The 143,854-nt window shown below is 41.1% G+C and overlaps 3 protein-coding genes and 1 long non-coding RNA gene across 5 annotated transcripts in view; 2 read left to right on the forward strand and 2 right to left on the reverse strand.

Moving 5' to 3' along the window:
* Window positions 1-4,458: 4,458 nt before the first annotated feature.
* On the reverse strand, window positions 4,459-25,473 carry LRRC63 (leucine rich repeat containing 63). Its single transcript, XM_084529839.1, has 10 exons — window positions 25,444-25,473; window positions 22,967-23,085; window positions 18,538-19,377; window positions 15,011-15,145; window positions 14,250-14,410; window positions 8,885-8,983; window positions 7,212-7,348; window positions 6,350-6,433; window positions 5,514-5,753; window positions 4,459-4,684 (listed from the first exon to the last, which is right to left on the reverse strand). The coding sequence occupies exons 2-10, from the start codon at window positions 23,052-23,054 to the stop codon at window positions 4,525-4,527; spliced, it is 1,944 nt and encodes a 647-aa protein (XP_084385965.1). The 5' UTR covers window positions 23,055-23,085; window positions 25,444-25,473; the 3' UTR covers window positions 4,459-4,524.
* Window positions 25,474-25,693: 220 nt separating this feature from the next.
* Window positions 25,694-71,313, forward strand: LCP1 (lymphocyte cytosolic protein 1). 2 transcript variants are annotated; one of them, XM_084529851.1, is made up of 16 exons: window positions 25,694-25,716; window positions 51,318-51,400; window positions 53,340-53,491; window positions 54,363-54,492; window positions 55,623-55,755; window positions 56,325-56,406; window positions 58,341-58,506; window positions 61,923-62,065; window positions 63,283-63,378; window positions 64,005-64,200; window positions 65,471-65,549; window positions 65,766-65,880; window positions 66,740-66,873; window positions 67,784-67,907; window positions 68,356-68,480; window positions 69,880-71,313. In XM_084529851.1, exons 2-16 carry the CDS (start codon window positions 51,334-51,336, stop codon window positions 70,010-70,012), a joined length of 1,875 nt encoding a protein of 624 aa, XP_084385977.1. In that variant the 5' UTR covers window positions 25,694-25,716; window positions 51,318-51,333; the 3' UTR covers window positions 70,013-71,313. The 2 variants fall into 2 exon arrangements, with proteins under 2 accessions (XP_084385977.1, XP_084385976.1); XM_084529850.1 differs by lacking the exon at window positions 25,694-25,716 and adding an exon at window positions 41,985-42,210.
* LOC311441582 lies at window positions 29,453-31,591 on the reverse strand. Its single transcript, XR_014696085.1, has 2 exons — window positions 31,550-31,591; window positions 29,453-29,489 (listed from the first exon to the last, which is right to left on the reverse strand). It is a non-coding gene; the product is annotated as an uncharacterized lncRNA (long non-coding RNA).
* An 8,467-nt stretch (window positions 71,314-79,780) lies between the features above and the next one.
* The window catches only part of ZC3H13 (zinc finger CCCH-type containing 13), a gene marked incomplete at its 5' end in the record, with an annotated part of 68,489 nt that continues 4,415 nt past the window's right edge, over window positions 79,781-143,854 (forward strand). The window contains 29 exons of the mRNA XM_084515506.1: window positions 79,781-79,883; window positions 80,521-80,620; window positions 83,996-84,071; window positions 89,062-89,186; window positions 89,277-89,385; window positions 89,955-90,056; window positions 90,607-90,711; window positions 92,572-92,688; window positions 93,653-93,743; window positions 97,126-97,328; window positions 99,237-99,321; window positions 99,455-99,635; window positions 100,849-101,346; window positions 107,141-107,263; window positions 113,260-113,371; window positions 119,980-120,088; window positions 122,684-122,823; window positions 123,586-123,746; window positions 125,050-125,247; window positions 126,593-126,766; window positions 130,057-130,367; window positions 131,356-131,820; window positions 132,695-132,874; window positions 135,097-135,640; window positions 136,695-136,798; window positions 137,134-138,147; window positions 139,178-139,687; window positions 142,568-142,723; window positions 143,621-143,821. Of these exons, the coding sequence (XP_084371632.1) occupies window positions 79,781-79,883; window positions 80,521-80,620; window positions 83,996-84,071; window positions 89,062-89,186; window positions 89,277-89,385; window positions 89,955-90,056; window positions 90,607-90,711; window positions 92,572-92,688; window positions 93,653-93,743; window positions 97,126-97,328; window positions 99,237-99,321; window positions 99,455-99,635; window positions 100,849-101,346; window positions 107,141-107,263; window positions 113,260-113,371; window positions 119,980-120,088; window positions 122,684-122,823; window positions 123,586-123,746; window positions 125,050-125,247; window positions 126,593-126,766; window positions 130,057-130,367; window positions 131,356-131,820; window positions 132,695-132,874; window positions 135,097-135,640; window positions 136,695-136,798; window positions 137,134-138,147; window positions 139,178-139,687; window positions 142,568-142,723; window positions 143,621-143,821 (6,397 nt within the window). The remainder of the gene's footprint in view (window positions 79,884-80,520; window positions 80,621-83,995; window positions 84,072-89,061; window positions 89,187-89,276; window positions 89,386-89,954; window positions 90,057-90,606; window positions 90,712-92,571; window positions 92,689-93,652; window positions 93,744-97,125; window positions 97,329-99,236; window positions 99,322-99,454; window positions 99,636-100,848; window positions 101,347-107,140; window positions 107,264-113,259; window positions 113,372-119,979; window positions 120,089-122,683; window positions 122,824-123,585; window positions 123,747-125,049; window positions 125,248-126,592; window positions 126,767-130,056; window positions 130,368-131,355; window positions 131,821-132,694; window positions 132,875-135,096; window positions 135,641-136,694; window positions 136,799-137,133; window positions 138,148-139,177; window positions 139,688-142,567; window positions 142,724-143,620; window positions 143,822-143,854) is intronic.

The raw sequence follows: 143,854 nt of genomic DNA on the forward strand, positions 1-143,854 counted from the left end.
CCTGCAACCGGGAGCTGTTTTACTGTGCTCTCATCTGAGTCCAACAGTTACTGTAAATCGAGTTCCCTCTCCCCAGTTTCTCAGAAAGTGAAAATAAATCAAGCCAGGAATGGTTTTACTGGCACAGGATGTGTTTTCAGGCCTCTGACACGTTTCATGGATGAGTCAAAAGAACGTGAGTAGTATTTGTGCTCAGACAGCACAGAGGATATATCCACTCTTCTCCTGTAAGGGAGGATTTCCTAATCTAACTGAGCCCCTAGTAACATCTGGTTTTAATAGCAGTGTTCCCCTTGTAGAAAAGCCCGTTGGCAGGATAAGCTACCTAGCACAGTGCTGGCAGTTCATTCCCATCTCAGCTGGGAATGAAATCCACGTGGTTCTACCTCATCCTACAAAAAGTGGGGGGGTCTGTGGCTTAAGCAGAGCCCCGTGGCTGCTTGGAAGCGTAACAAAAGATGGAGAAGTCACTGAAATTGAGAAATGTGTTAGCATCGTTTTGCAGAGAGCAAAGGGAAGCAGAGTGGGGTTGCAGCAGCCTGGAGGAAGCTGCTGGTACAGCTGGAAGCGTACTGTGTGTCTGGCCAGCATCCTGAGCACAGGTGCATCTGTCTTCCTTAACTTCTGGAGACACAACAGTGATAGAGGGAAATGTTCTCAGGAAGGATGAAATGAACAGGGAAGGGTGAAGAAGCCCTCTCTGTTCCTTATAGTGAAGAGAATTTTGTTTCTTTCACGTTTCATCAGTTTTAGTCAAAACGTTAACAGCTCCACTCGTCAGCCACCTCTCACAGAATATGCTCAATGTGGGGGATCCGAGTGCCCCAGACTCCCCTCTAAATGCCTTTAAAGTCACCTAGCTCTCTCCATGTTGTCTAGCACTGCGTTTGGGCTCCTTCAGTCAGCCCCAGTGGCCAGGCACAACTTCTGTACTGGTGTTAGAGAGGCCAGGCCAGACCTCCTGACCCCAATCCCCAGGATCTCGGTATTTGGCTGGCTGATGGGAAAGCAGAAATAACTACCAGCACATCCTACTTCAAAAGTTCCTATTTCAAAACTGTTTTCTGGCTGGTTCATGCGTGCACTTCCCATTTCACAAAGCAAATGTGCACAACTGCTGCTCCAGCAGGTGCCGTATGGAGATGGCTGTGCCCCCTCCCAGTGGCTCCTGCAGCCCCAGTCACCTCCCAGTTGCTCCTTCCAAGAGATGGGGAGATCCACAACCAGCCCATCTGCTGGCTCTGGCCTCAGAGCCTCTGGTGCTGGGTCCAGGGCACATCTCCATAAAGGTTGCATCACAGCACTGTGCTCAGTGCTCACCAGAGGAGAGCAATGAGTTTCCCCTCATGTTTTCCCAGCGATATTCACTGTTTGCCACTTAACTTCTGACTGACCATGGATATTGTACAAAACCCTCCAATAAACACCAAACTTGTGTCGATTCGGGACTTCACTCGTGAGTTCTGCTTGGGTCTGGGGAAGGAGGAACAAGAGAAAAGCTGCTGACGCCAAATCAGTCTATGTGAAGTAAGAAAGGATCCAGGGATTTCCTGCTTTTTGCAAAAGGTTGGGTGCTTTGTTCCCTCCCTGTTAAGGAGGGAATGAGGGGTTAATGCCTGCATTTGCACGGAGTGAGAGGAGTGAGAACGGAGACCCAGGGCCCTGCTGGGAATGGGTGGTGATGGTGCCAGGGTGCTCCTCAAGCGACAGCCTCACGTGGCAGATGTCCCACCATGTGGCGGTTTGTACACCAGGGCTGCAGGAAATTGTGAAATCTGTGCATAAGCTTCAGCTTCTAGCTGTGTGCTGTTTGTCAACCGCTCATACAAACCCCAGGAGGCCAGTCTGGTGTTCAGGGCCTGTACAAGATGGTATGCTGCCATGCCCAGCCCTGGGTTTCTCCGCCACAGGCAACCAGACGCTGAAAAATAACGCATCACTTACATTTTGCACTCTGCATCACCCAAAGACTTCGCCCTGAGCCAAGATGAGGGGCAATAAAGGAATGAAGAAGGGTGTTTTTTACACATTGATCAGAAAAAGGGTCAGGGGCCAGAAGCTGGGCAGCAGGACAGACTGAGGACAGCAGGGATCTGTACCTGTGCGATCAGTCAGAGGAGAAAATGAGCAGAAAGGAATGGAAAGCAACAGCAGGAGCACGTCTGTTGACAATTTTGTAAATGTGATGGGGCAACAGGACGGAGCAGTTAAGCACAGATCGTTGCAGATTTTCCTGTTGTGAACTCCACTCCCTGGCACACGCACTTCTTTGCTGTGCTTGCCTAACACACAGCTGTGGTGCTGTGGTGGCTTCCTGGGAGGAAGACGTGTTCCAGAAGGGACCAGATGACCACAGTGCCTGCTCCTGATGGGCAACACTCAGCCCTGAGTCTTGGCCCGCAAACCTCGCTGTATTTCACAGGTACAAAACGTAGCCACACATTTTATCAAAAGATAAATAAGGCTTGAAGGCTTTCACATAGGGGATAAGAGTTTGAGTTGAATTGAAAGCTGTGTATTCTTCTGCCAAGCAGCAGCTTTGCTTGGTTTGATCACAATTTTCATTTCACACTTGGATGGAAACTTCAGGAGGTAGCTGGCTCCCTGAGCCTTGTTCTGCTGGGCAAGCCAGCCTGCAAGTGAGTCAGGCAGTTTAACTCACAGTCGTGTCACAAACCCTTCGCACTATGTCTGATGTGTAAAAAGCAAAGCAAGTTTCCCAAAACATTAAAACTTCACAGAAAACACCACTAGAGGGGGCTGGTTCTACATAAGCCAGCTCAGGTTTGTGCAGCCCTAATGGACACCAGCCCGTGCAAACACACCTGTGTGGCTATAGCTACAAAAATTGCCAGACCTGCCCAAACCAGGGGAAAACCCAGAGTGCTAACCTCAGCATGTGGCATTGCTCCTTACTCCCACACCCCCAGACTTGCCTACCTCTATTCCCACATTCCCTTAAGTCTTAGGCAAGAGAAAGCAAAAAGCTGCTGGAAAGTTTACCGGGGATCTTCCTAAATCCTGGATTTGTGATGCTTTGAAATTGTTTTGAATAATCCACTCTTCAGCATGCACAAATCCTCTGGACTATATCGGTCCCAGACAAGTTTAAAGAAAGGTAAAAATCTTCCTTGTTCCTCTACCATAGGGTTTTCTTCCCGTTCCTCTCAAAATCAGGGGGTGGTTGCTCAGGTCACCTGCTCTGTGGTAGGCACTGCAGCTGCTGGGGGGCCTAAATCTATTTCCTACTCTGCATGCAAAGACCTACAATTTAGCAAATGGCAGTCTTCATGCAAGTGGCATTTTGCTGTTTTTCGTGTTTGAATAATCTTTATTATCATTTGCATAAAGTCCTTCAGATCTCTCTTCACCGTAATGCCCATGGGTTCTCTTAAAAACCTCTGAATTCCCTCTTTCGGTTCTCTTTCTCTTTCTGGAACATCCATTTCTGCTTTTGCATTTACATTTCTCTAACTTCTTTCCCTGAGCAGGCTGCTGCCTGACCCCATTCCTGGCAGCCCACAGCTGGGCACTGAAAGGATATTCAACCGAATGAACTGCCTCCAGCGACAATCCTAGCGCAGACAAAGTGCTTTGGGGTTTTCAGCACAATTAGTAGGGCAAGTGGAGAAGGAGTCACAAAGGTGCTTTCATTGCTTTCATCCTTCAGCTCCAAAAAAGTGGATTCCAGGTGCTTTGACCTGATGGAGTGAAGCCTACCTCCATCGTTGGTTTGCCCTTTGTCCACAGGTGCCTAAATTCTCCTTGCAGTTGCCAAGGCACCCAACTGCACCTACCTACTCATACGGATCATCATGCTGTGGGAGCCACACAAAGACAACACCGAGTCCACCCAATGCTGAAGACAGAGCAGCAGGAGGTCCATGTATTGGGCCCTGCCATTGACCTTACAGATACCTTTTATCTGACCATTATTTTGGGACAAATTCTGTAATCTAACCACGGGAGCAGAGGTGGTGGCCTGTCCGTGGGAGTACTTGTGTACAAACAAGGCCTGTGTCATCAGTTTTCCATTCTCCCCTATCTTTTCCTTCTCCTTCCCCTTGGGCTGCCTCTGGGTCCTAGTGGCCTTCATAATGGATTTTTGTCATTTAACTAAAACTATTTTGTAGTTCAGGAACAAAATTATTCATTTTCAAAGCCATGACAAGTACAGTGATGTAAAATGGCTTACTGGTAGCAGCAGGGGAGCATCTGCTACCTTGTTAGGTATCACTGGAGGAACATAGGGTCAGCATAAACCTTCATTGATTTTGCATAGGGCCGAGTCTTCCTTTCATTTCATATCAATGAGTATGGAGATGAATTGAAACAGACCACTAAGAGCTGAAAGCACTTTAAGAAAGACACGGTGATGGTACACAGCAAGTGATCCAGCACTCCAGCAGAGTGCCAGGCTGTCCAACGGAATAACACAACATGAGATCAGACATTTCTGAACTATTTTGTCCCATTTATAGTTTCTCTGCTGTAATCCAGATCGCTTTCCACAAAGTACCATTGTCAAGCCCCAGTCTGAGACACAAAGTTTCTCAGGCACGATGATGAGCAAGCATAAAAGTAAAAGGGAAGCCTTCCGAATTTAAATACATTTCTGTAAATTTGGATGAGCTGAAGTCCTTCACCATAGCGAGGTCCGCTGCAGCAGTCACAGACAGTAAAACTGCAATGGGAAGAAACTGGGTCAAAAACTTTGCATCACCCTTCTAAGACCATATCCACACAGACAGCAGTTCAACTTCCTCACTCACAAGCACAAATGAAAAATTATCTGGCCTCAGAACATCTGTGGCTCATCGCTGGATTCATGGGAAGGGAAGGGAAGGGAAGGGAAGGGAAGGGAAGGGAAGGGAAGGGAAGGGAAGGGAAGGGAAGGGAAGGGAAGGGAAGGGAAGGGAAGGGAAGGGAAGGGAAGGGAAGGGAAGGGAAGGGAAGGGAAGGGAAGGGAAGGGAAGGGAAGGGAAGGGAAGGGAAGGGAAGGGAAGGGAAGGGAAGGGAAGGGAAGGGAAGGGAAGGGAAGGGAAGGGAAGGGAAGGGAAGGGAAGGGAAGGGAAGGGAAGGGAAGGGAAGGGAAGGGAAGGGAAGGGAAGGGAAGGGAAGGGACCCCCATGTGCAGCCCCCATGTGCAGCCAGAACATGAAGCTGCAACACACATTTTGTCTGGAGAATGGGTGGCCATGTAAAAAAACAGGAATATTAAATAGAAGAATTTCCATGCAGTGCCCAATAAATTTTAACTGTAATTTCATTTTCATACAGATATACACAAAATCTGAACTCAGCATACATACATGGGCACTATTGTATACACCACAGTATGTAAGAGCATACCACTGACCAGCACCAATTTCATGTGAAACAGTGGACAAATTAGGCACTTCCACACTCCTAATGCTTGTAGAATTACTCATCAGGGGCCAACTATGCATATTTCTTGCACACAATACTCCTAGGGGGGGATCAAGTGAGCAGAACATATTTCTGTTACTTACTCATCCAATATTTTTTCCATATCTTCTGTGATGTCTGTGTATCTTTCCTTTAGGTTATTTCTGGAGAAGCAAAGGGCAGCCAGATGAGTGAGCTTCTGAGGTTGGTTCTGCATCTTTTCATTCCATAACAAGGGGTGTATGAAGTTATTTTCTATTCTGAGGAATTTTAGTGGAAGATTCAAAACCCCACATGGCAAAGCAGAGAGCCGGTTCCCTTCAGTGTTCAAACACTCGAGCTTCCTGCAATTTTAAGGACCACCAGGCATTAACTGATGGGCTGTTCACATTACATCCTACCTTGACCATGCTTATATAATTTCCTAATCCCCATTAGATGAACTACTGCACTGAGATGTGCATAAAATGCTCTGTGTTTCTCACAGTGCACTTCGTGTACTGGATACAACTGTAGATACAATATTTTTCTAATTATAGTTTAAATAACTGAGTTATCTCGTAAGGGTTCCATAGAACTGGGTTTTAATTCTTGTCTAACCAACACTTCACATTGCTTGAAAGCCACCACACATGGTTTAGAAATGCATTTTCTTTTTCTTCATCATGCAAATCAAGTTTATTTAAACACATACGGTCCAAATGAAAGAATGATCATATTTTGCATGGGAAAGGTTGACTTACAGCTGTCTTCAAGTGGCACAATTATACAACTGCCATCTACTGCTTCAGCTGAAATGAGCCTTTCCCATAGGACAGAAGAAAGCGAAGAGAGGGTGCAGCGAATATTCCCCATGTATTCACTGATACAATCAATATCCAAATATGATTTATGGTATTATGCTGTAGAGAACTAGTTTCATTTTATGTTGCTTACATACCTTAAGTTCTTGATGTCATTAGGAATAACTCTAATACCATTATAGGCAATGTCCAGATACTGGAGATTTTCTAATAGAAACAAACTATAATAAAAGAAAAGACAATGATGAATTAGAAACCTAGAAGAGAAAAATAATAATATCACAGAATCATAATAATTTAGGCTGAATGGGACCTTTGAAGCTCATCTAGTCCAACCCTGGAGCTCAAATCATTCTTAACTGTTGCACAGTGTGTAGGTCTCTATTTTATTACCTGCTATGAACGTGTATGGTGACTTAGCCTCTTTTCCGCATCCAAAAATAGGGTTCAGCTCTTCTGTGAGCTGAAATGGTCTCTAGAAGTATTCTCTCCACTCAGTGTGGATGCTGAGATGGGTGCCTTAATTAAATATCTAAAGCCGGGGGGATAAAGCTGGGTCTTAGCAATCCAAAATACTCTAGAAATTGAATTTTGCTTCTGTATTTCAGCATCTCAACAAGACAGTTATATTTTAATTTATTGACTAAATTTTAAAATGCTACCTATTTTTATTGCTACACAAAGGCAGTAGAGCCAAGGATGGAAGCCACAAGGCCATTCTTCTTTCAAATATTTTTAGCTAAAATGTCTATTTACTGAAAATGAGCCACATCAGACTAACATATATATATATGTAGTGAAGATTCAATAAGGCAAGGTATTTTAGCTGCTTCATTACATCCATCTCCTAGTACTATGAAAAAGTCTTTTTGTTTGGGTTAAAGGAATGGCTAGAATCAAAATTAGTGAATGATTATGATGTATAAAAATGCCAAGACAGAAATCCTTGTTTGTGCTTGTGAATGTGGCAAAACTCTCAGTTAATAAAAAATACCTTACCCAGATGGAAGATCTGATAGTAAATTGAAGGAAATTGTGAATTTCTTGAGTGACTTCAGTCGTTGAATGTCATTTGGGATTTTTCTGATGGGGTTGTTGCGGAGCACAAGCACTTGTAAGGATTTAATATTAAACACCTGAGAAGGGAAGGGGACAGGGACTGATAAAACCAACAGCTGTTTATTGTAAAGCATGGCACAGTTCTGTTATAAGTATTCTGCATTTCTAGTATCAGCAAACTATGCTGGAAGAACTAGGAAATAAGTATTATAAGATTAGCTAATACAAGTACTGCATATGTAGATATACCTAACTACTGTAAGTATTACAGCAGATACAATATGAGACACAACTGTCAATCACTTTCCATATCACTTAAAGCATTGTGATTGAGAATTGCAGTCAGAGCTGTTAGTGCTGCTGGCTAAGACTGTCCAGCATTTCTCTTTATAAGCCTTATTTTTGCTCCTGACATTGCATTTTACCTTTTTGAGATTAAATTCTCCATTTCTATAATGTATGATTCAAAAATGTTTTTGCTAATAAAGATATGAATGGAAATCAGGGGAAAAATATTTTGTTTGGTCTGCATTTGAGAAGACCCTAAAAAACAACCTGGTTTTGAAAGGGCTACTGCAGTGTTTTTCAAATCATGGGTAAGAATGACAGAAAGGATAGTGAAAGTTTTCAAAAGAGATTGTTAACTACTATAAGCACCATTATTTAAGTTACTCATCTCATTTCTTAAGGCCTTGTATGCTTGGCTGCATGGAGATGGTGAGTCAGAAAGGCAGGGAGTAGGGAGGAAAATATTTTGGAAAAAGTTTGAAAAATAACGTTTTAGCTCCACAGCTAAAATGTTACCTCTGCTGTTGAGGAAGACATCTGAAGGTCTAAACTGGTGCTGCTTTGAGTGGGGGTTTGGACTAGAGGACCTCCAGAGCCCTTCCAGCCTGTATCTACAACTTCAAAATGGTCAAGGCCAGACTGCCACAGCAGGCACAGCCCTGGGCCTGGGCTGGAGAGAGCTGTAACCATATAGCTACCATTGCATCAGGTAGCATGGCACTGTGTGTGTTATCCTGGGCAGTGCTTGTTTAAAATAAGAAACAAGGAAAAGCCCACAGTCCACTAACATTGACACATCTGCCTGCATTGTCATGAATTTGCTCAAACTACAAGTGTCTGAAAAAATATATAGTCTGTATATGTCCACTAAACCTTTTCTAAGTTTTAATAGCTCCTCATTCCTAGTGATTCTGTCCATGCTACGACTGCTCGAATTTAGGTTTTCCCAGTAACTGCAGGTTTTTAGCTGCTGCAGATCATGTCTGGATACCTTAAGTGAGTTGGGCAGACTGAAACTATTGGGAGTTGTAGCTACAGATTGCTGGGGGGAGAAGATGGATGAAGGACAGCAAGACCTGTGAGAGCAGACAGAGGCTTGGGTGGACAGCCATGAAGACTTCTGTGAGTCTTCCCATGATTCTTACTGACCCCAAATAACCAGAACGGTAAAGAATTTGAGTATTGGAAGTTATTACTTTTAATATGCGTTTACTTTACTTTTAACATTTGCGTTTAAATCACAATTTGTCGAAAGTTACTTTTCATATCTAACCTGTAAAATTTCATCCTTATAATATTTTCTATGGAAAATAAGCAGTACATACCTCCACAGGAAAGAAGAGTAAATTATTGAATGACAGGTTAAGGCAGACCAAGGTGTCCATTAAAGGGGTCAGGTCTGGAAGGTGAAACAAAAAGTAGGCCTAAAAGATACATAAAAAATGGGTCAGCCGTGTAAGGAAGCCTCTCAGCCTTTTGGTTTAAATGCAAAAAAAAAAAAAAAAAAGTAACATCCTTAAGAACAGTTCCTTGCGGCTCACAGATTTGTCATGAAAATCAGAAATACCACAACTTGATTTTCCTATGGATGAAGTCAGCTTAAGCCCAACCCATCTTACCTCTTGCCATGAAATCCTTTAGTATCATTCCTACTCCTTTCCATCACATTCAAATAACCTGTTGTGTTTTTTTTCAAGCATGGACACAGTCCAGAATTTGACTTTCTGCTAGATTTACCCATTCAAGGAGCAATCAACTCTTGCTACATGTTATGTGGTACAGGGTGGCATGTGTCCATGCTGCCTTGCTGACCTGCTTGAGAGCTGACTGCACTTACACTATTTAGTGCTTGGCTAGGGGTCTCCCCTCTGCTTTCATGTATAATTGTTATTCTGGAAGTTTTTGTTGTTGTGGTTGTTGTTGTTGTGGTTTCTTTTTGTTGTTGTTGTTTTTAGACAGCAAAGTCTGAAATAATTAAAAGGCATTCCCCGAAGCCTGCCATACTGGTGCCTTAATAGAGGGAACAATGACATACAGGGGGACAAGCCCTAAAGCATTCAATGAATATGGAAAAGGGAGAAAAATCAGGTGCAGTCTTGCCCACACTGCTTATTAGGTTGGGCCTTGAAACGAACCAGCCCAGCACTACAATACAGTTTTGTTGTAGAGGGAATTGTTTGTGCACACCAAGAAAAACTGGGGATGAACGAATATTTTTGCAATGTAGATGAACAGGGAAACAACATGTTTGCACAGAGGGGAACTAAGATACAGACACACAAGATCTGCACCTGCAGCCACTGAGAACACCAAGGTCCTCTCTCATTAGTGCTCTGGTTCAGGCTGCTTTCCTAATTGTGTGATAAAATAAGTTGCCCAGTTTTGTTGCTGCCTCTAAGCTCTGTGATTTTTGGCTTACATTTTCATTTTATCCCACTCTCTAATGTTGTTCAAGCTGTGTTAGACTTCTCTTTATAACCTTCTTAGGGTGTACAAGATATATGAGCTGAGGAAGGCTTGTTAGGTTCTGGAATATACTCATCTGTTAAAGGATCCAAAACATCCAAAGCATGCAACACAAAACATCCCCAGACCCAGGCAGTGAAACTCTTGTTCATTTCATTGTTCATTTATTAAATTCTTACTTTAATTTCTAACCTAAGAAGCTTTGCACAAATCTCTGCTAGGAGAGCACTACTTCTGCATTATCCTGACATCTCAGGAAAAGTATAAAGTTATTGTTACACACACTGCCTGAAACTACATAGATGCTGAGATAATATTTAATTAGTGTCACACACAATCTCAAATACAGTTTAAGATATAAATCTAGCATCTGGTTCCTTGCAAGCCAGAATTAATTAATAATTTTCATGACAGATAAACAGTAAAGTACATCTACATAACATACACTACCTACTAAATTGCCTGTAGTCATATCAAATCTAATTCTAAGGATTACAATACAAAACAATCTAAGACATAATAAATAGGTACATGAATATAAATAACGAAGATTATTAGAGTTCAGAATTTTCTTAGATTCCTGGAATCTGTTTTGCAAGAAAAACAATGTTTCATCTGAAGATTTCTCATGGTTACGCTACTACTAGATTGTCTATATTTCATTAAATTAAAAAAAAAAAAGAAAAAAGAAAATTCTTCTGGATGTTAACAAAAATCTGCAAAATGTAATTCTAAAGATGGGAAATATTTCCAGCAAAAAAAAAATAAAATGAAAATCCAGTGCTTATGTTCCCGCTGGTAGTTGTGAAACATTCCAGAGATGAGCAAGGTAGTTTGAGATACTGGAAGGATTTTGTCATGTAGTTCACATTTGTTATGGTGACGAATTGTTTCAAATTGGGTAGTTCATGAACAACAGATAAGAGCTCTCAAATATCAGTTCCTCATATGGAACAAAGTTCACTGACTTAGGAAACAGCTGCGACAATTCTTTCTGATTTTAAGTAACTGTCCTCGAGGATATAGAAGCAAAAACAGAAGCACTTTGTCTTCTAAGCAATATGATAACGCTGAGAACCAATATCTTGACATTTACTGAGCTGTGTGAATTGTGGTGGCTCCCCTTCACATGCAGGTCCTTCCCTTTTTCATTTCACAGCATTTCTGGTTTTGAGCGTGTGAATGGTGAGAGTATCTGAAACAGCAGCAAACCCTGGAAATTTGTCCTGCTTCAGCTTAAACCAGATGAATGCATCAGGATTCCTTGGTGGGCTTAGGCAGGAGGGCTGGCAGTCAGTGGTGTGGAGAAGACATGAATTTCTGGCCTTCTCCCCTCTTCCAGAGTGCTCTGGAGTCAGCAGCTCCTGGGCCCTGTGCAGCAGGGGGAGTTTGGCTCTTTTGTCACATTCCCCATTCAGACAAAGCTCTTTTCCTGGACTCCTCCAAGGACAAGACAGTGGGCTGGATGCTTTGGTCCCCATCTGCTGATAGGATCATAAGAGCTTAAAAGTCAGGCAAATTTAGAGTCATGTGTCTCTGATAACAACAATCTGTGGGCAGGTGCCACTTAGTCAAAGGACTGCTTTTTGCTGGAGCTTCTAATTACATCTTCAAGCACAAAAGCAAGACTTAGTGCAGAGTTGCATGAAAACCTGTTTTCATATCAAACATGTTTCTGAGACACTGAAAAATATATTTCCTGTTCCCAATAGAAAGCACTGTCAGTAACATTTAGTACTGCTTTATATTCAGCAAATTTAAATTTCTTGATGACTCAGAAAGATACTAGTTTTATTTCATCCTTTTATGAACCTACAAACATTTTTTTTAATAAATAATCCAACATGTTAAAGGAAAGATGCCTTAGACAAATAAAAAAATGTGTTTTGCGAAACAGAAATGAAAGAAAATTGGAAGTTTTGACAACTTCTGTAAATCAATCCATTGCAAAATTTTGGACTGTTTTTCTTTAATGGTGGCCAGGAAATAGGTGGAACACCAGAGCACTTACTCTGAACTGAGGCCCCTCCCCAGTTTTCATGTTGATTTTAAAGACTGGCATGACTCTTGTGTATTGACCATGCAAATCCTTTACACACAGATCTTCACGGCTGTACAGCATACCAGAACACAGCAACCCAGATTTCTGGAACTTTTAGACACAGTGAATTTCCAGGAACAGAACTTCAACCTCAGAGAAGCATCAGGTCTCTCAGTTCTCTCATAGATTTAAAAAAAAAAAAGAAAAAAAAGGTGCAATATGACAAATCTTCAGATTTCTGTTCTTGGAGCCCTCAGCAGAGCTGCACAGATCATTGCACGCACAAGATCGCAGTAAAAGGAATTGAATACTTACGGTTAATTTACACAGAGCATTTGCTTGAGAGTGGGGTATATTGCACAATGCTGCGGTATTTAACTAGTCTGAAGTAGTTTTAAATAATTCAAGTAGCTACCCCCCAAAAAGTGTGGATGCAAAGAAGATTTCACCAGTGATGACCATGAACCAAGAATCTTTCTAGTATGTGGCAAGGCCTGACTGCATGCTAAAAATAACCTGACAAGGCTTGTCTTTCCCCAGTGAGACCTCTCAAAACGTCAGCAAAATGACAGCCATGTCAGCAAATAATTCTCTTAACAATTACTAGGTAAAATGTAGATAAGTTGAATAAGGAGGAAGTGTCGTCCGAGGATCGCAGCTCTCAGCAGGTAAAGTGCAGAGTAGCTCCATTGATTTGGATGCTTTGGAGATGATTTATACAGCTGAGGAGTTTATATGCCATACACTTTTCAGCAAAGAGAAAAAAGCTCTATAAAGACTTTTTTTTTCTACACCCATTATGGGGTATTGCTGGCAAGAAGGTGAAAAATCAATAATTGTTTTTTATAGTACCGAGAAAGAGAACTGTCAGCACTGTTTGCTCATGATGGTGGTTCTGGTATTTCCAACTCTGTTACTGCCACTTTCCATTTTGATGAAACTTGCAGAAATGGATAATAAAGTGACATAAACTGTTTGATTTGATAATGACACATCTTATGCATATGGTAGCCGTGAACTTCAAAATGAATAGGAATCAGACAAAATCTGTACCATATTGATAACAGGCAAACAACACGGGGTATTTCTTGTCACGTCTTCCAAAGAGCCACATCACAGCATGACATTTTCAGATACTGAGCAAGTTCACAGTGAATACTGACATTTCAACAGGTTTTCTAGATGACAGAACAGGAAAGAAAACAATAACACCAATTCTTTCAAGATCATAGTAAAAGGAATTGAATACTTACGGTTAATTTACACAGAGCATTTGCTTAAGAGTGAGGTGCATTTAAAGTAGGCTGTATTCAGTTAGCATTATTCCCAAAGTCCCTGATCAGCTTCTCCTGATTAACCTTCTGACTGGATATATTTATTCTGAGATATTAAAGTTGATACATGAAACCCATTTTCTACCTCCAAGAAGGACTTTGCTTATCCAGGTATCAACTGCTACTGCAATGGGATCCTGCAGCAGACAGTGGGGTGAAGCCTACAAACCATTTATATAGCAGTGGTTTAGAAAACTACTTCCTTGTGCTACTTTATGGGCAGAAACATAAATTCTGCCAGAGAATCCTACGTAGAAATTTGGTGAAGCCTTCTCTGTCATGTTCAGCTAGGAGACTACAACTGCTGGTTCAGACCCATCAAGGGACAAAATTTAGATCAGCAGACAAATTCCTAGAAACCCCAAAATATTAAACCTCTGCTGTTCCTTACCAAAAGCAGAAGAAACCCTCTCTCATTGTCAATATCTGACAACTCTTTTGCACGGTGCTGACATAATTTAGATTAAATTACAAACACTTTGGCAGAAGATACAGCACTGAGCAAGTGCCATGAAAATTATGCAGGATGCATCAGAAAGAAAATAAGACACAGTGAATGTACAAGAGAAATGAGGAAAAAAAGTGAGATAGAAGGAAAGAAGAAATAAACAGTGGAAAATGTAGGCACGGGAACTACAGAAGAAAAGCATGTAAAACAGCTATCTGTACAGCTGCCCTACTGCTAAAAAAGGATTTTTAAGTCATTCCAGGCACTTCTTTTCTCATGCAGTTGTCCAGGAAGAATTTTAAGATGACTTTTTCTGTGGATGAAGTTTCAAAGCCAAAAGGCACTTTGAATGAAAGCTGCTCTTAAGCACAGCAACATTAGTGCATCTTTAAATGATTTACCTGCAGGCTGAGAGCAGTCTTCCGATGCAAGGAGCAATGCCATACTTTCACTTGGGATCTGAACATCTGTTTTTCTTCTTCATCTTGCTTGCTTGCTATAAAGTGGAAAGTGGTTTCCCAAGCATCGTCCACACTATTGCCGTCAGGGGCATCATTAGAGTCTGTGATATGAAAAAGGATGCCAAGCATTACAGAATTTCTTAGAGGAAAGCAAACATTAGAAAATAAAGACTGAATAAGAGGGGTTCAGCAAACCTCCTAAATCTAATCACTTAGATTCTCTGTTGCCATACTCAGATGAGATTCTCACATAGTAATCAATTTAACTTGTGAATATCTGCATAAAAATATAAAGATTTCAGGGTCACAGGGAGTAGATTTGGATTACGTCCTACAGTAATGGCAGCAGTTTGCCTCCTTCCACAGTTACCATTTGGAGTGATGGAGACTACAGGGTTCTCATTGTGCAGAACTGAACCCAACACAAAAGGGTTCAGAAGTGGAATCTTTCTCCCAAGTACTTTAGGTCTTACACCTTCAACCTCACTGTCACTTCAAAGCCAAGCCAAGATTGCAAATGATTTTGTTACACTATAATTTATTTTGCTAATGCAGCAGCATGTAGTGGTAGTCCCATACTGTCTGGAGTTGTCATGGCACATTTCTGAGAATCTGATTTCCCACAGTGCCTCTTTATGACTGTCATTCCATGCTGTTCACCTGGTTTCATCTCCCAAAACTGACATATATCTTGTTCCTACCTGTAAAGGGTCCTTCTTCTCTTCCAGGTTCAGTTAGCCGTACGTAGTGTATAATATATGCTTTTTCTTTCTTTTGTTCTTTCAAAAATTGTTCTGGTGAACCAGATTTTCTAATTTTCTCGTGTGAGGTGATTTCTAAAGAAAAAGCAACAGCAGAAGACATTGCCCACAAGAAATACGATCCTTAATACAAATGACTCAAAATTTTATTGTGTTAAAGCCTTGTACATTGTGCAAATGCAGTAAGAAATACCTTAAACATAAGAGATTAATCTTAAAGTAGGTTCGAGAAAAACATAGAATTATAAAACAATTCCTATTGGAAAGGGTCTCTGAGACATCATCAGCTCCAACTCCCTGCTCACAGCAGGTCAGGTTGCTCAGGGCCTTTTCCTGCTGAGTTCTGCATATCTCCAAGCGTGGTGGTTTTGGTGTGGTGTGACCCACCACACCAAGGACGGAAACCCACGATTTCTCTTAGCAACCTGTGCCAATGTTTGACCAACCTCATGGGGAAAATGTGCTTCCTTATAATTAACCAGAACTTTCCATTTTCCAGCCTGTGTGAGTTGCCTCTTCCGCTGTCACTGTGCAAATGAAGACAACAGTAGGATCTCCCTTAAAGCAAATCCTCTTTAGATGGTACAAACCCAGCTCTCAGTCTCTTATATACCATGTGTCAGCCTCCTGACCACCACATTTGGCCTCAGCTGGAGTGTATCACCATCTGTCTTACACTGGGGAGCCCCAAGCTGGACAGAGTACTCCAGATGTGGTTTAAGAAGTGTTGAATATGAGGTTACGGACACTTCCCTTGACTTGCTGGCTATGTTTGGTTTAATACAGCCAGTATATGGTTGGCCATCTTTGCCACAACGACATGATGCCAGCTCATGTTCAGCTTGTCATCCACCAGAGCCCCTGGTGTTTTTGTGCAAAGACACTTTACAGCCCGTACTGGTGCTAAGGGGTAATTACGTCCCAGGAAATCCGAGCCTAAGATTGTGTAGTTTATCATAAGAAGGTTTATATTTATACAATTACAAAATAGTTTCACAAAAAAGCATTCTCAGCATTAAAACTTGAGATCAAATACTAATAGGGCTGACCACTAGCAGGAGATAAATAAATATACAGCTTAAAAGCTGCGCATACTCATGTACTCCTTCTCCTCTTTCTCTCAATCAATCTGAAGGAACACCTCCCTCTAAGCCACAATCACCAGATCTGTGTCTGTGGTGCAAGCAAGCAGTACGGAGCCTCAGCACTGGTTACAGTGAACAGCTACGAGTTTCTGTGCTTAAAATAGACCTGCTATGGTCTGCTCCTTCTGCAGCGGACCGTGGGTAATATGACTGAAAGTGTAAGCCAGCAAATGACACTGCAAAGCTCTACTTTACTATAAATGGTCAAAAAGTAGACATCTGATTTGTGCTTTATTCATTCCACCCATCTTAGATGTTTACCTGGGGTTAGTAAAACTTGCCTTCTGGAAGTTTCTGTCCCTCTCTCCATAGCTCAAGGCAGAAGCATGCATTACTAGTCATGATTTGGGATTTGAAGTTAGGAGATATGAACTGCCCCCTTGAGATATGAACTGCCCCCAGTTTCAGTTCAGTGCAGGAGACTCTGCACTGTCACTCAAGGTAGCAGTGCTTGGCCAACCTCAAAGATTTTTTTTTTTTTTAATGTTTTGGCCAACACCCACAGGCAGGAAGAAAAAGGGATGCACCTGCCTGAGAAACAGTGGGAGAAGGGGACACTACAGCATCAGCTATTTCCAGCTCTGATGATGTTCCTCAAAGGGACTGGAGAGGCTGAGAAAAGGCCCCAGAAAATACTTTGGATTTATTATACTTTTCTTCTTTCCAATGCAGCTGAAAAGAAACACATCAAAGTACCCTTCTAACAAGATACCTTTCCAGAAGGGTGAAACCTCCATGTGTTACCATCCATTTCCTCAAAACACCTGTTTAGTCCCTAGTGACACAGCGCCTGTATTCCCACCCATGCAGAGTTTGGACAAGTGGTGTGACTATTTAATCTGAACAAAAGCCTGTGGCAACCACAAAATGCTGCTTTTATACTTCCACAAGTTTGCACAGACTGGATACAAATAGGAGCACGAATGCTACAGTCAGGTGTCTGTCACTGCATCTCATCAGAAAAATCGAAGTGCCACTTTTTTCTTCTAAAATGTACATTTCTCAAACTCTGACCATGGTGAACAGAGTTCCTGCCAGTGGAATAGATGCTCTCTTCAAGTTGTGTCCATGCAAGCTGTGTGACAGAACCCATCAGCAATGAGAGTCACTTCCCCTGTACCAAAGCACATGCAAACCCCAAGTGTGATGATTTCTTGAGACTGTGCTTTCACTTTATCACCACACACCAAAACACCGTTTCCACTGTGTGAATGATTCGCGGTGGAAGCACAGAAATAACTGTGAACCTGCTTCTAGACCACCACAGTAGAAGGATAAGGGAAACCCTTCTTCCCATGGCACAGAGCTACTCACTACCCAGAAGTGGAAAAATGGTACCCAGGAACTCTACATTTGAGAGTTGGCTCCCAGAGAGCCAAATACATCTAATGTGAAGTAATTAAAAAATGTCAACTTGTAGCAGCACTTCCATGCTTCTAAAACCGGTTGTGCAACCCTGCTTCACCATCAACGCATCTCAAGATGGAACCCATGGGGAAAACTTTCTCTATTATCACTGCAACATTTCTGCTGGAAGGAGACCTGGTTCAGAAGCACTGACAAACCTGGGGTGTACTACACATAGTCCTCTGGGAAGGCAGGACTGTGGTTGCCCTTAGAGGAGTTCATTCCTCTTCCTCCAGCTCGGGCACGGCCTCTAGTGCTGAGGTTTCATGCTACCATGGGACTGGAAGCAACACAAGTAGAGCTTTTTTTAAAAAACCTGGATACATTTCTTGATTTTGTCTGTAGCATGGCCAGACAAACACTAGTTTCAGTACAGTTGTAGACGTAGATGGTAAATGGTTGTGAAGGGGAAGAAACAAGATGCCAGCATTTATTTTTAAACCTGCTCAACATGAGACCTGCTTAACATTTAAACCTGCTTAACATGGCTGGAGCAGCAGCACAATGCACCAAGAACACTCAGTGCTCTGTGAGTAGGAAGCCTGGGCTTACAGAAATTTGACATAAGCTCATTCTCTCTGTATGTATTTTCAAAGATTTACAGCATGGGACTTTTCACGGTCCCCTTTTACTATCAGTTATAATAAACTTACACATTTACATTTAAATCATCGTTTGCTGTAATCTGAAAACACAACATTTAATTTAGTTAGCACAAGCCGTAATTCTCCACTGACTATTTCTCAACTAATGAGGACAAATTCCAAGACCCACACATAAATGAAGGTTAGTTGTTGTTGTTGTTGTTGTTTTTGTTTGTTTTTCTCCCTGCAAGAGATGCTTAGGAAAATCTTATAATAAAACACTGTACCAACAACAACAAAAAAAAACACTACGATATTTAATATCAATTACCTAGGATTTTCTGTTGCTCTGGCTTTCTTGTTTCAACTACTGGTAAATCGATATCAGACAACATCACTGTGTTAACTTCAGTCTGCAGGCTCCTGTTTTCAGTCATTAACTTGCTACTGAGGACTTCACAGTTGTAGTGGGAAACAAGTGGCTTTTTGAGCGTTGTCATCAAAGGCAGATGGTGAAAGGATGAACCTGCAGCTAGACTTTCCTGTGCAAATACAGGAGGAGTGAAGTGGTCGGGGACAGTGCTCTGTAATTCTTGGTGCTTCACACAAGAGGATTTATGATTTTTGCAAAAGGCAAAGTTATCAGGCAAACTGAGATTTTTAGTAGCAATAAAATTTCTCCTAGGAGTTTGGACAGAAAGGACATTTTCCTGTTCACTTTGGTTTAGCATTTGGCTGCTTGTGTAGACAGGAATAATTTCATATTGGTCATGGAATTTCCTTTGGTCATGCAGACCTGTAGCTTTGGGCTGGATCTCTATTTTCCCATGGTTACTATCTTGCTTAAGCTGACATACACGTCTGCGTTGGAAATGCATTGGGCAAGAAGAAACGTGTTCAGACGGGGGTTGGGTACTGCCAGGTAGGAACTGAGCCTGAAGGAGGTCTTTGAGTTGGACTTCTGTTTGATCGTGGCAAATCTGATGAATAGACAGAAATGTATCTTTGTGCTGGATTTGCAGCAGACTTTGGGAAATCTGACCATGTCTGAGGGAAGCATCCTTCTGCTTGACTTGCCCTTGAGCACTAACATGACCTCCAGGCACTGCTTTTCTAGTTTCATCATTTGTACTCTTCATCACTCTACTTAGATATCGTCCAGAAACCTTGCCTGTTGGCGACAAAAGAAAGAAAAAAAAAAAAAAGACATTTAGAATGATGCATACTCTGGCATTCTTTTCAAGGAAAAGTTTGTGTGACAAATCTCCATGCCCTTTAAAGATTTTTCTTCAGAAGAAGAAATGAACAAATGGTTAAGACTAAGCATCACCAATCACAAAATAAATTCATATTTTTTTTCCACACAAGCAGAATTCACCTATACACTATATTGAATGACATGCAGCATGCAGTAGAAGGGTTAGATAATAAGCAGGACAGAAAGGACAGGGTTTTTGAAGTGTGAGTTATGTAGCTTAAGGAAAAATGAATGAGCAACGTTCTGCTGCATGTGAAATTCGTGGCCACCAGGTCCCTATTTAGGGATCCTGCATCTGTTCTGCTAGGTGCAACATGACAAGGCAATGAGAGCTGTGGGAAGGAGATGGGATTCCTTCAGCGAATGCTCCTCTTTCTGCTCTATTCTGTTCCAGGTATAATCTAAATCCCATGTTAACGCTACTGAAAAGGAAGGCGGAAAACATTTAGGGAAGCTCCAAATCAAAAAAGCACCATGGAGTGGACTTGTGGCCAAGTCAGTTGTGGCCAAGCTGTGAAAGGAACAAGGAAATCAGTTTCTGGAAATTGTCTTAAAAGTAAGTGCAGGATCTTTTCCAAGCTGTAGACAGCTTCAGAGAATTTATCATTCTTTTGCAGAAGCACTTCTATTTTGAGTCTGGATTCTTTTTTTCTGCTGTTAAGCACCCAGCCAAAACGCCACATTCAGAAGCCTGTCTGCTCCTTGGTCCTATTAATAATACAATAGGATATATAATTCCTCCCTTTGGGAGGGCGGAAAGACCCCTCAGAGAGTGAACCAGATCTTTGGCCAGCTAAACAACTCACTGGAATTGCTCACCTCTCTTCATTGACTACTGAGAGGCTTAGAAATATAATTTACCTAGCTTATTCACCTCGGTTCAATGAGTAGCATGTGTGATGGGATGGTGCTGAGCACTTCTGGTCCCACACCACTGAGAGCTCATTTCATACTCCTCACGTGTGAGACAGACTTTACTACCTGGGCTATCCCAAAGACCTCATTCTGGAGGTCTGTTGTCTCCTTAGCTAGTCCCCAGTTTCCAACAGTACCACACCCAGCAGGCATTTAGCCCTGGGCATTTTTATCAACAAAGAAGTACTTGGTAAATTACCTTCGTTCAGCCTGTGCAGTTCCACAAGCCTGGTGCTCTGTTTGCTTTCCTAGGGACACTCATTGTCAGGGTCCTGCTGAGGGAGAAGTCATTCTCTACAGCTCTTTGCTACAGCTCAGCTCTCAAAGAAAGCTGGGACTATTCTGTGGGCTCATCTCCCTGGCTTTCGTGCCCCGCAGCATTGTGGTTGACAACTTCAAGCTCTCTACCAGGCACAGGCCACCACCACAACTCTCTGAAATTTCTTCTACATTGTCAGCCTACTGTTTAATTGTGTTACATGCTTCCCTTTCTACAGTCCTCTGTAGGGGAAGACACTCATGCAACACCATTGAGGCTCATCTTTTTTTCCTAGCTCAGAGCTCCTGGTCCCAGGTCTCAGTCTCTTCATGAAGCATGAATCAAGTCCATCCCCCAAGACGATCGAATCATCGTTGCCGAAGACCTGCTTTTTGATCAATGGTCATGCTGCTGTACAAGTATCTATCACGTGCGATGGTTGCATTTGGAGAAATGATCCTTGAACAAACTTTACTGTGCAGCTCGTAGATTTTTGTCAGGGGTACTATATAAATACGCAATCTATAAATAGCATCCATCACTAATCATCGTGCTCTACTACAAGGAGAGCCATCATAATAAAACTTTGTTTCGGGATAAAAGGTTTATCTATCACTTTTAAAATGGTTTAAATCACTGAAGTACAGCTCTGGTACTGAGCCAGAAATATTTACATCTGTTTCGGCAGCACCAGGCTGTGTTGTATAGAAATAGATTGTACCAGCCCTTCAAAATAATCTTCAGAAGGGCCTCATCATATCAAAGGATCAATTTTCACATCTTCGAAGTTTTCAACCTTATTTCTCTAACTTAACTCTCTTTAATATTTTTAATACTGTTATAAAGGTATTATTCTTGCTATATTATTGTCGTTCCTTTTAAGTTAGTGTTAAATATTCATTAATAACAAATACAGCATGACGGTGTTCTAACAAAAAACAGTTGTAACAAGTTAGTAAGTCAAACATCAAAAAAATTATTATTATTTTTTTTCTTTCTGGTGGTCTGTCTTGGTGATCATGTGAAGACTGAGCAGTTTTAGCTATTTAGATACTCTAACAGGAGATGGTTTAGATACTCTAGGAAGTTGTATGGAATGTAGAGGGAAATAAAAAAAAATAAAAGCTTGCTTTGGTTTCTTTAGCCCAGTTTGTAAGGACAGCACTGTTCTTTCATGTGACCTTTATTCTTTCATATTACATTTATTCTAACGTGCCAATCAGTGAGAAATAAAATTGACAAAATGCTGTACACCATACTTCTACAGCAGATCCTGGGGCCTTGTAGTTTTGACTCTAGTCAGTTAATAAGTTCAGACATCAGCATCCTTCTTCACAGATCTGTTTTCAAGATTGGTGCCTAGTCTCCATTTTTAATTTATTTTTTATCACTTAGGTTAAAAATATTTTGATTATAGATCATGCTATTGTTTTTCATTTTTATTTTTAAATGTTAGTGCTTAAATATTTAATCAATAGCTACTTTATATAAACTGGAAAGAGCTTTTCATTCACATATACTGGCACACAAAATGTCTATTTATTTCTGAACCATACTGCACCGCAAGTCCTTTGTTATAAAATAAGACTTCCTGGAGGCCTTTAAAATAATATAAGCCAATATTTGTCTTTGAACATGAATGTATATTCTGAGAAGACCAGGACCATCCTCCCCGAACATGTTTCTTCATTTTGTCTGAATCGAAGTTGTATCTCACATCCTCTATGGTATGAATTAATCTGTTTCAATCTAGCTTTTCTTGAAACCAGCATTTTCTCATGTTTCATAGTATATTTTCAGATGAGCCTCTATTGTCCACTGGTAGTGTTTGAGTCTGACAGGTGGAAGACTCAGGTTCCAGCACATACCCCAATCACCCTTCCACTATTTTACATGAACAGCCTCCCAAAGAGATGCAAGTCACATGGATCATCGTGAAGTCCTAATCACAAGGCTTTGCACTGGTTGCTTACAACATTTGTTGACAAGGGTTATGCAGATGAGGTTTATTGTTTGCTGAACAGCCATAGCAATTAGAAATAGAGACAGCACATTTTGTGCTGGGGTAAGAGGTTGGCAGGCTAGCATCAGCTCATGTTAATGTGTCTGCAGTGTACATTAGCATATGGAGCCTGTTCTAGATCTCTGACAGCACTATCCAGGAGCTTCAGCATTAGAACTGGCTGACTGGAGCCAGTGTGGGCATCTCCAAGCACTCCACTGAGTATTCATAGATTAACCAATAGATCCATCTTCTTCTGTGTTAATTTTAGAGAGCACATGGAATCTCAAACTATGCACTATATGATCTATTTCTGTACAATTTACCTTTACCAACCTTCTCCCTTGGTGTAGATAGCTTAGATGGCAGCTTAGGAGGCAGAGGTCTACGAAGTAGTTTCGGCTGCTCATCCATTTTCTGCTTTGCCTCTGATCCTGACAGATGACTGCAGAGGTTTCAAAAGAAATAAAAAATAAAAAAATCTGACAAGTCAAAACAAAAGACATAGGCATTTCCAGTTTAATGTGCCAAACTATTAATGTCTGCTCGTATAAACTGGGTGATAGAAGAATCATAAAACAGGACAAGTAGCCAAAAAGGGAGATTTGTTCTCTTAGTGACCGATTCAGCAGTTTTTCTAATTATCATTAGTGTTTCAGGAAATAAATCAGTGATATTATTAAAAAAATAAATCTAAAAGAACTATTCTATTAACCTTGAAACGTTTGCATTAAAGAATGATTTTCAGCACCTCTGTCACAGGAGGTGAAGCAATCAGAGCTTCTCATCTCTGAGGAAAAGGAGGCACAGGAAATTAGAGAAACACCCCACGTTAAGCATTCTGAAATCTCCCGGAAACAGGTTTTCTGCTGCATAAACAGATTTAATAAGAGCAACAGTTAACCCTGGTAAAAAGGGAAAAAAAAAAAGGCCAAGTATGCAAATAGTATATTTAAGCTTCTGTCTTCCTATTAGTTCATGAATGCCCGTAATGATACTGAATTCAATCACAGAACTACCAATTTGGTGTCAGAAGTCCACTCATTAGTAGCTAAGTTTAGCACATTTCTGATTTCCAGTAATTTTCAAGATTATCTATGTCCCAAGTTACAGGGCTTAGGCTTTTTATTTTTAATTTTTTGGTGTAGGGCTAATAACATGTAAGACATCACACACTACAAAGACTCTGCCCTAAAGAACTTGAAATCAGAAGGGGAACACAAAGACAAACCAATGATGAAAGTGACTTTGAAGAGAAACTAAAAGTGCAATCATCAGGAAGCTATTGGCTCACAGGAAGATACACAAAGATTAAGAAAATTCTCACATACAGTTAGAAACAAGGGGATCTGTAGGCAAAGAAAAAAAAAAGTTTCAAATATTTATTGGTAAAGTACATAAACTTGAGACTTCAGTACAACTTTGCATGTGGACACAATTCACTTAAATAAAGTGCAGCATTATGCAAACTGTGATGAAAAGAACAAAATATGCATTGAAGAATGAACACAGTCCTGAAGCACGTAAGGAGGTCCAAGATCAGATTTGAGACAGCTTATGGACTAGTAACTACACTGACTTACTTGGTAACTAGAACAAAATAAGGGGATGGAGAAAGGAAGAAGCATGAGAAGCTTAAAAAGGGAGCCTGGAGTTCAATTTTCATGTTGAGTTTAAGTGGTCAAATATTGCAACAAGATGAGCTACCACTGCACAAAAATAACCACAATGTGGCATGGTTGACACCTACTAGAGGCACAGTAGGAATATAAACAAACAAAAAAAACTGGACAACAGAAAAAAATACACAATGCAGGAATTATTACAAAGCCAAAGCTGAATTTCAAGAACAGGAGAAAAACACTCCATGGCTACATCTGGTCTTCCCAGGTGATACACTGCATGTTATCATCCCAGCCTTTCACTCTGATCAAAATAATTCACGTTGGGCCAGGAGGGTTGACTACGAGGTCCGAGCAGGTTACTCTTAGTAGCAGAGTTGCAACCAGTCTGATCTTGAAAACCTCCAAGGATGGAGACCTCCCAACCCTCTGGGCAACCTCTGCACCTCCTTCCAATGCTGATATAAAAATCGAGACGTAGAATTCATACCCGGAAAACGCACACATCTAAACATAGAAATATGTTCTTGGTTTCTTTCCTGTGTAGGCAGCCTGGGTTGAAGCAGGCTGGCAGGTCGAGGAGGGAGAGAAATGCTCTAAAACTTAGTTAAGAAGGAATCATCAGTGCCTTGAGCTCAGACAAGAAACCCTGCTGGTTTTGGCAGGGCTGGATGCAAGAGTTGTTCCAGATGTTCAAGACAGGAAAGATAAAGCCAAAGGAGAGAGAACTTGATTTTCTCATGAGATAACACCGGCCACTATAAATAGCCAAATTCTAGGTAAAAATCCAAGTGAGAGCAGAAGCAAGAAGTTGAAAGACTGTGGCCACAAAAACACAGCTGTGGTTGCAACTGTAGGTCTAATTTAGCTCGGGAGAGCAGTCAGCAGAGCCAACGATGCTGAAGACGGGAAGGAGCACATCAGAAGCAGGGAAATTCAGCCTGGCGAAGGCAGAGACCTTGAGACAGCAGCGAAGCCAGGGGATGGAGAAGAGGAGACAATTTATGGACATGTCATGAAGAGAGATTTTAGGTGAGGATCCAAGGAAGCCTTAGATGTAGCTACCTCCTACCCTGAGCACAACTAATTTTTGTGGTTCACCCATTCCTGGCCATGCTGTGCACCCCAATACGAATCCAAGCCCCCCAGGCACTCCCCTCCCCAGGAGCAGCCCCCCGCACCCGGCTGGGCGGGGGCTTCCCCTCCGCCACACAAAATGGCGGACACCCTCCCACCGCGGGGCGGGGGGGGGCACAGTTAGAACACGGTGGGTGGGGCTTAGAGACGAGGGCGTGGTTTAACAACAAAAGGGGCGGGGTTTCGGTAGAATGGGGGCGTGGTTTATCTGCAAAGGGGGCGTGGCCTGGCGTGGCGCCGGCGGGAACTGGCGGCGTGGCCGCGGCAGCCCGCCCGCCCCCCGCCGGCAGCGCCTGCCGCAGCGTGCCTCCTCGCCGGTAATTACCCTCGCTGCCTGTTCTTATTTATCACTATTCTTCTTATTATTTTTATTTTATTTTCTACGAGGGGGGAGGAAATTCAATTAATAATTGATTAAATTATTAAATTAATTTAAAGCGAGCCGCCGGGCGCTTGCACCGCTGTGCCGGTCCCGCTGTTTGTAGGGTCGGGGCGGCTGGGAGCGTGTGCCGGAGCCCCCCCGGGGTTGGCATCGAGCTGGATGGAGCTGCAATATAACAGAGGCATCGCGGGGGGTGGAAGCGCCGTGCCCCCCGGTGCCCGTCCCCGCAGGGTTGAGGGTGCGGTGCCAGCCGGGGCGAGGGGGGGCAGAGCCCGTCGGTGAGCCTTGGAGGCTGGGTTGGTGCTGGGAGACCCGGCACTGCAGCCCCGAGGTGGGCAGCCCCCCGTGGATGAGGTGCGGTGGAGGTGTCGGTGGAATAAAGTCAGTTTTGAAGGGTTTGGAAATAGGGGGGAGGGTAAAGAGGGGGCCAGGAGGGTTTGGAGGCAGGGGGAGATGCTCTGAGCATCTCTATGTGCTGAAGGCAGGTTGTGTTTCGGGACTGATGAGTAGCCTGTGTCTGGGTTGTGCCAACGCTACCCACCCGCCATCATCTCCCGTGTCAGAAAGTACTTAGCCGATACCTTCAATCCTAGTATTTATTTCTTAAATTCCTTTTTGTCCACAGGGTCCCACTAAAGACAACTTCTTTATAAGCAGTAATAGTTTGGAGAATATCTGAAGGTCATTTCCTTTGACTCACTATGGAAATGAAGAAGCTGTTTTGCATGTTGCAGATGACTCTGCTGTTTGTCCCCTCTCTGCAAGGTTATAACGTTTTCCTACCCGACTGGCAGCAATCAATGTCCCTGTCTTGCCTCTGCTTCTGTTCCTCCCTTGTGCATATCGCGCTGCGTAAAGGTTAGTGAGTGGAGTAGGCTGAGGGAGAAATTTGGGTCTCTTTCTACAGAAGAAGCCGTGTAAGTGAAATCCAAGGTATGGCTGCAGCCCGCATAGCAGGCACCAGCGGGGAATTATTTACGTAACGCACCAAGGCATTTACATTTTCTTAACGTAGTCATCACTCAAGGATCGATCCTGTGCCCGAGTGATTTATTTGATCACTTGCTTCCGTGCTTGGCGTTACAAGCTGAAAAGCAAGGTGGCACAGCTAAGAAATACCTCTGATGTCCACGCCGTGAGCCCTCCCGTGTTAGACTGTAAGCTCTTTTGGGCAGGTCTGGTGGTGGCACCATCAGCACCACAGCAGTGTTGGTGGCATCTCCACCCAGGTGTGGCCACCAGGGGCCCGAGATCTGCCTGGTGGGACACCCCACCTCCAGCTCCATCACCCCGTTCTGTGGGAGGCAGCACGGGGGTGTCTGATGGGTGCCTTGGGGTCTGGAGGTAGGGTGGGACCAGGGTGAGCATCCTGACCTGGGAGCACGTCTGGGCTCCCAAGTCCTCTGGTTGGATGCAGGCATGTGTGCTGAAGATGATGCCCGTGAGGAAGGCTAACCAGGAGACCAGAGTCCTTCTGCTGAAACATTTCAAGTATGTTTGTACTGTTGACGACAATATACTGGCTTGCAGTCTTCCCACTGAGTTAAATGTGAGGTTTTTGTGACCGGCAGTAGGCATAATCCAACAAACCCTAGCCAAAATTGGTAATTTTTCTTTGCTTGAGCAGGGTTCGTAGTTTTGCTAACATCCACTGAGCCAGGTGTGAGCTGATGGTGAAGCAGGTGATGGTAGCATGGTAGCACGACCCCAGTGGCTGAGGCGTACTGGCTCCTGCCAGGCTGGAGGGGTCCTTTTGGGCAGTGCCACTGGTCTGTCTGGGTTGACTGGTTGGATGGTGCGTCTGCAAGCTGCCTCCAGAATTACCCCTCTCTTCTAACGATCATTAAGATGCACTAATTGTGAGTGAGGAGGTCAACAACAGCCCTGTAATAAATCTAAATGTTGTTCCCGAGTTAGAAAACAAGGTGCAGCTCCCCTTCCACGGTGCTTCCTTGCTGCTACTGCCTTCTCCCTTGCCACTGTCTTGATGACAGAGCTGCGATTCCTGAATTTTCCTGCCTGCAGTGCATGTTTCAGGTAGCCCTTGCTCCATTAAAGGTGTGATGATAAAAAATATAAGCCCTGAAATAACTCATACCCTCATCAATGCAAAATCAGGAAGGAGCTGCGGAGAACTGTAGACAGCTCTGTTGGGAGCACGTGTTGGGAGATCCAGGGGAAGGGCTTGGAGATAAACTTCTTTTGCCACTCTGCCTGTATGTGTAACCTGTGCTGTTGCTAAATAACACAACTTTTAATTTTGAATTTGTTTTACAGATGATCGTCATTTTTTTCCTCATGATTTGTGTAATCATTCATCAGAAATTTTATTCTTTCCCATGTTATTACAGAATCTGTATTTCAGTTTTGAGGGCTGGGTGAAATAAGTACCAGTCACAGCAGTGTGGGTAACCAAAATAGACTGATTTTATCTGAGAAGGCGCTAGACTAGTGTGCTGCAAGTCCGCCTGCTGACCTTTAGTGCTGGAGACCCAGGGAGCACGACTGGAAAATTCACAAATCAGTAATAGCATTATGAGATCGACTTGAGGGATGGTTTTCCAAATTGCTGCTGTGGTGTGCAAAGAAAACATCTGCTGCTTTCCTCCCTGTATTCTGCTTTTCTCAGGCTCTCCCCGTGCTGCCTGTGAGCAGGGCCCTGAGGTTGGTCCTGCTGCATGCAGGCGTAGGGACCTGAGTGGGGTGCTCGGTGCCAGGGAGTGGGAATACTCCCTGTGTAAATAAATGTCTGTCATCTGTGGGCCTCTTCTCCTTCCCAGTGTCTGTGCTCTGGTGACCCTTAACGTTTACAGTGCACTAATTTCCTTCTCTCTTAATGGGAAGACAGCTAGTCCACTTAATCAGCATTCTGAATAAACCCATTTTATGTTTTAATCTGTTTTGGCCATGTTTAATGTGTTCCGATTGTGATCATCCTTACACTTCCTTTTTTTTTTTTTTTTTTTCTTTTGTGGGTTTTAGTCTGAATCTATACTTAATGTATTTCCCCAGTTCATGTTTTCTTAGCTGAAAATTTATGTATCTTTGTTCATTTTTGTTATTGAGCCTCAGACTGTGAATGTATGCCATTGGCAACTACTGCTTCAGGAAGCCAAGCAAGTAGTTTTTTAGGGTTTTCTTCCGCAAACAGAAGCTCAGAAGAAGGTCAAAACATTCCTTTGTGTCCTGCAAGCCCTTATCCTGCAGAAGGTCAATCATTTTGGCTGGGAACAGTCGTACCTATGAGCTGAGTAAGCATGTGTGCTTTCACATCAGAAAAGTTTCCTTCCTCGTAGCATTGTGTTTTCATGTCACCCCCGAGCAGGAGATTCGAGGAGGTGACTCCAGAGGTCCCTTCCAACCAACACATCCCTGGTCCTTGTTAGCTTGTTAATGCTGGGTACCACAGGATGGAAAAGCATGGTTAAAAGTCCTGTGTCAACATATTTGGGACAGCAGAATGGCAGCGCATGAAGTTGAAGTCAGTTAGGTCCAAAAGGTTTTGAAAAGGAGGCCGGAATCGTTTCTGGAATTGATTTCCCCATAGATCAAGCACAGTAAAATTGTGGTAAGGATATGTTTGTTTCAGAGACTTGAGTATTTTACAGAATGGCTTTGCTCCTGTAAACAGAAATAGCCTATATCTTATCAAAACGGAATGTCTTGCCTCGATACAGTTCCTGTCACCTTCCTGTTATGTTGATTAACCTAGAAATGAAAGCAGTTTTGTTAACTTGTTTTTTTCTTTTTTACAAATGCTTGTTGCTATGTTGGGATGGGATTCCTGATCCTTATCAATAGCAGAAAAAAATACAGGAGAATTTTCCTTTTCTTGCACGTACTGATAAAAGGGAGCCAGCGTGCTGGGTAAGAGTGGAACCGAGTAGCATTACTTTGGATTGAGGAAAGGATGTGTTCTGGGAAAAAAAAAAAAAAAAAAGAGCTGCTGCTTTTTCTTCTACCTTTTTTTTTTTCTTTCATAGTTTTATATGACTTTATTTATCATGTTAAATAAGGAAAAATGCAAAACCCAACAAGTGTCTTCTCTTAAGCAGAAGTCTCGAGTTGAATCAGTGAAGACATATCTAAAAATAGAAGCAACTTCTTTATTTCAGGGTTATGAAAAGATATGTGACTAAATGCTCTAATTTTTATATAAACAGAAGTTTCTGATTGACTCTAAGAAGTTGCCTACACAGTTTTTCTTCTGTTGCTTATGAGAAGGAACTCAACAGATGAGATTTCAGTGGATCTTCCAGGCAAACACTTCTTTGCATTTGTAATGAAATAAATGATTTAAGCCTTATATTGAAATGTCATTTCAAGCTATGCAGGCCTTTTCCCTACTTTTGAATTTGAAAGCATCTTGCTCCTAAGTGTCAGCAAAATTTTCTAGCATTTCTGCCCTGTTGTTGTACACAGCCCTGGCTTGCCGATGTTCTGTAAGGAGAAACTTGAAGTACAGTTTGTGATATTTTAATCATGAAATATTGATAATAAAGGCTTGCAAATGTACTTAGTAGTTAACTTTGGCAGACTATTTTTTTTCTTCTTTCATGACCCATATATTTGCTGCTACATTTACAAAAGGGGCAATGTAGCTTCAGTCTGTAGTTTTCCCACCTGTGTATCTCAGAGTTTTCAAAATAAAACTTAGGTTTTAGAGTACCCAGTTTAAGACATGAAAAAAAAATAATAGACAAATCTCTGGAAAGTGCTGACAAGCTGCTGTCAGAAAGCTGTGCTCTGTAAGGTCCGAGGGAAGAAGATGCATCCAGGCTTTCTGAAAGTCTGATGGACCAGATGTTCTTGGAAGTCCTCCAAATCAGGCCCTCAGAGTTCGTGCATTTCCACTCACGGTTAGCCCAAACAGCAAAGACCATACAGGATAAGTGGAAGTAGCTTGAATTAAGCTTTGCAGGTACAGGGAGGTCATTTGCATGTATGTGACTTGATCAGCTTGGCTTTAATGAGCAAAGCTAATCAGAGCCATGATTAATGCAAGGAGTGCAAGCAGGGACAAGCAATGGGTGATAATCCTGGAATATGTATTTCTGCCAGTGAATTAAAATGAAGGAGTTTAAGTTTTCCTTAAATAAAATAATACGGTTTCTCCTAACTACTCTATGTTAAAATACACCCACTTGCCAAGCAGGCTGGCGGGATCAACCGTGTACAGGAGCATGGTGATGTCCCTTCCCCCTGGTGGGAGAGCCCTGCGATGCCATCAAGTGATAAGCCTGGGGCATCTTCTGCCTGTAATCTTCTGCAGTAGTTACACCTCACAAGAGAGAGATGCTGCAAGGGGACAGAGGAATTAACACTGTGCTACTCCCTTCCTGATGAGGTGGGGTTGGCAGCTACTTAGGGTCTCCCATGCTCATTAGATCTTGTTTCTCAGAACTAGCACTGACCAGAAACTCTAAGAAGAAGCTGTCTTCGAATATGCACATCCTGATATTCACAAGAGTTGCTGGATTTTACGTAGTACCAGAGTTGTCAGTATGTCAATTATTTGGGGCGAATAACTGAAAGTCCTGCACAGGGAAAATAATCTTTTGCACATTTTTCTTTTTTACAACAGTAAACATTGTACCGGATGGGGCAGTAATCAGTTCTGTTATTTTTATATCGCAAATAAAGATCTTGTATCTTCTGTTTGCCTAAGAGAAATTGCTATATCAAAACAGAGGTACTTGTCAGAAAATTAGAAAGATATCTATAGTCAGAGAAGGAAAATGCCCTTTCTAAAGATCCTTTAGACTCACCTTCAATCTCATGTAAATATCAGGGTAACTGACACATTTTTCATCTGATTTCCAGTATCAGAAGGAATCAAAATATTTTAAGGACTACCATCCTTCTGCCTTCTTTTCCTTTTGGGGTGTTCACTCAGTTAAAAAAGCGATGTAGTCTTAATGCAGTGACAGACCAGCAAGCCCCTCTGATGCTCCCACCAGTGATACTACGTACATAGGTGAAAAAAACATCAGTTTTTCAAGACAATTAAAAAGCAGTCCTCCCATGAAGATTGCCATTTTACACTGATTTTCAGATAACCCCTCCTGCCCTTGCTGCAGAGCTTTGCATTTGCTTTTGTGTGTGGTTCTCATTTGCATCTCAATATCTACTTTCCTAATTACGTGCCCCATGCAGACATGTGGCAAGTTCTGGGCAAGCAAAGAAGATTTTAGGAGAGGATGGACTGTCCAGTGGTTAAACCACTATGCCAAGCCATGAGAGATTTCTCTCATAGACATACATATATGCACATATGTCTATATATGTAATATGTATGTTTTTGAATAGAAACAGAATGCGTTAATTAGTTGCCACAATATTGCTACCAGCATTTGAGCTAGTTCGTTTAAGGTGGAATTTGAAGACTCCTGCATTTGCCCAGGCACACAGAACCCATGTATTTATAGAATATTTATAGAATATATTTATAGAAATATTGGGCAGAAGAATGTGACTTTTCCTTAAATGCTCATTTTCAAGGATTTTACTGTATGCAGGGTAACTTACCTCCCTTTCTTTCATTACCCAACATCTCTTGCAACATTGCAGGAATATTGGGCGTAGAATTGCTTGAGAATCATGGTTTGCATGCCAGTTTTCCTCTTGGACATGGCCAGAAATGCACTTACCAGAGGTGTCCCTGAGCTTTAAGGAGAAAAACTGAGTACCAAAGTCTCACTGGGGTGTGGATGTGCACTTATTTTTAATATGAAAGGTAGCAGCTCTTCAGGAAACAGAGCTTACAACACACAGCTGAAACTACCGAGGAACTGTAAACAAGCTGAGCTGCAAAATCTAGTCTTTGCAAGGGCACCTGCAAACCCTCTTCTTCAAACATGATTTGCAAGTCAGAGCCTCCAGCATGTGGTCGCTGTATTGGTGTGCTGCATGGGAACACTGGCTGTTACTTCTTTGTGATACTAGGTAAGATTTGTTCGTGCTGGGTTGTTGCAGGCCATCAGAGCCATCCCCCAGTCTTTTCATCCTTTTCCTGTTCCAGTTGCAGAAGCAGCTCACATGCAGAGGAGAAAAAGGGCAAAGTGTTTTTCTTCAGTGTGGCATCTTTGTCTGGCTCTGCTCTAGTTTGGCTGTCCAGTGTTTCTGAAGGCTCAAACTGGTATTTCATGACATATTACTCAGCCATGTAATATGTTACGTTGTTAAGAGCTGAAGAGCATGTTTTGTAGTACCTAAAAGTTAGATATTTTCCACAACAATGCTCAGTAAAGGATTTTGAGTTATTGTCACATAGGAAACTCATTGCTGCTTGTGTGAAACTTGTAACTCACCAGGGAAGGAAAGGGAAAGAGATGCCTGAAGGAGTGTTAAACCAGCCAAAGCAGGTGTAACCAGCAGGTAGACTGATTCTGCCACTCTGAAGCCTTCTTTCACTTCAGCTATTTGGTGATTTGTGCCAATCTTTATCTCAGTGGTGCTCCATCTCTTCTACCTGTGTGTCTTTTAGTCCTGACTAGCAAAAGGGATTGAAGTGACAGTTGATGCTCCTGCTTTCTCCTTTCCTCCACCCTAAGCATCTCTGCTTCTTGGGCATGAGCATGCAGGCAAAAGAAGGTCAACACAAAGATGCTAAGATACAAAAACTCCACAGCCATCTCCCTGCCCCAAAAGTCCAAGCTGTCTGGGATCCCACAATTGGTGAGGCTGAATGTCAGCACAGGCATGTGAACAGCGAGTCCTGGTTTGTAAGGCCACCTCCAAAACGTGTTTGGAGGCCTTTTTGTCTTGGAACCAGAAAATCCTACTGCTCAGGTGGCATTCCTGGCGCCCATCCATCCTCCATGCACCAAACGTCCTCGGGGTGTCCATGCAGGGAGCTGCTTGGCAGAGCTTGGCTTTCATCCATGACCTGTGAGAGCACAGAGGGCCTTGCTGGGATGCCTGGGGAGCATCACGAGGGTAGCACGGGGCTTTCAGCTCCAAGCTTTGCTGGCTCAATGGCTTGGTTTCTGAATTCCTGTCACCATCTACACACATGCACACCATCACTGTGGTTGTGGTGGTTTCTTGTGTTGCCAAACTGTTTAGCACTGCAGTTGCCCCCATGCCTCCTAAGTGCTGTGTCTGAAGAGCAATTAATGTTTGCTTCAAATTCGTCTTTTAAATAACACTCCAGAGCTCATGTTTTGTGCCCTTTCCTAAGAGCAGTTGTTTAGGGGCTCTTTTGAGTCTTCTGGCGTTTGAAAACCCACCCGATGACTTTGTCTTGTTATTTTTTGGTGCACGCTCGCCACGGTGGCACAGAAAATGGAGCAGCCAAGTGCAAAGGCAAAGAAGATAAATTGTTCAGCTTGTCTGAGGGTCTGCTCTGCCCATTTTCCAGGAGCAAAGGCTACTCTTCTATGACACCCATTTGTAGCAACACAGGCAGCATCTCTGTGAGAAAACTCACACCACCTAGTACGTGTCTGGCACTTCACTCTTGGTACTTGCCTTTGACTGGAGGATCTTCCATCTCTCTGCGTGCTCCCTCAAAGGTCTTCCACTCTAAGCAGTCAGGGAAAATAAAGCCTAGTTTTCTTTTTCACATCATGTACCTTTGGTATGATCGCTAGCTTAATTATTACCCCAATGTTTTAGGTGCTCACAATGTTTGCCACTCTTGCTGCCAAAACCTGGCTATTGCTCCCTGTGGGCTTCAGAATAGGGGAGATGCATCTTCAGACTGGTTCCTTTTGAGAGCGTGTCCACATCTCTTCAGCATTGTCTCAGCTGAGCTTCCAAGAGGTGTCAATGCCAACCACTGGGACAGGAAGGAGTTTGACCAACAAGATGAAAAGAATGCAAAAATCTTGGTTTTGCTTATTTGAGATAAGCAAAGCTGGTGCTGGGAGCTTGAAGGAATCAAAAGTCTGTCTTTGTTGGGCTTAGGCTGAAGCAGAAGACCAGCAGTAATTGGTATTCGTGATACTAGCTGGCAGAGAGATGCAGAAATGTCTCCCTCTTCCCAAGTTTTTTTGCCCTCTTTTTTGTCATGGAAGGGATTCACCCCAAATATAAACTCTAATTCTGTTTTTCTTAGCCACCATCTAAAACCATTGCTTAGATCAGATTTGTCAGGAAAAAGGGTGGCATTATACACATCCTTTTTCCAAAAATTGAGATACACCAGGTAAGAGTCTCTTGGATTCAGGATCTTCATAGTAGGGCTTTTGTCAAAAGCCTGGCCTCAGCTACCTCCCGTGATTGATTTCTGTCCTAATGCCTCCATCAAAACAAACAAAACACAATCCAACATTTTTATTTATTTATTTTTATTTTGTTTTACTTTTTGTCATCCTGCAGCTTCAGCTTAGTTCTGGCTTTCATCCTTCACCTGCAGAAGGGTGGTGAGCCCCCCGATGCAGAGCCTGCTCTGAACACAGCTGTGGTGAGACTGGAAATGAAACCCCATGGTTTGGGCATTTTCTCTCCAGATTCTGTACTGAGGATTTTTTTTTTTTTTTTTTTTGGCACATATGGGAGAAACACAGCAAGTTCCTTCTGGGGGAGGCAAACTTCCCCTCCAGACGAGGAACTAATAACTGCTTTAAGGAGTTTCTGAGCTGCAGCGTGCGGTGGTTTCAGTGCAGAATTTTGGGCCACTGACCACAGGCTTGGAAGATGCATGTGAGATGCTGCAAGAAGTGGGGCTTCTGAGCTGAACGCCCTTGGAAATATTAAGAGCATTGGCAGCAGAGCAGCATGTGGGAGTAAGTGAACAGAAACTGTTAGGGTAGGAGTCCAAGGAGTGAGGAAATGGCAGGAGATAAGAAAAAATGCAGAAAATGCGCAAAGGGAAAATGAGAGAATAAAGGGAAACATGGAAAAAAAAAAAAAAGAGGAAGAGATACAGGAATATGGCTTTTAAAGAAGCTGAGTGATGAAAAACAAGTTCACAGCAAAGCAAAATGTCTAGGAAGTTACATTTTCCAACATTTAAAATCATTTAAAATCAAAGCGTAGTGATAAAGTATAAAAGAGGGTATATATGCAAGCGTGCCTGCGTGCACACAACATTTTGTTCAGTCATGCAGGTGTTGGTGTGCAGGTTCTCTTCTGGATATAAAGCAAAACGAATCACTCTTTTCTGAAACCCTTGGCAAAAAGCCCAAAGGGGAGAACTTGTTCTGGAGAGCATCTGTAAACATTTTTCCCCCTGCCTTTGCAGCAGTTTGCAGCAGAAGACAGGTCCTTGAAATGCTTGTGGTAGAATTGCGGCGCCTCTGCTCCCAGCACGAGTGCTTTATCTTTGCCACGACACCTTCCCCAGGCACACATCCTCCCCTTGCCTGCACCACAGGAAGGGGAGGATGGGTTGGGAAGCCCATTTTGCTGCAGTGCCAAAGCCATCAGAAAGTGACATTGAGGCTGTAAGTCTGACAAATAGATGAGAAGGTCACTTAGCTATGAGACAGCTTCTCAAAAATGAGATCCAGATGCTCAAAAATCATGGCTGTTTCCTCCCATCTTTGCAAAAGCAACTGTCATAATAATTATAATTAAAGTATTTTTTCCTTCTGTTTCTCTATGCTTTTTACTTCTGCAAGCCTCTGAGCCACCGAAATCACGTTCTCGCTCTTTTCTCCCAATCACAAAGCTGAGATATTTCCTGAAAGAAACACATAACAGCTTGCAAACCAGCTGAGTCAGGGTCTAGCTGAAACTCTGATTTTCATAGGAGTGAAAACAAAATCCTGAGAGCCAGTATTGTTCAAACAGCATCTGAGAATGCTACTTAAGAACCTCTTTCCTTCTGGAAATGGATTTATCAGCTCATAGGGTTGCTGTTGATCCCTGTTTGAGACATGGGAATCCAGTATTTTATTGTGAGAGCCTGAGGAGTGTTGCTGCCTTCTCTCCACTTCATCCAGATCCATGGAAAGCTGTGGCCCTGGCTGCTCTTTTTTGCATTAATAATGGCCAGACTTTTCAAACCTCTTCTTCTTTCCCCCCCACCAAGTAAAACCTAAGATTAGCTCATGTACTGTTATTAATATTTCACTAGAACTCCCCATTGCAACAAATGGATAATTCTGCTCAATAATTCATGCTTGGGTGTAGCCTATTAAATTTGTATTGGGGTGTACACTTTCATGTTACTTATTTATTATTGCTTTCATTTTACTGGAGGTTTTTTTCTATGCTATTTCAATTTTCACTCGCTTAAATGCCTCTCCTTCAAAGTTCAGACTGCTTGCAGGAAATTAATCTCGTTCCTTATGCCTTGTAAGTAAGGCTGAGCTCTTCCTGGAAGCGTCTGGGACTTGGCCATAAGAAAAACCTTCAGGCACAAATGATTTGATGGAGCTAATGATGGTGGGGCAAATGATTTTGGAACTTGGGTGCCAAGACTGGCAGCCAAAAGTTCACCCACGGCCTCAGAGCTATCTGGTTTTTGCTTAATGGAGACGTTTGGTTACTTCTGTTGAGGGAGCAACCTGCTCCAAGATCCGTGATTGATAATTGCACAATCTGCTCCTCTGCCAACAGGCACTATTCTCTTCTAGGTCCTGCACATGTGTTTTGAGAAGTATAAATCTTTCTATGCTGGTTGTACCCCCTCTTTAGGAGTGATCTTTTGCATTGCTTTGTGGAAACCATCTCCTCACAGCACCTTTGCTCTGTGTGGCTCATCTGGATTACCAAATAGGACAATGCGAAACCAAAGTGAAGATTTCCTTACAAGACTCAAAGCCAGGTTTTTAGTTAGGAGTTTGGAAACTGGGAGCTACACAAGCAGGTAAGATCATAAAAAAGGCTCCCAGACTAGGTTTAATAGGATGTTATCATCATGGTCATGCTCTAGGGGAAGGAGTAAGATTTGGAGACACTGCTTCTTTGAAAGACCCCACCAAAAACACTCTTCTCAATATGAGATAACTTTGTTTTATGTGCCTGTATCTCCGTATGTGGCAGCGTACAAGCCCAGCTGAGGCTCCATGCGGCACAGCACCGCTGTGACTTGGCTGTTAAAAGAGGTCCATGGGCATAGATGGGTCTGGGCATCTCTTGGTACACCTGGCACCTCTTGATCCTCGTGTTGGGGATCCTGTACGTCAGGGAATGAGAGCATGGTGGCATGTTCCAGCTGGAGGATCACTACTTCCTGCATGAATAGATTGAGACAAAGAGTGAGAAGCTCTTGTTGCACCAACAGGTATTTCGTGGTATCATGATATACCCCTCAAAAAGACTCCCAGTATCTGTATTGTGACAGGTTCAATGGGATCAACCATCACAGCTTTGCATTCTCAGGGCTTTTTCTGGCAGATGTAATGCAGGGTGAAAGCAGCATGAAAGGCATTATTTTTATATGCATTCTGCAAAGTCTCTCCTACACGTGGCATTTCAAGACACATCGCTAACATGGGCAGTCCCAGCAGCAGAGCAGCCTGCCCAAACAGATGTTACAGGTCGAATTACCAGCCCCTACCTGAGTGCTTGCCATCCAAGTAATGACTCCTGCTTCAGCAGAACCCATTTACCTGTCAACAACATTTAAGTTCATGGGTCCGCTTTCAGAAATGAGGCAGGAGTGTCAGTGCTGAAATTGCTAATGGCTGCAGGAAGTGTCACCGACTTTAACAGGGACAAGAACAGGGTCACACTGAACAAAGATGTCGCTCAGATTGCATCAAACTGCAGTGGGAATTAGATTGGGTCCTCCGTATTTTCATAAGAACAAGGTAATGCTCTAAATGAGTTCACTTATTAAATAATTTCCATTAATTTTGATTTGTCCTAGTTTTTCACAGACAATGAGGCTCCCCTCAAAGGGTTTGTTTAAAATTGTGCTGTCATTGAAACAAAGATATTTTGCAAGGTCCACAGGAAGCTTCCATGGACATCTTGGAAGATCATCCATCTGTCCACACACCATGCCTTTCCTGGCCTGCATATTTGCTTGGATGGACAACACGTACACAACCAGTGACTGTACCAGCTGTGGTACACTCCATCCACCGTGATGGACAGCTAAACTCCACCACAACTGCTCTCTCACTCCCCCTCCTCAAAGGGAAAGGGGAAGGAAGGGTTGGAGTGAGTCCTGATGTGGTGCCAGCACTGCTCAGCCACAGACACAACAAAGGTGTTGTACCCATGCTGTTCTAGCTACAGATGCAGAGCACAGCACTGCATGTGCTACTGCAGGGAAAGGTAACTCCATCCCAGCCAGACCCAGAACATCAGCAGAAGCAGGGAAGGTGTTACATTATGTGAACATGTGATTTTCCAAAACACGTCTTTTGGAGAAATTCATTCGATGAAGCAGAAACTGTTTAGGGAAAGGCAAAGCCCTTGAGAGACTGCTGTGGGCAGTTGCAAACACAAGATCCAAGATGCGGCTATGCCAGAAGAGGCTGCCATGGGAATATCATTTATTAATTCCCACCAGGAAATTGTTCTTCCTCAGTGAGTTATTAGACACAATGCTTGATAATTTATGGCGCTTACTTTTGTAGACAATCTTAGCTGGTTCCTGATGTCTTTGCAACCCCTCCCTAACTCGTCTGCCTTTTGTGGAAGCACATTTCAAAGTAGCTTCGTTAGGAGTTTGGCTCTAAAAGTGGAGCTCTAGGTCAAGTATATTATGTTTTTTAATGCAGGAAAGCCATGGACATTTAACTCAGTATTGCAGTACATCCTATTGTGACACCAGCTTGTCCTGCTAACCGTAAGTGTGCCTTATTGCAAAATACAAACTAGTTATTTTGAAGAGTTATGATTTAAAACTCTTCCAGAAAATAAATACTCTTAAAGATTGCCTGCAACATTCTGCCCAGCGTAAGAAATTACATTAGAGGGATCATTGGCATACATTGTCCTACAATCATACATTGTCTGCAGTGCCACAAATGAACATCACATGGGTACAAGTTAACCAGTTGCAGGTAGGAGTTGATCATTGTGTTGTACCAGCTAAATGTAATTCAATGCTGTCCAATGAAATTGTTATTTGTATGATGTTTCACAGATGTACAGGGCAGAAATCAAATAGGGTCCTGTGCCAGGACTTCAGCTGGAGTTGTGTGTAAGGATTACTTCAGTTTTATAACGTTTGTTGAGGCAGCATGATTGGGTATGCACAGAGACATTCCAGCAGGCCTTGAAATAAGGCAGAAAAAAGGAATGGAATACATGGTCTGCATGGTAAATGCATCAAAATATTTTGCTTACACTTGCTTTTAAATCCCATCTCCACTGTACTTGTATTTCTAAGCTTGCTAGAGCATTGTTTTAGCACAGCTGGTGCATGTTGGGGTACATGCTGGTAAGAATCAGTGCTGTGTACTGATCACACAGGATTGAGTTCAGTCTAAGGAGGATGAATATAAAGTTACATACATTAGAGTGGAAAATCTGAGTCTCTCACCTACCATTTATATAAACTATAACAACCCAAGAGAGGATGTTGCAAACATGTCTGATAAGGAAACACATACCCCTGGTTTTCCTGTGCAAGGTGTTAGATTTAAGGTATGCAGTATAACACCAAATAATGGCGCAGAATTATCCATTTGGTGTCCTTTTCCCTGTCTCAGAAGAGATGTTGTAGCATTCAAGGGGACGCTGTGCAGAGAGCAACAGAAATAATAAAGGATTTTTTAAAAGCCTGCAAGGAGAAAGTTGCGGCAAACCTTTATCAGGCTGCTGTCAAACAGCCTAGTAAACATCGCAGAGGAGCTGTGGCTCTGTCTATCACATAATGAAATACCGTAGGGGAGGTAGAGTAAGAATGTCTCCTCCAAGCCAAAGAGACCTTGTATTAAGCTGAAAAGCATTTTAAATCACCATTCCTAATCTACATAGTCACACCTTGGTAGACCTTCCCTCACTGAGTGTGATGTTAAAATACAATGTGTTATTGCAATTAGAACAGAAACGCTCAGGGACAGGCAGAAATCATGGAAAATCTACAAGTGATGTCTGCACAGAGTCACTGTAAGAATATCAAAGGGATAATTGGGCATTTCTTTTTCTGATGGAAGAAAGTCTTCTGTTGCCAAAAATGCCTTGAACCCATTTCAGTGTAATTCTGAATATGGTGAACCTACATGTGCTTGGATGGCATCTTAATTATGGGGATTTGTTCATGCAAAGTTTTTAATGAAGTCCTCTACATCAGCATGTAGCTGATGGTCCAGCTGGTCTGACGAATCACGAATGACAGTTTTTTTCATGAAAGACACTCAGTTTGTTTCTTTTTTTTCAGCTGTATGATTTCAGAGGTAAAAGTCAGAACAGAAGTTATTTAAAAAGCTGAAGGTTGTCTCTCTGGCCTGTGGAAAGAGGTGGGAATTTTGCTGTTAAGGCAAGAAATTTCTTAAAATCCCCACGGGGCTGCTGAATCACTTTTGTATATTGACGCTGTATTTTCAGTTCTCTCAAGGTTCTCTTAAACTCTGCGTCATCGGTGTTGAAAGGCAGCTGATGTTTGCATCCATTTTAAGCACTTTTTCCACTTGATCCTCAAGGTACCTGGGAAATGTGTCCTTGATGTTGGTGTCAGCTGTGTGGCTGCATGAGTGCCTTGTCCTATTTGAGGCTCCCCTGTACAAAGAAAACTGTAGGGAGCCACCAAGATGGCCAGGGGGATGAAGAACACGAGGTATGAGGAGAAGAGAAGAAGATTTGTTCAGGCTGTGGAGGAGAAAGAAGTCTGAGAATGACCTTCTTGCTGTCTACACCTGCCTAATTGGAGCTTATAGAGAAGATGGAGACTTTTTTTTTTTTCAGAGGTACACACTGGAAATAAAAGGTCACAAGTTGCAGCAAGGGAAATTCCAGCTGCATGCAAGGAAAAAAAGTTTTCACAGTCAGCATAGTCAAACGTTGGCAGGTGTTGATAGAGATGCTGAGGAGTCTCTAACCATGGAGGCAGTGCCGCGAATGCCTCGACCTGACTTTACAGCCAGCCCTGCGTCGGGTGCAGGGGTGGGGCTGCAGGCTTTGATATTCGGTGATCCTAAAACGCAGCTGGTTTTATCATGAAAGAGAGAAGGTGTAAAATCATGTTAGTGTGTGCACGCACTTAGTGGGAGAGAAAGGAACTGAAGAGGGGGTAAAAGAAATTATGAGGAAGTGGCGCGTATCAGACCTATTGTATGAGTAATGAAGTGATGAGGAGGGGAGACCAGAGAATGCTAAATTTCCTTATAAAGACAAAATCTATTTCACTATGACGTTTTGTCACCAGTCACTTCCCTCACGGGGCTCAGTCTTGGGCTTGCAGTCCTGGGCTCAAGCAGTTGCTCTGCAGAAGATTTTCTAGTCACGCTGTTTCGACATACTCCTCTGCAATTTACCAACCCACATTAAATTTTACTTTTTTAAGAAGTTCTCCCCTTTCCGTCGGACTGACGAGCACTTGCTCCAGCAGTTGGGACCCACAGCTTGAGCCCGGGAGGTAAGATCCCAGCACCTGCTATTTTTTACACCCCTCGTTGAGCGTACGAGCAGTTGAACTGCACAGGAAATTGTGGTCGCCATGAAAAAGAAGTGCACGTTCAGTATAAGCGTAATTATTTTCCAATTATCTTGTGCAGAGCATTTCTGCTGACCTTCGGGAAGGTATTGAGTGAATTTAATAGAGTAGAGAGGTCTATGGCTGAGCAGAGTGGCAGTCTTTGGACTTGCATTCGATGGCATTTGATTAATTTGGCGGGTTGTGAGATACTAATGAGCCGTTGTTTAGGTTGCAGAGAGGATCCTTGTAAAAGGGTGATTCTAATTCCAGCGGTGAGAAACACTGATTCTCAAATCTGATGTATTTTGGCCTGTATTGTGTGCACCACACTGTTAGGACATTCTTTGTAGGCTTTTACAAATTTGCTCTCGGTAAATCAAATTGATTCATGATTTTGGAGCATGATTGTAGTAGGGACTTCTGCTTAAAAAATCAGTAATATGGTGTGGTCCTAACATTTTATTTGCCTTTGAATATTTTGAGTGTTGAAATTGGTCTAACTTTCTTTGGGATTTTAGAACAGGCTTTAGATAAACTTCGACTTGCAAATGTCTACAAAAATCTTAGGTAGTGCCATTGTGAACAGGAACATTTTTGCACTGTAAGAGCTGTAGACTTGCTGTTTTTGTCAGGTAGTAGTTTCCTCACTATGTGCATTTGGTTTGAACACTGTAAACTGACTCATAAGCCTGCAAGCAAGTTGACTTTTCAGACAAACAGAACCTAAGGTTTTCGTAGTGTTGGCAGCCACATTGGCCGACTGACCCCTCACTGCTGCAGGTACTGAGTGAAGATGATTTCTGTCAAACAGTAGATGAGATGGTGCTGTCAGAGGTGCAGGTGGGTGCTCAGCAGATGGCTCTTCATCTTGATAAACACCCTGAAACCTCTTGTGTGGAGACACTCCAGCATGAACCACCTCCCCCCCCTCCCGCTCGTCAGACAGGAGGGGTTTGCCCTCTCAAGATGGCGCCAGAAGGGCTGTAGAGGTGCTGGCACCAGGGATGGGGCTCTTCGGGGTGAAGGGAAGACAAGAAAACCCCCTCTGTGGTGGGAAACTCCACCAAGAAGGGATGCTAGAGGCAGGAGGGACTGGGAAGTACCTGCTGGTAGTGATGGGGATTTCTGCTTCAGTCCTGACTGTGAGGTCCAGATTTACTTAGCTCAGGAGCTGAAGAAAGTGCTCACACAATAGGTCAAAAAAAAAAAAAACAAATCAAATCAAACCAAACCAAACCAAATCAAAACAATAGCAGGGATTCCATTACATTAAGATTTTTGAATCTGCTTCCTCAGTTGAAATCAAGTAAGAGTTTGGACTGAATACCTGTACGGCTACAAAATGTTTGAGGTCCTATATATAATTTGTTGTATTTAAACAAGTCAAGTAGTGCTGCTTCTTCTTTCCTGCTCACAAAATCTACCTTGCATGCCATCATGTTTTATTATGCCACCGATTTTCTTAAAATCTTGTTCCCTTCTAATTACAGTTATAAGCAGCCTAACACTCAGCTGCGTAGCATGAGCAGAGTTGTCTTGATAGAAATCCTACAGTAAAAATAATTACTATACTTTTTTAATTTATGAAAGAACTTCAGAAAGTTGAGTAAAAAGGAAGGGGAGAGGTCAGGAAATTATAAGGCATTCAGAAATGCAGCTGATTTTCACGCTCTTATCCCTTTATGCAAAACATCAGACTCCAGTGACATGCTGATACAAAATGTAAAGTACTCCTCAAAAAGAAAAATATTTATGAAAGAAAAATGAAATGGCATTTAGCATCCTGAATCCAGCTGTGCTGTAGGGCTCTGTACTGGTCATTCTGTGCATCTTTTCAGTCATCAAAGGGGAGAGCTGCAGGACAGGAAATAAATTGCTCTAGAGCTTGCATTGGTTGAGCTCAGACCATTTCAAAGTTGCTCACTGTGATGAATTAACAACGAGCATTAATTACCAAGAAATGTAGGGTGAAACAGGCATAGGTGAGGCAAAGTGCAGAGGAGAGGGTCATGGGCTCAGAGAAGCATGCCATAAAGCCAAATTTTTCTTCAGAGGGAATGGGCACAAGAGGATTCAGCCTCCTCCTGTTCCACTTACTGCTGTGGTTTCCCAGTGTAGACCCAGAGACCCTACGGTAAATCCAGGTGGAATCAGTCAAGTGCAAATATATATTTATAATTTATATCTAAAAACAATATCTCCATCTCCTTTTTATGGCTGGACTGTGTTTTTAATATTTTAATAATTTTCCATGCATGTAGGAACCGTTTTCCTGCTAGTGATCTGGGAACACCATCCATGCTCTCCTTCTCTTGTATCAGATACTGGGTTTTTGCAGGAGATTGGGGTCTGAGTCACAGGATGCTGTGACCAGGCTTTCTGCCATCGTTTTGCAGCATGATGACTACCTTACGGGAACAGGAAGAGAGGCTTTTATCCGTCTGCCACAGGGTTTTGTATCCAGTCTGCCACCCTGGTCGTGATGGGGCAGGTGTGGGGTAGCTCCTCGTACCAGCATCCAAAGCAGCCCCTGGAGATGCTCTCCTCTTCCCCCACCGTAGCGAGCAAAGGTGGGACTGGGTGGGTCAGGGCTTTCTTTCCCAAATAGGAAATCTGCTTAAAGACTGAAACTGTCAGTTAGCGTGGCTAGGGTTGAAAACCAGCTTCAGTCAAAAAAAAAAAAAAATCACCACAAGCTTTCAAAAATCAGAATTGTTCCTATTTTTATGGGGATGTGTTTTCACTTAAAAGCTAGCTAGGTTTTGTTGGTAAAGGGACAGAGAAGACAAGTTACCCAACAAAAAATGTACAGTTGACTGCCTAAATATTTTTCCTTTTTCAAGAAAAATTCTGGAGGCTCTGATTGTGTAAACAATATGCACATATATACAATATACACATCTCCCTGGTAGGATATATCTGACATAAAAGGACAATATTTGTGGGTTCACAGCTCTACGTCCTGAGTGCCTTAATTTCCCTGAAGGACTAGCACTCCCTACTGCTGGACAGTATATTGGAAAGAGTTCTCCATTCCTCTCTAAATTCTGTGGATTTTTCCTTCCTAAGGCCTGTTGATTTGTATTTGATTTTGGATTCATGCACTGCAGTGACAAATGAAGTCCTTTATAAAATGGAACATTACAAAAATTACGCATGGAACATCACCAAGTTGTCTTCTAAACAGTGGTAAATGTCTCCTCTCTGTGTTTCTTCAAATCCATAGTGAATTAAATTATGTGAACCTTAATAATCCCAGTGTCTGTATACACATTGAGATTTTGCTGTTACAGACTCTTGGCTTTTAAACTGCTTTTGAGGCAAAGATTGTCATTTACTGTGAGATTAATTGTGAATCTCTAACATGTATCAGGGAGGAACTAATCGCCACACCTTACGAAAGACTCCTGTTTGTATTATATATGATGATTTAAACATCAAGATCCTACTCGGATTGAAGGCACTGTGAGATTTTGGATAAATTATCTATTGCTAATGGAACCAAATATGTTTCTACCTTAGCATTTAAGATTTAGTTTAGCATCGTTAAATAAGAAAAACTTGTTATCTATGTGTGTATCTGTAGCTATTTAAATAGGCAAATAGTCATACCACTAAGTGCATGAGTTGAAAAATGAACTTTTTAAATGAACCTCATCACCTGTTCAAATATGTTGCAATTCTTCATGCATCTTCAATGATTTTCAAAGCTGTTATGTGAGAAATGCATCTAATTGATAAGTGGCTCAAAACCTGATGGTATTTGCTAATGCTATCAGTCATGGTGAGTAGCTGGATAGCTGACTAACTAATCAGTGAGGAAAAAGGCATAGAGACATGTGGATTTTGTTTGTTATCATACATCACTAGCAGAAAAAAAAACTATCAGAAGTGTTGATGCAATCTGGCTGGAAGCTGTGACACCGATCTAGACTAAAAGACACTGATGGGACTGTGTGCTTGTCTAAGCTTGTTGGATTCCCTGGAGTCATCACCACAAATTATCACTACTCCAAAGTGGCAGTAATTCTGATGAAATTTAGTGTTAATGCTGCTATCCTACTTGGCTGTGGGTGCATTATGGATCAGAATTATTATTTAATCAGAACTGAAACAACAGCAATAGGTACTAACGAATGTATGAGGAGCATGCATGAGAATAGTACACGTGCCAAGAACATGAAGTTTCATGGGGAGATAAAGTATTCTGGATTATGGAAAACAATATGTTTTGCTGAATGCCAACAAGATGGTTTTGCCTCAATTATTTTAGTTAAAATTGTTTTTTGTTTTGGTCAATGAGCACAAGATGAAACTTTGAAATTGAGGAAGTTCTAGGCAATGCTGCTGTGGTTATAGCATCGATTCTTCTTTCAACATGAGATCCACTGAAGAATTTCTCTTTTTCTTGCTCCTTTGTGAGACCAAAATTGCCAACACTTGTCTGCAGCTGGACAACACTTAAAAGAGCCTGATTCATAGATCTTCTCTTGTCTCATCCTTAGTCCTTCCATACTGTAGAAAATATACTGATTAAGACATAATTTGAAGAGAAATGCACGAAAAAGGGGTGGTAGCTGTGTCAGAGGACATATGGACTTGTGGGGAGGACCTTATAAGAGAAAGGTAGAGGGAAATATTTCTGGAATGGACTATCCTATTGGGGATATTTCCATGAGCACACAGGAATGAGGAGGGTCCCAGGAAGAATGGGATAAAGAATAAATTTTCTGGCACTTCAGATATATCTCAAGAGTTTCTGGGCAGTTTTAGGGGCACTTCTCTTATTTCTGCCTGCTGGTGCCATTTTCCCAGGTAGGCTCTGCACGAGGAAAGGGATGCTGCTCCTGTCTGTCTGATACCAGCTGGAAGAGAAAGAGCTGGAGAAGTACTCTCACAACCCTTGCGGAAAGCTAGACATTTGGAAACTGAAATTGTGGATGAGAGAAGAAACAGAAAAGAGAAGGAGCTGGAGCTGTGAACTCTAATAACGCAAATGACACAATTTTGTGTGCAGGGACTTTTTTTAGGGGGGGAAGGGGCACGGTCTTGTGCTTCCCCATGCAATTCTAACAGCTGTATTTTGCAAGACTGAAATGCTTGGTGTTACATCACTTTCAGAAAAAAAAAATAAACAAGTTTGAAGAGAAGAAAGCAGAAGAATTGGGGAAATTCTGTGACAGGGAACACACATGCAATCCATTATCTGGTCACTCTCCGACAGCTTAGAGGGGTGATCATGTTATTAGCAAAGTGCTAGTGCATTAACAAAATAAAGCCTTAATGGTATAAAATGAGTAGATATTAGTAATTTATTCAACTTTATCAACACCAGAGTCACGGTTATATTGATCCTGATCACTTAATATCTTTTTGTAGAATGTAATGCTGCCTCATGAAATTTGCTTTTTTTTTGCTTTGGGGGAAAGTGAGACTTTAAGTGTATCTATCAAGTGCAGTTTTCAAGGTTTCAACATCTTCAAGGTTTTCATTTTCTTGCCTATAATAAAGCTTAAACAGCAGAGAAATGGAGGGAAATATGAAACAAGGTAACCATTTAATATAAGTCATGGAAACCTTTAGGTTTTAATGGCTTTGCCATTTATTATTTAGATTGCATTGTGAATGCACGCTTTGCTAAGTAATACATAACAAGGCCACTTCGCAGGCTCTGGACTCAAAATCGAAAGAGATGAAGGTTTATCAATAGTGCTGTGTTTCAATTTAACAGTAATGTTAGGGTTTTAGTTCGTCCTTTACATTCCTGACAGAAAATAGTTTGTTATCAGATCTCCTAAAACAGTTTGATAGTAGATCCTTCTGTAAGGTCAAATAAAAGGAGGCTTATGGCATGGTTTTGTCTGGATATGACAGCAGGAGAAATAATGCTTCACAGAGGCTGTTCTGATACCTATTTTTTACAGTTCTCAGCAGCTCACATGAGACCATTTTGTCTTTTTTATGTAAACCTGTAACTCAACAGTCTTCTGTTGAGCAAGGAGTGTATTTGCATAACAGCTTTTTTGCTTTTGCAATAGTGGGCTTATTGCTGTTTGGCAAACAAGAATGAAGTGTCATGTCCAGGCAATGTATATTTCAGGTGTTCCGATAAAGATCTGAAGCTCACTTTGTCTCAAGGAGTATTGTTCTTCTGAATTTTTATCACCTTCCATTTCTTTCTTGTTGGCAGTTTCACTGTCAGCATCCTGCCTCCACATCCATGCATATGCTGACTTTCATCTTGTTCTCTCTGATGGACTTCAGTGCTTTCACTGATCTTCAGCCATGCCAAACTCAAGATCCTTCCTTCCAGCTGCTGATGACCTTCAAAGTCTCGTTTGTGCTGATAGCTAAGCTGTTGTTTGCATTTGTTCCTTCTTAAATTCCCTTCCCTCTTGCTATCCCTCCCTCCTGCCCAGCTTTTCTCTCTGCTCCTTGTCATTCATCTCTGTGCTCAATGTCATTTCTCCTGTATCATTCTCTGTATTTTTTTCCCTGCATCGGTCTCATCGTGCTGATTTTGCAAATGTTTTGGAGCAGAGATGTGTACTTACAATGCCTTGTGGACTATCAGTAACTGGATCGTTCCTAGAGCTGTTAGTTAATTCTCTTGATGGGGTGCCCAAGGTATTTCAGGACAGTGAGGTGCTAGAAGTGTTTGACCTCTAGAAGCAAATTATTCTGGTCTTGGCTGATAAAATCAGAAGGAAGATATAGGGCCTGACCTTCCATACCATTATCCAGAAGCATTTTGCATTTCTTTGTGTCTAAATATAGTTTATTTTTAATGATCAGAGCAAAGTAGGCAGTTTATATACAGAAAAGAAGCTTTTTAAAAATGTACTTGCTTGTTTGCTGTCTGCTCCTGTCTGTTGCTTTGGACTTTTATAGCTGCCTCACTCTGGATTTTCCTATGTTCTGTTTTACTGCTTAAACAATTTCAGAAATGATAATGACTTTTAATAGCGTATAACACAGTTGTGTTTTGGAGCAGGCCATCACTGTACCTCCATCACTCAAGTACAACCAATCCTTGGGTGATGTAGGACCAGTTCTCACCCTGAGTTCAGTGTTCCCTGCTATGTGTGGCCACCTTTACAAAAGAATGGGCAATACCGACCTAAATAAAGATATCAGAAGGGTTCACTGCAGCAAAAACCCTCATCCTGTTATGTATTATTAGTATAATCTCATGTAAAAGATACGTACAATTAATAGGATTCTGTATTTAACAGGTTGGGTGCAATCAAGAAAAGACCAGCTTAGGTTGGTGATAAGTTTTGCTAGAGGCTATAAAACTCTTTGCAAAAGCAGTAGGCAATGTCCTGTTGTGTTTCTTCCTTGTTACGCTCTAGAGTCTTTCGTGCTATTAAAAGTTGTGTTGCAAACTGTATTGCTTGATAAAATGACTGGAGAGGAATTGGTGATCTTGCAGTGGAATATGGATTTTCTCGCTGATAGTGGTGCAATATTTTCATGCGTCCAGAAGCTTCTTAGGTAGTCTACATGCTGCAAAAACATGAAGAAAAAAGAGTAGTAGTGAGGAATTGTGCAGAAAATAGATGAGCATAACAGAGGAAGACTATGGATCTCATGGTGCCAACATAACCCACATTGTTAGTAGATCACAGGGAGTTTTACAGACAATCCTTGAAAGCATCACTGGAATTACTTAGTACTTCAGTACCAAACATCAGCCCCATTGTGCTGAAAACTGCATAGACATTCATGGGCCCTGAGAGTGAGTGCCTTATGGATTATGCTGTATTCCTTTACTTACACAACTTGGAGGCAGTGGCTGAACAGATGTTTCTCTGGAAGCTGTTTCTAGGCCTTACCCCAAAATCACAGTGATGAGGCAGCTAATGCATGACACCACTGGGAGAGAGCAGACAAAAAGCCAAGCACAGGAGATTGCCTTTGGGCAATTTCAAACCCATTTCCATAGTGATGCTCACTGATAAGGAATCAATGCATGAGTTCAGGAGAGCATTAAATGTGAAGCCTGGATACACTGTGCACAACTCTGTGTGTTTGTAGAGGGCTGTAGAAAATCTGCCATTTTTTAATTCTTCCCTGAATATGTTTATATAAAGTTTGGAATCCAAGTATCCAGAATGCAATGGTGCTTTTAGTCTGGGAATGTGGTATTTCTGAATTTCTTTTCCGATTTTTTTTTTTAAACACTGGAACTGCAGCCACCGCTTTCCAAGAACAACTCAGGTTTCCATTCTATTTTATTTAGATAGTTGTTTGCTTAATTAATTCTTAAAAAGACGTAGGACACTAAAGTCATTCTCACAAATACAGAATAATAAACAGCTTTTCTTCTGAATAGTTTCCTCCATGAAGAGATATGAGGGACAGCAGGTGAAGTAAAAAGCAAAGAGGTAATTATAAAGTGCATCTTATGGCAGCGTGTTGGATGACGTAACAAGCAGAAGTAAATTTTCCATTTATAGGCACCTTTTTAAATAAAATAAGTCCAGTCTAGCCCTTCCTCATGGCTTTGGTGAAAGGAAAGGCAGGAAAACTTCTTCCAGCCATCCATCCCTAAATCTTAGGCAGTGGGCAAGTCCCTAACCTCTTCCCACAGCCAGAAGGAAGGACATCCATCTGGGAAGCCTTGTACTGCCAGGGCTGCTGAAGAAGCACCCTGAGCTATGACGAGTCATGTGTCCAAAGGGGGAATTACAACAAAACAGCATAATTTTGTTTGCTTTTCTCCGTAAGAAACAAAAGTGAGGGGTAGGATTTAATTCCAGTGAAGTTAGTATAAATAAAGCTGATGGGATTTTTAGTAGGATTTGGCAAAACAACAGGAGTGACATGGATTTATACCTCAGGTACTCAAGATTTTAACCCATCACTTGGTTTTGAGATGCAGAGAGGAACTGGGCTTTCAGTTATGGAGAATCGCTATGACAATTTGTATCCATGCTGTTAACTACAAAAAATTAAATCTATAAAGAAAATCTCTCTTTTTTTTGGTGATGATTACAAACCCAAAAGGGAACCGCACGAAAATGAGTGCTTTCCTCTTGCAGATTTTACAGATAAAGCATGGCGTCGACAGCACACTTCTCAGAGGAGGAGATGGCAGAGCTCCGGGAGGCTTTCAGCAAAGTGGGTGAGTATGACCGGAAAGGAGTGCGAAGTTGTAGCTGGCTTTTTGCTCCAACGCTGACCATCCACGTTGAAACAGAGTTTACACCAGCACTGATCTGCTGTGTCACAGAAACCACAGCAAGTCCTGCCTGCCCCTGCAGACCTCCCAGCCAAAACCACAGTAGCACACTACAGAGCAGTACTAGAGGCAGAACAGCAGATGTTAGGAAATAACTTGAAAAACCACCTATACAGAAAACCATGTTAGAAATACTTGGAAGTGTTTTCCTAGAAATGCTGTTTACTCCTGGAAAATGATTCGGAAAATAATAAGTTTTTACTTTAATGCAAATTGAGTACTCCCAGGGAGGAAGAGTCTACAGGGAACAAATGTGCAAATAGCTACAAAATTTGTAATCCCTTTACTGTGACCTTTTAAGCCCTAGTTATTTTTCAGCTGTGTGTTTCCTTTATGAGCCTTCAAAGGTCTCCACTGATTTGTTTCCCTTAAAGTCATGTGGATCTATCACTGTCTACCCAAATCCTCAGAAAAAGTCTCTCTCACAGCTGATTTACTTCTATTAACAGATCCGTCAGCCTTACTGGATTATGTGTTATCAGTTGTCCTTACTGATTCAGATGATCTTTTCATTTCTGAGCATACAGCAGTCCAGGCAAAATTTGAAACACCTGGTCATTGTGTGTGCCAGTGTACCCAAAGCACTGGGCTGTACCCAAAGGCTGGAAGGATTCTCTCATGCCTTTTCTAGACATTTCCCTCTTCAAGTCCAGATCCTTTTGTTGTATGACTTCAGAGATGGGTGGGATGCACTCTGCAATCTGTATTAATCCAAGCTGCGGATGCTGACAGCTGAGGGCTCAGCCCTTTTTGCAGCATGCAGTGACTCAGTTTGCAGCTCACCACGCAGGAAATTGACACCCGCCTCTTTGAAATCACCTCTGCCTCTGGGCTGGGGAAAAAAGACTGCAGAATAAGAAACACATAGACAGATTAAAAAAAAAAAAAAAAGCACTTACCATCATGGGCAAAACTGACTTGGCATAGGCAGATTAATACAATCTTTTGCCTATCACAGGCAGACTAGAACAGTGAGAAACTAAAAGCAAACTAAAAACACCTTCCCCCCATTCACCCCCTTCCACCTCCTCCCCCCGAGCAGTGCAGGGGAACGGGGAATGGGGGCTGTGGTCAGTCCCTGACACTTCGTCTCTGCAGCTCCTTCACGGTCCCTCTCTGCCCCTGCTCCCCATGGGGTCCCTCCCACAGGATTCTGGCACCCCCAGACCCCTGCTTCTGCGTGGGCTCCTCTCCACGGGCTGCAGCTCTGGCCAGCAGCAGGTCCCTTTGGAGCCACCTGGAGCTGACTCTGGTCTGACATGGAGCAGCTGCTGGGCTTTGCTCACAGAGGCCACCTCTGCAGCCCCCTGCTTCCAAGCTCTTTGCAAATGTGAACCCAATACACACATGCATTTCCAAACCTCTTAACTCGTGACTTGTGATGATAATAGATGCAAAAAACAGGCCAAAATCACAAGTTACATCTATGAATACATGCAGATGCAGTGTCTAACGTAATATCGCATCAAGTCCATTTTCTTAGCTGCTCCGTAGGCAGGATAATCTCTCTATAAACCATGTGTTTTTCTGTATGTAAACTGTGAAAAGTCCACTGTATCCATCTAAACGTAGCTTTGTTAAAACATTATTGTGTGTCTAAAACATGTAAATTCACCAGCATGAGTTTTTGTTTGTTAAATGGTGACTGTAATTTTTTTGGGGTGTAAATGCCACTGCAGTGCTTGAAAATAATGAACTTCAGGATAACAAATCTTTATATGTAATGTACACTTCTTCAGGTGAAATAAAAGCAATGGCCTTTGTGTGCAGAAAATTTCATTGGGCTGGTAGAGAATCTCAACACTCCTTTTAATTTTTGCAGATGTTAGTGGGAACGGCTTCATCCATGCCAACGATTTAACAGATGTGTTGAAGGCAGCCAACCTCCCGCTCCCAGGATATAAAGCCAGAGAACTCGTTCAGAATTTGACAACCACAGAGGATGGCAGGATCAGCTTTGATGAATTTATTTCAGTAAGTGAGATATTATTTCAGAGAATAAATACAGAAGAAGACAAAAAAAAAAAAAAAGACCATTTTTAAATAACAGAGTTTGTTGGGAATTTTCAGTTCATTGTTTTAGCTGAGAATACAATTTCCACAAAACTGACCTTTTCTGAGGGTAAATATTTAGTTTTCCCCAAAATGTTTTCATTATCTGTGGTGTTCAGAGTGGTCCCTGGGGCACAGGAGAGCCATGAGCACAGGATCTCATGGGCATATTATTTGGCCAATGTGTTCCCTTGCTGGAGAAGACAAGAGCAGGGTGTAACCAAACTAGAAATCCTGCAGTTAGCTGGGACAAATTAAATGAATGCAGCTGTGTATTGAACAGGCTTAATATCTTTCAGTTTGGTTAAGGTGATGGGATGAAGTTATAAGTTGAAAGAAGATAATGTTATGGCTACATGGATATGAGAAATTTCAACAGGATACAGATGAAAATGAAAACTTTATGGGATGCTTTTTATATTAAAAAAAAAATATTTTTTTTTTTTTCTGGCCTGAACTGTGAGAAAAGCAAATGCTAAAATTTCCTTTGGGATGGAGAAACAGATTTTTACTTGTCCTTTTCTCAAACTGAAAACTTCAAAAGCACTCCACCTGCAAACTTCAGTTATGTAGTTTCACACCATATATGCTTCTGTCACTTAGCTGATCTTTGTTCATGGCTTTGAAAATATAAGAGCAGATAACAGTTATTACACAGAAATCTGCTAAATAGCACAGAAGCTGTGCTTCTATATGTGTAAAGCAGAGGGGATGTGTCTTACAGCCCAGGAGCTCATGGTTTTAGCTTGGTTTAACTCTCTGAAAATGTAAAATTGTCTCTTTTACTTGAAAGATTTTCCAAAACCTGAAGAGTGACGATGTTGCTAAGTCATTCCGAAAACAAATCAACAAAAAGGAGGGGATCTGTGCTATTGGTGGGATGTCAGAGCAGTCCAGTGCCGGCACACAGCACTCCTACTCAGGTAGGTACAGGGGCCCTATGCTGGTAGCAACCAGGAGCAGATGTCCTCATGGGGATTTGTCTGCACCTTATCTTGGTGCAAATCCAAGGGCTTTGGCTTCTGTGAGGTTTGGCAGCTGTAGAGGTTGCTCAGGAGAAGATGATTTGAGGCAAGGAGTTGTGAAAGTGACAAAACACCAGAGTTACATCCTTGTCAAAAATAACGTGAGCAGCTTTACTGGGGTGGACAGAGCTGGGACTAAAGAAAGCTCCATCTGCCTTAGCTTCTCCCATCAGGAAAGCCTTGCAGCATCCTGACATGGCTTCAGCTGCATGAAGACTCTGGCCCTTTGCTGTCCCTGCTCACCAGCAAGGCAAGGCAAGGAGCCCCTGCTATTGCTAACCCATTTCCTCATACATTTTCCCTTTTCTATAGTAGTCCCTCTGTAAATCCGTAACCAAATGGTTCCTGACCTTTTTGCTAAAGAGTGCATAACCCCACCAGGCCTCAATACATTCAAATCACTGTGTAAATGCAAATTATGCTTAGCAGAGCATAGCATTCGCAACATATAGTTGAATCATGGGAATTTCATTACCCATCTCAAAACATGCTCACCCACAAGACGATGGGCAACCCCATTCAGTGGAAAGGAATATGGAGGGCTGAATATACTGAAGCCCATTGCTCTTGTCAACTCATTTTGTCCATTTTTCTACTCTGTGCTGTGCTGAGCCATGTATATTCCCCCATACTAGTCTGGCTAACTCAGGAAGACATACATGTGCATTCTCTTCATTAACTTAGGGATGAACAGTTACACAGCTCACTGATTCACTCAGCTGAAGTACAGAACCCACCTGTACAGAATAAATGATACCCCCTACTTCCCTTCATGACAAGATTAAGTTCTGCTCCCCTCTCAACAGCTGTGGTCAGTCACCCTGTACATCCTTCTTGATCCTTTCATGAGTTTCACAACCTCATGCCTGTTTCCTGTCTCCTCAGAGCCTTCTTCCCTTGTAGAGGTTCTGTAATTAGTCACATTTAGATTTAGGAGAGTCTTTTCCCCCATGAGTCCCTCCTTTGAAAGCAAAATGATGGTGGAGATGTAACACAGCAAACTGATGGATTTGATGGTGTGTCCACAGAGGAAGAAAAGTATGCCTTCGTCAACTGGATTAACAAAGCTCTTGAGAAGGATCCTGACTGTAAACACGTGGTCCCAATGAATCCAGAAACAGATGATCTCTTCCAGGCGGTCGGTGATGGCATAGTGCTTTGGTAAATAATAGCTGTATTTCTCATAAGTGCAAACCATAAGCTTGCAGAAACACACGCCACTGCTTACATGGAAGCTGCTGACTTTACAGTTAGGCTCAGGAATCTTTGCAGATTCAGGGCTAGTTTTGTTGTTCCTTTTCTCTTTATAAAGATAAACATTTTTTTTCAAGTTAAATTAGAGTTTTTCTTTGCCTCCAGACTCGTAAAATGAGATGAAGTCAGTGAAACTTGCCCTGAGTAATTACTTGTTTCTATTTTTATTCAAGGGCTTTTTGGGTTTCACAAAAATCAGCATAAATTAGTGAGTGGTTTCACAGTAATTTCTGCAAAAGAAACTTCTTATACAACTTTACGTTATGGTATTCTTGCCTGGCATTTATAGTATATTTGGCATGTGACTCAAAATAGTTGGTCAAGTATTGCATGTGTTAATGTATATGTAAAAGGCGGAGGCTGACTGTGTTCACTTTGTAATTCTCCCCCTCTTTAATTGACTTTTTCAGTGTAGTGATAAAAGCTCTGTCTGTATTTTGTGCATATGTAGCTACTAGTGTATTTTTTTTTTCCAGTAAGATGATCAACTTTTCAGTCCCGGATACCATTGATGAGAGAACAATAAACAAGAAGAAACTCACACCCTTCACGATACAGGTACCAAAATGTAACAGGATTCCTTGCTTTTTCACTTAGGATGCTCCAATGTAAACGCGTAGAGCAGAGGCTGGAGGTGGTCCTGCACAAAACAATCAGGCAAAGTTGTTTGTGGCAAAGTGAGATGCTCAGGATTATGTGGTAAAGAAGGTTTAGATTTCTGTTTCTTTGTAAGCATTTGAATAATATGGCTAGACAAATTTTGCATTTGTCGTTAAACCAGTATATAAATATTTACCAGGTCAAAGGTTTGGATACTTCTGTGGAAGACGTCATATGAATGCAAGAACAATTAGATAATTTGATGATAAATTCCAGCTGCAGTAACTGTCAGAAAGATGAATCCCCTCTCCCAGGTTACCCAGGCATGGCCTTGGACTTAAATTCACAGCTGTCCTGCTGCAGTCTGATGCCCTCACCCAAATACTAACTGTGGTCCAGGCAGCACTGTGGTGCTACATGCCTGAGGTGGAACAAGAGCCTTTGCCTGTCCTTTACAATCTGTGCTTTTTCACCTTGAAAACTGAATCCCTTATTTATTGCTATTATGTACACATAGATATGATTTTAAAACTGGACAAAAAGGTGAATTTTCACCTATTTAAAGTTTATTGTGTTTCTCACACAGCAAAATGTAGAGAGATATTTTTATATGAACAGAGTCTATATATCTGAGTACAGAATATAAATAGATATTTGGAATGGATGTGAACCTAACCCAGTTTAGCCCTCAGCTACTCTGATTAGATGGAACATTAGCCAGGCTCAAGTAAGCTCAGAAGCCATTAAATTGGATTTCTGTGCTGTATGCCACATTTTTCAGTTCTAATCGTTTTGGTCAGCAGCATCACTTAGCGATGCAGCCCAGATCAATCCCTGTCACATGTAGACATGATTTGATCAATACAGCTTCCACTTTAACTTAACCCTTTTACAGCTGTCTGGTGGAGAAAAGATAATTAATTTGAAATGCTCCAGTTTTTCCAGCTCATGAGAATTTACACTATGTCTCTCCATGCATTTTGTATCTAATCAAATCTCTTTGTCATGCTAGCAGCGGTGAAATTCAGGTGAATATTGCAAATCTCTATGATAAATGGTATTTGCCAGGCTTTTTTGTCTGCTTTACTTTCCCTATTTACCAAGCCTCCTCTCTGAATATTGCATACCTGTGGGTCAGGTTTTCTTACACCCTTTCTTTTAAATGGGAAGGAAGTGGCGAAGAAACAGTGTTCCTGAAACATTTTCTTCCTGCCCCTCACTGTGAATTACAGAACCCCTTTGCCTCCACTAACTACTCCTAGCCCAGGACTCCACACCCCAATGTTCAAAAAGAAAATACCCAGGCCTGACCAGTTCTGACGTTAGCTTAACCACAAGGTTAAAAATACAACAGGTTTACTCATACTGATTCTTATGACCAAGTATTTTTTGTATACATGGGCAACTAGACACTTACTTGTATTTTGGCTGTTAGGACTTTTGCTTATTTGGAGTACCTGCTGGTCAGCTCCCTCATTCCTGCATGTGTGCACGATTGAGTGGAGGAGAGTTTACCCCATGCTGAAGCCAGGACTGAATTTGAACGTGTGCTTGTGCATCACCAATGTGGCTATGAGGAGAGCCTGGCTGTAACTGAGCCAGAACATCACTGCAAGTGCAGTCATGCTCTGAGCATCTTGTGCCTTGAGACACAGTGAGACCATCCAAGGCTTTTATCTTTCTCAAAAGGATCCTTTCCATCTTTGTGTTGGGACTAAGAATTTATCTGTAATTCTAGGAGATTCTGGGTTCCCCTGCTCTGTATGTCCAGCACTGGGCCCACTTGTACCAGTGAAGTTGCTCACAGATTTCAGTAGTTTTACCTGTGTTCCCTTCTTGTACCCTCAGCTCCCCAGTTATTGTATCATTCAGACCTTCTCTGTCTTCCCTAGGAAAACCTGAACCTGGCCCTGAACTCTGCTTCAGCCATTGGGTGCCACGTTGTTAATATTGGAGCAGAAGACTTAAAAGAAGGGAAACCTTACCTGGTGTTGGGTCTTTTGTGGCAAGTCATCAAAATTGGACTCTTTGCTGACATAGAGATCAGCAGGAACGAAGGTAAGTGTGGCTCTTGGTTTCAGAGTTGTATTGTTGTTACTGCACAGTCTTCGTAATACAGCTTTTTTTTTTTTTTTTAAAAAAAAGTCTTAATTCAAATTTTTTATCCAAGTCTTTTTTGACTGTCTTCTTGATTGCTGTCATATTTCTTGCTTTCCACAAGATCTAGCACTCTAAACTCCAGGGCTGTGTGTAGGCTTGTACGTGCAGAGCCAATTTCATGCTCATTCAGTGAGGACTGATGGTGTACACCAAGGTATATTGGTGCTTTGGCACTTTGGTTGACACAAAATTAATTCTGTCTAAATCTGGCATTGAGAAAACGCTACACTGCATTCAGAAAGCTTTACTTTTTTCTTGCTTTTGATGAAACCAGTGCCAAACTTCTCCTTTTCTTGGCAAAATTTGATTTATATGATCACAGAATAATTTAGGCTGGAAGGGACCTCTGGTCTGGCATCCAACCACCAGTTTACAGCAGGACCAGTCTCAAGATTAATGAGGTTGTTTAGGGCCTTTTCTTGTGCTCTCTGGGCAACCTGTTCCAGTGCTAGCCACTCTCACTGTGATTTCTTTTTTTTCTTATGTCTATTTGGAATTTCCCTTCCTCCAACTTGTGCTCCAACTTCTTGTCCTTTTCCTGTGCATACCGGGAAAATACAGCTCCATCCCCTCCGTAGTTGTTGAAGTCGATAGTTAGTTCCCCTCTCAGACCTCTTTGCATGCTGAACAAACCCAGTTTTCCCAGCCTCTTCTCATGTCACATACTCCAGCACAACATCTTGATGTCCTTCTGCTGAACATGGTGCAGTCATCAGCATATCTTGTACTGGGGAGCCCCAAACTGGACACAAAACTCCAGATGTGTCTTGCCAGTACCAAAGTTCTCCAAGAACTTGCTTCAGTGGGAAGCCATGGATGTGAACATACAGTCTGCATGGCATCTCTTCTTGATGCTTTGTTCCCTGCCTCTCTGGATAGCCTGCTCAGCCAGTACTGGTACCACTTTCCTTCTGTTACCATACCTCCTTCAGCTATTACCTTCTTTGCTTCACCCCTTGCACCTTCTAACCCTTTCATAGCCAGAGAGACCAGTTTCCAGAATTCCCAGCTCCCATTCCTTTGTTACGTAGCAATGGCGGTCAAGCTGGCAGCCTTACCCTGCTCAGTAGATCTTTTCCCTTAATGGTATTTTCTTCTTTACCTCTCATCTCAAACTTCAGTTTGTAGGGGTAGACAAGCCACCATCATGTTGATTTCTTTTCAGGTTCTCTCTTTCTCTGATAGCCTTCCTCTACAGTTGTTCCGGGTGAAATTCCCGGGTTGAGATGAGGTTAATTTAATTAAAGGGAAAGGAAAGAGGGAAAAATCAAGCAAAGGCAGCACAGAAGTACAGAGAGAAGAAAAAAGAAATATTCCCTACTTCCCATCAACGAGTGATGTTCAGCCATGTCCCAGGAAGCAGAGCCTCAATGCATGTAGCATTTTTTTGGGAGAACAGATGTCTTCATAACGAGAGCTCCCCTCTCCTTCTCCTTTTCCACCTGAGAGTGAAGGCATGGAATATCCCTTTGGTGAGTGCAGAGCACAAAACTGCACGGACTACTGCAGCAGGGAAAGTTAACTCCATCCCAGCCAGACCTGGTACAGCAGCTAGTATCATGGCAGTCATACATCCCAGCCTCTGTGGGAAATACCCGGGGTGCACTAATATCATGTTTGGTTTTCTCTGGTCATTCACATGGTGGGTCAGATTAGCTCAGGGGACATCTAATACAGTCAGGTTGTGCTCATCCTCTATTCGTAATAAGAAGCTTTTGGCTAATAGGGGGTATTCATATTAATTCCCCGGTGAGTGTCTTTGAATGTGGTACTATTGAATTTCAGTCAATTTCTGTTACTGACTGCCATCTAGTTCTTCCTGCCTGATTTCCTGACTGTCCTTCATATTAACTATGCCACCTAGTGAATAATATCATAATTTTTTTTGCACATTGCTAGTATTTGTGCTGAAATAATTCTTTCTTTAAAAAAAAAAAAAAAAACATTTATCCAAAAATCCATCCATGATATACTCCACTAGAATCCTTCTGTTGCGCTTCTGTCAGTGTTAACGTTCTTCTCTTCATAAAAACCAGTGTCTACTTTAAAATGCTTCTATTACCCCCTTCTGGTTCAGTTTAATCCTATAGCACCCTGTATGAAATTGTCTATGGAACTCTAGATATATTGGATCTCCACTGTTTCTTTTAAGTAGCAAATCCCCATTTTGTTCAAGAAATTACAACAGACAGGAGAAACATATCACGGTGGTATGACATACCGTTCCTTTCTAAACCAGTGGTACATTTCATAATGCTAACAGTGAACTTCCACATTTTTAGTTTCTTTTCAAAACTTTTTGTAAAGCCCTTCATGCTCCAGAGTACAGCTGAATATCCTGCAGTTGCAAGGGTCAATTTTTCCTTCCGGCTTCTTCCTCCTTTTATAAGCATAACTATTATAGTAATTTTCCTGTAGAAATAGGATATATTCTCCAGTTTGACAGATATGTAAACCCCACTTGCTAATGAGCCTGTGCAGTCATGTGCAAGTTCTTCAGGATTCCTGTGTGGATCCAGTTTCCGTGTGAAGGTCATGCAGACTTGTTTCACCTAAATTGCAGAAAGTCCATGTTCTTTTTTTTTTTTTTTTTTTTTTATTCCCATCTTGCTCCTGTGCTCCATATCATCATCTTTTAATTAAAATCTGAGGCAAGGAAATCAGGTAGTTTTTAGAGCATACTGAAACTGTCTTGCATTTATACATGACTGACTCCTAGATCCACGACTAACATCCTTGTCCCCTTTTTTAATTTATTTATTGGTGAGACCCTTTTGTTGTTTGTATCCTCTGTCATGCAATTTTACCTTGAATTTTGGCAATCCTTTGGTTGCTCAGTTAGAAACTAGGTAGCAAAATATATGAGAAAGAAAATAATTATACATTCTCCTCTACAAGTACTCACAACATCAGTATCAAAAATATCAGATATAATGGTAGCCTTATTCTGCCTCAGCCTCTCTTGTACAGGTGGGTATTGCTACTACCTGTTGGCACCTGCAAGACCAGGATCCGTGAGTTAGAAGTGCAGAATAATTTAGGTTGGAAAGGATTGCTGGAGGTGATCTAGTCCACTCCCTGTTCAAAGCATGGCCACCTCAGATCAGGTTGGTTGCTCAGGGCTGTGCTCAGTTGAGCTTCGAGTGCCTCCAGGGATGGCAATTCCACAGCCTCTCTGAGGAATCCGCACCATTCTTTGACCAACCATTTGGCAATTTTTATTTTTATTTTTATTTTTTTAGGAATACAGTGAAAAAGAAAATATGGCAGTATGTGGCCTTTATTTATTCATTTTTTCTTTTGTCTCTGCTTAGCCTTGATTGCTCTTCTGAGAGAAGGAGAGAGCCTGGAGGATCTGATGAAATTGTCTCCAGAGGAACTGCTGCTGAGATGGGCAAACTATCACCTGGAGAATGCAGGATGTAACAAGGTCAACAACTTCAGCTCGGACATCAAGGTATAAAGAATACTTACCAACATTAGCAAAACAGCAGCTCCACACCCAAATCCATGTCCTTCAAACAAAGGTCATGTACTTGCTGAATGTCCCTAAATTCTTCTAGATCTGTCTTTAATTTGGCTGAACCTTACCCAGACATGTAACTAGGTACGGGGGAAGAGGATGGAGCTCTTCCAATTCCTCCATTTGGTGTTTCCTTCAGTACAGCACAAGAAGTCATTTACTATGACTTAAATGACATACAGAAAAAGCATCAGGGAAGACAACTGGAGAGTCTGAGACTCACACTCGACATTATAATTTTTATTGTAACAGATTTTTGGTTCACTGTGTGGAGTTGACTGCAGGATATCCATGGAAAGGGAAGGGAGTGGGGTCTTTCCCATCTTTGCATAGGCTGCCTGAGAGGACTATAGTGTAACTGATTAAATCCTATCTAGGATAAATGGTATTTCTCATACAAGAAGGAATAAAAACAAAAAATAAATAAAAAGAACAGCTCATCTACTTAATATTTTTGAAGAGTATTTGTTGGTTTAGGTAGTCAAGTCCCCAGACACTAACATGCAGCTTTGTTTTCAGTTCTTCTTTGAATTATTTCTAAAGTGATATTAATATTGTCCACACATGGAAACAACTTTCACAAAAATTTAAAGACACAACATGTTAAATCCTTGTCTTGTTCCTGCCCTTTTGCCTGAAAAAAAAGTGCTGATACTGTTGTTGTTTTCAACTTTTGTCCCTGAAATTTGTGCTTTCTCTTCTATAAGTGTTCCAGCATTTCTTTGAAATCTGCTTTAAACCTCTGCTTTCTCCTTCTGCATTTTCTTTTCTTAAATGCTCAGCAGCCTGACTTCTACAACATTATAAAGGTATACTTCTTTTTTTGATCTCTAATATCATGTTCATATTGAGTCAATTCTAACATCTCTTTGTTGTTGCTGTCCTTCTTGTAATTGCAACGCAGCATTTTGTCTCGTGCTTTGAGCTTTCTGTAGCATGTACATGTTGGCTTAGGGAAGAGGTAGATGCAGCAAACACAGCATAGAGTGGGGATTGTTAAGTGCTTCCAACTTTAGTAATTTAATTATGTAGCCCAATGATTGATGTAATAAAAATGAAGCATGCATGCACACTGTTCAGGAGAGTGCTGGAATGCAAAATCTGGGCTTTAGATGTAATTTTTCTCCATTTAATTTCTCTGTCTGTCACAGGACTCAAGAGCTTATTACCATTTGCTGAACCAAGTTGCCCCCAAGGGAGATGAAGAAGGCATTCCAGCTATTACTATTGACATGTCAGGATTAAGGGTAAGATGAGATAAGTTTAGAGTAAATGCCTATATTTTCTGTCTGTTACTTGCATTGCTGGCCAGCACAGAGTTGCATGAGGGTACCACAGAAAGCAAACTCTTTTTAGTGTTGCAACATGATCTTATGTTTCAGAATTCAAAGCTGAAGAATTAAATAAAGTGTTTTGCCTTTCATTAGATATTTATAGAATCACAGAACAGTTTGGGTTGGGAGGAACCTTGAAGACCATCTTAGTCCAACCCTTCTGCCCTGGGCAGCGATAGTTTCCACCAGGTCAAATTGCTCAGAGTGCCATCCTACAGCCACTGAACCACACTGATAAACTACTAACATGTAGCAAGTATATTAAAATGCAATTATTTGGGAATTAATTCCCTTTTATGTGAGATATAATTAAAAAAGAACATGGTGAGATGGCTGGATTGTAGGTAAAGCCCATCTGAAACACTGAGTTGATATTATTAAAGGTGGGAGAGGAAATTGTTATAAATTCAACAAGGACCTATTTTAGCAGCCCCACACCTAGCACCACATACAGGGACCCCGAGTGGGTTGGTGTGTGCACGGTGCCAGGCTGTGGGCTGATGCTGATGTGGTTTCATCCCGATTTTTGGCTGGCACAGGAGAAGGATGACGTCCAACGTGCAGAGTGCATGCTGCAGCAGGCAGAGCGGCTGGGTTGCCGGCAGTTCGTCACAGCCACAGATGTTGTCCGGGGAAACCCAAAGCTAAACTTGGCATTCATCGCCAACTTGTTTAACAAATACCCTGCCCTGCATAAGCCAGAGAACCAGGACATTGACTGGAGCTCTATTGAAGGTAAGAAAAATTCAAGTAAAGGATGCTTCTGGCCATTCATGCCACAGTATCCCCTGCTAACATGATATGTTAAAGATGAAAATGTTTGTGGGATGTCTGAACCTGCACTGACTATTGAGTGTGCTTCTTAGTTGAAATCACAGTTGATCTGGCATTCTCTTAATTTAGAACATAATTTAAGAATCTGATCTTACATGGACCCAATGCCTGCCTGGTCTGGGTTAGGGTCAGGACCACTGTTGTGTGGGCCATTCGCTGAGCTACGGGTCCTTCTGTTTGACCTGTGCTCTGGATCTGGAGTCCCAGTGGCCTCATCTTTTGGACTACTTCAGCTCTGAAGCAGGTGGTGATTCCTGATGAATGACCACTTGAAAATGCCTCTCTCATCTCTCTTGTTTTACACCTTCTTAAAGATGCTGCTCAATGAAACCTTTCTATTTCTAATACTTGTAATTTTCTGAGGCAGGGTCTGTTGAGCCATCATGAAGCAAGGCAACAGAAAAAAAAATTCCTTTTTTGGTACCATTTGAAGATTTTTTTTCATACACAAAGATAACTCACAAAAACCTGAATTGAAAACATCTAGATTGTTTCTGGGTCTAGTTGTCATTGAGCAGTAGTTATTCTGAGATTTTAGGAGAAGGCGGCCTACTCTTTGTATGTGATATTTCTAGTAAAATAGCTGTGCTGTTGATGACAGCATATATAAAAAAAGTCTGAAGCAGTTCAAGTGGCAGTTAAGACTGTTAATCTTTTGAGGGTCTGAGCTCTGTAGTGTGAGTCAGGAAAGTACTTAATCATGTACTGACAAATAAGAAAATACATGGTGTCCTTGGGGTCAATGGGACCAGTTTAATAACCAGTTGAGCATGTACTTGAAAGCTAAAATGAATGGAAGTGCTCTGTTCAGTCTAGCATTTATTCAGTGTAGATCGTGCTTACAAAGAGACCCACAGAATAAATCTGTGTTTTCAATTATTTTTAAGTTTCTCAAAAGCTTCATAACAAAACTATTCATGCTAGGGCACAGGCTATTCTTGAATTCTTGAAGGTATTTCAAGGCCAGTCTGCCTAAATACTATAATATTTGGGGCATGAAGAAATATTAAGTGCTGCACTGTGCTCTCTTATTTCTCTTGTCAGCCACTGTGTCGTTCTGTTTATGGTTCAGTGCACTGTAAATTCTGAGTTATGGTTTCATCACAAGACACTTATTTTACTGGAGTGTTGTGGTCTGCCATCCTGTTGATTGATATATCTGTTGTTTTAGGTGAGACAAGGGAAGAGAGGACATTCCGGAACTGGATGAACTCCCTGGGTGTTAATCCACGTGTAAATCACTTATACAGGTAAGGGGAGGCATTACACTTCCTTCAGACAATACATGCAGCCAGCATTGTTTACAGAAAACATAAGAGAACTTTTGGTTGCTGTAAGAATGTGTATATATATATATATATATGTATATTATTTTTTAATAGAAAACTAAATTTACCTCTACTGATTTGATTGGATTCCTTTCTTCAGTTCTTTGGTCAATGATCTACCTTTTTTGTTGTTTTCAGTGACCTGTCAGATGCCTTGGTTATCTTCCAGCTCTATGAAAAGATCAAAGTGCCAGTAGACTGGAACAGAGTGAACAAACCACCATATCCTAAACTGGGTGGCAACATGAAGAAGGTACAAATAGCTGGAATAGCTCCAGTAGCAATGCCTTGCCCTCAAAAGATGTCTACATCATTTCATGCAGTAACGTGGGCACTCATGTGTTGCTCTCAAGTCCCAAGTACAGGACATCAAATGATTCTTTCTGTCTTGTCAGTGAATAATTCTTCATCCTGAAAATAAATGTATCTAACTCATTAACTTTGTTGACAGGTAAACAGTATTTGTGACATAAAAAGTCTTGACACCTTTTGTATCAATATTTAAAAACTCTATCTGCAGACCACTTTTGCTGAGGTTTTAGTCACCAACTGTAATGCATCTTCATCATGAGTAATATGGCACCAGCTTAATTGCTGCTGTCTGGACCATTGCCCTCCACATGAAATGAGGACAGTGATAATCAGCATTCTTCACAGTGTGCCTCAGGAACTGATCGTAGAGTTGCTGCTACATACACAGCTTTATCCCTGCTCTCTGGATGAGCAGCTCTGTACCGTTTGGGCAGGGTGACTAACTGGCCTGAAATATTGGCTGGGACACCGATCCTTTGTCTCAGTGCAATGCCATGTTACCGGAGGTACTTCTGAGCTGTAGATTCATATTTTCCAGGGTAATGTGTTTTATGAGCCCTGATGATGAAGTATAACATTTCCTTCTAGGCTGATTCTTATCTTAGTATCTTTGGGATGGTGCTGGCTGCTGGTAGTCGAACAGCTGTATTATCTATCAAAAAAGATAGACCTGTTTGCCCAGGAGGATCTGGGCTAAGTGATCAAAAGAATTTAAAGTAGCAGTGGATGTCTTGATAGCCACTTTTTTTTTTTTTTTTTCTGTATTTTTGAATCATATTAACTGATCTTCTCGTTAACAGCTTGAAAACTGCAACTATGCAGTGGAACTGGGAAAAAATCAAGCCAAATTCTCCCTCGTTGGCATCGCTGGGCAGGATCTGAATGAAGGGAACCGTACACTCACGCTGGCCTTAATCTGGCAGTTGATGAGAAGGTATGTTGGTGAAGGACAAGCTTAGGAGTGTTTTGGTACACACAGTTGGCGTGGTAATATTTTCTTGATGCTACTGATGAGAAGGCTTTACAGGCCACAGCTTTTTCTCTCACCTGTTTGCACATACATGCAGAGACAGAGTAACCAAGTTAGGGATGAGATCATGAAGTACATTATCTTATGGCCAAGAACATTACATTCAGCTCATGCAGAAGTTTATTATTGTCACTATCCATATAGTGTGAATAAATGTTTACTGCACAGAAGAGAGAAAAACAAGATGAAACGTCTCTGTATCAGGGAGTGGGGAGGATATACTGGAAATTAAGAATTGATGCAGAAATTCTGTAATCTGCTACCTAGAGTGGATGCAGCTCGGTAGTTCTTCCCACTTTCATGTAATTCTTTGTGTGGATTATCAGGCATGTGATTAATCAAGGGATGTGGTGATTACTTGCCATCAATTTGGCATGTCTTTCCAGAGTATATCCTGTCATATAAGCAAAATATTCCAGACCTGTGTTTATGCAGAAGGTCAGTCTTAGAGGGGTACAACAAATTCCTTCTGCCCATAAAGTCAGTGATTATTTTTTAAAGCAGTGTGTGAACGAGCCATTTACACTGAGATCTGCTGGATGGGACCTTCTAGGGATTTTGAGAAACAAAACCTATTGACACTGCCGGAGCAATGCTTAGGGAATTGGGGGTGAATGAGACCCATTAGATGAATTAGTATGTTATAATATAATTCATTCTCTAAGTGTGTGGGAAGTGGGAAGCTATTGGGTGTAAGAGGATTGTTGGGTTTGTCCAAGTCAGGCTATGCATGTACGAGGGTGGTTCTGAGGTAGACTGGTGGTTCTGGTGGTAGACTATGAGCAAAAGCAAGCATTCTGGCTTCTCTCGTAAGGTACACGCTGAATATCCTTGAAGATATTGGTGGTGGAGAAAAGGTCAATGATGAAATCATTGTCAACTGGGTCAATGAAACACTGACTGCAGCCGGAAAGGATTCAACTATCTCCAGTTTCAAGGTAACAGATTTTTGTTAGAAGTCTCTGTTTAGGAATCTCTTACACAGTGTTTTTGTGTGTATATAGGCATATATAAGCATATAATCTTATGCTATATTATGATATAATTGACTACATTGTTTAGATATTTTTCGTTCCCTCTTAAAGGCATTTTCAGATACACAGATTTTATTCAAGGACCTTTATTATCAAGAGGTAGCAGAAACATAATATGAACATAACAGAAAGCACCCTGAATGTTACTTTGCCACTGGAAATGAAATTATGGAGCTGGGAATGATGACTGGTATTTGGCAAGACCTGTTGTGTTGTTGGTTATTAAACAATAGCAATTAGAAATGATAGTACGAAAAACAGTAACAGTACACGTGTAATCTGGTAGTAATCTGGCTTTGTGGGAGACATGTCTTCCTGTTCTTGCATCTAAGTGAATTTTTCATCTATGCAGGATGGCAAAATCAGCACCAGCATGCCAGTCCTGGACCTCATTGATGCCATTCAACCAGGATCAATCAAATACGACCTCCTGAAAACAGAGGACCTGAATGATGAGGAGAAACTAAATAATGCTAAGTATGTTCATGCCAAGTGACACTTACCACCAGTTCTATGCTCAGCCTTGCTTGACTGTCTTTCAAACCACTCTGCTATCATTCTCATCTGGCACATCCTCAACTGAGAAATACCTCCAGAGTTAGAAACATGAAGGCTAGAAGTCAGACAGTAAAAAAGGCTATCACCAAAAACGAAGTGTCACAGTTGCTGTTTTATAATTCCCTTCATGGGATCAAAATCACTTGGCTTGCCAAGCTTCTGTTTTCTCTTATTAAATTTTAAATTCTTTTAGAGATCAGGGAACAACACCAACAACGCAAGCTGTTTCCACCAGTGATTAGAGGTCATGATACCTCCTTAGTCACATACAGGTGGAGCACGGGCATATTTAAGGCAGAAAGGGGAGGACAGGATTCATGCCTGAAAAACTGTTTTTGTGGATGTGGATATTGATTTTTTTTTTCTGATTGCAACCATTTCCTATCAGGAAGGCAATCCTGGGAGCATCTCCCTGTGATTTCAGTTACATGGATCACATCCCAGTTTGGTTATCAGTTTAGCTTCTCCTTCGCTTTGTGGCAACTACGAAGGAGAAAAGGATGACTGTAAGGCAGTCACAGCTGCCAATATTTATTATAATGACTTTTCCCCCTGTTCTTTTCCTCTCCTATTTCCTACTAACTGTTCATTTCTTTCCGTGCTATCTTCCGTGTGCTTCTCTCTGTACTTCATCCCTCTGCTGATGTCTTCTTTTGACTTTTTTCCCCCCTTTCTTTCCCATATTCATGTTTCTCTGCATTTTTTTGGGGGGAGGAGATTTCACAGATGTATGTGCTCTGTAATGGAAAGAACTCAGGATTTCTCTAGCATTTTTCATGGAAATAATAGAGAGAAGACACATACACACTGGAGAACAGCACACTCTGAACAGGGGTTGGGAAGGTCAGCTTACAGATTCTGGGTGTGACTCAAGTAGGAATCCCTAAACAATGATTTCCAACAACTCTGATCTCCACCAGCATCAGCCATGTGCTTTCCCTCCTTGTGAATTTGCTTGCATAGAAAGATAGGGCAGCAGAGAATGAGAGGAAGCAAGACCAACCTCATTAGAATAAACTTTTAGGGTATGGGAGACTAAATGTGTTTCAGCCCAGAGTTTGACTGGCAGTCTCCAATGCTGCAAGTAATCAGTACTCTAACCATAAGGGAACTTCCTCTGTCTTTTACTAAAAATGTAGTTCTTTATGATCTGGCTCATATGTTCCTATATAAAAGTTGAATTTTGGTGAATCAGTAAGAAAGTTCCCAACACTCCCTGGTACTGATCATGAAAAAACTTCTTAACAAAGAACTTCTTAACATTAATGCTACTGCACTAACTTACTTTTTTTTTTTTTTTTCTCCCCCTGCAATGCAGATATGCCATCTCTATGGCAAGAAAAATTGGAGCAAGAGTCTATGCCCTTCCAGAAGACCTGGTTGAAGTAAAACCCAAAATGGTCATGACAGTGTTTGCTTGCCTTATGGGGAAAGGCATGAAGACAGTTTAAGCACAAAAGACTTGCACTGATGCCTGGTATTCACCCTTTTGATTCCCTCAAACTGGATGCTCTTTGTATCAAGGAAATATGCAGGGTGCTCATGCTTGTAAGGCATGAATGTTGTACGTGGTTCCAGATCATACAAAACTTGTGTATCCACCTGTATCCAGGAAATGTTTTAGTTTGAACAGTACTATGTGCTTGATTTCTTTGCCTTATTTTCCACTTTGCTAGATATAACCATTTCATATTCCTGAATGAGTTTTCCAGGAGGTCTATACATAACCTCCAGTTAATAGATACCAGGGTTATCTGTCAGAAGTCACCTGGAGATCTTTGTCTTGGGAGGTACAGACAGATTTTAGGATTATGAAATGTTATATACTGCTTCTGCCTGAAAATGTCTTCATGCTTCTGGCAGTATTTCTGCCATACTTTCCTTCAATTTGCACCTGGGGTTACAAAAGGGATTTCCCCGACCAATACAAGTATTAGTGACTATATTTTTTGAATGATAGAATCCTCTTAGGAAATGCTCGTGGAAAGAGAAAAGTGTTTGGGGTCTGCTGTGTGCTGCTGGTATGTGATGTGTGCAGTACCTTTCCCTGCAAGCTTTGCCTCTGCCATCACTGGTGTTACTCACAGAGTACATTACCGTTCATGGGACAAACCTTACAGTAACCTGGTTCTCCAAGAAGAGCCGAACTCTGGAGCCTTTACAAGGAGTGCTCTCCAAAGGTTAATTCACTTTTATGCCATAATACACTCAAAATGTTAGCAGACTGCAAAGCATGATAGAAATGAAAACCATGTTAGGGAAACTAAGGGGGTATACTCAGTTAGTAGCAATAATAAAGCAGAGGTAAGAAGTTAACCAAAGGGATATAGAAAAATATATTTATGTACTGAGTAAAAATTAAACAATGAACTGTACAGACATGCACTCAAAGGGCTGTTGCCCTGATTCAGAAGAGCATTTAAATGTGTGATTACAAATTAAATGCTTCCCTGAACCAAGGCCAGGATCCCCAACTGAGCAGTCTACCTCGGTTGAGGACCTAGCCCCATCCATGGATAGTGGGATGATGGCACTGAACCTCTTCCATGGCATGAGTCATTTTCTGTCCTGGCCTTTATGTGGATTTTACTGTGGTGAAATGCAGAAGGAGGGAATTTTGCCTTAATGTGATCCTGTTGACACAGTCTCAGTTTCCTTCCCCCCCTCTAGCCCATTCAGAATTGCCTTAATAAAGAACTGATATCCAATGATGTGAGAAGTCTCTCTAAATAAAATGTTCTACAAAGCCAAACGTGTGGTCTTTGCTGTTAGCAGTGCGTGTGCTAATGGGAAAGTGAGCATCACAGAGCTGAAAGTGGGACAAATTTAGAAAACAACACTGTGGGCTCACTGAGGACATCTTACATATTGTTGTTGAAACCACAGATTGTGGGAAGTGGGAAGAATGGTTTTCTAGGCCATTTCTGCACATGCCACTCTTGAGATACTGCCAAAGATGTGACAATGCTGGACGGACCTGCAGCCTGAGCCGGTACCATAGTCTGGTACCATTTGGTATGCAATACAAAATTTTTATTTGCAGTACCTGTCCTCCCCTACCTTTTCTCATAAACCAGTAGACTTTGCTTCTTTATACATTCTGCAATGCAAACATGCCATTTGGTTTCTCTTCTAATGATACTTGGGAGAAATTATGGGGATTTTTAGAGGAGCCTGCTCAGGCAGACAGGGAGAGCAGGCTTTCATGCATCACCCATTTCCCATAGGCAGGATTTCAAGAGGTTGATGTCTGGCTCTAGCTTTGGCTCAGGAGAAGGGCCAGGGCTTGTACCGTGCTATTCAAAATGTGTTTTGTGGTGGGGGCTGCTTTTCCTCCCAGTATCCCAGCACCGGAGCTGGGTGCCTGACCCAGAGCCCTCTCCGTTGCTGGTCCCCTGTTTCCCAGGCTGCGTTTTGAGGCAGTATCTGTGCCAAATTCTGTGATCTGCATCTGATTCCAAAATTCTGTGATCTGCATCCCAAGCTGAAGCTCTGCACCAGCCGGAGCCCTGACACCAGTGCAGCAAGGAGAGCCAACCACGAGATGGCAGTCACTCATCTGGAGTTTTGGAGACTGGCACTCGTGAGCTCCAAAAATGCTATCTCTCGGGAAATGGAGAAAAAATTGGGATATTTAACCCTAGGCACAACGCAAGCACCTGTCAGTGCACAGAAGAGAACAAGATCTGTTGGCAGGGATGCTCCAGTAAATGCCTTACCAGATCTTCACCCCTATCTCTAGAGTCTCCTGTGAAAAATAAAGCTGTCATGGACCTGAAGGTGTGGGAATACTTGCATTCTGGTACAGGACTATAAACATTTTCACTTTTAACCTTTATTATATATATTTATATATTATTTTTTTATGAACTTGAGGCTTTTCTTTCATGGACTGGTAACAGTAGCCTGTAATAAATCTCCTATCAACCCTGGAAGAGTTAATCCCATGACAAACATCACCCCTAAACCAAAAGGGGATCTGGATTTTTTTTTTTTGCTGTTGCTTTTCTCCAACTTTTTCCATCACTCTCAGAGAAAGCAGCTGTCTTTGGGATTCACTCCTAAATCAAGCTGGCTTTGTAAGCACTTCCACTATTGATTTTCCTTGCACAATTAATCATAATTTTCAAAGCTTCAAAAGGGCTTAGATATTCAGATGAATAAAAGTAAAGCATCAGCAGTTAGACTAACTAGGAGAAAAAAAGTACGAGGGCAATCAATCACATGCTTCAGGGTACGGTCTCATCACCAGATGGACTCAGAAGGAAATATCCCCCCATAGTGTAATAGAGCATAATCATGCGCATGATGAGGATTTTACACCTTGTTGTAAATCATCCCTCCTGGCCACCTTTAGAAGAGGGATAGCAAGCGATATGACTGGCTTCTGTGGTCTTATACAGATAAAGTCATGTTTCTGCTTCCTCTGGAGGTGGGAATGAGCCGAAATCCCAGCCTGGCATCACGCCTTCTGCCAAGGGCAGCTTAGGCCTGCTGCGGGCCTGGCCACTACTTCAGATCTTGGTGTCCACCATTGCCTAACTATGGTGGTTTCTGGGGACTTTACATACCTTACTGCAAGCCAAGTCTGAATTAAGACCAACTTTTGATTACATTCTCATTTTATTCATATTTTTTACACAGATCAGTGGTCAGTGTAAGTCCTCTTCCACTCCTGGGAAAATCACATCGCTCTCCTGATGTTCCTTTGCTGCTCAGGAAGTGACACACAGCTGCGAGTCTTAGTTGTCCTAAAGTCTAATAACTATTTTGAAAGCATTTTCTTTATTGCATATTATTTACTTTTTGGGCACTGCTCACTTTTTGAAGGCAACAGCATCTTACAGAAAACCTAATTCCCTCCCAGGTTGCAAGCTATTATTGCTTGAGAAGTACATCACAGAGCCATAATAAATTGTCCAAAGCCTAAACGTGCCTGAAATCCCATAGGCCATGTGCTCACCAGGAAAGACATGCCTGAAATTTGTGTAAAAGGCAGAAAGCTGCAAAACTGATCATGCATATAAGCACTGCACTCCCTCAGGGCAGGCACTCATTTAGTGCACGTGTTAAGGATCTAAAGGAACACAGCGAGGAATATCTGCAAACACACGAAGCATGGAGAGAAACCCCCCCACATCCACCCAGGAAATCTCCTAGCAGGTGCCAGGGAAAGAGTCCAGTGGTTAAGCAGCATGACAGAGAAAGTCTCAACCAGCCACATTAGTGATAAGTGATAAAGATCCCTGAGGAAATATGTAGGCCTTCACCACCAGGCCTGCCTCCTCAGCTTGCTGCACTGACAAATTACATTTCTTGTTGGGGAAATGTGGCTGCAGAGCCCCCGTAGTGTTTCAGTCAGGACCCTTCCCAGACCAACATGGGGCAGGGTTGCCCGTGTGGTGATCAGGCTTTGCAGAACACACAAATGCCTCTTTCTAGTGAGAAACTCCCCATATCTACTGCTGGGGCCAAATACTGGGAATATAGGTTCTGCTAACTGCAGGGTCTGTGAACAGTGCTCAGGGGACCCTGTGCTGTCACAAACTTCCTTGCCTTGCTGAGTGTCATGTTTTTGGCTGGGATAGAGTTAATTTTCTTCACAGAGGCTCACACAATGCTGTGTTTGGGATTTTGGATGATAACACTGCTGATAACCCACCAATGTTTTGGTTGCTGCAGAGCAGTGCTCGCACAGAGCCAAGACTGTTCTGCTCCTGGGGGTGTTGGGGGTGCCCTAGGAGCTGCGAGGGGACACACTGGGACACTGATGAGTGTCCCTGCAGCATAGACCTGTTTGAGCATACTGGTGCTCAGCATCAGCCAGGACTGGGATGTGCCACTCCAAGGCGGGAACCACACCAGCCAAGAGGCATGAATGAAATGACTCATAGAGTCATTAAGGTTGGAAGAGCCCTCCAAGATCATCTGGTCCAACCATCCCCCTACCACCAATGTCACTAATAAACCATGTCCCTAAGCACCACGTCCAACCTCTCCTTGAACACCCGCAGGGACGGTGACTCCACCACCTCCCTCGGTAACCCGTCCCAGTGCCTGACTATGAGGCAGGAGTTTTGTTCCATGCCATTTCTCTTCACCAGCATCCTCAAGCTGGTCCTGGCATCCTCCAAAGGCCCAAAGGAAGGGCCCAGTCCTCTAAACTCTGCTAGATGCCATGCAAGCAAAATGGGTAAGTTCAGGCAGTGCAGAGTAAAGCAATCAGCACTGCTGATGCACTCAGTGACAGGCTGAATACACAACTTTTCCGGGAGTACTTGCATTCCTGGTATGTATATCCACATACACAGAGAGGGGGAGAGGTGTGTCCATGCATCCTCTTGCACCTCAGCCAAAGCACGCTCTGCACGTGGTGCATGGGGCACATTCCTCAAGTGCTCAGAAACTCTGCCCGTGGTGCTCCTGCCGCTCCCGTTGACATCCTTTGTTTAACAAAGCTGCGCTTTGCTTTGCATGTGCTGGTTGTTAAGATACAGGCAAATCAATCAATATCTCCTGGCAGTAAGGAAACACAAGTCACTTGGAGAACATACTGTTTGGGTGGAAGCTGATAACAGCCCTTGGGGAACTGGAGATCATGAAGAAAGCGTTTAGCCAGTACTGACACATCCGCACCTCCCCAGCCCACAAACAAAATGCGGTGCCGAAACACTACAGCATCTTCTCCTCTGCTGAGCCTGGAAAGAGAAACAACCAAGAAAGAATAAAAATGAATGAAGTAGGTTGAGGTGTAGGATCACACAAAGTGAACATACGTTTTCAGTTTCTGCTCATATCTAGAAGACACGCGCTGCCTGTGCAGCACTCACACAGGGCTCAGACATTCATTTTCTCCCAGGTTAACCCATCATTTTCTAACACAGATAGAGTTTGACTTTTATATTTGGGAGTAACATCAGGCAGAAATACCAGAAGCATAGAAGTTTAGAGATATCCCACAATTTCCCATCCTGGTGGTTTCGCGGGCTGTAAAATTGTTTCCAGACTGAAATGACAGAGGTTGGTGACATTGGCCATGTATGTAAATGATCACAGTGTCCTACGGAGATTAATTGGCTCATGAATAAAGATGAGGAGCTGAGGTGTGGAGGGAGAAATCATTTATCAATTATATGCCTCGGAAAACTGAAAGATGATGTGGCCTTAACGGCTGAATGGTTTTGAAAGGGAGACTTGTAAATTGAGTTCTAATTCTGCTCTGCCGCATCCATAATAAAGAGCTGTTCAACTAATTGCATCCTCGTGTGGCTCAGGAGCAGTGGCACTCAGCTGCACCGCATGGCAAGCATCAGGGATCAAAGTTTAGTTAGATTTTAGCCGTCCTTTGCCTCACGTAAGAAGGATGCTAGCCAGTTACCTTTGGCCTCATCAATAGTGATAATGCACCTAAAAAAGGGCAAGAGCCTGTAAATATTTTTCAGAAGATTAATTTTGCTCTTGAACCTGGATTTAAAGAACCAGAAGAAGAAGAGCACGGACTCACTTGGCTTTCATGCTCTGCTTCAGCACATGGACCCATGGGGGTGCTTACCCATCCCCGGAGGGACTCGTTACTGATTAACTGAAAACAAGAGGAGTTGGGAGGATCAAAACTAGAGCAGAATATGATGATCCTGAACAGGGAAAATGATCTGAGGGATGTGACTGCTGATAAAAGCCGACCTCCCCTCCTCCTGCCCCATCTGTGTGCTTGTTAACAGGTTTGCTATTAGCGACAGACTTAGCATGGGCTCCAGCACGTGCTGAAACACAGAACTCAGACCTGAGAATCTCCAGGCAGGATGAGCCTCATTATTTAAAGCCTTGCTGCTGGGCACTGTGCAAGTCCAGGGATCAAAGAAGGCAGCCATGCTTCGGTCCTGGCTAAGCTCAGAGGGAACCTTGTGGCACCTGGCTGCTGGAAGCCAAGGCTGCTGCTAACAGGAGTCATTGGAGATGTCTTAGTCATATCTGCCTGAGACCATCTCAAAACATGGGTGCCCAGCCTCTTCTGCTGCCACATTTTTTAGCACTAACATCTTAAAGCACCACAAAAACAAAACAGTGCCTGCTCTGTATGAGGTGCAACACCAATGCAACGTCCAAAGGATGTGGATATGACCACATGTGAGAGAGGGAGGGGAGAGACAGCAGGTTCAGCCAAAGGAATGGAAATATCTCATTAGAATTGCCTTTAAAGTGTGATTATACTTCAAAAAGCAATATAATAATGGCACCAGGAGGCTTTATGTACTGCCAGTCCTAATTCCCATAGCAGTAGTATTGAACAAAGAAACTAAGAGACTATTTTGTTAATTATCTGCTCTAAAAATTAGGGCCTGATCATCCCTTTTTAAATAAAAGGCTGTGCATGTCCCAGGGCTACTCTAAAAGTTAACAGAAATCAGTACAGATCAAACTCTCCCCTTTACTGCAAGGCTTGTGGTTGCATGGCCTGTGGTTTGCTCAGTGCAGTGTCTGCTCAGTGTAGTAGCAATAGTTAATCCAGGTCTACATCCAATCTTTTTTCCTCTAGGTCTTAAAAAAACATGTCCAGAAATGTGAATTAGTTTCCAATAAAACTATTTAAAAGCTTTGAAATTGAATCAAAATCAAAGAGGTGAAATTATCAAAATGAAATGTTTTGACCAGCCCAATTCTTTTTATAATTGCCCTTCACAGTGTTTTTCACGACCACATTTTTTCTTCCCAGCCTAGCTGGGAAATACTTTCCAGGTTCTCAGTAATTCTTGAAGGTTAAGAAAAAAAAATTACTGTTGTAGGTAGAGCAAGTATATCTTTATTTATGTAGCCTGGAACACAGGAGATAGATCCTGTCCATAACGAGCACCCAAAGTGTCCAAGCAGAGGGAGGGAGACAGAATCAATAAGATTCACAGGAACAAATCCACCTTCCTATCCCCAAGCAAGTCACTCCAGCTCCACTCTCCATGAAAGAACAGGATCAGGCATTTCATTACCCTCTGATTGAGATGTCCACAGCAGGTTGGATGAATTGCTCCTGAAACAATCCCATTTCTCTGCAGTGCCTATGAAAGCAGCGCAATGCAGCCTGCATTGACTCTCACCTCCTACGTGGATGAGAGGAGCAGATGGAGGGAATGTCGACAGAAGTCAAAGGACAAATTATAACCCCTAACAGCTGGGGAAAAGCAAGGAAGTTGGTGTTTAAGTCTGGTGCTTAAATACATCCCCATCTCTCTCTGTTATGTCGGTAGTTTTTTATACTTAGGTTCTGTCAGCAGCTGACAAGTCTTTGGGGGTAATCAATATAGGTGGTCTCTCATTAAAGCAAACCTCAGCACCATGGTATAAATAGATTGTATCAGGAGAGGAAATCCTGGAAGGAATTCACTCAGAGATTGAACTGTCACAGAAATTGTCTTTGTGTGTGAAATGCACGTCGCACGCTGTAGATGTCCTTGTGATGGCAGCCTCCGTGCTTACGAAAATCAGCCCGCTTCATGGAGGTGCTTGCTGTTGGCCAGGAGCCTCATTTTAGGCACCCAGAGCTGAGCAGGATGGGTGCTGTTCTTGGGGGGTGCTGCTGGCACAGAGCAGGGGATTGTGGTGGGTATGGAGCTGCCATTTAATGACCCAAGGCCAATGATCAGTGACGCTGGCTTTGCACATGTCCTTGGTGCTGAGGCAGGCTGCACAAGCGGGGAAGGGTATTTTCTGTGTTGTTTACATACTAAAGGAAGGAAAAATAAACCAAAATGATCCAAATAAGCAACATCCAGCACATGCTTGAAACTCATTTTTTTTGTGTCCTACCTTGAGCCAAAACACTTCAGAGGCTTTCAGCCAAGCAAAAGTGGTGGGTATACACCTCTGCCATCTCTGTCAGTCACATTGCCCATTTGTTATTCTTTTAACTCTCATTTACCTTTAGGTTCTCTGCATTTCAGCCTATGTGGTGCTCGAACCATCACAGGACTTGGGTTTGTCCTTCTCTCAGGGTTTCAGCTAGTGCCTCCAACATCCATTGCATAAGAGAAGCAACCAACATACAATCATGTCTGATGTCTACCATTTGTCCAGAATTTTCTTCTCAGGAAGATATGGGAAAGTATTTCCTTTTCCAGCTTAAATAACATTTTAAGATATGGATGAAAATGATTCTTCTCTTTCCTTTGTTACCAGCAACTCCACTCCACCTTTTTTTTTTTTTTCTTTCAATTTCCTCTGCTATACCTATCTCTGTAGATTCAAATTTTCTTTAAATTTGTATCTGTGCATCGGACATTTCCAGATGCAAGCACAACCAGATAGTCAAGTTTTGTCTCCTACGTTTTGTCCTCTGCTGGCACCTTCTTTTTCCCTATGTGAAGGAAGCACATCTGAGCCATCAGTTTAAAAATCAACCACAGTGGCAGAGCGCTGCCCACTTCCCGTGCCAGAAACAGCCTGTGTGACTTACCGAACTTCGTGTTTGTTTGAACAACATCTAGAAAAGATAAAGGAGGAACTGCAAAATCTAGGTAAGGTGCCAGCGGTTTAGCTGTGAGTCTTTTTTTTTTCTTTTTTTTTTTTTTTAGTTTCACTTTGGTGCCCAGTTTGTGCTTAACCCAATATTTCCAGTTTGGAGATTTTCGGTCCTTGTGTATTTTCACAGAGATATTCACCTCTGCTGACTTCAGCCATCTAAAACTTAGCTATCTGACTTTTTAGCACACATCTCCCCTCCTATCTAAGAGAGCCAGGACTGATTTTGAGCTCTGAAGCCCCAGTTGCCTGCCTAACTGGAGCACTGGTTCTGATCTGGACCACACAGAGCTGTTTGAGAGGTGGCCGGTGGATGCAACCTAGTCCATCTTACCTAACCTTGCTCCTAGACATTTTTTCATCCAGCTGTATAGCTATAACCTTAAGCTACAGTGTCAAATAATCTAGTTTCCCCATTCAGTCCCAGGTCTTGGCTCCCTGTTGTCCCCACTGGCTGTGTGTGGATTCACTCCTTGGTCCTCTCCTGTAAATAAAACCCTCTGGAACAAAACCATGCTACCTTGCTGGGCACCATTCACCTGAAGAACATTTTAAATCAGACAGCATGGATGTGTCCAATTCATTCAGCTTTTGGCATGTCCTGTCTGCACAACCACACACAGAAACATGGGAGACAAATCTTGAGGCTTGCAAAAATTAATAATAATGAGGTGAAGAGTCAGTGGTACTTTTCCTTGGAAAAATGCGGCATGTGGAAAGCACAAACTGGATGTCAGAATGTCACAGAGAAGAGGATGTGGAGCAACATAAGCAATCTGAAATCCTTGGATGCATCAAGTGTTAACCAAAGAGGTAGAGACCAACAGTGGGAGATGGAGGCCCAGTCAAGGTGCTCCATCTAGAACCAGAGGAACCACTCTCCATAGCAAGAAGGCATCCATCTCACTTGCTCCTTGTTCTCTCTCTAGCAAATACCAGCCAAAGGATCTTTTCTGCTTAGGATTCTTCCATTTGGACTTCACAACCTCATTGCCACTCCTGAAACCAGCTTCATGCTCAGCTGTGATGTGCTGTAGGAGTACTGAATGCAGAGCACACTGCTGGACCTCTGTAAATGTGACAGGGTCACAAAACCATCGTGCTTGGTGTTCTTTCTTCTGTCTGTGGTTCATAGCCACAAGGAAATAAAACAAAGGCTCAAATGACAAAGTGACTTGTCAATATGAGAATGTCCAAAATGTACCTTATCCTTTCTGTGCTGGGTGACCTCAATATGAGCAGAACCAGCCCAGAGACTTCTGTCATATTGACTCAGCCACCGCCAGCTTGGGGCTGAGGTGAGAGGCAGCATTAAATTTTAACCACTCTTTAAATAACATTTTTGAAATCAATAATGTGGGTCTTGAACCCTGGGCTTTCCAATTGCAGTGGGTTTCATTGTGGATGCCGTGAAGATGAAGTTTTACTTGCTCCTTTTTACCCTCTTCAGCTGGATTCAAGAGAAGCATGTCTTCACTCATCCAAGGTAAATACCTCCTGTGGCTACCGGGCTCTCGGCATGTGGTGAGTGGGACAGGGAAAATGTTGAGGTAAAGTAACTCCAAGTTGCGTAGGAAAACATTTGGCAAAGGCTGACATTTATTTATTGCTCTTGTAATTGGGTCTGTGGTTCAATTTAATATATAGATGGTGGAGGAAATGAAATTATTCTAAGTCTTCTTTGCATCCATAAATCCTATGTTTTTAATCATATTAAAACTATTCTTTTCAGTCTAAGTGCAAATCAATTCTGTTCATTCAGTGCTTTCGAATGCCAATAAAGGGCATTCTGAAACTTAATGGGAAAAAATAATTTGCTTCGTCTGCCTTAAAACAAGACCTTAAATGAATTACTTCTTGAGGTAGAAAGAGAAACCATTTCAGAAAGTGCTAACAATCTGTTTTTCTTTCTAAAGCAGCTTTTATGATTGTTTCTCCAATCATAAATCATTTTTGAATAACCATTTTGTATTTGTACAGTGTTTCAGAAGCAGCTTTATTGTTACCTATCGATAAACTTCAGAAATACCCTGCAACCAAATGCTTTGTTAAAACATGAGAACATATGTCAGAGAGGAAGACAGCCAAAGTGCTTTTATTTTCTATATGGGCAGCTGGCTTTAAAACCTTCAATGTCTTAATAGGTAGAACTAAAAAGATAAGCCCCTCATGTGGGGATATTAAGCAAGCTGAACAAGCTAGAGGAACCGTGATTAAACACAGCCTGCTCCCAGAACCCAAATTCCTACACAAGTAACAGTGAATTGGGTCTCAGGGCCCTCTGTTACTCTGCACCCCTAGTCAGTAGCAGGACTGCGACAGGTCAATGCTTCTTGAGTTTATGCCTTAAAAACAGGATCGTTCATCTCTGTTTCACATTGCAATCATATTTTGTTGTGGATTGCTACAAGGTTGTGGGGTTCGAAGTAGGGCGACAGTTAAATAAGCTTGTAGGTGAATTCAGCAATATTGTTCTGTGCTGCTTGGAGGTCCATTTATTTAAAATTTAAATAAAACACTGAATATCTGACCCTTACAGAAGAATATGGCATTTCCAACTGGAAAGCATGAGGCAGAACAAGTAGCACGTGTGATCCTACCTGCTGAGAGCCAGAGGAAGGCTTCCAGCTGGAGACAAAGTAGGGAGGCTTCTCTTCTGGAGACAGTACTCCAGAAGAGCATGCAAGGTTTGAATGAAGCCAGGCTGTGAGTTCATGGAGACACATCCATGCTGAGCCCTTGTTTCAAGGGCTGCTGTGATAAGCAATGCTGACAGCATTTGTGGTGACTGAGAAATGCAACGGAGAGGAGGGGGAAGGCACAGTGATGCCTGAACAGAACTGGCACTGATTTATATCTGTTTGTGAGATGGTGGCCAGGCCCTCTGAATCCTGGCAGGGATTCATCTGACTATATGGGCTTTCTTCATAATGCTGTGTATGACCAAGTCATCCTCATCTTCCTATACAGCCAGTGGAGAGAAATGTGTATATTTAGGATGCAATCAATTCTGATTTAGCACACAGATCTAAATTACCTCAGGTTCTGCTGAATCCTCACAGTGCTCGTTTCTTTATTAAGAGGATATAATTTATTGAGAGTATAATAGTATAACAAAGGGTATCATATATTTAGAGGGTATAATGTCAAACTGAAATGGAGGAATCAAGAAGTCCACTGACCCCAATTCCAGCTGCTAATACCCCCATGTTAAACACTATTAGGGCAGGGGCTGAACTGGGATTAACTTGGTTGGTGTATTCATATCCTATGAATGAGAGCTATGAGTATTTGCTGCTAGCCTCCAGCTGTCTGCCACGAACCACACTCACCTGAACTATTTATGCAACAAACAGTGGGACAGAGGTACACACCAACCTCCTCGTTACAGCACCCTCTGCCATGTCAGGCCATGGCAATTGTAGGACGAAACCACATGCAACAGCCATTTTCTGATCTCCCCTGTGAAAAGTCTCTCCCAGATATAAGAGGGCAAATTCATTTTTAAAATAGCCCTCAACACAAGCTCTGGCATGCACTTGTCTAAAAAAGAAGGCCAAGTGCCAGCCCTGCCTGGCCCTGATTGCTTTCTGATGCTCCATCAAATGATGGCAGAGGCAAAAATAAGGCTGGCATGCTGTTGGTTCTGCATGAGAAGCAGCAGTGATTGCGTGGAGCTTGGCTAAAAGTAGAAAAGATGAATCACCTGGTTGCCAGACACTGTCGCGTCTCCACTTGAAATCAGTCACAACAATGACTTGTGGCAATCACATTACACAGCTTGAAAATGCTTGTTTTGAGAGCCCTGCCTGTTTTCTTTTCAGAAACATCTCTTCAGATAGGGCTGGTGGGGAGTTAGTGCCTCTTTTATGCACTGCCACCACTGTATGCCAAATGACTGACGGGATGAGAGCCACCCCAACCCAGAAAATGGAAATAAGGGCTTGACATTCCTCTGAGTCTCCTCCCTCTGCATTCTATGCATGAATTTCTTTAAATATCTATTCTATGCAGCGTTGAACTACATGGCTTGCAGGGCACTGAAGATCAGGGGTGGATTTACCATGTAAAGCGGTATTTTTCTTAAGGCAGCATTCAGATGATAAAGACCTCTTCAGAGACATAAGTACTTCTCCCCTCTCATTTGCAAATTATGTGCTTCTATCACAACTGGTCTGCACTGGCACAGGGGTGGAAAACTCTAAATCCTAGAATCATTAAGGTTGGAAGAGACCTCCAAGATCATCTGGTCCAACCATCCCCCTACCACCATCACCCACTAAACCATGTCCCTAAGTGCCAGGTCCAGCCTTTCCTTGAACACGCTCAGGGATGGTTCTTCTCTAATTCTTGCCAATCTGTGCATGAATTTCTCTTCTGTCACCGATGGTGGAGTCAGGCATGGAGTAGATGGGAAGGGCCATCTCTCTCTACAGTGAGTCTGGACTGTTGGGTTTTCAAGGAATATAAATTACTGGGCAAATAAGGAATATAAATTACTGGGAAGACAGTGGTATAGAGCACTTGAAACCAGGGGTAAGGCTCATGTCTCTGCTGAAGAGTGGTTGATATCAGGAGAACAGCAGAGCTATCTTCTTGGTCTGGGCTGGTTTTAAAGCCATCCTGCTGCACTCTGGATCAGCTGGGACTGAGAGCTGTGGTGCTGGTGCCAGCTCCCAGGAGCAATCTTGGAGTACAGCAGTAGATGCTAGCTACCAAAGCCCTGCACCAGCCACCCAGCTCTTGCATATATTTGGTTGATTGGCAGCAGAAGGGGTTGGAATTGAGCTCAGCATCTTCACTGTTGAATCTTCTTTGAGTTCTGGATGGCCAAGACAGGGAAGAAGAGGAAGGTCACGGCTGCTTCTCTAGTTAGGCTCCAGTTTCAAGTACCTGTGCTTCACCTGAATACCCTTGTTTTTCAGGGATGAGGTTTTGTGGGCTTGCCCACAAACTGACGAACAGGTTGAAGCCCTTCAGAACTTACTGAACACCACCGAGGTAACTGGTTCCCTGTGGCTCTCTCATCTCTAGGCCAAATTCTTCCACATGTCGTGGTTCCGCTCGAGTGGGCAGCCGAGCTCCACCACAGCCGCTCTCTCACTCCCCCTCCTCAAAGAGGAATGGGGAGAAAATATGTGAAAAGGGCTCAAGGATTGAGATAAGGACGAGAAAATCACGCAATAATTATTGTAACGGGCAAAACAGACTCGGCATAAGGAGATAGTAAGATTTATTGTCTACAACTAACAAGCGAGAGAAGTGAGAAAACAAAGGAAAAAAAAAACAAAAGCACCTTCCCCCCATCCACCCTTTTCCACCTCCTCCCCCCGAGCGGCGCAGGGGAACGGGGAATGGGGGTTATGGTCAGTCTACAGCACTTCTTCTCTGCCGCTCCTTCTCGGTCATTCTCGTCCCCTGTGCTGTGGGGTCCCACCCACGGGATGCAGTCCTTGATGAACTGATCCGGCGTGGGCTTCCCACAGGCAGCAGCTCTTCCAGAACTGCTCCAGATATGGGTCCGTACCACGGGGTCCATCCCTCAGGAGAAAACTGCTCCAACCTGGCTCCCCTACGGGCAGCAGCTCCTGCCAGATCACCTGCTCCTGCGTGGTCTCCTCTCCACGGGCTACAGGTCCGGCCCTGAATCTGCTCCGGCAGGGGTCTTCCACAGGCGGCAGCCTCCGTCGGTGCAGGGCCACCTGCTCCACCGTGGTCTCCTCCACGGGCTGCAGCGTGGAACCCTGCTCCACCGTGGTACTCCATGGGCTGCAGGGGGACATCCTGCTTCACCATGGTCCTCACCACAGGCCGCAGGGGACTTCTGCTCCGGCGCCTGGAGCACCTCTCCCCCTCCTTCTACACTGACCTTGGTGCAAGGCTGTTCTCCCACTCCCTTGACTCTCCCGGCTGCTGTGTGGCGCAGCGTTTTTTCCCTGTCTTAAATATGCTCTCACAGAGGCGCAATACAACATCGCTTATTGGCTCGGATCTGGAAAACAATGGGGCCCTTCCCAAACATGGGGCAGCTTCTAGATCTTTCTCACAGAAACCACCCCTATGGCTCCCTGCTACCAAAACCTTGCCACGTAAACCCACTACATTCCACCCCTCGCCTCTGTTAAAAGCATATTTAAGACTACTCACAACATACCATCACTTTACAATTATCACAACAACCTTCACAAACTTCACTTACATCAAAAAGAAAAAGAATTCACCACACCAAAATAAACATAACATCATCACAGCACCGACAAGGTGGACATTTTACACACACACCACCCCTCGTCCCTTCACCACACTAACATCTCACAGTTACTGCTTTCTTAAATTCTTCACAACTTGTACATTCCTAACAATCATCCTGCACATATTTTTGCCCGTTACTTCTACTAACTATCATCCTTATCTCAAATTCCTCGAGCCCCACGTTGGGCGCCAAAAAAGACTGTCGTGGTTCCGCTCGAGTGGGCAGCCGAGCTCCACCACAGCCGCTCTCTCACTCCCCCTCCTCAAAGAGGAATGGGGAGAAAATATGTGAAAAGGGCTCAAGGATTGAGATAAGGACGAGAAAATCACGCAATAATTATTGTAACGGGCAAAACAGACTCGGCATAAGGAGATAGTAAGATTTATTGTCTACAACTAACAAGCGAGAGAAGTGAGAAAACAAAGGAAAAAAAAAACAAAAGCACCTTCCCCCCATCCACCCTTTTCCACCTCCTCCCCCCGAGCGGCGCAGGGGAACGGGGAATGGGGGTTATGGTCAGTCTACAGCACTTCTTCTCTGCCGCTCCTTCTCGGTCACTCTCGTCCCCTGTGCTGTGGGGTCCCACCCACGGGATGCAGTCCTTGATGAACTGATCCGGCGTGGGCTTCCCACAGGCAGCAGCTCTTCCAGAACTGCTCCAGATATGGGTCCGTACCACGGGGTCCATCCCTCAGGAGAAAACTGCTCCAACCTGGCTCCCCTACGGGCAGCAGCTCCTGCCAGATCACCTGCTCCTGCGTGGTCTCCTCTCCACGGGCTACAGGTCCGGCCCTGAATCTGCTCCGGCAGGGGTCTTCCACAGGCGGCAGCCTCCGTCGGTGCAGGGCCACCTGCTCCACCGTGGTCTCCTCCACGGGCTGCAGCGTGGAACCCTGCTCCACCGTGGTACTCCATGGGCTGCAGGGGGACATCCTGCTTCACCATGGTCCTCACCACAGGCCGCAGGGGACTTCTGCTCCGGCGCCTGGAGCACCTCTCCCCCTCCTTCTACACTGACCTTGGTGCAAGGCTGTTCTCCCACTCCCTTGACTCTCCCGGCTGCTGTGTGGCGCAGCGTTTTTTCCCTGTCTTAAATATGCTCTCACAGAGGCGCAATACAACATCGCTTATTGGCTCGGATCTGGAAAACAATGGGGCCCTTCCCAAACATGGGGCAGCTTCTAGATCTTTCTCACAGAAACCACCCCTATGGCTCCCTGCTACCAAAACCTTGCCACGTAAACCCACTACACCACAATAAATAAATAAATAAATGAGTGCACTACTTTTTTCCCCACTAGTAGAAAGATTTATCCCACTTTCATTCTTCTGTCCTACTGAAGCAACTCAACAAATACTTGGCATTTATCACTCTGCTGCCCCCTAATTTACATGATGAGAGCTCTACTTCATAACATTATTATATCAGAGCTCAGATTTCTGCAATTGATTTTGTGTAGAAGACACCACGAAACTGGTAGAGCACAGTAAGTAGAACACATATTTGCTAGGGAAACTTAGTGCTTCAAGCCAATGCAGTCTTGACCTAGATGACTTGCACAGCTTTAAAGATCAGGGCTGGATTTTCAATATAAAGTGGTATTTTTATTAAAGCAGCATTTAGATGGAAAAAAAATCTGTTATGCAATACTTTTTATTATTATTATTTTACTGTGTCATTTAAGAAGAGAGCATTTAATTAAAATGAGGCATCTCTTCCTCTTCAAAAGCATTTCCCCAATCGCACCCTCACTATTTCAAGCCAACACTCTGCATCAAGAGGTGCAACCATTCCCTCAGCCAACATATTTACAGGATGACTGAGGATGTGTCTCAGATGACTGGAGATTGTAACGGTGCCTATGCCAAGTCTTTCTCTGTCTTTCTTAGCTCCTGTTAATGTTATGTCCACCCAAATTCTTACCTGTCTCCTGCTGGCCCTCCTAGTTTCTTATTCTTCCTTCCAGTTCACATAAACCTGGATACCTTTCTCTACTCTTTTCCACCTCCACAGGTCAACTCACATATTCATCTCCTTTGCTGTACTAAAATAGATCTCCTTTCCTCCATCTTCTCCTCACCTCTGTTATTCTTCATTTGCTTGCGCACAGGAGCCCCAAGAAGCCACGAAGAGAGGGAGAAAGATAGAGAGAAAAGGAACAGGAATACGAAAGACACAAATGGCACCTCCTAGCAAATATTCATGGTTAAAATCTAGCCAAAAAAAAAAAAAACACAACTGAATATTGGCATCTTACACAACAAATCATCAGGCTAATTATAGGTGTTACTCCTGCAAAAGTTGGAAACCAAACATCTAAAACAAAGGAAACACTATCTGTACATCACACGTGTTGCACGTAGCATTCAGCAGAAGACCAAGATGCAGGAATGCTTATAACAGTCTTTTGTAGCTGTCCCTGGGGCAGTATTGACCCTTGCTGATGATGGGTAAAGAGACTAATAACCACATGCATTATGAAAGTTTCCCATTTACCCCCAACCTAGAGTTCCTTAGTTTTAATTATTCCCAATTCAAAGAATGCCTACATCAACAAGAAACTAAATCTGAACTGTTGTATGTGAGCAAAGACATCAGGCTAGCCAAGGCCCCAAGGAAATCGGTGCTGGTGAGCTAAGCATCTGTTTTGCTTCTTGGATGCTTTTTCCAAGCAATGCTGAGATACATGATGGCACCACCCTGCCAGTAATGCCTGAGATTGCTACATCGAGACTAGCTCAGTCATTTGTATAGCACATGGGGCCCAAATCTTTTGCCATTTACTGTTCCAAAGTCTTGATTGAAAGCATGGAAGCCTTTTCTGTATGTTTTTTCAAATGTGTTCTCCCTGAGAAATGAGTGAGGTAAACAGTTGATAGCTGATGTGTGTCTGGAAACACATCTTGGTGCCCTAAGTGTCTTGGTGCCCTAAGTGAAACATAATATTCTTGGTGCAATTGCACCAGAAAGGAGTAAAATAAGTCCGGTGTCTAGTGACTCCATGCTGCATCTCTTTAAAAATGCATCCAAGAATTATGTTGACCTTTTCCACATTGTAAATTCATGCCTAATTTTCTGCTTGCTGTCACTCCTAGGTCTTTTGCTATTACTGCTTCTAAAATTTCACTCTGCTATTGAATATGTTGGCTTCTGATTTTATTATTGTACAAGATTTAATTTTGCCAAGAAGAATCTCATTTTCTTATTTTCTTCCCATTTCTAATCTCTGTATTGCTGCTTCATCTTGACTTATAGTCAAACCCCTTCTGGCATTTATTTCCTCCCTGATCAAAGTAATCAGTGAACACAATAGCTACAAAGACTGGTCTGATCTTCATTAATTCTCCAAATACCCTCAGGGAAAATAACTCTCAGCAGACTTGAAAACATGTAACATAATAACTGGCTAAACATATCTATTATACTAGAAATACTATCTCAATAAAGGTTATGTTCCTGTCTTTGTTCTTGATTTATGGATTTATGTGCAGAAGTCATTATAAACATTCCTTAAATACACACATTTCATTTCCAGCAGTAGCAGAATGTTATAACACAACACACATTAAACTGCTTCTTATGAGTGATCTCTTAAATTGAAAATGTATGCTTTGATAATTTTCAAAGTGCTTACAAAATGTTAATAAGAATATATATATATTTTTCTTTCCTTGGTAAAAAAGAAAAAAAAAAAGGGGGGGGGGGGGAAAGATTAAATGTTCCTGGAAATTTTGCAGGTCATCCTCTTGCAACCTGTTGTGGTTGAATACATCAAGAAGAACATGGAAGTCCATTTCTATGTCGCTGCATCCAGCATAAACAGCACAAAAGCTAATTTAAAAAAAATGAGAATCCAGCACAGGTACGTATTTATTTCTTGTCATGAATATTTCAGTAAACTTGATTGGCAACACTGTCTGTCAGGAGTTTGTGCCCTTTCTTTGTTTTTCAGAATTTTGATGGGAGATGTTCAAGGACTTATCGAGAAGCAGACTATCAATGACACAATGAACCCACGCAGCTCTTCATCGTACTATCAAACCTACCACTCTCTGAAAGAAGTAAGGTGTTGTTGTAATACTCTGTAGATTTGTGTAAGGGGTGAAAGACCTCATGGTTGAGAATAGAGACAGGGAAAAGAAACCATCACCAGGTAAATAATTATCATTGTATTGTTCAACCACTGAGAGCTGTAATTAGTGTAATGCCTTTATAGAGAAGGAATGAAGCACCAGACAAAACCTATTATACACACATTACCGCAAACCAGCATTCAAAAGCAGCCTGCTCAGAACTGAAATGCAGCAGTAAAGCACCACATAAATATTTCAAACATGAAGTGAATAATATTTTAACTAAATAAAACTAAAGAGGAGTTTCAAGGCTATACCTAGACGGTGTTGTGACTATGTCTCATCACTTGGCTCAGGAGAAGTCAGCCTGGAAATTGGCCAGTGTTCTGAATTGCTAGGGTTTTGTCAGTGGTGGTGGTGGTGTGTTTTTTTTCCAGTCAGATGAAGAGGTGGGAATTTGGGAAAAAGAATGATGTCAGGTCCAGACTACTTTTAGGAACAAGGGAAAACAATAGGGAGAAGGTCCTTTCGCAAACTGCTCTACTTCATCTTTGCAGATATATTATTGGATAGAAGACGTAGCGCGAGTCCATTCTGACCTACTTGAGAAAATACATATTGGATCATCATATGAAAAACGACCACTTTATGTTTTGAAGGTATGGCTTTGACTTACTGAGAAATCTTTCCAGGTACTAATGTGAGCAAGTGACGGGTTTTGACCAAAACACTTTCTTAAATCTATACTTAAATGCATATTTCAACAATGTGTAAACGTTTGTCTTTTTTAGAAGTTTCCTAAGTTCTTCTGATATGGTGCCATTACGTTTGACAAAGGCATTTGACCATGTTAGGTTCCTTGTTGCATCACAAAAAAGTCACCACATCTAGGCCATCATCCAAAGGCATGAAATACTGGCATGGGAGATAACCTTCCTCTGCTGGTCTGTTGCCCTGCGGAGCTGGTGATCTGATGTCTTGGAATCAAGGCCTAGTGCAGTCTTGGTTGTTATGTTAGCAGTATGGATATGAATATGGCCCTCTGACCATATGTGAACATAAATGAGAGCAGCAACCCGGCCCACAGTCAGTCTAAACACTCCCTACATCACAGGGGCTTCTTTTTCCATCTTACTTACCCTGCTCACTTTCACCGTTATGTGATATTCTTTAAAATAGTGATTTTAACATTTTGTTTTGTTTTGTCAGCTTTCTAAAGGGCAGGGAAATCCCAAAAGTGCAATATGGATTGACTGTGGTATCCATGCTAGAGAATGGATTTCTCCTGCCTTCTGCCTGTGGTTCATAGGCCATGTGAGTAGATATCATACTTGGCTACTGTTTTCAAAGCAAAGCAAACTATCTTGCTGCCATTTACCTTCTCTTCCCAATTGCATTCTAAGCTCTGTAATGTCTTAATCCATCTACTTCCACAACGCCAGCTCAGGATTTTCCCCAAGATGTACATGGAGCAGTGAGTGTGTGTGTGCATGTCAGTAGATGGAGGTAAGTCTGTGTGAGAGAGAGAGAAAGATACATGGCTTAAATGTAAAAGAGTTCAGATATATTCTCAAGTACGTATTTCAAAGTGGAGACTCAAGAGAGACTTTTAAAGATATGGAATGGTGAGGGATGGAGAAGACATGCTATGAAAAGCAAGTATTAGGTAATCTGCCAGAGCTTTGTCTATATTGCCTCATGGATCCAAGGAGCAATGCTGGCTCTGTGTCATGTAGTGCATGGTGGCTCATATCCATACTACTCCAACTGGCACTGCCTGGAGTAGATCAAAGGACACCTTTCACAAAAGCCAAGTTCACAATAAAAATAAACTAGATGAGACTGAGACTTCAAAATCGCCAGCACTGTAGCCAGAGCATCAGCATAGAGGTGTTCTTAAAACATAAGTTATGGTTTGTCCAGGATATCACTAAATCCTGATGATGATGACGATAATAAAAAGAAGAAATACATTTATTTCTGTCCTCAGCCACAACTGTAATGCCTCAATGACTATAACATTTTAAAGGAGATTGCAGGAGTTTGGGACAGACACAGCGAATGTACCTTATGACCCATTGATAATCCCAGCCTTCAAGGTTCCCTTGGAGAGAAATGCATTTGCCCTTTTCACGCTGCTCCAAATAATTACCAGCTACGCTGTCAGTTTGCCGGTGACAAGTCCCTGCAGCATTTTTTCAGAAGTAACAAGCTGAACATTTAGCTTCTCCATCCCCTTGATCTAATTTACATGCTTTAAATCCAGATTTTATTTCTATATGAGTTTGTGAAGTAACATTTTAAAAATGGATATTAATACAGGTCTGCGCACACACTAAATTCAGTAGATCTCTCTTAAAAATACAAGGCATTCTTTATAATGTTTCCACTCTTTATCATTTAGTTTTGTTGTTAGATTGTAGGAAGATTGACATTTCTCATTTAAGTCAAAGCACATTGCCTGAGGAAAACTGAGAAGGATTGAAAATGAAAGAAAGTGCTTTAAAAAAGGTACAAAGAGGAAAAAAAAAAAAAAAAAAAAAAAAAAGGAAAAAAGATATGATTAAGGACTTAATCTACTCCAATAGAACAAAACCACTTATCCAGGTTAAAATTTATCCCTGTGTGGTAGACCAACAACCAGGTTAGGTATCACTAAAGACTTCAGAATAGGCGGTGAGGCCAAATTAGCAATGTAGCTCTTGCTGGCTCCTTGCATACACATGCACTGAACTTATAATGAAACCAGCAGAAATAATGTTATGTACAGCAGCCACTCGAAATGTGATTTGTTATTTTTGTGCTTGCTTTATTTGATGCTCCCTTGCTGGTATTTTGGGTGGGAGAAGAGTTCCTACCATTTGTACAAGCAGCAAAAGCTTAAGCCTTCAGACAAATAAGCTTCAACTCTATCTCATGGCCACCTGCTAAAGCTCAAAGACTGCAGCGTATCTCACTGACTGTATCAGTTTGGTTCTTCTCCTCTCCCCACCACTCTGACTAAATCGCTCGTTGGCTATTTAGCAGTTTCTGTGATGTGATACGCCTCCATCAGGAGGTAGACCAGTGCGATAATTGCGTGATTATTTTACATGGGCCTTCAGTTGCCGTCATAGGAAGGTAAGAAAACCTCTGTTACAAATGCCTTTAATAAGTTTTTCCTGTGTTTTACAGGCAATTGGTATGCATGAGAGAGATCAGACCATGACGACACTGCTGGAGCATTTTGATTTCTACGTCATGCCTGTGATAAATGTGGATGGCTACGAGTACACGTGGAGCCATCCCTCTGTACGTACAGATTTTTTTGACAGACTGTGCAACGTACTGACATGCTGTTTATGGAAATTATTGTTGTGCATGTCCAGGGCATAATTTCCATCCTGGAACCGCATGCCCCAAGCCCTTAATCTGTGCTTACAGTTTCTGCATCTCTGCCCAATTTAAACCACAACAGAGACTGCAACTAATTGGTATTTGACCCATGGTACCTTTGTGTCTTCCAAGCTGCTGGAAACGCATTTAGAAACAACTAAATCTCATTCTGAGATGGCAAAGCTTCCAGCTGTCCGGGAATGCCTTTGCAAGGTTGCAAAGCCAGCACAAACTGAATAGCACACTGCATCAAATAGACCACAGCCAACAATCCACTCCTCCCTCCTGCACGATAGCCCAGTTCTCTGAGCACATTTTGTTTCAGATAAAGGGAGGTACAACAGGTATCTTTAGTCCAGGATTTTATTTATCAGTTAGGAACTCTGAGTCGCTGAGTGTTTTTTGTTTGTTGGTTTGTCGCTTTTTTCATGTTTAGGCCCTACACTTAAAATGTTAAAAGGTTAAAAAATAAGTTCTTCCATTTCAGATCTTCAGTCCAGTTTAGCTTATATTTGGATAGCTACACACATACATCAAATTTCCAACTTTACACATGCTGCTAATGATGTCTAAAGAAGGATTAGATTTGGATTTGTAAACTCACACACCTGGCTAAACAGTGTGACTTCTCCTCTCCTTCCTTGGTCCAAATCCGTTGAAATCAGAGCACTTTTCATCCTCTCCAACACTTCCATTTATCATCCAGCCTCACTGGCAATCAGACTGTGGTTTTATAAGATTCCGTGGTCTTTTACCCCTTCACTGGCATGTAACCTGTAGAGATACAAGTGGGAAGTCGCATTTAACTAACAGGTGAGATGCTGCCATCATTTTTCTCAGCTTTTTTCCCTGAACATGCTTTACATGTCTCCTTTCACAGAATCGGCTGTGGAGAAAGAGCCGCTCACAGCACGGTAACAACAGGTGCATCGGTACTGACATGAACAGGAATTTTGACGCACAGTGGTGTGGTATGACACCGTTTCCTTTGCCTTGTACCCCGTCTCAGTTTCAGCCTGTAAAATTATTAGCTTTGAAAACATTTTCATACAAAGACAAACGCACCTAAGCACATTTACAAAGCTGTCAACACTTCCCCAACTTGAGATACCTATTTTTGGGACCCAGGACTCCCAAGACGTTAAACCAGGGACTAACCTCTTCCCAGCATGATGACAAGAGAGAGGGGGACCAGGACCCTGGACCCTGTCCCTTGCATCACACTACAACATGCCTGAGGGAGAAGGAGGACAGAGGGACGAGGTGGCCCTCGCCAAGTCACCCAAAGCCTACCGCACCACCCAGTGGAGTACCCAGGGCACTGTATGAACTGGGTCACCTCAGTCATCCTTCAGCAATGCTTAAATGACCAAAATTTCTTGGCTCTCAGCATTTGTTGCCAAGGCTATATCACCTTTACTTACCCATGGGCACTTTAGTACTTGATAGGTTTTTAATATTCTGCAGAACAGCTCTCCGAAAACCCCATAGATCAGGTCTGGCCTCACTCAGCAGTGGCACTAATGTCCTGCATGACTTTCAGCAAAGTAATGAGACACGTTTGGAGAGACCTGATGAAAGCGCCTTAAACATGGCAATTGCTCTGATCTTTAAACTCAAGAGGGGAATAGCATTCAATCCCTTTCTATGCAGGGTTTCTATTCTACGAGAGGAAAAGGCACTTTTAACAGTGAAGTCAGGTATCCCAAACTGGCATTCGGGGCATATCCTTTAAACTAACAGGTTTGTAAGTCCGCTGCTAAACTGGGAATTAAGATGTTTCTTTACCATGGAGAAAAACATGCATTTTTTCAGGCACAAAAACGTGAAGTTTCAGACCAAATGCATATGTTTAAAAGTGATATTCACTATAAATATGCCAAGAAGAGAGTTCTGAAGAAAGTATGGGGAAATAACAGCAAAAATAACCTATGTGATACACATATGAGTTTCAGGGAAAGGTTATATAGTCTGTTTAACTTGGCAAACACCTTTGGTGGTCAACAACTTCTGAAGCAGAGAAGTGATTCTACTTTAAAAAGAGGAGAAAAACACAGCTTAAAATGTGCTTCTTCACTAAAGGAGTCTTTGGGCAATCTGTACATATTTTTACAGGACAACCCTGAGTGTTTTACCTCAGTAACAAGGGAAATAGTCATACTATTTTCAGACATACTACGATTGTCTCTTAGACATGGATGAAAACACAGAGGAGAGAAGCCACAGCACCTTGCAGGTACATTGGAGAGAAATATCTGCACAGATGAATCTAAGCACCAAAGCCACATGCTTACAAGGTCTTAGGTAACTGTAAGGATTATCTAAGTAGAAAGCCTTAAAGACTGTAAGGATCTCCCTAAGTTTCTATTCCTTTTAGTGGCACACTCAGTAGCATGCTGAAAAACAGTCATGTTTTTCCTAATTAGCATAAAAATACTGTTTATTGAGGAACAGATATACCTTTGTGTGGCAATTGATAGCAGTGGTTGAATAGATTTTATCCAGAACACGATAACTGTTGGATCTCCATTATTGCTGTGGCTGTGCAAAGTGTCAGGAGTTCAGCAGGATCCTTAGAAGAGCTAAACTGGAGTTTTATCATTTTATAGTAATGTTTTAACTATTTTTAGCTGTATTAGTTGAATACCGTAACACAACTGAGTTCATGGGAAATGACCACAAATTCACAGGTACCTGTAATTTAGTCTTTACTCACAAATTTTTAAACAGAGAAGAGCTGTTGTCATTATGCAAAATGCTCAGACTTTCATTAGCTTCAGACTTGCATTCAAATATACTTAGCATCATGGCAAAATTCCAGGTTTTATATCTATGCATTTAATTAGAACTGTACTTCCTCCATTGTCTGTTCAGAAACAACCTTAGGAACAGGAAAACACCTCTCACTATTTTTAGGAAGAGCAAAAAGCACTACTTAATGAGCTGATACAATATGGTTTTCTTTTATACTAATGAAGCTCAGATTTACTCCATTAAGAGCAATGATCTAACCTGGAATTTCCTCTGTGGAACTAAAATTGACTGGGACTTGGACTTAAGTATTTCTCTGTGTTTTCCGTACTATTTTCTCAGTTGGCTGTTCTCAGCACAACTAAGAATTTAGGAAAGTAGACAGAACAATCATCCAATATTGCCAGCAAACAAATCCTTCATTGCTTTCTTCCTTAGGCAGTTACTCATGTCTGCACAAAACAGAATAGTGTAAAACTTAACGTAATGATTTGGTCATTTTTGCATGATTTCACACAGATGCCATTTCCCTTTTGTCTATCACAATTACATTTTACCCAAATACACTTGTATTGAGGTGTATTTTTGAACTTCAGTAGGTTCAGTGCTGTGACCACTGCCCTGGGGAGCCTGTCCCAATGCCCAGTCACCCTCTGGGTAAAGAACCTTTTCCTAACACCCAGCCTGACCCTCCCCTGACACAGCTTTGTGCCTGTATCATATGATAATCACTAGTGTTGATTTTACTCTGCAGATGCATTGGCATTATTGATTTCTGGAAGATGGACATTTGTTAAAGCGTCCCTGTGCCCAGTGAAAGACTTTTGCATTTTAAAGTACTGAATGAGCTTTATTCCTGCATAAGATTTAAGGATAAAGACTTGAGGATAAGATATTTATTTAAAAATCAGATTGTAGCAAAGGGAAATTTTTTCAAAATGTATTAAAACACAAGGAGTTAACATTTAACAATAAATATCCTGGTTGCTTCCAGAAACTAATTTGATCTTCTTGTCAAGATACCCAAAATGGTGAACCCTAGATGTCTTCTTGGTAGTTTGTTCCAATGTATACTTTTCCTCATTCTTAAAAATCTGATACACTACTTTCAATTTATTTGTGTTCTTTCAACTTGCAATCAATAGTTGGCCGAGATCAAACATGCCCTTAGAATTAGGAATCTCTTCCCTGTAGTACTTCTAGATTTCAAGAAGGGATCTCACAAGCTTGTTCTTGATTAATTTGTAGAAATGGGAGCACTTTCATCTTCTCCTCCAAGACTTTTTATCCAGTCTTTGAATCATTTTTTTCCTTAATATTTACCTTTTGTTGTTGTTGTTGTTGTTGTTGTTGTTGCTTGTTTGTTATGTTTTTTTTTGTTTTGTTTTCCCACAGGAGTATAGTAGGAGAGAAATCTGAGTAGGTTTGCACTGGTCTTTGCAAGAATTAGAGTTCTTTCCACAGCATGGCAGAGTCCGCTGTTTCTTGCATATCGGCATCATACTCTATTCTTTCATTAGATGAACAAGAGTGCAGAAGGGAAGAACTTAAGGAGTAAAGGGAAGAACTCAAGGAGTAACACTGTGTGCCCTTTTGTTACAGGTAAAGGAGCATCTCCCAATGATTGCTATGAGATATACTGTGGACCCTATCCAGAGTCTGAACCTGAGGTTAAAGCAGTGGCTCGCTTTATCAGAGATCACAAAGACATCATTAAAGCATACATAACAATGCACTCTTACTCCCAGTTGGTATTGTTCCCATATTCTTACACCACGAAGAAAAGCAAAGACCATGATGAGCTGGTAAGTCTTCCTGCTTCCTTAAGTTTCACATTTATTTCAGAACTTCTTACCCTGCTTGGTTATGCTTGTAATAAGGGAGTCACAATATTCTGAAGATCAAGAAATTGGAAGTGAAATTTCTCCTCTTAAGAACTGACAGAGGTCTGGGCTGGTCTAGCAGTGTGCAAACCAGCCAGCTACTTTTGGAGACTGGAAAAAATAAAATATTTATCCCAGATTGATAGCACATCATCAATCCCTGATACTTTGAAGCTGTTGGTAAAAAAGTGGAGTGTCAGTTCTTTGGACAACTGGAAAGGACATTTGGGTAAATTCATAATGAAGTCGTGTGGTTTGCATGCACATAATCTTACATGACTATGTTATATGGAAGTACTCGGTTGTGTAACTCTGAAAAATACCCTCTACATACCAAAGCAATGAGGTGTTCTGGTGGATACTCGTTATTTTTATTAAAGGTATTTTGTGAGGGATACTTATCTTAAAATGGTTCTAATGGTAGGATGGATACCATACCCTGCTTAGGCAGAATTTTAGATCCTTGAGCCACCAGACCACATGGTAAAAACTCTTCTAGAAGACAGGCAGAGCACAAAATAGAAAAAGTAGCCAGTGCTTTTCCCCAGTAACTGGAAAACTTTGAGTTTCCTGGATCTGGAAAGGAGATCCAGGCTAAAATGGGATTTTTAAAAACAAAATAATTAAGCTATAAAATTAGGTGCATAGCTTAGTATTTTTATTTTATTTTATTTTATTTTATTTTATTTTATTTTATTTTATTTTATTTTATTTTATTTTATTTTTTAATGTAAAGTCTTCAAGCTCCTTGGAACAAGGAATTCCCTCTCCTACACTTCATAGCCCACTTTGGGTGTTCCTAGGCTCCAAGTGCAGAGGCAACACATTTTTTTATTTGAAACAATGGCTCCTGCACAGCACTAAGGAAGGAGCAGAAAATTGTGTAAAGGGGAACCATAAATCTGATTTTCACGCTCTGGGATTTGCCATATGGGAAGACAGCACATGTCTGAGGTACGCACATCATTTCATGTGTCACATGAATCCTTACATAGTGACAAACAGTAAGAGAGTTTAGAAAGATATAGGATTGACATTTGCATATACTGGCAACAATCCACACTTACTGCTGTCATTTTCACTGCTTTTTAACCTTATGCATCTCCCAGGTCACTTAACGTATACGTTTTTTTTAATCTTCATGTTCTATAGATAGGAATACTGTAAAAAGTGCACATGGAATGCATTGGAAGCATCTTACTTTGACAAAAAACAAAAAAACAGTCCAATGTAGTGTTTCCATTGGTAACCAGTGCCAGTGTGTTCAGAAGAAATAAAAAAAAAAAAAAGTCAGTAATGTAAATATAGAACAAAATAATCCCAAACAGCATATGTTCTTATGCTGTCTTGGTTACTGTTTAATTTACTGAAACAAAGTATTTTATTTGCCTGCATTAAAAAATGTATTTGTGACTGTAGAGCAGAAGGAAATGCACTAATTCTGGGCCTTCAGTCCTCTATGTGGCTTAAGAGTAGAATTTCCTCAATGCAAATCATGTGCTGCTGGTTTTAGTCAATAGTACATGAATCACTATTTAAATACTGTGGCAAAAAAAAAGGAAAAATATGAGACAAGTGGGAATATATAGGTCCCATCTATATTTTTTATCTAGATACAACAGAAATGGAATCTGTAGCATGGGTTTACACTGAAAGTTTTAACCATACTGTTGCTTTTTTATATTTGTTTGTTTGGTTGTTTTTTTAGAGCCTTTTATATGCATATTTAACTAATACGAAATCCAGAGCAGGACGTAAATAAATCTTAACTGAATATATATTAACAATTATCACAAAGCTTCAAAGCTAATAATGTTTTGCTAATTTCAGGAAAGTCTGGCAAAGAAAGCAGCTAAAGCTATAAAAAGAACAACAAATTCCATTTATAGACTTGGTACTGGTGCACGAACAATTTGTAAGTATGACTTTTTATTACAACAACAAGCATGATAGCATATGCTTGTTATCTTCAGGACACAGCTTTTGGACAGAAAATTGAAGCTATGGTTTCAAGTAACTTACCTTTTTTTTTTCCCTTCCTTGTGTAGATTTAGCTCCTGGAGGTTCAGATGACTGGGCTTATGATCTTGGAATTAAATACTCTTTTACCATTGAGCTTCGGGACACAGGAACTTACGGATTTTTGCTTCCTCCTGAAGAAATTCAGCCAACTTGCTTAGAAGCACTTTCTGCTGTCAAAGAGATTGCGCAGCATGTTCTTCAAAATTTGTAAAGTTTTATATAATTTATATAATGGCTATATTTAGTTAGGTCACATAACAATAAAAAGACTGCTGCTTTACTAAAAGTATTTTTATATAGGAGAAAAAGGAATAGCGACACCCCATACACTTCATTTTGGAATACCTCAAGCTTATTTTACCATATTTCCACACCTGTGAATACAACAGTAGTTCAATCTCACTAAGAAAGGCACTCAAGAGTCTCTAAGAAGTCATTTAAAATACTATTTATTAGTCCTAGCACTGTAAAGGGAAAACAGTATTGATAATTTTACGTCCCTTTAGATGGTTGGAACCCCAGGTGTAGCATCATATGGGCCTCTGATCCACATGCAGCATGCAGGGCTGCCCCTACCTATAGAAGAGATTCCTCCATTTGGTCATTTGTGCTATTACAGGATTTTCTGACTAGAAAACAACTCTATTCATTACTTCTACTGTCAAACTGAAAGGATGTTCACATGAGAACTTCTTGCTGCACTTTTAGATAAAGGCAAGGACACGCAGACAACCTCATCACTGATACTAAGTGGGAGCTGCCTGCAGGCTCCTCCACTGCAATTAGTTGGTGAAGTTCATTTATCCTGTGGCCAACGGTTTGTATGCACCTCATGTGTCTGAAGAGTGGAGGCCCTGGAGCGTGTCCAGAGAATGGCTACGGAGCTGGTGAAGGGCCTGGAGCACAAGTCCTGTGAGGAGCGGCTGAAGGAGCTGGGGGTGTTTGGTCTGGGGAAGAGGAGGCTCAGGGGAGACCTCATTGCTCTCTGCAGCTACCTGAAAGGAAGGGGTGGGGAGCTGGGGGTCGGCCTCTGCTCACGGTAACTAGTGATAGGACCAGAGGGAATGGCCTCAAGTTGTGCCAGGGGAGGTTCAGGTTGGCAATGAGGAGACATTTCTGCTCAGAAAGAGCAGTCAGGCACTGGGACGGGTTGCCCAGGGAGGTGGTGGGGTCACCGTCCCTGGGGGTGTTCAAGGAGAGGTTGGACGTGGTGCTTGGGGATGTGGTTTAGTGGTGACACTGGTGGTAGGGGGATGGTTGGACCAGGTGATCTCAGAGGGCTTTTCCAACCCTAATGGTTCTGTCCTGTACCGTGGGGATACCCATATGAATGCAATAACAATCCCAAGACAGGCTTCAAGTGTGCGGAGAAGACAAATCCAACTAACTGCTGGCGTGCAGGACCATAACTTTGTGCAAGCCCAGAGGGCTGGGAGAGGATTCCACCCTGCTTGGGGACCGCGAGCAGCACCTCACCGCGGGCAGACCCCCACAGGAGCGCGGCGGGAGGCAGAGAACCCGAACCCTCCCTCCCTCCCCAACATGGCGGCGCCGCCTCCCCCTCTCCTCCCCCGCTGCCCGCCGCCATCACGGCGCAGGGGCCGCCGGGAGGGGAGGGCCGAGCCGAGCCGAGCCGAGCCGGGCCGAGCCGTGCCGATCCCGGCCGAGCAGTGCCGATCCCAGCCGGGCCGGGCCGGGCCGGGCCGTGCCGCTTTCCCCGCGGCCCTGAGGCAGGGCGGCCGGGCGGCGGTGGGCGCCGTGGGGCTGCGGGAGCGGCTGGCGCTCCCCGCCTTCCTCTCCGTGTCGCTCCGCGCTCAGGCCCGGGAGGACGGACTCCCCCCTCGCCCCCTCCCACCCTCTCCGCCCCGGGCGGCGGCGGAGGAGGCGGCGGGGAGCGGGGAGGCAGCGGAAGGAGCAGGTGAGGGCGGCCGGGCCGGGAGGGGACGGGGACGGGGTGAGGTGAGGGGGGGGGGGGGTGCCGTTGAGCCTCCCGCCTGCTCGGCTGTTGATTGTGGTTATTTATTTATTTATTTATTTATTTATTTATTTTTAATTATGTTTTGTTCGCTTTTATGGTTTGTTTTCGGCCTCCTCCCGCTTTTCTGAAGGAGCGGCAGGGTCGCCATTTCCTCGGCGCGGCCGCGACCCGCCCGGGGCCTCGCCGCCGGCTTTTCTCCCTCAGCCCTCGCCTACGCTGTGGGGCCTCATGCTGAGGGGCTGGGGGGGTGCAGCAGGAGCAGGCAGGGCCCGGCAGCCTCGCAGGGCCCTTTCTGTAAGGGTTCAGCGCCGTGCCCCTCGGCAGGAGGGCTCGCCCTGCCGTCAGGGCCTGTCTGCGGGCTGCAGGGGTGGATTAGCGGGTGGCCGAGCCCTCAGGAACCAGCCCTGCTCCTCAGGGTGTCCCACTGCCCCAGCACCGTAACGTGGCTGTCCGGTTCGCAGATAACATCTCCAACCTTTAAGGGCTAATCCAGCTTGGATCTGCCCCCGCCAGGCTGTCTCTTACCCTGCTAAAACATCATCTTTGAGCACGAGGGCTTCGCTAGGCAAGGCACGAAACGCTGCAGACCTTCTTCTATCATCCTAGGCCCTGGTTCTTTTATTTTTGTTACCTTTTGGATGCCAAGCGTGGTTTTATGCAGGTGGAAACATAATTGGCAGTTCCTCATCCTTGCCAACGGAGAAAAGCCATGTGTTAAAATGAGAGGGGTGGCTTCGAGTTAGCAGGGCGATGGGTTGGCAGCGTGGGGCTGTGAAAGTAAGCTCAGAATAATTTTGAGTCTTCTGTCAAGCAGACTTCTCTGTGTGGGTTGAAGATCGCTAGACTGGCATCCCATAAAAGTATTTGAGCTAAGCTAGTATCTGAGGTGTGTTTTTTTTTTTTTTTTTGCAAGTTGGTTAACTACACGTTTTACTATTTTTAACGTTATCTTTAGGTAGTGGAACTGTGGAGCTCCTTCAGGTATCCCTGTTTGATTAGCATCGTGTCACAGAAACGTTAGCCTTGTAATTAGAAGCAAAACCCTTTCAGCTCAAAATCTCTCCCTTTGAGAAAAAGAAAGGGGAGTTCTGCCCCTTTTCCTCTTTCCAAGCTGTTATTTAGTCATCAGCGGTTATCAGTAATTTAGTTTATCCTAGAGTTTTAATCGGGTTGTGTCTGAAGTTGTATTAGATTTTAATTTTTAAAGTTTGATTGTTACTTTAAATGGAATATTATTTGTCATTTTACAGGTAGGATATTTGACATAATACTTAGCTTGTGTGTGGTGTACATGTATGCATGCAAACTTGCCAGTCATGTTTTGGACTTTTTAAAGAGATCTCATCTCTTTACAGAGTTTTGTGAACTTTGCTTTTGTTGAATTTTGTTATGTCTTAGCTACTAGTCTACTTGTAGAAGTAGGATTGGTTTTTGCAGAGTACTGGATTAGTTTTTTTTTGGGGGGGGGAAAGCAGATGTTTCAGATGTGTTTCACTTGATTGTGGCTTATCTAATATCATACTTCTATTGAAGAAAAATGTCAAGCATGCTTGACCCCAAAATGTAGCAGTACTGGTAACAAACACACAGAATTTCTACAAATATTATGTCAATCATAACACATTTCACTGATTTCAGTTCCTTGGGTAGTGCCTGTAGGTATACTCAAATCTATCCACGTTTAGGATTTATTCATAAAGTAACCCCCTGAGGTATATTTCACTTCAAATTGTAGTATAGATAGTGTCCTTAACTGATTGCCACAGTGGGAGACAAAGTTCCTGCATTAAAGAATAACGTAGATTTATCTATCATTAAACAAGTTATCATAGTGTTAAAGTACTTCTGATTTATGAGATTTATTCCTGCAGATGTTATTCATGTATGGAAAAGTAATAATGCTGTATAGTTTCTACAGTTAAAATCATAGCTCAAGAATTTGATTTATTAGTATAAAGTTGATTTCCATAGTGTCTTACCCTTCCTATTACGGGACCTAGCGTATTTGTTAGTAGAAGGAAGCTGTTCCAGAAGTTGAAGATACTTCAGAAACGCTAAGTAGATTTAGCAATGCAGTGCTGTGTACCTGAAATAGAGAAATTCATAAGTTTTACTTGGAAAAAAAAAAATCATTGTTGTAAATATTTGAAATATCAAACGGGAAACCTGACTGCTTGAGGCCCAGTCCGCACTGATGCTCGGTGTTGTCTGATCCACGTGAGTGTTTGGTGAGGCGATGGTAGTTTGGGAACAGGAGTTGGATGGAAAGGAGCCATCGGTGTGGGAGGAATAGCAGGATCATGATCAAGAAGGGTAAAGCAGTGTAAGATGAAAACGAGGAAGAACTGAGCAAGTTACAGGATTTTTTTTTTATTTATCCATTGGGTGTTGAATTGTAATTGTTTATCCGTTAACTTGCCACCTGAAAAATTTGGAAGTGAAATATTTCACTTAAATTTTTCTGGTCCTTTCCCCCTCGCTATGCTTTCTATAAGCAAGGGGAGCATTTCTATGCTTGCCAGTAATACAAAACCACCACTTTTCATCTAAAATCTCAATCGCAGCATTGTTCTTACAGTCTCTGTTTATCTGACTTGCTTGGTCTTTGGGAGAATGCGAATGGGAGTGCCTGCATATGCAGATACAGTCTCTGAGATGCGATGTGTGTGTGCAGCGTGTGAATATTCCTCGATTTGTCTCTGGATAACATGCCCGGGCTCTGATCCTGCAGCCTGCAGAACAGGTCTATTCTCCTACAAGTGAAATCTCATCGTGTGGTTCTGGTGGCAGGAGTAAGGCCCTTGTGTGATAACCTGTGCTTACAGAAAGTAACGAGCTGTCCAGTCCCAGCATGCTGTTTTGGTTTGCTTGAAATAGTTTCTCATGAAATATATCTTCTGTTAACAAACTATCTGTTTTTAATAGCAAACTAGTGGGTATGGGAGGGAACTAAGGACTGACAGAATGTTGCCTGGTTTTTATTTTCACATTCCAAGTTTTTATTTTATTTAAAAGCACCTTTTCCCCCCCCCTTTTTTTTTTTTTCCCTAACCTTAGAAGATTCAGGGTTGGATGGTGTTCTCTTGATTTCCTTGTAAGTAGTTATCAGGCCAATTACAGGGAAGTTGGCAGTTGGAATGAAATAATCTGTTCAGTTATTATATTGCCCTCTTAATCCTCTCCGTGTTTACAGTTACCCTTTTAAGCCTAGTCATCATCATAATTTCCTATCGAGGTGAATTCCAAGAAGGTACTAGTTACTGGGTAAAGGGCGACATTTTAAAATATCTGTATATATCTTTTGCCTCTGTTTTTCATGGAAATGAAAGGACATTCAAGTTAGGAGGCCAAACGTTTGTAAATTTTTCACATCTGTATACTGCTGTCATGTCACTGTGCTGTACTTATGTATTAGGTGCACCCATTTTATCTGTCTTTCATGTGTGGAATCCCCCCTCTCCCTCTGCCATTGCCAGTGCCGTTCTTCTAACCTTTTTTTGTTTCAGATATGGCTCTTTTTACTGTAACCGTTTAAACCAAATTCAGTATTTGGTATGTGATCGCCTATAATAAAAATGCTTCTGCATATGTCAGTATATTTTTGTATCCTCCGAAGGGTGTAGCTGCATGGAACTTGACAAATTCAGCGGGTTTTTTGCTAAAATACAGCGGGGATCAATCCTGAAACGGAAGGGTGCTCAGCTAGATTAGTTGTGGTATTGTTTTGCTTTCTAACTTTAATGGTTTATCCTGTCAGACTTTATAACTACTGCTGCACATTGAGCTGTCCACAATGACTCCTAATTGTTTTTCTCGGAAGACTGGACTAATTTGAACTCATCAAGTATTTAGATAAAATCATTTCTTCTTGTGTGCATTACATTATATTTATTTGCATTTCATCTGCTGTTGTATTACTCGATTTCCTAACTCAATTAGATCTCTCTGGAAATCTCCACAGTTTTTACTAACCCAAATAATTTCCTTCTACTGGCAAATTCTCCTGTTTCACTGTCTGCTTCCATCCTCAAGAGCACTAATGAATGTTAACCATTGTTTTTAATGTCTGGTACACACCACATGGTTAACTTTTTGCCCTCTGAGCATCTTGGTTAAGGTCTAGGTTATATCAACCCTACCTGGGTGATTCTTCAGATAATCCAAGGCTTAGAAGTAGTCACTAGAGCTGAGAAATCTCACAAATACATAGCATAAGCTTTCTTCTGTTGTCTATAAAATGAGGTAAAGTACTTAGCAAGAGCTTCAGCCCAGTTTTGTTTGTAGAAAGTGGACGGATGTCAGCTTCTAGGGAGGTCTCGCCATTCAAGTAACAGTAGGATTCAGAAATTTCACCAAGCTACAAGGAAAATAAGCAGGTATTATCAAACTTTGAAGTGTAAAATGTAAGTCACAGCAGTGATACATTTTCTATGCAGTTGTACACGTTTATACCTTATTATTACTTTTTTACTGTAGAATGGAAGCTTACAGTCAATGCTATGGGAGCGTGCTGCTGGTCAGATGAGTGGCATTTGGTACTAACCCAGCGTGGTGGGGGCTAGTTTAAAAATGTATTCTGACTGTATGGACGAGCTTTTTGGCATTTGAGGCTCTTGTTTGGGTGTAAGAAATCAGCTGAAGTGCGTGTGCACTGAGCGCAGTAACACGGGGATGGGGCAGAAGAGAGCAGAAGGGCAGCAGGTTGGTGTTGAGCTAATCATGTTACATTGACTAATGAGCTCCAGAGTGGTAGCGTTTGGCTGTATAACAAAGAGGTGGCTTCTTGAGCTGCATGGAAATTGTCCTGCAACTGGCAGACTTTCCCAAATTTGTGTTGTTTCCGTGCAAGTTGATAACACTTAAAGAACGCACAATAGATCCTGGAGCCCATCGTCTCCTTTTTCAATAACCCGTCTCTATTGCCCAGCATCATGCTTTATTTTTAGATTGTTTTCTTCCTGTTTTCAGTAACACCTTTTTTTTTCTCAGGTAAGATAAATGATAAATTGTGACTTCTTATTTGTCAAATGTGTGCTGTATTTGCTTCAAAATCTACTTTTTTTTTTTTTTTTTTTAATTAAACATAGTTACTTCTTGGGAAGCCTAATAGTTGTGTTACTTTTTTTTTTTTTTTTTTTTTTTTTTTAATATATTTGGCTAGTTCCAAATAGTTGAGTGATATAAATCAGTAAGAAGTAAAGAGTGTGGATGATGTCAAGGTGGTTTTCAATAGGCTGTCATGCATAACTAAGGAAAAAAAAAAAAAAAAGGAACTCTCATTTTCAGACACGCTTCTGAAAATGGGAGCCATTTTTAGTAGTTGGAATCTTTCGGAGAGGTCGGTGAAGTAATGTTAAAAGTTCTTTTCGCTTGAAGTCACTTGAATTGGTGCAGAAAAATACAGGAACAAGGAAAACATCTGTACTGTGTATTGTTTGCTACCTAAACGAATAACATTATATGATCTTTCCCAAAGGGAAGCTGAAGAATCCAAAGCAGGTCATAAAATAAAGTGAAAAATGATTATTACTGGTGTTCTGCTGAGTAGTTTGAATCAGAGACATTCCTTGTAATTAAATACATTTCACTCATTTATGACTTCTGTTTCTTTCTTCATCACCTCTGCAGCAACTCTTGCAACGCGTATCATACTATTTTATTCATGTGAGTTCAGTGTCAATAGCCCCAGACTGAAGGATTTTACAGTTTTGCTTTTTTTTTTTGGTTGAAGTAGTACAAAATGTCAAAAATTAGAAGGAAGGTCACAGTGGAAAATACCAAGACCATATCCGATAGCACATCCCGAAGACCCAGTGTGTTTGAAAGGCTTGGACCCAGCACTGGAAGTACTGCAGAGGTGAGTTGTGAAAGCATTCTTCTTTTCCTCCCCACCCCAGCATCTTCTTTTCCAGGATTTAGATGGTGGGAAAACGTAGCTCACAAGTGCCAAATACTCAGATGTCACAGGTGTTAGTAAAGGTGAAAAGAACTCCTTAACTCATGGATGTTCAAAATACTAATGCTAGAGTTTTCAAATAAAGTGTGTTGTCCCAGCTTCTGGACAGGAGCAGTAGTACTGTACATTTTAATACTGTTTCCACCAACCTAATTTTTTCTCTGCCAGACCTGATTCTCGTTGTTGATCTTCTTTTTTTTTTTTTTTTGAGTTATATTACTGGTGGACAGAAAGTAGAGATAAATGGGAGTTAATGTGGAGTCATTTGTTTGTTCTGCCACACTCACACCGATGGTATTTCCAGAAATGAGTGTGAAATTCACCCAGTGATGTCTGTCTCTTAGACACAGTGCCGTAACTGGCTGAAGACTGGCAACTGCCTCTATGGGAACACATGTAGATTCGTACATGGCCCTTCACCACGAGGTAAAGGCTATAGCAGCAGTTATAGAAGGTAAATCAAGAACTCACTTTGAATTCTTCACATGCTGTAGGAAAATAGCTTTTGCAACTATGTCTTCTGTTCTTTTGTGTTTTTTGGTTTTGTTTTGTTTTGTTTTTTTTTAATAATGAAATGCTGTGGTGTGCCTAATGGTGTGTTTTATCAATAACCACTTGTATTGCGAAGCTGCTCAAAACAGTTCATTTGACAACCTGCAGTGGGTTTTCCCAGGATTTTTGTGTGTATGTAACTTTAAAAAGACCACTGGATGCAGATTAATTCCTTACATTACTTGAAATAAGGAAATCAAGTATCATAAAAAAATATTTTTTTATATGTGTAGTGTCACTGCAGCTTCTGATACACCTTTCTGTCCTTTACTAAAATACTGTTTTGTAACTACTTACAGCAATAATTGCATATTTGTAGCCCTCCTGCCTTCACTGTACTGTTTGATTAAGGTGTATAACCTTTCTAGCTGTGAGAAAACACTTTTCTTCAAAACACAGTGTTGTAACTTCGTTAGCTGTAGGCTAAATATCCTATATCAAAACAAGAGATGCTAAAAGTTACTACTTTTTTTCAGAAAACAGAATTTTTACTGTTACTCCCACGTTACTCTCATTTTAAAATGCGTTTTTTCCCACTGTCCCCTGTATGGTGTAACACCGTGCTTGTCAACTGAAACCAAACGTAGCAGTAAGTTTGTACTATTAATTTTATAAAGGACAAAAAAAAAAGAACAAACATAGTCATTTGTAGAGAATGAAGACTTCATAGAAAGGGTAACCATGCAAAAACTCTGCTGTTTCCTGAGCTACAGTGATGTCAGTGTTACCTTTAGATTACAGACGGGTGCACTGAAGCATCAAAATGTAAAGCAACTTGGTGAAGGTCAAACAGGAAGGTTGGCTCGATGTTCTTTCCTGCTCTTGTGCCATACTCTCAGGATGATCTTGACTTTGCTTGTTTGATCTTCTAACGTGGCAGCCTCTGGGATACGAAATACATCACTAAACTTGATGTTTATTTCGCTGTGCGAAAGATCTTACTCTGCTCTGTGCTGAATGTTCCAAATGGGGGCAAAAAAAAACAGTGATTTATTGGTAGAGATTAAATTAAAAAACTTCAATGTAGCATGCTGCTTTCTCCTTGCTTTCAGAGTTTGGAACGCACAGTTTGTGGTTCTGCTTGGTCATTTGAAGAGAAGTCACCTTTCTTTTAATGACTAAAGCCTTGTTACTGCCGCACTGTCACCACTAACACTTAAGAACAACGCTGATTTACTTACTACTAACTTTTTCTTCCTATTAGGAATGTACTAAAAAAAGTCAAAGGATGGTTCTTGCTGCTCATTTGGCTGATATGTTCAACATTTTAATAAAGATGTTCGTAAAGGAAAAAATAAAAAACAAGGGGCAGGGGGGCAAGCCCTCCTACTAAAGCAGACAAATGAAAAAAGCACACTTGTCTTCAGACGATTCTACTGAGAGCTCTTGGCTAGGCACAGAAAAAGCTGTTTTTCTTACATAATAGAAGTTTTTATGCTATTCAGCAACATTTTACAAATGTATCCAGGTAGTTTAAATGTAATTTTATTGGCTTTGTGCAAGTCAAGCTAATGCTGATTCCACACCAGTTCAGTTTAAGCAGTATTCCTATTCACATGTCTGGGACGTGCTGGTGGTGTGGCCACACGTGTGTTCAGCGTTCACTGCTGGCAGTCTTTTGTCTGCTTTGCAGGCAGTTTGGTAGGACACGGCACATCATTATCCCTTCCTTGCTCCTCCTATTTCATACCTGTCGAAATAAAGTCTCATTGTTAATGGGTTTTCTGACCATAATTCTTCCCTTGGTTCAAATCATCACCAGACAATAGGAAAATTTGATTCTAAAAAGTGAAAAAAGCCTTCTAAAGGTAGTGTGTGTGTTTCAGCATTAATGCTGCTTCTCACATCATGAGTTTTCATCCTTCTGTTTAAAACAACTAGCATGTTTTTACATGTAAAACTTTGCTGATAAGCATAGTAAGAACCCAGTACTAGACCTGCCCTTCCAGGCATCTGAAAGAAGCAGCAGCTAATAAAGGAAGAGCCGTGTGTAAACATGCTGTCCCGCGAGGAATTTTGCTCTGCCCATGGATTGGCAGCTATCCCATCCGTCTTAGATTATTGTCAGGATCTGTGCCACTGTAGTACCCGTCTCTTTCCTGAACCTCTTAATTCTGCATCCTTACACAGGGTTTAAAAAATAAACAAGCAACAGTAGGAGGTAAGAACGTATGAATCTTAAAAAGTACAAACACTGTTGCACAGGAAACTGAAACCAGGACAGTGTCTCATGAGCACTGAGTTATTATATACATGAAATGCTAATCTGGCTGTACACACCCACGTGCACACACACACAAATTCCCTGCTGGGCGTACTGTAATGTGTGCCTGCTGCTAGCAGACATCTCCCAGAGTTGGGAGATAGGTACAGAAGCAGATGGAGGTGCTGTTCAAATGTGCATTTCTCCTGGAGAACTGAGCTGCGGCAGGAAATAACGCTGTTTAAAATCACATAACTGCACTGCTTAAAATTGGAAACGGTGAAATTCAGCGGTTTTGGCCTTGCTTAAAATACGGGCCCCTCCCAAAATGTTAATTCATTAAAGTTATTTTTCATTTAGTTTTCTTCTTTCATTGTACAGTGGTAATACTGTGCAGCCTTTTGTGCAGAAGGTTCTACCAGTTACAATGTAAACTTACAGTCTTAAACTGTAGAATTAAAATGTAGAATTAAAATCATGTATTTTTAGGGGTGAAATTCAGCAGCATGCATTACCTGGAATAAACAAAAACCCCTTTTGGAAGGGAAGAAAAAAGCAAGTGCATCAGTAGGCCATTTATAAAAACAAAAATTGTGGTGCACCTGAAGGGAAAACTAGTTAGTAGACCAGCTTGTTTTTCTGTGCATAAGCCAAAGCATCTGAAAGAGTCACAGCTTCCTGAGTAATTATTTCCTCAATAACATGAGATTGAAAATTTGGCAAATATTTGATATTTTTGGCTTTTATGCTATAATACTTGGGGGGAAGGAGGGCAGTGTGTGGACCAACTGGATGGTTACCTTGACTTTGCTCCAGTCTTCTCCCAAAGCTGTAAAACAAAACAAAAACAAAATGAACAAAAAAGATAAAAACAAAACAAACCCAAGAGCACAACACAACCCTGAAGCTGTAGCTTTTTTCATTCCTGTGATTTCTTGATGACTTTTATAATTTTAAAGCAGATTTAAATACTGTTTTAATAAAATAAGTTTTTTCTTCCCTCCCTTCCACACTGGAAAAGGGTGTTAATTGAAGGTGATACGGTTTGCATTATTTTTTTCCACTCCAGCATATAACTTCAATAAATATCACAGTATTATACGTCTGTCTGGAAAATGTGTGGGCTACATTATAAGTTCTGTTGCTTTCTCCTTCAGCTACCAAGTTTTCCTGAGAATTGCTCTTCTTGAGGAATAATAATTACACCTACACTATCTGTAATCTCCTTGCCTTTGAAATTGATTTTCAGTTTCACAAATCTGGATCCTTTGTGCCATACCTGAAACACTATTAAAAATCTAAGCTTTGAATTGCCACTTTAATATTGAAAGCTGGTCTGCATGTGGAGGTAGCTGATGGTTTGGAACGCCTCAGAGAATTTTTGTCATACAGAGGAATTCTGTTTCTAAGATGGGAGGGGAAAAAAAAAAAGATACTGAATTACAACCTTCACAAAACCCAGATACTTTAAAGATGATATAGCCATGTGTGCAAGGAAGGTAACTTGTTTATATTAGTATGCTGGATATTTTCTTGATCCTTGTTAGTGCTGAAAGAAGCAGCACGCTACTGTTTTGTACCATTCCTCTGGTCTAGACTGACCTGTATTTGCAGTTTCATGAAGAATTAAACGCATTTGAAAATGAGAGCAGTCACTGGTCTTTTTCTTTTTTATATACTAAGGCACACAACATTGTGACATTGTTTAAAGAATTAAATACAGGTAACACTTCAAAAGAGGAAGTAGAAACAAATTACTGTGTTCCAAAGGTGCACGGGTTGAAAATGAAATCATGTTAATTTAAATATTTTAATATGCCTAAGCCGGGAAATAAAGTTTTCCTACTGTATGTTATGTGACAGGAAGGATGGAAGAAACAACTCTTTGTAAATGGAAACTAATTCAGTTAAAAAAAAAAAAAGGCAAATGCAAATTACATTATCCAAATATTAGATAAACTCTTTTAATCAACTAAAGTAGCATTTTTAACTCTTTCTTTAGCGTAAACCGATGGGTACAGATCCAATACTTCCATATAACCATTTCACAAAAGAATCTGTAATTAATTAAATGTAATTAAAGAATTCTGTAATTTGGTACAAATTACAGATTTACAGATTACAAATTTGGTACAAAAGTACCAAATTTGGTTTCAAGACAGATTTATATGAAGAGAAAATATGTTTTCTTGAACCAAAACATCATCTGAAGCAGCTCCTATGTCCCTTTTGCTTAGGAACTTGTTTAAATGCAAGAGTTGTTCTCATTTTAACCTATAGGGTGTGTGTGTGTATATATATATATATATACACACACATATATATATTTAACCTAATCTATTTAACCTATAATAAGAAGTTGATAAATCAGCTTCTGAATCCATATGAGGAGGTGATGAAATTATAAAGATACCTTATAGTAGTGTAGGATATTCCCCTTCCCACATCACAGTAATACATTTTACAGAAGATACACAGTTGCAAGACTAGTAGAGTTTTAAAATTAAATAATGAAATAGTTATGTTACTGCAAGATGGAAAATGAAGGAGGCCTCCAAGAGTGAATTTCTGATGCACAGCCTTGCAGCAGCCATTCTTTGTGTAGCAGTCCAACCAAGGTCATGGGAGGATGGCAATTAGGGCAGATGTTCTCCACTTCTGCATTTGGAGTTGTGCTTTTATGTGACTAACTGCTAGTCTACAGTAGTTAGACTCTGCGATAATTTCATGTATATAAATCAGTGCAGCTTAGCACATGGAGAAGGCTAAAGATAACTGGAAAGACTTGGTCTGAATGATTGTGAAACGTTTGCATGATGGTCAGAAAAAGAGGATTTGTTGTGGCTAGGATCAGCTGAAGCTGATTTAAAGTGGTTAGTGAGCCATGACATAGTACCATGTATACATACAAGTAATCTTACTTCCTAGAGTCAAGTCTTCCTTGATGTTCTGAAAGAGTTTTGGTTTTCATTTGTTTTTTCTTTGAGTGCCCATTAGAACTGAATACTTATTTTTCATCCTTATTGCTTTTGGTGGGAGGTTTAGATCTCTGTCTATATTAATGACAAAAATAGTTAAAAGATTGTATTTCTTTAAAAATGATCCCATAGAACTGGTCATATCATGTTTCTGTATTATACAGGTCACCAGAAAGGCCTACTGGAGATCTTCGGGAAAGAATGAAGAACAAACGTCAAGACGTTGAGGCTGAGCCACAGAAACGAAGTACAGAGGAATCGTCCTCTCCTGTTAGGGTAAGAATGGAGTTTGCAGAACTCCAGAATCCCTCAGTAGCAATTGGGCACTGTGTCCTAGAAACCTGATTGTGGTGCTTTGTAATACTTGAAATGTTTAACAAATTGATGATGTTGTACATAGTATGTGGCATATTTCATTATGAAGTGTCATAATAGTTGTAATTGAAATTTTATAGCACTGTTTGGTCTTTTGGTTCTCAGAGATTTTATAAGTCCTACAGACTAAAATGCCATAAATACTGATGAACAGCTATTTAATAACAGTGCAGACTCTTCAATATTACCAAGAAAGCATACTGACCATTGTTCAAATCATCCATTATTTTTCCCCCTGACATTTATTCATATCCATTGTTTATGTGCATCCTGACTTCAGTTGTTCATCTCAAATTTGCATTTGATGAGACAACACAGTTATTGTTGGGCTGGTCCATTTCACCTTCCTCCTCACGTATTCATTAGCCATCCCGACTGCTCATTTTTGGATCTTGCAACAAATTAATTTTTCATCATTCTCACTTCATAAGCATCTTTCTGCAATCCTAACCCCCCTCAAATATCAAAATTTACTTTAAAATTGTGTTATATACTTCTACACTGATGTTGCAAATAGAGACAGAGTTGGTAGTGTGATCCTGCCACCTGTGCTATCAGCATCAGTTTGTTCTTGTATCATGTTTTTTAAGACTTCCTATGAATAATGGTTAATTTTTCATTTTTTTTATTTTTGTGGAAAATCAGTTTTGCTTCTGCAGGTATTAACAGTATTCTTTTTTTTTTTTTTCCTCTGGATCTGTTTCTACTTGCTGTGTAAAATGAATTTTTCTGTCAGGTGTAAATAAATCAACAGCAGCTGCTATCATTAAATTAACAGAATGGCTTACCTTCCAATCATGTTTTCAGTTGCTGTTAATTTGTGTAAAATTTCAGTCTTTTCTTTTCTTAAATGTGTTTCTTTTATTTTCTAATAGTTTGAATAAACTGTTTAGTTACTAAGTACATGGTTGGTGGGAAAAGTGTTTTTTTTTTCCAACCATTATTAAAAATTTATTGTAACTTCTCTCCTGGTATAACTCTTAATTTTGATGTAATTCTGGGTTTGATTAGTTAACCCTGCTGCTTTTTATAGTGTTCTATTCATGTAATAATAAAATACTCTTAAACAACTAAACCCCAAATAAAGGTGAACTGGAAACAGGAGTCAAAAGGAATTGGAGAATTAGAGCATCTGTTAAAGTACCAAAGAGTTATTTACAGGATAAGCACACTGCAGAGAAAAAATTGCTCTGCTTCAGTCTCATAAAACAGAAGGCTGAGGAAACTACTGAGGTTTTTGTATTAATTGCACGGAGGCAACTGTGGAAAATATGGGATATCCAAAGAAAATATTCTGGAACAAATAGATGAAGAGTCATCAAGAGTTGCATTGCAAAGAACCAGGATATCCAAAAGAACAGAAGACTGAAGTAACTGAACTGCTTACAGAAATCTTGCTCCATCAGTAGTTACTCTTACGGTGGAGATCTAATGATTGACGTTCTCATCTCTTACTAAAGCTTCTGGGATAACTGAGGAAACGGATAAGAAGTCTTAATTTCATTTTGAAATAATGCAAGGTAGCTTGTTTCATGAAAAGTTTCATAATTGTGGTTTGTTTGTGATTTTTTTTTCTTTTTAAATAAAGAAGAAAGAGCACTGTTCCTGCAGTCAAAATTTGTGCTTCGCTGATCTGCTAGCATTGAAACTTGACCAGAGAGTAGAGGTTGACAGAAAACTGATATAAGTGAGATCTTAAATAGCTTCCTTTGAAACAAAGCTTTTGAGGAATGGATAGGTGAATAACAAGCATAATATCAAAAGTTTTAGAAGCCAGATAAAGGGAAAATTTTAGATTACTTTAAAATGAGGTTGCAGAGAATGCTATGGTGCTTCATCTAAAGAGATTCTACTTTTTAAGAATGGAAAAATGATGGACATCCCAAATGTTAAACTTTGCAGAAGATATGAGGATACTAACTGAGATAAATAAAGTCAGAGGAATGCCATAGGGACTGCGGAAAAGATTTTCAACAGTACAATGGCAGATGAAACATGGTGTTGGCGAGTGCAAGGTAATGCACAGTGAAGGAAGTATTTACGACAAAAAATATATGAATTAATATTTTTAAAGTAACCAAAACCATACAGTAGAAAAAGTTATTGTGGACAGCTCAATGAAATCATCTGTTCAAAGTACAGTCACAGAAACAAAATGCTCAGTAATATAAAAACGGAATAGAAAATTATCACTGCTATGCTGTAGGAATTAATGGTCCAGTTTTATTTGAAATGCTGTTTGGTTATGATCACCTGTATGCAAGACAATACAGTCCAAGGGCTTTTTGAAGTGAGCAAGGGGTGGGGAGGAGACTGCGGAGAGGAGAAGAAAGGAGTTGTGGCGAATGCATATAATGTATGGTTGAGAGAATGTAAACTAGATGCGTCTTATTCGTACTTTATCCCAGCAGAAACAATAGCAAGTTTGAAAATAATGAGGGGAAATGCTATTTACATTACATATGACAATTCTACCTGATAGAGGTAGAAGATAGAGGCAAAAACATGAATAGGTTCCAAAAAAAAGTTGAGGAAGTAGAAGAGAAGAGATTTTCTGTGTTTGGAGACAGAGCTTTTGCTGGTTATTTTATATTTAGGAAGAAACTTCATATCCGGACAGCTTATAAAAATATATTTTCTATTATTTCTTCATGTCTTGTACTATTATTTTCAGAGACAATATGCTGTATTACGTGGACAAATACAGCAAACGCAGTTGTTTTTGTGTTTTTTAGGTTTGTGTTGGAAATTACTTCAGTTCTGATGTTAGTGTATCAAATATGTTGCAAATAACTAGGATAGGTTCTTGCTGTTACCGTATTTAGTTGGAAATTTTCATGTTGAATTTTTCTCCGAATTCTGAGATAGTTACGTTGGAGTATTTGAAACATTACATAAAGCAACTTCTGGGAGGTTTGTGTGATTTGGGAAACAGTGGGAAGAACTTAATTTACCTTTAGGGAAGGTGTTTGTAAGGAATATCTATCACTTGTTTTTTATCTGCTTTTTGTCACTGTGGCTTTTCAATATCTGCACTGGAAATAGAGGTCAGCGTTGTCTTCCATCTCTGAAATGGAATCAATACCTGGTCATTTCAGGGAAATGGAATACATTTTCTTGTACGTTTGTGCAATGTGCTAGTAATTTTCATCATAGAGGTATTGTACATAGAGCAAAACAGTACTGTGCTTACCCAAAAGATGTGAGCTGTAATGCACAATAGCTTGTTCCGGAGTTAAAGTGAATTCTGAATTAGTTTATATTGCTGCTGCATGCACATGTGCTGACAAGGCTGAAACTGAAGCTTCTGCCTTGTAAGAACTGTAGACTGTAAGCCTTATATTCTCTTCATCAGTGTTGGCAAAATACCACTTTAGCTAGAAGCATGTTTTGCAGACTGGGTAAGTCCTTTAGTGCTTGGCCAAACTCTTCTGGCTGTCGTGGGAAATTCATCCAAGGAGACATTGAGTCTTGTGCTGTAGAGGGTTGATTGTCGTACAAGGTGGGGAACTTCAACTTAAGCAGATGTTTAATTAAATAAAATCTCATAGAAATAAGTCATAAAGTCGTGTTTTTTTTTTCTTAAGTAGCATTTCTCCTGAAATTCAACATTAAACTGCAGTAATCTATTCAAGACACGTTAATAGTTTAACTTTGAGCACATACGTGAAAACAGCGTAGACAAAGTCTACCAAATTATTATCTGCACTTAGGACAGTTAACATTTTTTTAAGTAAATAATTATACTACTATAAAAGTTTGTTTCTATTCTAGTAAATGGAGTCTTTTTCAGATACAGTATCTTCTAGTACAAATAAAAGACATGATTTTGCCCTGTAGGAGTTTGACTTATTTTATTCTTGGCTTATTAAGGTAGAGGTGCAAAAAAAACAATGTAAAGTATAAGAAGGTCTGTAAGAAGGTCTGATATGAATGAAATATTTACTCATCAACTAACACAACCCATAGTATGAGGGAATTAAATGCCTTGCAAGTGAAACAAACGCAATTAAAGGAATATATTGAAGACTTTTCCATGAGCAAATTTGAATGTGTTCTATACCGTCATAATTTACATTCTTGAATCATGTGCCCCAGGAAAATATACTCAGTTTCTAAACACAGTTTTTTGTGTTTTGTTTTTTTTTTTTTCTTCCCAAGATGCTCTTACCAGAATTTTTCTCGTGACAACTCAAGTTGCTTAGTGTATGGATGGGCTTGGATCAAGTTGTGTTGGCTTCTAAAATAGCATGCTTGCATTAAAATTGTCTATTCTCTTCCCCTATATTCAATAATTCAATAAAATTCCTTTAATAGATGATTTTGTTCTCAATTCTTCTTTAGAAGTATGATTGTCCCATTGCTGCCACTACCAAATGTCTCCCCTGAGAGGAGAAAATACGGGCTGTTTCCATATGCTTGCGTGGTGTTGTAAGTTTGGAGGTGTAGGTGAGATGCATGTAGGTTGTATACAGCTTCTAATGTGGAGTATGAAAATATTCCTGAAATTATTCTTGAAACATGCAGTTTACTCAGAATGCTCTTTGTTAATGAGTTATTTGGTGGATTGGCCTTGAAGTTTTTTGAAGTTAGTATGTATAGGGTATGACCTCACATGCATCTTGTGGCTTGCTAGTACCACGTAGGGTTGAATTAATAGAATTTAGTACATGTATTTAATGTTTATTTTTTTGTTTATATTTATAGGAACTAGCATACAGCAGAAGTAAACAGCTTACTAGAACAAAGCATTCAAGGAGAGTAGTCTAGAAAAATGAAGGTGCTGTATGAAAAAAATAATTGTAGGAGGGGCTTGTTGATAAAGCTGCAAACTTTGAGCCTTACAAAAGTCTATTTTCTCTTCAAGTAACTTGCTTTGGAGCTTGGTAGAGTTGTTGCTGTTAGACTGGAATGCATTTGGTGCCTGTTGTGATGGTGGCTTAGTTGATGTGGACTTGTCTGCAACTGGTGTCAGAAACCAATGTGGCCTGATAGGTTAGGATCTTGTGCATCACTTTAGAGATCCTGTCATGAAGTAAAGAAAACATAACTTTACCTTATTCTACAAGCTGCTTTTAGTTACGCTCGACTCAAGTTAGTTCTTTCATGTGAAGTTTCTTTGTGTTATTTAGCAAATGGTCAGTTTTTCAAAATCTTGTAAGGGTTTGAATATGATATATTTAGCATGTTGAGATGAGGGGCTTGAAGGTAACTGAGCATTGAAGCATTTTTCAGTTTACTAGGTAAAATAAATGCAGTACTTACTCTGTGATCACTTATTTCATTAAGCTAGTATTTAACGTTGTTAAATAAAAGCTAAATAAAAAGGAATAGTTCCATTGTATTTACTTATAATATTGTGTAGTCACTCTTTACCGTGTTTCTGACGTGGTCTTGAGGATTTAAATCAAGTAATGGTCTAAGTCACAACAAGAAATAGCTAGTGAAATTCTCAGGCATCTCCTTTTCTTGGCATAAAGGGTCCTACAAACCAGCACTGAAGAATCCCCAAAAGAAAGCACTCTGGGAGGTGAGAACAAATGGGGAGCGGGGCAGGCTTTTGTTATTTGCTTTTTGTGGTTTCGTACATAAATTAATCTGTGATACTTCTAAGCTTGGATGTTTGTGGGTGGTTTGTCTTTTTTTTTTTTTTTTGTGAACAATTAAAAAAAATAACAACAAAAACCTTTGTCCTGTACTCCACTAAATCCAGGTAGATTATTTAGAGAATACGGATTCAGCAGAGGCAATGATGCAACTACGTAGCTCTACTACTGGAATATAGCAGGGGGAGAAGAGCAGCTCAGGACCAGGAGCCTTTATAAATTACTTTACACTCTGTAAGAACAGTCTGGCATCCTTAGGTATCCATAGGACCACTGGTCCTGTGCATCACATGCACTGTTTTGCCCCATGTGAAATGGGTGCTACTGCAGTGGTTAGACACGACTAATAAGATCGAGCCGATGAACATTCAGCTATAAAGCTACTAAGAAAAGTCGATTCCAGTCTGTTGCTTTAGATTTTCTTTCCCCTTTCTTCTGCCAGCCAAGCCTTACTACCCCCTTCTTTATCCTCTGGAGAGTTCAGCTTCTCACAGGGTCATCTGCCTTGCATATGACAACCTTATTTACAGCTGGGAACTTATTCACGCTGTTAAACTTCTGGTTTTAAGAACCCGCTCTGTTCTTTTGGTTCTTATTTTAAACTCGATTTTCTGATACGTGCTTAATTCTTGCCCTGCCTCTAAGCCTTATTTTATGAATTCCTTCTTCCTTCTTTTTCCCCATCTGCTATTTGCATACTGATTATATGAAATTGCATTAGAGTATTTTGCCTGTGGAGTCTCTGCTTATTTAAGAAGGAATTTTTTCAACAGGCTGAAGGGGAAATTGCTTTTTGTATTATAAAAAAGGAACAGCCAAAATACCATGTAAAATGTACCTGCTTCTTCAGGCTTCTTTTAAAAATGAAGTTGTTTACTCTAATGCAGCATTTTTCCCTTATAGAAAGAGTCTTCACGAGGAAGACATAGAGAAAAGGAGGATATCAAAATTACAAAGGAGAGAACACCAGAAAGTGAAGAGGAAAATGGAGATTGGGAAACAAATAGAGAAGGTAAGCAAAATTAAACTAATGGTCTCCCTGCAGCTCAGAGAATTGCACTAATGCTGGACTGCATGTAAAGTAAAATAGTTAAAGATTCGGTCTTTAAGTAGAGTACTTCTGTGCAGTAGCCATTAAGATTTATTTTTGGAAGAGGGCAAAGAAGCAATTTGATTTGGACTGCTATAATAGTAAAAGCAACTTCTTTTAGAAACATTCTGTTTTTGAATCTTCAGACAAGGAACAGGGCCATTGGCTATTTTGTGGTTGAACCACAAAAAATCATCCAAGATGATTTTGAAACTGATCAGTCCAAGAAGAGAGCATGACTCCTTTCAAGTCAAAAGTCAGCAGGGTTTGGTTTTTTGGTGTAATTTGTATTAGTGTGGACTATCTCATTAACCAAGTATTTAATTAGAATGCATATGCCAACAGCTGAAGGGCGCAGTTGGTGAACTAATCATCTTCTGAAAATACTAGTGGGGTGAGCTTTGCTACTGTAGGCTCTTGTGGTTGAAAGGTGATTTTACTGTCCTTGGTGCTGATAATATTCATCCATTTACTACACAGACGGTTGAGGAAAAATCTGTATTGTTTTCTAATCCCTCTCCTGAGTCTTTCCTTTTTCCTTTCAGGACCAAGTTAAACTGCCACTGAAATTCTGGCAACTTGTAATAAAGTGTGGTACTTACATAGTTTTGTAAGTATCAATATTTCAGCAGTTATTAAAATACTGCAAGACAATGTGGGGGTTCTGGTCCACAGTTGAGGATTCTTTTTACCATTCAGTAGTGATGCCAAAGAAAGAAACAGTCATTTTCCAAAGAATTTATAGCTCTTTATTAGACAAGATATTAGTTATAAATAATTATATTAGAATACATATCTACATTTTGTTCCTATAACCACAAATCTTTTCAAAATGCACAAATGATCCTGTATGGTCAACACTTTTACTTATGTTTATGGTTATGTTCTGCTGGAAGTTCTGCATGATGCAAACCAAATGCAGTCACAGTGCCTTCCTAAACGAAAGGGTTTGTAGTAAGCATTTGGAAGGGGGGAAGCATGTGTTATACACTGAGAGAGATGTGTGATTTTCACTTAAATTAAGGTGCCTAAAATTTACACAGTCGTAGCAAAAATCTCTGTCAAATTAGAAATCTGCATATGCTGTGGTTTACCTTTTCTGATAACCTGAAAATAATTTTGGCTAAACATATAAATGGAATTGTTAGTTGATTGAAGGTTGCTTGTCTGGTGCTTTATCGTGATGTAGAAAACTGTGATATAGTCAGTGTAGAAAATAAAGTTTTAATAGTCCAAGTGGCAGACTTTGTTTCTGGGAAGGAAAACAAAAAACAAAACAACAAACTAGAAATTTTTCATGTGAATTCGGATATAATGAATCTTTTTGCAGTAAGATGTACTATTAGTTATTTGTGCTCTGACTGTCCGGTGGCGTATATGCAGGGAAATGGAATCTAAGTTGAAGAAAATTTGCAACAGAAAAACATCTATTTTTATACAAATATGAAGCATGAATGTCTTAATTCTTAGACATCGAGGCTCCTAGCTTGAGAATTATGAATTTCTCAAAATAGTGCTGTTCATAGTTATAACCTCTGCTGTGGGTAAAGCAGAATTGGTGTCTGTGAAGTTGTAGTGTAATATAACTGGACAGATGGACTGGGAAAGGACTTACGCTGTTAAGAGCTGCACCTTTCTGGAGGCTGTTCTCATGCTCTCAAGCCACATGAAGAGAATTTGTAGACTCAATATAGTTATTGCAAAGCTTTTATATAGTTTCTGTGTGTCAAAAGGGGGGTGAAAGCTAATGAATCTTTAATGAGGTATCTGTTCTTGGAAGGTTCTTTTATCAATGTGCTTTCTGAGTATTTGACTGAAGTAACTATAAACAAAATAAGAAGTGTAAACAGTAAGACTGCTTCCTTTTTCAGTAAGATTTCAGTTGCGTGGCCTGAAGGGTGTGGTATGAACTGAAAATGACTTAATGAAAAAGCAAGAAAAAATGCTGATGTGAATACCAAGGAGTAGGAATGTTTTAAGCGTGGTTTTACCCAGTGAAAGAAGTTATGCAGACCTCTTATTTTATTTTGAAGTCGATTTATAGATGAAATTAGACAGGTGTGTGAAATAACATGTTAAACAAAAAGCCCTAGTATAGTGCATTACTACTTTAATCCATTTCATGTGAGATTCCCAATTAAGCAGGGCTCCACATATTTTCAATCTTTGTGAAAACACTCTTTTTGGGGAATATTTTTGTTATATAAATGGAAAGAAATGGTGTACTGGGTTTCCCTTGCTACCTGAGATGAATAATTGACACAAGTCTTTAAAAGAAGTGAAGTGTTACTAATGAAGTTCAAGTATTTTAATGGTGGGTCATATGGGACTAACTGGAGTTATTTCAGGTTCACGCAGATAATTGGAGAAAAGATTTGGCTTAGCCTTGTTGATCCATTTATGCGGTGCTTAAAAGTCACTGAAATATTTATGCTTGGCATCCAGCATGCTAAAGGAATGTTATTTATTTCATATGTAATCCATTTACTAGTCTGTTTACTTTTTGTTTTAATTAAGATTCTGATAATGGAGATGTTAACTATGATTATGATCATGAGCTGTCTTTGGAAATGAAGCGCCAAAAGATTCAGAGAGAACTCATGAAGTTGGAACAGGAAAACATGGAGAAACGAGAGGAAATTGTCATTAAAAAAGAGGTTTGTATTCTGTAAATGCAAAACTAAACACTTCTTATTGTTTTCTAAAGACCTGAGCTTTCTGGATTACAAAAGTTCTACTCTGCACATAGTAGTAGATAAGTGGCATGTTTATAACTTGATGTGTGACATGGATATTAGTTGCAAGTCACGTATCATCTGTTCAGTCATCTGGCACCATAAACAAGTTTTCTCCTCTGTGAAGTCAGCTATTAAATGAATAGGCAACTTTGCAGTTTCATGATTTAAAGCTAATAAAACCTTTAACAGAGATGGTGTAGGAGAAAATGTAAGGCATAACTTATACCAAGTCCCTTTTCCTATGTGTCTTGTGGTAACTGAGGGAAAGTAGAGTGACAGATGGGCAAAGCTGTTACCAAAGTGCTAGAAGGACTAATTTTGGGGAAGACTTTAAAAAAAATAAATAAAAGAAGTCTGAAACAAGGTCCTTCTTTTCTGGACAAACTTGAATGCTAGCTGGGATCATACTATCTGAGATTATACTAACTTCAAAATTTTCGTTACAGTTTTTGCAAATCTTTTCTTCCCCCACCGTTTTCTTGACATGTTTCGTTTATGGTGTTCTTGTAAGCTAATAAACTGTTTTGAAAACTGTACGGTTAGTTTATTGGAGGTAGATGTGTAAAAGTTTAAGATCTCACATCTCGTCTGTTACTGTTTTTACATATGTGACATGTATCAGCATACAGCAAAGCTTTTGAGCATCAGTCTTTTAACATTTAATATATTCTTTACCTCAAGATTTCTCCTGAGGTGGTTAGATCTAAATTGACACCATCACCATCACCAAGAAAGTCTAGCAAGTCTCCAAAACGAAGATCCAGTCCCAAATCATCTTCTTCGGCTAGTAAGAAAGAAAAGAAAGCATCTGCTGTATCTTCCCCGCTTTTGGATCAGCAGAGGTCAGTCCGTACAGATGCATCTTGGGAGAACGTGGGAGTGGAGAACCACATTGATTTTTATTACTGGGGCTTTCATAATTAACACAGTTTTTCATTTTCCTTGCTTTCAGAACTATTGATTTTATAACTTTAGGGAAAAGTCTCTAAATTATGCAGCGTGAGTCATCTACTGTGGAAAATTGCTACATGCACGTAGTTGTCAGTTGACTGATTTCATGGTTTACAGCAGGCCTTTTCTCTTTGAATGTCCAGAGTGTCTGGGATGTGATGAGGAAATATAAATAGCTAAAGTGAGAGACAGCTTTCTTTGAGATGCTGCAGCCTGCAAAGTAGCTCATCTAGACTGGAGTGAGATGTTTAAAATGTGACCATCTTCACATTCTGTTGGTATTGCATGTTGCTGTTCGGGAAATAATGTTTGATTTTAGAGCCAGAGACTTTCTCAGGCTTCAGGAGAAGAAAAGAAGAGGCAGAATGTGGGTGAGGGAAAAAAAAAAAAGCACAGGAAAGGATAAGATGCATGAAAGCTCCAGGAAGGTCAGACTGGGCACCTTGCCACAAAAAGTCAGTCTCCTGAAACTACGTTCTTGATGGCTGCAGGAGCTTTAAATGACTGTTTGGTGCTTTTAGATAGAGAAGAAATTAGAAATTTCTGGAACAGTATAAGCAGACACATCTGTATTTGCAAAGCAAACAAAACCTTTAAGAACAAACCAATCGTTTTTGCCACAGGAAGATGGAACATGGGGATAATATGCTACTGGCATGTAGTACGTGGTAGCATCTAGTTCATAGGGTTTATGTCAGTGATCATTTATATGAAAAAAATGGTGTAAATTCCTTTGTAATGTGAAATACATGCTCAAAAGCTTTATCCTGCATCAAGTAGTTAACGGTAAATCTAAGACATGAGTGATTGAAGTTATTTTCCGTGCTTGAGTGGGGTGTTGCATTGCAGAATTGGGAGTCTAAACAGACAAGATATTCCAGAGTTCTGGTCTTGTGGTGTATGCAGTTCATGCAAAGGCATTGTAACCTTGGAAAATAGTTCTTTCTGAATGGGAGCAGTTCCTATTTTTGCTTCAGAAATAAAGGTTACAAATTGAAGAGCTCGCTGTGAATTTTTACCACCTGCATTCACCCTTCAGTCAAGTTCCTGAACACTGCTTGCTAATGGAGTGGCAAATCCTATCCTAAAAGCTTCAAGGCCCTTTACATTGTACTTTCCTGCCAACATTTGAGAAATCATTATTTGAAGTAGTTGGCAGTCCTTCATTTTTTTTTCTTGTTGGTTTATATCTAGGAGTTCTAAAAGTAACCAGAGTAAAAAGAAAGGTCCTCGTACCCCTAGTCCTCCTCCTCCAGTACAAGAGGAAACTCCGTTAGGAAAAAAACACAAAGAAAAACATAAAGGAAAAGAACGTTCAGAGGAGAAGACGAGGGAGGTGAAAGAGAGAGGCCGTGACTTTGAAAGGCACAAAGAGAAAAAAGAGAAGCAGAGGTAAGTTATAATGCATTATTAGCTTTTACTCTTAAAAGCAAGGTTACATTAATGTTATCAAAACACAGAGTAATAAGGGATTTATACCTGCCTTGCCAACAACCATTTCAATACTCGTTAAATATTTAAATGCCTTATGTAGTTTAATAAACTATAACTAATATATTAACAGGTTAAAGTTGCACAATAAGGTTTTCATATGCCCTTTTGAAAGACTCATTATTTTTCAGAGAGTTGGATCTTCACCAGTGAAGCAATTCATTTGCCAAAGTCTTTATCAAAGTCATTTACTTGTCTGCTTACCTGCTTTTCTGAAATCCTAGAGGACTAATATCTTTCTAAATTGGCGGTGGCACATTTAGACTTTCCCTGACCTTCTGTAGGTTAAAAAGTATTGCTGAAGTCAAAAGCTGTTGCAATGCTAGAATTTCATCACTGATACATATGTGTGTGTGTGTGTGTGTATATCAAATAGTGAGCTTACATGACTATTCCCATTATTTTCTGAAGCTTTAGTTGTCCATTTAAGTTGTTAAATATAACACTTGCATTTTTAAGTCCTGTATTCCTTTGATGAGAATAGGGTATGTATTCACAAGTGCATCTCTTGTAACCAGTATAGCAAAGACTAAGAGGTTGAAGACCAGTAAATTGTCTATTTGTAATCAGTGTAGTAAAAACACAGTAATTTGTTTAAAAATATTTTATTTCACTTGTACTTGCCCACTCTATTACTGGAAGGCCATAAGCAGTAGAAAAAAAAGCTCTAGGTAGTGCTGAAAGGGTCAAGAGAGTAATTGGCTCATGGTTGTACTATATTTAGGTATTGCTATGGTGACTGCAACCTTTAATTTCAGTATTGGATTTTTGTTGACTTTTTTATAATAGAAAATCAGACGTAATGTCAATGCTTCATGATGTGAAATAGCTGAAGGTTCAGAGATATTTTTAATTCATTTGAAGTTGCGATTAGTGTTCGAAAATGTCTGTGAACTTAAGGATTCTTGAAGAAAATGTTAACAGAAATGTTTAATAGAGCAGCAAAAGAGTCTCTGTTAATAGGAATTTTGTTTCACCACTGCCTGAAATATCAGGTAAAAATACAAATGTATTTTGGTTTTACTATCTTATAGTCCTGGATTTTATGATCCAGAAATCAGGAAGAAATTTAGTATGGGTCTTGCATTCCTTAGTTCTGCTAACTTTCAGGTAATTTCATGAAATTACAGATGGAACAAAGCACTCTTTAAGAGTAGTTTTTGACCTCATAAGCACAGGTTCATTCTTAGAAATGTACTGATGTCCTGGTATGCCTGTTGAACAGACTGCTCTTTTTGTTTCCCAGAGATCCTTCTGAAGGCTCCCATAGGCAGAAGCGTTCTCCCAGTCCTGCAGATCATTCTGGCAGCAACTCCTCTCCTTCCAGAGAGTATTCACCACCTGCTGCAAGGCGGCGACAAGCCTCCCGAGCCCCAGCAAAGTCAACTACTCACAAGCATAACTTCTCCCCCTCTCGCAGGTAGGTGGTCAGTTGCAAAGATAGAACTTTCATTAATCTAGTTTAGAAACTTCCTCTGTTGCTTTGCCTGTTTGAACTTGAGCTCAAAGGCTCCTTTATGTGTGTTGGTGTTGATGTGAGGTTTTTTGGTTGTTGTTTTGTTTTCAAATATTATGGGTACCTGTCAGGTCAGGAACACAAGTCATTGTGCAAGTTGCTGTTCGTCAGTGCCTCTCGGCACTCTTGGCTTGGAGTGGAGCTTCAGAAGTTTGATAGGAGACATGCTCTTTCTGTGATGCTTTGGGAATTTTTTTTCCTCTTCCTCCTCTCGTTGCTTCTTAAAGATCACAAAATCTTTAAGAAAATTTTCAAAAATTACAAAAGCAAGTGTGTCTGACTTACACGTAACAGTGTGAGGACAGTTTCAGAGACCCTTCAGAGAAGATACAGTTCCTATTGGTTCTAGGGGCCTTAGAGGAAAACCTTTTGCCATTCTGAGAAAATTTACTGAAAATCACCTTTGCAGCGCCTCTTTCCCCATTTTTTCTAGCCTACTCCAATGTTCTGCGTGTTGCTACTTGCAGGGAGGTTCTATGCAGGTATACAAAGTGTTGTGGAAGGGAGCTAAGCAGGGAAGAAAAGTGCCTCTTGCCTTCTGCTAGAGGCAACGAAGCAGGTTTTGAAATGTTCTGTTTGTCTCCAAACAGCTGATAGTCTTCCACGCAAGCAAATTTTGGTAACCCTGTGTCTGTTTCATACGCTTCATTTAATGGTGAAAAGTAAACGTAGTCTTTGTTCAAAGACGGTAAGTCATGAAATTAGATTTTGTCAGTTCTGGCTGTTACAGAGTTTCAATTTGAGTGCTTTGGAAGCTTTACTACTAAATCCAGGCTGCTTTAATTGTATGTGAGCATGTGTACACATGGTCATCGTAGAGGCATGCAGGCTACTTGTTCTCTCAGGAATAGTGAGTCTTCTGCTTTCAGTGGTCAAATCTTTCCTCTCATAACAGAAAGCTACAGCCAGCATAAATATGCAGTCACGGAAACAAAAATTTGAGTTTACTCTTTCCTGCTATCCTTGAGGAATGCCTACCTATAGCATGCACAGGAGACTTCGAGGTTTTTTCTTTCTCCAGACAAAAGAAGCTACACGCATACATCCTGGAGGTCAGACTGCACGTAGACATTCAAGGCATCCCTAAGCTACAGGAGTGCATCAGCTGGACCCCATGCACTTTTACTTACACAAACAAGGAGATGCAAATCTTAGTCTACTGCTGAGGACTACAAATAGTCTCTGGCACTAACCATGGCATAGATGCATCTCAGTGGGATAGTTTCCAGGCCTGGCAATATCTGAGCATACAGGTTCACAGACACTGTATGAATTAAATCAAAAAACAGATACAGCCTGTCTCGACATGTCTCAGTTAAGCGTGTTATAAAGGCTGATTTTACTTATTTTTATCTCACCCCTTTCTTTCTGCCATTTTCCTGTGTGTTTTTCTAATAGAACCAAAGTGGTTCTGTTCAAGTGTTGTTGCAGCTGTGCTGTAAAAAATTTTGTTTGACTTCCCTCAGTTGACAAGTCTGAAGTGCCTCAAGGAAAAGTCACAGTGCATCCGTTAGTGGGTATATCTGGTTATGTAATGGAATCCAGGTGTAGAACCAACACCTTTGTGAGACTGGTCCTGTGATAACCAACGTACTGCTCCGTGGGGCTCTGAGGGCAATTTTCTTGAGTCACTGACATTGACTATAAGTAAGGATAAAACGCTGATATTAATAGAAGATTCCCACTGTGATGTATTTTACCTAAAAAAAAGACTTCCTTACAGAGTTCCTACCTCAGGTCGCCAGTGATTTCACATAACATTCTGTTCCCAGAGCTTTGCTCCTTGGAAGCTGAATCATTGCTCTGTGTTCTTGACATAAGGAAAGTCTTTCTACCTGCACAATGTCTGGGTCTTTTTGAAAATGGCCTTAGCTGTGAGATCCGCTGCTGAACAGCATTGATGTCTGTCCATTTGGGTCCTGGAGAGCACTGCGACACGCTGTAAGCCTGCTAATCTGAATTATTTCAGAGCTCCTTCTATTCAGAGCCCAACTGACATCAGCTATCTTGCTGAGACAAAAATCTTGACGTTTGCAAGGTACTCAGCAAAAGCTGCATTACCTATATAGCTGTAACAACTGCTGGGCTATTATGGAATATGGCAGGAAGGTCCTGCCTTTGGTAAAGTACTCCTTCCTTTGTGAGTCACCTGAAACTGAAGAATTCATCTGGATGATCAGGGTATTTGTTTGAAGTCACTGACACTTATAGGCATGCATATTCAGAAGCAGAAAGTAAATTGCTTGTGATTTTTTTTTTGAGAACGTATTGTCTGTGTGTGGTTATTCTGACTTTTCTCTTTGGAGTCTCTGAAAATTTGTGAAGTGGAAGGCAGTTGGGAATAAAGGGCAACGCGTATTTCATGAGAAACAATACTTTCAAGTTGCTCAGATGCTAAGTAATGAAAACTACTGAGCTCAAAGGCTTGAAGCGTGGATGTGTCCACGTTGGACTGTGCATGTGATTACATATTATGAGGAAATCTGTTCACTGGTATGTAAATGATATTTAGCAAATCTATGGGATTTCCAAGATGAGAGACACTTGGTATATATTTTTTCTTAGTCCATTAGATAAGAGATCTCCCTGCTTGTGGAAACATTCATGCTTGCTAAACTTTAAAGTAGGTATGCTGTTTCTAGGATTCAGGCCTAAGTAGTTCAAAGATCAATGCTTGTAAAAAAAGAAAGAAATTAAAAATAATAAAAAAAGGAGACACCACTGTTCTCTGAAAAAAAAAAATGCTATTTGGGAGGAAGGGGGGATGCTTTTATGTAACACTGTATAAAAGGTATCTGCCTAATTTTATCACGAAGACCAAGAAGTAGCATATATTGAAGAAAACAATTGTACCTGGCTCATGGGGTGGGAGAAATTGTATTTTTTTTCCGACTCTTCCCTCTCTTCCCCTGGGAAAGCAGTCTAATCTATGTAATGCAGTATATGTAATGTAATTTTGATTGAAAAACTTGTCCTAGGATATTAAATAAACTATTACCATTTAGAGATAAGTATACTTTGAAATATACGAGGGCAGATTAGTTGAATGTTATAGACACAGCACTTGTTTTCAACAGGACAGAGGATAGAGAATGCACAAATTAGTTTAATCCCTCTATTTTGTGTAGGGTACAGTAATTTAACTTTTCAAATCAAGTTATTTCATATGTGGCTATTCTAACCCTTCCTTGCAGGTCTGCCTCTCCGTCAGGTCAGCATCATTCTCCCATATCCTCCAGACATCACTCCTCTTCATCGCAGTCGGGTTCCTCTGTTCAAAGACATTCTCCTTCCCCACACCGCAAAAGAACCCCTTCTCCCTCCTATCAAAGGACAGCTTCCCCGCCTGCGAGGCGGTCATCTTCCCCCTACCCCCCACGCTCTTCCTCTTCTCCTCAGAGGAAGCGAAGCCCTTCAAGGCACCGATCTCCTGGAAGAGAAAAGGGAAGGCACGATCGTGATCGGACTTCACAGTCTCACGATAGGCGCCACGAAAGGCGGGATGGTATGAATAAAAATAACACTTCCAACAGATATTTGTTTGCAGATTGCATTTTGAACAAGATTTTCAGTTTGTGGCATGATCTGCACCTATCCCAATGGCCAGGTGGTGAAGAAAGCACTGGTAGAAATCTGTATAATTCTTGCTGTGTTTGTGGTGCTGTTTTTAGGGACTGTGCAAGGGCATTGTTCCTGATAGGACTGCTTAGGTAGGCTCAGCTGGTTCAAGAGATCCTGTAAGCATCTGTTTAGATATTTTTTGTGTAATGCAGTGGTCGTTTCTGTAGGTAAGTGATCTTCTCTGTGTACGAGGCGTATGCTAGCAGATCAGATGCTAATCCAGTCATCACTGATTGCTTTGTCCATTGTCTTTTTCACTGACATTAAGTGAGGTGTGTGCAAAGAGTCATTCCCTCTGGAAATCTTTAAAGTTGGTTGAGCAATCTGTGATGGTCAAACATGCCATTTCTCTAAATAGACAGATTATAGAGAGCATATGTCAGCTTTTTTTAGACTGACTGTAAACTCACTTTCCTTTAGCAGTAACATTGTAAATAAATAATTTTAAAAAATGATTTTATCAGGGCAAAGAGGTCTTAAAAGCAAGTGGTCTAATTATAGCACAAATTTATTGAAAGTGTGTGTAGAGAAAACAAAGGAACCTATGATTGTAGGAAAAGTGAGCTTACCTTTAAATTACTGAAGTGTGCTTGCTTTCTAATGTCTTAGAAATTTATTTTTACTATACTTACTCCCCCTTTGAACACATAAATATTTGTAAAGCTCAAATTCACAAAAAGATGTTTAAAGCTTAATGAAATATGTAGGTGGATACCAAGAACAATCTTACCCTTCTTCTTACACACAAAATTTAAATTAATATGTGTAACAGAAGTATATTTTGACTGTATTATTTTAGTGTTACTTGTCCTCTAAATTTTTGCTTGCTTTGATTAAGCTCAGTATATAACACTCCTTTAAACATTTTACAGAAACTAGAGGGAAAAGGGAAAAAGAAAGAGACACAAGAGATGATCGTGATTATGACCAGGAGCAGAGTACCTCCAGGGATCATAGAGATGACAGAGAATCTCGGGATGGAAGAGATCGGAGGGAGACGAGAGATACCAGAGATCGGAGGGAGACGAGGGAATCCAGAGACACTCGAGACTCCAGAGATACAAGGGATTATAGCAGAGATAACAAGGATAGTCGTGATCAAAGAGACTCACGTTCCACGCGAGATTCTCATGACTACAGAGACAGAGAAAGTCGGGATGCCCATAAAAAGGATGACCAGTATCAGGAGGACTCACGCAGCTATGGAAGGTCCCATGGCAGAGAGGAGAGCTCTCGTGCCGAAACAAGGAACGACTCCCGAAGTGACTCCAGAAACGACAGCAGAAGTGATCGAACTGGCCGAAGTCGAGGCAGAGGGCCAGAACTATCTGATAAAGGTATTACATGATTTAAAGAAAAATAAATAATAAGTGTCCTTATTATTGGAGATCAAGCACTGACACTTGTATTACCTTGTTTGATATAACATGTGGAAATGCTGCCAAATAAGAGTGTTCAGGAGCGGCCGAGGGAACTGGGGGTGTTTAGTCTGGGGAAGAGGAGGCTCAGGGGAGACCTCATCGCTCTTAATGTTTCTGCAACCCAGCCCTAGGTTTTCCCATGGGCCACAAACGCAGGAGGCATATGTGTGGTGCAGGATTAGCAGGAGGCAGCATGTCTCAAAGTACTGGGTAGCAATTCTTTGTTTTCTCAAATGCAGCTGCGTAGGCACTTGAAAACCATCTTTCACCCTCGCCACCCTTCTTGATTGACCATAAATGCAATTTTAACCTTTGGCAGTATTTTTGAAAGCTTGATGCACTTTGTAGAACAGCTTCACTTACCACCTTTTACCTCTCTAATAAATGGCATTTAAACTTTTTGCAAGAAGAATAGGCCATACAATTTTTACAGGGAAAATGATCTTTCTTATTCTCCTGCTGCCAAGTCTGTAAGTTTACATCATACTCAGAACAAATATGAACTGGCTTTTGAACTGTTTTATTCCTAGTCAGGAGACCTCGTGTTATGGCTAGGGGAGGGTGAGGTAGGAAATCTTGAGTCTGCGGTTGGAAAATAATAACTTTACAATTAAAAGGTGTGAAATTTAAGAGGTTTTGGTTAAGTAGAGTTTGACAGCGCAATTTTTATTTCCGTGAACGGTTAATTCAAGTTTGTTAAAAAGTTGCTGCTTTAGTTAGATGTTATAAAACATCGCTGGATTTCCTGACGTGTGAGAATTCATCTTCTATATCGGTACGTCACTATTAGGCAGTCGGACTAGAAGCTCCCAGGTGGACGGTCACAGCAGTAGTGGAAACTACCACGATAGCTGGGAATCAAGGAGTAGCTACCCTGACCGAGATCGCTATGATAGTCGAGACCAAGCAAGAGATTCCTCCTTCGAAAGAAGACATAGTGAACGGGACAGGCGTGACAACAGGGAACGAGGTATTTTCATGTATATTTTTACACACATGTATATATGGAGTTGAAAGTATATGTAGCAATATGTTTTTCTATCATTTCCTTCCACTACCAATTCATAAATAATTGCATGCTGACACAAGTCCTATCCTTGATGTGAGTTAACTTTGTTAGTACAGGTAGCCAATACAGATAGCAGTGATCATGGAAAGCATGTACAAGACTGTTCTTTCAGACCTAGTGTGCAAGATGTCAAACTTTTGCACCTGAAAGAGTTTGCTGTTGTCTCTGAGGAACTTAGTACCAACTGTCACTCTGGAGAATAATTGCATTGCTCACCAATCAAGACAATAGGAGGAGTCAAGAAAATAAAAATAGTATGGAATTGAAAGGATGTGAAGAATGAATACAAAATGAAAATGATTTTTTTCTATTTTAAGAAGAGAGTTTTGGAAGGGAAAGGTGTGTGGTAGCTGTTGTTCACCTTCAGTTTTTCAGAGGAATGTTTTGTATGCTACTCTGTGAAATGCTTTTTGGCTCTCTGAAATGTCTGATATCACCTATTCTTGCGAAAGGTTTTACATTAGATTCTCTCATGTCTTCAAGGCAGGGTTTCAATAAACCTGATCTCCAGACCGTCTTTCTCTTGTCAGCTGAAAAACCCTGCAGTCTGAATGTGTCTGGAAGGTTGGCTCTTGCAGACTAGCATTCACCTCTTCCACCTCCAAACCTCCAGTAAATGCTAGATACCTTATCATATAATTTGTACTTTCCTTATCATATTAAGTTTTTCATTTTAGAAAACCAACAACTTGGAAGTAAAAACATGTTATCACAACAAAGTCGTGTCAGAAGTGTTGACGATCCATGTTCAGTTGTCTAATACACTTACAGGCGTCTTGATTCATGCAAGAGTTGTGTGTAGATGTTTTGTCACCCAAAACTGACACAGTAAACAGGTGTTACAGAACTTTTGTATAAAACCTACTATTTGGTGTGCACAATAAATCAGATTATAAACTTACAGGCACCATTAAAAGAAGATGAAACGTATTCATGGAACCATTTGCTTAGTCTGATCATTTAAATCTGTAAAAAAAAAGAAGTGTTACATCTATGACAGAAACGTTACTCGAGTTTGCTTTTAATTTTACCTGGTAACAGGGGAGCATTAAGTCATTGTTAATTCACTCAGAGATTAAAATTGATTAAACTAATGGAAATGCATGTTTTATTGACTTAGCCCTGTTCAAGCTCTGTCTGCTTGTCCCCGGTGGACATGGTCTCAATTTACAGGGAAGTACACGCAGCATCAGAGTAATGGACCTAAAAATACCAACCTCTATTCATGCCCTTCTTGTTCTTTTCTGTAATGCTTTGAATATATATTGTGAAAGAAGTTTGACTGGTCTGTTCCTGTTCGAATGCTACAAACGTTAGCATAAAAATTATTATAAAGTAGTCAAAATGTATATAAATATTCCAAAAATATCAAAAAATAACTAACAGAGCGCAGCCAAATTTAGCCTTAAGTCTGTGGAGAATCAATACCTTTATCTAAGCTGTCTTCACTATCTTTCTGGATCAGTTGTTTTCTGTATGAATATAATTTTCTCCATGACCCTAGCCCACTGTCTGAACACTGAAAAACTCACCTTATGTGAATGCATGTGGAAGCTTACAGCAGTTATGCTTCCTGTAGCTCATCCTCATCTCTCCCTTTCTCTTGGATTTGGTTGTATATTTCTATGCAGGGATCTCTTCTTCTGTGAGGAGAGAGGACAATATTTCTTATAACACCTAGTAAAGTTACAGGAAAATAAACAGTGTAAGTTCTTATCAACTTGAGACTCTGAATTTGTGGAAGTGAAATTTTCTTACAGAAATCTTGATACTTGGTTTTCATATGGATCTCATTCTCAGCTTTCCAAGATCCTGTAACAGATTCTGAATGACTCCGTAATGTAATAATAATGGCTAGGCTCTGAGGCAGTAAAATTAGCTTTTGAAGCCATTCAGAAATGCCCAATAGAAAATAAATTTTTATAGTGACTTTTCTCTAACCTAAGGATAACTCACTCTTGAAATACTGGAAAAATATTTCAGACCTACAGGGAGTTGCTTTTCAGTTGGCGCAAACCAGTAGCTAGATTGCCAAAACACCAAGCCATGGGTGTTTTATTAGTGTAGTGGTAGCAATGTACATCCCTTTAATTTCTGGTAATCAAACTTGCTTCTCTTCACAGATACGAGAGCAAGTTCACCGGTACGACATCAAGGACGAAGTGATGACCTCGAGCGGGACGAAAGACGAGAAGAGCGAAGGGTAGATCGGAGTGATGATAGGAGAGATGAAAGGGCCCGTGAGAGGGAGAGAGAAAGAGAGCGGGATCGAGAGAGGGAGAGGGAGAGAGACCGTGAACGGGAGAGGGAGAAGGAGAGGGAGCTGGAACGAGATCGTGCTCGGGAACGGGAGAGAGAGCGGGAGCGAGACAAAGACAGGGACCGGGAGCGCGATCGAGACAGGGACCATGACAGGGAAAGGGAACGAGAAAGAGAGAGAGAAAAGGAGCGAGAGAGGGAGAGGGAGGAGCGGGAAAGGGAGCGGGAGCGTGAGAGAGATCGAGAGCGGGAGCGAGAAAGGGAGAGAGGTCGAGACAGAGATAAAGAGAGAGAGCGCCAGAGAGACTGGGATGACAAAGAAAAAGGAAGGGATGACCGCAGGGACAAGAGAGAAGATATCAGAGAAGAAAGAAGTTCAAGAGATGTCCATGAAGAAAGAAAATCCAAGTGAGTGGATCTGACTGTTCCTTCAATAACATCAATAAAAAACTCTCTTAATATTGATTTTGGTAAGATAGTAAGCAGGGGAATATCATAAGGAAGGAGAAGATACCCTTCAGAGGTGTGATCTGGAGCCGTGTCTCCCCTGCATCTGTGTCCCATGTGCTGGTGGCCCCAAAATCAGATTCTAGGCTGTGTACTGTGTTGGTGATGTTAATCTGATGCTTTTTTGCTAATGCAAAATCGTGGAACTGCTAAAGTCTGCTTGTTTGGCCTTGGCTTTAATAATGCAGGCATTCTTTGAAACCTAATAGGAGGCTGTGGTACCTTTTGAAGTCTCAAGAGTGTGGTAGGAACTTACCAGGTCAGGGTTCATGATTTTGTTCATCAGATTTCTGTGGAACTTACATTACCCTTTGCACTATTGAATTTTCAACACCAGAAGGCTACCAATGAAGACATCAACAATATTTCAAGTAAATGTGTGGTGCTTCTATTGTTTTATCTAAATGGCACTGATTCTCTCTTTTTTTTTTTTTTCCATTTAGTACAATAACATTCTCATTGTGACATCAGTAATGAGCAAAGCAGTGTTGTCCCATCTAGGACTGCTTTGCCTAGAAATAATTAGCAGCTTTTGTGTGAGAGAAGTATGGAATCCTATAAATCATCCAGTACAGAGTCTTCCCAGTCCCTCATGGGGAGAAGTGAGCAAGCGTCTGGCTTAGCTGCCAGCTAGGGTCAACACACTGCAAAGATCATTGCCATAGGAAAAAAGTGATCTTAATTGCCTCTTGTACTTTTTTGTTTAAAAAATAAAATAAAATAGCTGTCCTAAGTGTTTAAGTTTTAGTTTTAAGGTATCATATATATACGACAAGACAAATACTTCTGGAAGTTTTGAAATAACAACTTAGAAAGCTACAAAACTTCCTAGCATCCTTAGATCTTCTGTGTGAGGTGTTTACACTTGAGGGATTGTATTGATGATAAACTCAATCACTGAAGGTTTTCTTCAAAGAATCCTCAAGGAATTTGACTACAAATGTTTGTCCTGCAGGAAGCGTCACAGAAATGAAAGCAGCCCAAGTCCTCGTCAGTCACCCAAACGTCGCCGTGAGCACTCTCCTGATAGTGATGCTTACAACAGTGGAGATGATAAAAGTAAGTAGTTGTTGTCTCTTTCTGCTGTAGGCAGGATCCAGCTTATCCTCTGCCTATGGAAAATAATCTGTAATCTTAAATAGAAGAAAACATGGGGAGAGTTTTTAAAGGTCCTCTTCCCCTTTCTCATCTGTTAAGGTGTATGTTTACCAAAATGGTAGCAGTCTGCTACTGCTGCAGTTTTAAAAACCAAAGAACACAAACAAAACTTTTGTGTAACTGAAATGATGGATTTTTTTTGTTTTGATTGATACTTCTTAGCATGCAAAGATACCAAATGTGCATCCTTTCTCCTTTCTAAACAATGCAAGTGTGTTCTTTTTCCCATTGTGTAGATGAAAAGCACAGACTTCTGAGCCAGGTTGTGCGACCACAGGAATCCCGGTCACTGAGCCCCTCTCATGCTGCAGAAGATAGGCAGAGTCGCTGGAAAGAAGAAGAGCGCAAATCAGACAGAAAGGAAAGTTCCCGGCGTTACGAAGAACCAGAGTTTAAAGAGAGAATTTCCTCAGCAGATAAGCAAAGAGAGCAACCAGATGCTTCAGAAAGCTCCCGGTCCAGGGTTCAGGAAAACCTTGGGCACCGTCCCTCGGAAGAAAGAGATGCTTCTGACAGAATGCATGATGACAGCAAGAAAAAGTCTAAAATACAGAAAAAGGCCACAAAGAAAAAGAAAGATGATGACAGTGGGGTGGAAAGGTATGCTACTGAGTCAACGACTGAGGAAAGCCAGGTCTTCTCACCCAAGAAAGGTCAAAAGAAGAAGAACATAGAGAAAAAGCGGAAGAGATCCAAGGGTGATTCTGAGGTTTCTGATGAAGAAATTGTTCCACATCATAAAAAGAAGAAAGGCCCAAGAACCCCCCCTGTCACAAAAGAAGAATTGGTTGAAGCACCACCTGAGAAAACTGTGGCAGAAGTCCCCCCAAAAAGGGAAGAGACAACATTTAGTGACTGGTCAGATGAAGATGTTCCCGAACGTGGCGACATCGTTGTTCCAGAAAGAAGCACTGAGGACTCCCATAGAAAAAGTCATAGAACGAGGGGAGAAAAGGTGGAAGCCCCTCATGTTACTATAGATGATGGACCACACCGTAAACCCGTGGATCAGAAGCGCAGCAGCAGTCTCGGCAGCAATCGGAGCCATGCCTCGAGCCGACTTCGATCCCCTTCCAACGAGTCAGCTCATCGCAGTGGCGATGACCAGACTGGACGGAAGAGGATCCTGCACAGTACCTCGAGGGACAGGGACAGGGACAGAGAGAAGAAAAGCTTAGAAATCACTGGGGAACGAAAGTCCAGGATTGATCAGTTGAAAAGAGGGGAGCCCAGTCGCAGCACGTCTTCAGGTAATGAGATATGTTTTAGCGAGGCTGACTTATCACTCTTCATGAAAGTGCAAAGCTACAAATCCCAAATCATTCTTATGTGGCCCTATACTCTTTTAATTTGTAATTAGTGTGAAGGGAGAGGGAGGTTCTATGCAATTCATAGTAAAACCAGAGCAAATTAAGATTCCTGGAAGTGTTACCATACTTGAAAAGTTGATCCTCAGTGGGCATGATGATTACCACTTTGTTTACGCCAAAATATTCAGTCAGCTTTAGCAGTTCATGCTGTCTAGAGGATAAAGCAATTTGTAGAACAAATGAAACTGAAAGAACAAAAAAGTCCTTTTGCTAACAGACCGTTGAGCTAGTTTTGTATAAATAATGTTTTTAAATTTGCTATTAACATTCATTTTGATACGGAAATACTGAAATCTAGGCAAAATTGAAATGCCCTTTCGCTCTGGGAGAGAGAGATCCATTATGATCTCTGGAGCTTTTTTTAGCTGAGGGAAATCTGTTGTGGTTCTTCTCAGGCATGCTTTTGATAAATATGAAAATCATCTTTGCTGCGAATCAAAGTAATCACAATGACCTTGTTTTATTTCTGTAGTTCCTGTAAAGAAATGGGTAAAATATTTGCTTAAAATACATACAGCATCAATAGAAAAATATCTTCCTCCGAAAGCCATTTGGCTTTCTGTTCTTAACATGGTCACATGCCTGAAATTACCTTTCTGAATGTATTATATACTAGCTTTTAAAAAAACATATTTTGAAAATAATCTTAAGATGATTCTTCTAAAAAATATATATTTTATTGCTTAAATACATGAGTAAATTATGTAGGTTCAGTTAGACTTCTGTAATAGTTGAATTAGCCACTAAAAATGTTTTTTGGGGAGTGGGAGAAATACCATTTTTAATCCTAAGATGATGCTTTTCACAAGTCCACTTTCATACCAGAATCTTTAAAACATTTTGGTGTAGGAAAATGGTGTTAAGTTCATGAGCTGTACTCATGCCCCTGTATTTAAAATATTTTATCCAGATCGTCAAGATTCAAGAAGCCACAGTTCAAGAAGAAGCTCTCCTGAATCAGACCGTCAGGTTCATTCCAGATCTGGGTCCTTTGACAGCAGGGAAAGGCTTCAGGAGCGAGATCGACATGACCATGATCGAGAGCGGGAGAGAGAGAGGAGAGAGGCAAGACAGAGAGAATGGGATCGAGATGTTGACAAAGACTGGCCAAGGAGCAGGGAGCGAGAGAGACTCCGAGAACGGGAGAGAGAGAGGGAAAAGAGAAGGGAGCTGGACAGAGAGAGAGACAGACAGCTACCCGATCCTGTTGAAAGAGAGAGAGACAGAACTGTTGACATTTCCTCTCAAAAAGAATCAACAAAACACAGTGAAACAAAACTGGACAGAGATCATGAAAAAGAATTTGACGGTGTTTGTCGGGATTCTGCAGCTTCAGAGAAGGAAAGGCCAGACAAAGATTTAGGACCTTTACAAGGTTTTGAAGATGGAAATGAGGCTGAAAAGGTGGAGAGTCTAGAAGGTGAGATATTCTGGGAAAGAACCTTCACTGTCAAGTATTTCATTCTTCCCTTTTAGCACAACGCTGAACTGTATTAGAACACTTTGCTACTGAAAGGTGTATTGGCCCCAGCTTCTCTACTGTAGAAGCAGGATAAGGGAGAATTCTGGCTAGCATCTTCTTAATGTTAATTGTGTGAATGCTAGTGTTTCATTTCTAAAGTTTCGAGTCAAAGAGGCGTTAGGATATGCCTCATAAATGATATAATTTTGCCAAGGTGTGATTTCTGCATAGGCACTTTGCTGAAACACCAAAGGTTTGATTGCCTTGTTAAACCGCTATAAGATATATTTTTTAGTGAGGAAGTCACAGGTAATGAATGAAAAAAAATGAGGGTTGAATTGCAGCTGTTCTTTGGGATTTTTTCTGCAGAGCCCAATTACCATAGAAATGATAGTCTGATTAGTAGATGAAACATATGTATGGCTTGGCACAACAGTCCAAAAATTACTTTACTGAAGTAATCTTATTAACTGTAGCTTCAATTTGCCGGCTGTAATGGTACTGGGGAAAACACGCTTAGGATTAATAAATAAAGGGCCAAATGCTGACAGATTCACATAGCTTGAGCTTTGCTAGAAGAAAGAGCTTGGGAAGTACATCTAACCTTTATAAAAATGCAAAAAGCAGAAATCTAAATCCAGAGTAAGTGGTGTAAGTTATGGTTATGTTCAGTAAGTAGGGTTTTTTTTGGTGATCGTAGTGTTGTATCCTCTAATAAAAAGGAAGGTGATGTGTAGGATTTGGAATTTGGGGTGTTTGGGCTGGTAAAGCCTGAAGTCTTCAGAAACAAATTAAGCTTTTGTGGCTTTCCGTAAGATACCAGCACCTTGTCTCATCATATCTGCATTCTTAAAAAGAATTATCTTATTGTAGATACCTGTTCATTTGGGCAGTCTGGAGAGGATGAGGAGGGCTGTTTTACTACCTACAATATCTCTTACCTGATTGCTCACAAAATGGTCATTACGGTTGACTGGTACAATTGAGAAAATTCCATTTAAGGAGATTATCTGTGGAGTGGAAGCATTTGTCAGAGATAATATTTGGAGCGAGCCTGGGGAAAGACTGCCCTATCTTGGTACAATGGACAGGATTCATCCATTTTTAAGCAAGAGGAAGGAATGGTGTAGTAAATCTGAGAGTACAGCGTGGTAACTTCAGAAAAGAGTTGATGAAAGGCTGTTCTTAGGTTTATCTTCTGTTTCAGAGAGGGCCTGAAGCCAAACAGACTTTGAATATTAAATGCGTTCTTAGGTCTAGCCTTTCCACAGACTTCTTGTAAGAATCTTAATATGAATTCATGTATTTTTCAAAGGTTTTGTGTTATCTAAAAATGATCATGTGTAGGAAATTACGGTATATTAGTCTAGGATCTAGGATTCTTTCTTTTTTTTTTTTTTTAGAAGAAAAGTCTTGTAAAATACTAGGTGACAATTTTAGTGAAGCATGCTATAAACAACATATTTCTGATCTTCTAAGATGGTAGAGTATTTTATTCTCTTTCATTAATTTGTTACTCCTGTTCCTTCTTTTAGCTGTGTTGTGTTAAATCAGAATTAATATAAAATGACATTTCTGAAAAAAAAGCAGTAAAGGTAGTGATAATATAATTTAGAAATTATCAACCTGATTTGAAATTCAGTCTTTTTTGGATTACGTATTGAGAACTGTAGATTGTTGTTTTTAATTGCTTCATACAGTAATTTTTAATGGTCCATCTGTGCCATCCAAGCGTGCAGTCACAGTGAGCTGGTGTACCTGCTAGGTCCGTGTGGAAGCAGAAAATGGATCGTGCAGGCAGTCAAGATTTAAAATCACAAGATAGAAAATGAAATCTAGTAAAGATTGCTATACTTTTCCCTTTAAAGATGATAGCAAACTAACTGAATAAAATTTCCAGATCTGGTGATGGTAAGGAGGTATCTGGTATTTATTTGGATCAATGACTGCCGTACATTGTCTAACATGATGTGTGAGGATATAATTACTTAATTATGGTGATGTGTTGAACCTTAATGTGTTTGCTTCAGGAATAGGTTTAAATGATGCCCAAGATACTCGATGCTTCCTCCAAAGTGCTGCCAGGTGGTCTGAGTAGTTAATTTACACTCTGCTAGCACCTCTTTTACTTGTCTTTTCAGTGCTGATTTTTAGATTAGTTGAGGTGACTTTTCTTTTCCTGCAGGCTTTACAAAGGAAAAAAAAAAAAAAAAAAGGTGTGAGGGGATATCTTAACACAGAGGCAGTTTCTCTTCTGGGTAGGGAAGATTGGAGAAAATAGATTAGTCATCCACAGGGGATGACCCCTGTAAATTGTGTCAATTTTGTACTGTGCAACTGATTGCAAGTACCTTGGCGGAGAATCCTAAGGAAGCCTGAATTTTGAGCAGCAGGGTTTGCGAATGCTTCAGTCAGGTCTTTCAGTGCTGGGGGTGAGAGAATACCTTCAGAGGTGCCTTTCGTGAGCTGCAAGCAGCTACATTTGAGTTAGGATTCATGTGCAAAAGCATCTGGTAGAATTCATGGTGGTGCTGCATAACTACATATCAGATCATCAACTTACATTTCTTCTGAATATGGTCTTCTACAAGCACTTTGAGTAAAACTGCACAAAAAATAATTGGCCAAGATGTGTGAAATTCAAACGGCCACTTTGTCTACGTGAGAAATAACTTTGTTTCCATAAGTGAATACTTTTTTTTCGTTTTGAATATACTCAACCCCCCAAAAATTAACAAGCTCGTTTATGGACCCTGGTTTTTTTGTCAGTCTGCTTGAAGCATGTCTGAAAAACAAGAATGATTGCTTTAAAGCTACAGTCTGTATCTGTGTCTGTAGGAGGAGAAGATGAAGCAAAGATTGATGATGTTCAGTCGCTGGGATCTGGTGCTGGAGAATATGAACCAATCAGTGATGATGAACTGGATGAAATCCTGGCAGGTGATGCCGAAAAGAGGGAGGATCAACAAGAGGATGAGAAGATGCCTGGTAAAAGTATAACAAAACCCCTTTACGTTTATTTGAATATAAAGATGAGATCTGTTTGCATGTAAAGCTACTTTGTTCCTTCTCAAAATGTATTGTAATGTAGAGTAGTTGTGAATTCAGAGCACTGTTTTTGTGCTCCTCAGTATTTCTCATTTTTTCTGTAATGGTCGGGTATGCCTGTGAGGTACAGAGGTAACTAAAAAGTTCTGGAAACTTCATTTTGAAGTAATATTTATTATGTTTATAGCTAGAAGCAGCAGCTTTGGTTTTATAAATGTTATAAATGAACATAAATGGTTACAAATGCTAGCCCATTTGGAGCTGATCATTATTTGGAACTGATATTTTCAGGAATAGATTTTTGTCCATGCTTGAATGCTTCCCGAATGCACCGGGAAACATGGAATCTTCTAGGTCACCTGGGCTGTATGATCAGGGTTCATATTTTATGTAATAAATACGCACCCACAGTTGTATGGTTATTCAATGACTAATATATACCCTTCCTTTGAAAAAAGCAGCATCCAGAGTTGAATTGCCAGCTTTTTAAGTATTTAATTTGGATATATCGTGGCACGTTAGTGGTTCTGTCCAAATCTGCTGTCTAAGCAGGGTCTGAGCAGCCTTCCCCAAAGTGATTACGATCAAAGTGAAACAGAATGTTATTTTAATCCAAGAAGCTTTATATTTTAAGGAACTATATGCCCCTTTTCAGCACTGATCAAAGTGAGTTTGAATGTTCTTATCTGAAGTGTCCAAAGAGCTGTCTTTGAGAACTGCAGAACAATGTTCATCCAATGTACATTGCATTTAGGAGACAGAGATATCTGCAGCATGTGAAATTAATCAGCTGTGGTAGGAGACGATGATGTGGTAACTCATTTTCTGTCAATATTTCCGCAGATCCTGTGGATGTTATCGATGTCGATTGGTCCAGTCTTATGCCAAAGCAGCCAAAAGAACCACGGGAGGCTGGGGCTGCGCTCTTAAAATTCACACCAGGGGCCGTTATGTTGAGAGTTGGCATTTCCAAGCGATTGGCAGGACCAGAACTCTTCACCAAAATTAAAGAGACTTGCCAGAGAGTATTAGAAAAACCTAAAGGTAATTATTTCTACAGGGTTTAAACTGTCTTTT

The sequence above is a fragment of the Aythya ferina genome (assembly GCF_964211825.1).
Source record: "Aythya ferina genome assembly, chromosome: 1".
Taxonomy (NCBI): domain Eukaryota; kingdom Metazoa; phylum Chordata; class Aves; order Anseriformes; family Anatidae; genus Aythya; species Aythya ferina.

Excerpts from the sequence above, each read along its gene's own strand:
- LRRC63 (XM_084529839.1), bottom strand. The coding sequence starts at position 23,054 with ATGGATGAGCAGCCGAAACTACTTCGTAGACCTCTGCCTCCTAAGCTG. Across the intron at positions 19,378-22,966 it reads AAGGGAGAAGGTTGGTAAAG|GCAAGGTTTCTGGACGATAT; the intron begins GTAAATTGTACA and ends TGTCGCCAACAG. Across the intron at positions 5,754-6,349 it reads AATGACATCAAGAACTTAAG|GAAGCTCGAGTGTTTGAACA; the intron begins GTATGTAAGCAA and ends TTAAAATTGCAG.
- LCP1 (XM_084529851.1), top strand. The coding sequence starts at position 51,334 with ATGGCGTCGACAGCACACTTCTCAGAGGAGGAGATGGCAGAGCTCCGG. Across the intron at positions 56,407-58,340 it reads TCACACCCTTCACGATACAG|GAAAACCTGAACCTGGCCCT; the intron begins GTACCAAAATGT and ends TGTCTTCCCTAG. Across the intron at positions 65,550-65,765 it reads CGTGTAAATCACTTATACAG|TGACCTGTCAGATGCCTTGG; the intron begins GTAAGGGGAGGC and ends TGTTGTTTTCAG.